This window comes from Cryptomeria japonica, chromosome 4 (genome assembly GCF_030272615.1).
Source record: "Cryptomeria japonica chromosome 4, Sugi_1.0, whole genome shotgun sequence".
Classification (NCBI taxonomy): Eukaryota; Viridiplantae; Streptophyta; class Pinopsida; order Cupressales; family Cupressaceae; genus Cryptomeria; species Cryptomeria japonica.
Window position 1 is genome coordinate 494994959 of NC_081408.1, and position 144179 is coordinate 495139137.

Consider the following 144179-nt stretch of genomic DNA (forward strand, 5'->3'; position numbering starts at 1 on the left):
CTTCCTTCTACCCAACTCCCAAGTTCGCTCCAGGGCATAGAGAATAGAAAGTACCTCCATAAAATTATTAGATTGCCTCCCTTTATGCACCAAAAAGAAGAAAACCACCTCCCCCAAACAATTCCTACCAACACCTCCAACCCTTGTCGGGCCTGGGTTACCCCTGGAGGAGCCATCGATGTTAATCTTGATAATCTCATCCTGGGGGGGTCTCCACCTTCCCACCCTTTGGACCTTCTTCTTAGCACACCTACCTCTTTTGACACAAGCAGAGGCGGGAGACAACTCCTGCCAGCCAAACCTACTCACAATATTCGCCTTATCTCTATCCAAATGAAAATTCACCTCACATTTAGCATCCACCGTCTCCCGAATCATAACCATGATTCTATTCCACACTTGTTGCACTAACAGTTTGGCCTCATGAAAGATCCTTTTGTTCCTCTCAAGCCAGATCTGTCAAAGAATGAAGATGGGCCCAATATACCAGACTGTCTGGAGGAAGGGGGACAAGATAGGAGGTTTGCTCAAACTACTCCAAAACTCCACCAGAGAATCTGCGTGAACACAAGGACACTTCCACACCCCCCACCAGTAATGCCAAATAAGCATAGAGAAGGGGCATCTGAGGAACAGATGTGAGGAGTCTTCCTCCCCATTACCACACAAAGTACAAATCAAAGGCCCCAAGAAACCCCGCTTGCGAATATTATCCCAAGTTAGGCATCTATTCAAGGCCAGAGTCCAAGCCAGGCAGTTGCACTTCGACCAAGAAGAATTGTTCCAAACCTATTTCCACCAGTGCACTTCTCTTCCCTCCAGTCTTCGGTTCAATAGTTCCTTGTATCCACTAGCTATAGTAAAGATGCCCTCAGGATTCAGAGACCAAGCAAGTCCATCCCTACCCTTGATGCCACTACAGTGTCTACTCACTAGAATTCCTTGTAACTCAGCACAGTCCTCCTCCATCCCAACAACCGACCACTCATTAAGATCCTTCCACCGCTCCATCTCCTATTGCCCACACCTGTAAATAGTCTTGAAATCACTCACCCTTGACCACCCTGCCTCCAAAAACTTCTGGCTAAGGTTCCCAAGATTAGGAAACTGATCAAGGATGGGGGGGTACTCGTCTTGAGAGTCATTCCAGAAAAGGACCTCTTCCCCCCTCTTGTAGATCCAAAAGAGTCCTTCCTTAATGAGAGAGGCCCCCTTCTTGAGAGTATACCAAATCATAGAGCCTTTACCCTCAAGCGGATATCTTGGAACCTCTCGAGTTGGTATCCTCTGCATATATTTGAAGGCCAAAATCTTAGCCCAACCACGATCTTGCTTGACACACCACCTCCAGTACAATTTTGCCGCCATAACCTCCCCGAATAGAATAGCCTACCTTAAACCAAGCCCCCCTGATTGCTTCGAGATACACACCAAGTCCCAATTGACAAGACTCCATTTGGATGAGGATAGATTGCCTGCCCATAAGAATTGCCTTGCCAAAGAGTCCAAGCCCTTCAAGAACCACTTAGGAGCCACTTGAAGCATACATCGATAGGTCGGAAGAGCCTGAACAATCGACTAAATTAGTTGAACCCTCCTAGCAAATGACAACCATCTACGAGTCCAATGTTCAACCTTTGAGCGAAATTTATCCAAGATACCTTGCCATGACTCCCGAGGAGGGTTACCAGGAGAGATAGGAATACCCAAATAAGTCAAGGGCAAGGAGCCAACTTGGAATCTCAAGATAAGAGAAATCCTCCTTTGAATAGTTCCAAGGGTGTTGAAGAAAATGATAGAAGATTTATCTTCATTGATCAACTGGCCCGAGGCTGCCAGATAAACATCCAAAACCTTACGCAGATTCGTAGCTTCTTTGATCCGAGCAAGTCCCATCAAGGCCGTGTCATCAACAAATTGCAAATGAGACTGCGACTGCAAGTCAGTACCCCAGTTCCAACCCTGAATACTGCCCTGACCCGCATTATGCTTGATCAGCCTCCCTAGGTCCTCAGCCAGGAGAATGAATAAGTAAGGGAGAGGGGGTCCCCCCGACGAAGGCCCCTAGATGCACCAAACAGCTTAGTATGATCCCCATTGATTAGCACTGAGAAAGAGGTGGACGTAACTCCACTCATAACCCATTGAATCCATTCCTCGGCAAAGCCAAAAGCCCTAAGGATCTTCTGGAGGAAAGACCAATGAACTCTATCGTAAGCCTTAGCCATGTCCAACTTGATAAACATAACTTTTTCCTTGGAGGTTGCCATAGAATGAATGGTCTCCGTAGCAATGACCACACCATCCAGAATTTGACGCCCTTCCACAAATCCGCTCTGTTCCTTAGAGATAACACCCCATAGACACTTCTTCAGCCTCTCTGCAATCAGCTTTGAGATGATCTTATAAATCACATTGTAGAGAGATATAGGGTGTAACTGGCCTGACTTGTCATCCCCCTCACACTTAGGGATAAGCACAATGAAGGTCGCATTTAGGGCCCTAAGTATATGTTTATTCCTCTGGGACTCTTGGACTACTTCCAATAAGTCCAGTTTGATGATATCCCAGAACTCTTGAAAGAATTCAACTGGGAACCCATCCGGGCCAGAGGCTTTTCTTTTCCTCATATGAAAAACAATCCTCTCGAGTTCTTCCAGCAAAATAGGGTCCATAAGCTGCTCATTCATCTCCCCAGTAACAAGAGGAGGAATGCAAGCAAGAACCTGGTTCTCCTCCACCGATTCCCCCTGAGAATCCTCACTGAAGAGGGATCGGGAATACTGTAAAGCCTCCCTAGATATCTCTTGCAAGGATAATAACACCTCACCTCTATCATTGACCAGAGCAAGAATGGAATTTCCATGATGTCTTGCTTTCACAGAGTTGAAAAAGAAAGTCGTGTTCTTATCGCCCGCTTGAAGCCAATCAATACGGGCTCTTTGTTTCCAGTAAATTTCTTCCCTGAGCTCCCATTCCTCTAAAGCCTTGACAACCCTCTCCTCCTCCATAAGCAAAGCTTCAGACAAACCACACTCTTTGATTTCATTGGTGATGCCATTTAACTCTGTTTGGGCAGCTTTCTTAGCATGAAAATGTTCCCGCAACCCTGTCGATTCCATTGTTTAAGCTGGAATTGAACAAACTGCAGCTGCTTAGCGAAAGTGTACATAGAAGTGCCAAAGGCTGGCCTCCCCTTCCTCCACCACTGCTCAACAAGAGCCGACAAAGCAGGATCCCTTAGCCACATAAGTTGGAATTTGAATGAAGGAGAGTGAGCAACCCGGGAAAAAGAAGAAACCAACTTGATAGGTCAGTGGTCTGACCCTCTCCAGTCAAGAATCTCAGTACTTGTGGACCACCCCCCACCAACCCAAAAGCTGGAAACAAAAAATTGGTCCAACCTCTCTACAATCCAACACTCCCCCACTCTCCTATTGTTCCAAGTGAACAAACCATTACCAGGCTTAATGTCAACAAGATGCAACAATGAAATACTATCCTGAAAAAGGAGAGAAGAGGGCTCCAACCGCATGACACCCCCCTTCTTCTCACTCAACTCAAGGATAGCATTGAAATCTCCCGCCATAATCCAAGGACGGAAAGGGACCAGCCTTTGCATACAAGAAATATGAGACCATAAGTTCTGTTTGCCTCGAAGATCGGTGGGGGCATATATATTAGTAAACAAAATAAGATCTTCGGTCTCAAGACTGGAGGCAACCCTGGATAGCGAAGATCTGGAAGCCATCCACCAGATAGGGCGAATCCTTGAAGGGTTCCAAAGACAAGCCACCCCTCTAGAGGAACCAACGACTCCAATACACTGACATTTGTCTCGCCCCCAGAGCTTCAGCACCAGACCCACCATACTCTCCACCGAGAGTTTAGTTTCTTGCAAGAACAGGACATCAGGTGAATGATTCCTAATCAAATCCCGAAAAACTTTTTGTCTAGGGCCGCTATTCAAGCCCCTTACATTCCATGAGAGCACAATCATTTAGAAGGATTGGAAAAGTGAGAATCCAAAGTCTTTAGTGACCCTGACTCAACCAATTTTTCTCCCATCAATTTGATTTTATCCAAATCCTTCTTTTCTGCCAACCTTTGAGTTCTTCTCCGTAGCACTTTTCTTAATATCTTTATGATGTAGACCTAGGTGAACAAAAGACTTGTTACTTTTAGCCCCAACCGGTTCCACTTTCAGGGCTATCAAAGAGCCCTCCCCCCCAACAAAATTTACCTTTGAACCAGGAATGATTCCCAGCTGGACCCCTACTATCTGATCCATCTCCATCTGCTGGCTTCCAATCACTTGCAGGGCCTAGGTAAAATCCTCAATACCTCTTTCCAGACCCCCCTTGATGCACCTTGTTCCAAAGGAGTTAACCCCATATTCACTTCCTGATGGCTAAGGTCATCCAAGGCCTCAAATCTATTAAAGGTATCCTCCTCCCGTCTCTCCTGTAAGGACCTCTTTTGTCCTCGATTCCTATTCCTTGTCTTAACTGAGACAAAACCATCAGCACCCTCTACCTCGACCGACATAGTAGCTTTTTCTTTATCACCCTATCTTGACTCTGGGCTGACTGTTGAGGTTGGCGTACCATCGGTTTATATCTAGGGCACTTACGTTGTAAATGACCATACTCATGACACAGACAACAGTGAAAAGGTAAAGTCTCGTAATCTAGCTGCTGAACCCATGAATAAGATCCCCCATACATATCTATAGCATCTGGCAAAGGTTTACTAAGATCAATTTTAGCACAGATACGCGCAAAAGTCATTACCTTTCTCCCTAGGGTTTGCATTGAGGATCCCACTGGCTTCCCAAGTAGTGCGGCCAACAACTGTAGCACATCTTATCGACAACATTCCACAGGAAAACATGGCAAACGAACCCACACTGGAACCCTGTTGGGAGCTCCTCCGAAGGGTTAAACCCTGCATGCCAAGGCTTGATGAACAACCCCACTTGGTTGTAAAAATACATACCTCCCTCAAAGGCCCTATTGCGATCCTCCACACAGTTGAAGGTAACCATGAAATAGTTGTTAGCCAGCATCATAATCTCCATTTCCCCTTCCGGAGCCCAAGTCCTCTACGCCCAGTTATCCATAAACTGCAAAGAAACCCTCATTCCCAAAAACTTGCAATAAAGCGAGTGTTTTGAAAAGTACTCAACGTCTTCAGCAATCAATTCAGGAGGAATAACCAGCTTCGGTCTCTCACTGCATCTCTCCAGGCAACCATTAATCTTCATAATGCGCGAACCACCAGCAGTCCTCGATCTCGATTTAGATGAGAAAAGGTTATTGTTAAAAGTCTTCATACTCTGGAATGGGGGTTTTGAGCCCACCGCAACGCGAAAATCCATGGCTGGAGGTACTTGCGTGTCCTCACCACCAATACTCATCATCGGAGCTCCGAAAAATTAAACAAGATTAAAAAAAGGGCCACACCCCGAAGGGCCACTCGGGAAAGCACTGAACCTGCAACCCCACCCCCCCCAAAGCCCACCGAGAGGGAGAGCCTGCTGAAACCCCTAACCCCTTGAAAACCCATGGCTCGCAGCAGCCCCAAAGCCCAACCGCTCATAGTCATCGCTCCACCCGCAGCCTCCCATTTCACCCACCACTCCCTCCGCCGAACCCTGCCCTTCCCCGCCTGCAACTCCACACCCCCGCCGCACCTGCACTTCCCTCCCCCCGACGACCCACCTGCAGCTCCGCCTCCCTCGAGCTAGGGCATCAAAGCCCTAGCTCGGTCGCCCGCGAGAGCCTGCACGCACGCTATCATAGTGTACAATATTTCTAAAATATAAAATCCACAATTAGTTTTACTATTACTTAAATAAAAATAATTTAAATAACTTTAAATAACCTAAATTAAAATAAATGCATGAAAAACTAATATTTTTTATTTATTTTTTTCTCCTCTCAACTATCACTCACTCTGAGTTTAACTATTAATCAATTCTATTATCTCCATCATATTGATAGTTAACCTCCTCAAAATAATATAATTAAGATAATTATAATATAATAATATAATAATTTTTTAAATGGAATAATATAATAATATAATAATTTTTTAAATGAAATAATAAACAAATACTTTATTATAATAGTAAATATTTTTAAATAATAATAAAGATTTTATTAGTAGTAAGTTTGAAGTGAAATGGTTGAATAGATCATTTAGAGTTGAAAGAAATTGAATGTAATGAATAATATAGATAAACAAAATCAATATATCAAATCAATGGTTGTACATTTTGATAATTATAGTAATATATAATTTAAATTAATTAAATTAATTATAAGTTTATTATTTAAATTAATTAAATATACAATATTATACTTAATAATAAAAATATTTTGTAGCATCTTTCACCTGGAAAGTTGTCTCAGACCGGGAAGAACAATAGTCCTCGCCTCATGAAAACAAATTCTAAGTCCCAATCAATATTTTCGTTTCAAAAGCTGCAAATTTGTCTCGATCTCAAGAATCTTGTAGCTCTAAAACCCCGATATATTTAGCTCTACTTTTCGTTTACTGTGAATGGGTTGAAGTAGCAGCTGTAGGGAGAGCGGTCTTGGTTCTTTTCATTTGAAAAAAAATCTGCTTAGGTTGTGTTCCGTAATATTTTTCCTGCAAACTGCCATTTATTTCGTCGACATCGGTGACAGCGCAACCCAATTTGCTCAGAATCTTGAGGTAGGTCACCTGCCATGGTTTCAGTGATTTTTTTTTTTTGGAATTTGTACGCGGCCCGATCATTTTTTTTGTGTTTTACTTCATTCGAAAATAACTCTGTTGTAATCTGTTAAATAAATGGCATTGATTCTGTGGTTTTATCTATGAATATATTTATATATAGTAAATATTATTGTAATTCCTTGTCTTCGATCATTATTTGTTTATTCACGTAGAGATATTTTGAACTGTGAAATGTATTTTACGCTTTTTTGGTAATATTTTGGTTATTCTGTTTCCCTTGTTCTTGACTTTATTTTTGTGACAATAAGTTTGTATTAAATGGATACCAGCTAATGTTGCTGCTGTAAATGCAATGGTTGCCAGAGCTATTTTAACATAAAGTGAATAGTAGAGATTGGAACATCTTCATAGGTTAAACTTATCACATCTTTAAAAACTGTACAATATATTTCTTCACAGTTAAAATTCATTATATTGGCTCTTGTATTTTAAAGACTATCTATCAGAAGGCAAGGGATTGGTGTGACACAAAACAACTAAGTTTTCCATTAGCATTACAAAATAAGGAAATTGGTCACAACTCATGAGTATATTCAAAGAAAGAAATTATTAAGGGATATTTAGATAATCCTATGGACCAATATCTAAAATTTGGCTTTATAGATCAAAGGAAAGTTTTCTGGATCTTGTCAAACCCTCATTGTTGGAAAGGTTTGTGGATGACTTGATTGCATTTGTTCAAGTCCTATCTCTAGAAAGATACGTGGATTGTGTTTGTTTAAGCCTAAATTGTATTTGTTAGACCTTGCAACTCGTGCTCTACCAAACAGCTACAACTCAAATGCTCTGCAACTGAATGGACAAATCACACACGTTAAACAGACAAATCGCACATATTTTTTTAGTGTTTAAAGCATGTGTTTTCACGTCTGAATGCTGTTGTGGGGTTTCCAATTTCATATTAGGGTTTTCAACATCGGGCTGAATGTGTTTGCAACGTGTGTTGAGCTGGTGATAATTTTGTACTGGTTTTATGCAAGTACTTGTAGTCAAACTCAATGACTATTTGCAACTGACTCATCCTGTGTTGTAGGTGAGTTCAGGAGTGAGTAAATCATTTATTTTGTAAATTTGCGAGTACTTGTGGTTCTATGCTTTCACAATGCAGAGGACAGCAACAAATACTATAACCGTAATTTATTACCATTATGGGCAGTTTATTGAATAGGAAATAGAAAATTGATGTTATTGTTACTGTTTTATGTTTTTTTGTTTAAATGTTATTGCTGTTCCAGAAATCCCAGGTTTCTATATTATGATAGGTGCCCCTGAGTTGTGGCTCCCCTGTTCCACAGGTTTTATCCATCCTAGGATGAAGTTTCTAGTGATGGAAATGCCTTATGTTTTAGGGGGTAAAAATTCCCCAATAATTTTCACCTAGACTCATCAGAAAAGTGGTGTTCTCAGTGGTCTTTCATTTACTGTTTCTGCCTTTTTACCATAAATGAAAATTTCATTAGATAATCTTCTATAGTGGGGTTTTCTTGAATGAAACAACCATGCATATACACCATATTACTGGATTTTTCCCTCATTCCTTGAATTAAATAATGTGAGTAATGGCTATTTATTATTCTTCAATTGAAAAATAAATGTTAGATAAGAAACTAAAGCTCCTCTATTTGCAATCTTAGACAAAAAATTTACTTTGATACTTGGTACAGAACCCTGAAAATGTAAAGAATTAATTCTGTCTTGGTTAGTTTTTAAAATGTTGTCGTTCTGAAAAGTTATTATTTTGCTTCATTTAAGATATTGGTTTTATGTATCCTCGCATTCATAATGTCAAAGTTAATCTTGGACATAGTCCTATGCTTGTTTGGCAGGTTGCCAAGTTGCAAATTTGTGGATATTGCTTATATTGATTAGTCGTAGTTTTCCTATGAAGGTAATATTCCATGAACTCTTCTTTATTATTTACTAGTTACCTTTATAAAAGAGTGATTGCAGCTTGTTCTATTTAGAGAATAAACATTGATGATTCCTAGTCTGTGATGCATTTTCATATGAAATCATCATATTTCAATTGGATTACAACAATGCAATTTTTTTTGTTATGTTGTAAAAATGTTTTTACCACCTTATAATAGAGAATTGTTTTGAGAAGCAAAATGTTTTCTGCAAGTCTAAAGATATTTAATGCAATCAAGGATAGTGAGCCATATTAGGACACTGTAAGCAACACCACAGGTTTGAAAATATAGTCTTTCAAAAACTTACATCATTCATGTGATCTCTACAAAATTTGAACTGAGTTTTTCTCTGCTCTCTTTCTGAGCTTTCAATTTAACATATTGTTATAACCGTAACTTTGAGCTTGTGAATTTTCTTCATCCCTTCCCATTCTCGTCCTTTTATTTGAATGCTTTCAAGAATAAGAAAGAAAAAAAAAGTATTTTTTGGATGTTGATTGCCCTATGCCCAATACCCAGGATGGGTTTATATCAGATTGGGTAAGAGAAAATCTGCCCTCCTGCTCACTGGAGGCTTAAATCTTGCAAGGTATGGCCATAATGAACAACCTCAGCAGAATTGAACCATGTTGAATCTTCTATGGATCTATTTCTCCTCTTGACTAGCTACTCTCTGTAATCCTTTTCTTTGGTTCTTATAGCTACTCGAGTCCAGATGCTCATTTATTTCTTCCTCCTTTCTAGGCATCTTCTGTTTCTGCTCAGCAAAACGGAAATCTAAGTATGCTTCATCCTTCCTGTTCTGCACACCATGAAATGAATATAGGTCTGCCACATTTAATATTTGGGAAATGTCCATATCTTTTAATATTTGTATTGTTTGAAAGGAGAAAATTACATGCCTTCAGCTGCTCTGCAGCTTTTCCACTATCATAAGACTATATGGGGTCCCGCCCCTACAAAACTCAAAATGAAACCCGAGACAGAAAAACAACACCAGCTATGCCAACCACTAAGGTTACATTGCTTACATCAGTGAAAAACCACCAAAAAAACCAATGGCCTACTAACAGAAAATTCCTCACGAAACCATCCTACCGGAGCCAGCCAAGGGCCTCTTCCTTGGAGAAATTGGGGATGGCATGACTGGATCCTGCAGTAGACTGCACCATCCCAGCACTGGTCATGGTTCCCGACCGTCCTCCTCGCAACTCGCTGCGTTCCACTCTTCGCAATCTTCCGTGGGATTTGATGTCGCACGATCGGCTGCCCATTCTCACCAATTAGAGCCTGTGACTTCACCAGTGTTTGCTTGCTGCGCAATTTCGCCTGCTCCGTCGGACCCATCTTCCGCACAAAGTCCAGCAGATCCCGCCAACCTTTCCTTGCATCCTCCAATTGGGTTTCAACCGAGCGAGAGGCCGACCACACCACCAGAGGCTGCACTGCATCATTCCGCTCGCCTAAGCGCCTCCACAGCCCTTGCTCCATTCGCAAACCCACACCAATCTCCGCACGTTCCACCAACTCCGCCAGGCCAACCGACCATTTTGGCCTCAGAATGAGAGACACCACTCGCATCACCTCCTCCCTTGAACTTCCCACCATCAGTGCCAGTGCCACAAACAGGGACGATATGTCCAAATTAGTTTGCGGGCGATAGTCAGTTTTCAGGAATTCGTCTCCAAACATCAAACGAACAGCCTTCCAAAATTCTTCCTCGTCCACCCTAAATACATGCTTTAGACGATGGCTTGAAATAGGGCCTTGAAAGGCAGGCATTTGGCCCAGAGTGAACAGTGAGAAATTCGCTTCCATCGTTCCCCTGCCACATAGCCTAGAAATAGCACTTGCAAAGGAAATTGCAATCCCTCTTCGAAATGCCAAAAACCGAGGACCATAATGTCACAAAACGCTGCCACCCCTTCCATTTATTACATCGCACGCACCACCTCACACCGCACATTGCCAGCAAAACCAAAGTACCATTCACTGCCATAATTGCACCTACTCCGCCATTTTCTCTACTTGCTGCCATTGCAGTGTACTCAATCCACATAAGCCTTCCCCACGCCTCAACATGCATATCTAAAATGGGTTCACACATAGCTTTTCACAACTTCTCGAGTTCACCTTTCATACTCAACGCTTCTTCATACAAATTCTAAGGGATCCAAATCCCTTAAGTCTTCAAAGAAATTAAAATGTTCAGCCAAGGAACCATTTGCACCTACATTCGAGAGCACATCAGCTTCTGTATTCACTTCCCTTAGAACATGCGATACTTTAAAGTCCTCGAACCCAATTAGAAGGTCATGTATTCTTCTGATATGTTTATCCAGGTGCCAAGCATCCATCCTACCCCTAGCGATGCCATTCACCACTATCTGGGAGTCCCCTTCAAGGTGTAGTTTTTTCACCTCCAATTTTTTCGCCATAAGAATTGCTTCAATTGCCGCCCGACACTCAACTTCATTGTTAGTGCCATCCACCAATCTCTTTGCTCCAAATGCTAAAATACTACCTTTCTCATCTCGAGCAATGACCCCTGCATCGGAGGTCCCGGGATTCCCCCTGGATGCCCCGTCAAAGTTGATTTTGATCCATCCCCTATCTGGCGGCATCCATACATGACTTTTTTCAACAGCCCTAGGAGGATAAGCCCTTAAAAGCCCAGTAGCAGGCCTGATATCTTAGGCAACCCTTATCTCATATACATTACTTGAGAATTTCCTTAGATCTTTTTGCTGCTCAATATTTTTCCACTTGAGCCTGTTATACATTCTATTTTGAAACCTCTCCTTCCTGAAATGTGTGAGAACTAAATCTCCTTCGTGAAACCTAGTTTCTCTTCTCCTATAATTTGCATGCTTCTTGAATTGTGCTATATACTGCCTTAGCTTCTCTTTCATTTGCTCATAGACTTCATGCATATACTCAACAAAATCTTCCTCTGCACTCTTTCTAGTCAATTATATCCCACTCTTTGTTGTACTCTTGTTTACTAAATTGCTATGAGCAAACTCTGCTTGCTAAAATCATATCCCACTGTTTGGGATTCTCTCCAACTAAACACCTGGGTAGATTTCCAAGGCTTTTCTTCACCACCTCTGTTTGGCTATCTATTTGTGGATGGTAGGGTCAGCTAAGTCTTGATTGAGGAACTAATTTCGTCTACAGCATCCTTAAAAAGATGATCAACAAATTTTGTATCCTTATTCGATAAAATGATTTGAGGCAATCCATGCAACCGCACAATCTCTTTGAAGAATAAATCAGCTGTATGTGTAGCATCATTTTTCTTCTATTGTAAATAAATCAACGATGAAATGTGCCATCTTTGAAAACCTATCAACAACAACAAATATTGAATCACTTTCTCTATGTTCTTGGCACCCAAAGCACAAAATGTACTGATATCATCCTATGGTTTCTTTGACATTGGCAATGTTTGACACAATGTTGTGTTTTGAATTTTGAGTTCAACCTTTTGAATACTGATAAAGTCTTGTTGGTGTGTTTTTAATGCACGCTCAACTCATGATAAAATACCCTGAGATTTCTCTCTTGATCAAAATCTTGTAAGTGCTGAATAGATGGACTGTGTGATCACAAAGATGACTCCAAGGTTTCAGATTCAATGCAGATAGTCTCAGTTGGTTCGTTGTGAAATTCTGGTAATCTCAAGGGGGACTTACACAATTGTTCGAGGAGTGAATCAATCAAAGGATTTTGTTGATTGCTGACACTTGTATTTTTCTCTTTTCTGAATGATTTTTCAATAAGCTCTTTTCAATCCTACTTCTACTAAGACTTGGGAAAAAAAGGAAAAAGGATGAGGGTTTAGGAAGATAATTCTAATCCTAATCTAATCCTATGAATTTTGGAGACGGGAATTGCAAAAGTGGAATCCAAAACCAATTCTTGTTTCGCCAAATTCAACAACTACGCAAGAACGGTTCTATCTTCTAAGGGATTTAAAAGATTTTCATATCACCCATATTCACCAACATTTTGAACAACGTATATAGCGATAGAAGTTAAGTTTTCATGTATAGGTTTAGGCTAACTTTGCACAATAATTGAAAACCATTCAATATCAAAAGTATGAACACATCAATTACACATTAAGCAATTCTATCAAATCCTTCGTTCAATCTAACAACTTGAAAATGAAATCTATTCTATTGAAAGCCAAGAAACCATGCTAACTTGCAAAAGTAGACAAAATTTACCAACAATTGAACAATGAATAATGTCTTAGCACTTAAGAAGTATTATTACAACAATTTCTCAAAAATCTCTCCTTTTAAAAATGAGAGGAGGGTTTATATAGGCACCCCATTACAAAACAATGGCCCAGATTGATTCAAGATCAACGACCAAGATTAATAGATAAAACCCTAATTAGGGTTAATTGCAAAAAAACTCTTTTTGGCCAATGAGAAAATTACAATACTTTGGATAACCAATGAGAAAATAGGAGCCATTTAATATCTTCCACTTGTTGAGTCTGGTTCATTGCACCTGGACATGTTTGACTTGAAACCCTTAGATTGGGTGATTGATGATTGGGATGCCACCTCAGCTTGCCTTGTAGATTTGATTCCCCATCATGAAGAAGTGTTGATACCTTAGGCAATATCTATTGATACTCAACATTGTTCCAATTGCTTGACGTGATGAAGCAAATTCCTAAATTGCATCACCTTGGATGATCAAGTTTCTAACTTGATTAACTCTTCTGAAAATATATTCCTTCCTTGATTATGAAATTCCTTGCCTTGGACTTGGATTCTTGGGTGGAGTTCTTGACTTCATGTTGCAACGTTCCTCAACCAAGATTACCTCCTTGTATTGACCCTTACTCTTGGATTTCCAAAGGAAATTCAAGATGATTAGAACATTTTTTTCATTCTCATTGTCTCTTGAAGTTACCGCTCCTTGGTATGGAATCTCTTGATTTTGGATTTCCAAAAGAAATCCAAGGTCGATGTAGAGCCTTTCATCCTTGGATGACTTGATCTTCCTGAATGTCTTGATGAAGTGTAAGTCCTTCTTCTTTGTTCCTTTGATCCTTGGATTCCACCTTGAAGCGTTAATGTTGTCCTTCCATGCGTTGTGGAAGCAAGACGATTTGAAGTGAAAGCTGTTTTGCAAGTTTGGTAAATTCTTTATTAAATTACTCCAACTTTGACCTCAAATGTAGAAATTGGCTTTGAAATTCTTTCGGAAGATGTCTTGGAAATTTGCAATTTAGAACTTTTTCAAGACAGCCAAATTTCATTTTGATTTCAACCTTTTTGTTTTATTCCTCAACACTTAGCCAAAAGTTTCAAATTCTTCCTCTTTCAAGACTTAAGGCAAATCTCTTCTTGATTCTATCCTTTTTTGTTTTAATCACTTATGCCTTCAACGCTCTCCTCCAACACTTTGGCGAATTTTCCTTGTTCATCTAACTTTTTGCTTTGTTCATCTTTCTTTCTCCCTTGGGCGAATTTTATCCTTATTTCCATACTTGCTTTAATTCCTTAGCCAAACTCTTTCTTTATTCACCAAGGGTGGACTTTAAGTCTTGATTGGAAATTCAACCTAGGGAGGGGCGGACTTCACCTTGACTTAGGAACTTTCCTTATGTCTTAGGCGGACTTCATGTGTGTTCAAGGAACTTTCTCCACCAAGGGGGGCAAAGTTCATGTTCTATTAGGAATTTTCCTCACCAAGCATGGCGGACTTAATAGAAAGACAAGGAAATTGATGCCTTCCTAGGGTGGACTTTAGCATGGAACAAGAACTTTCTCCTTGCCTTGGAGTGGACTTCATCATTGGTTTGGGAAGTTTTCATAGCTTGCCTAGGGTGGACTTGGTATGTGCTTGAGGAAAGTTTACCATGCTGCCACACTTATCCCAAATTTCTGACTTCTTCCCTTCTCAAAGTGCCAACACTTAACCTAATTTTTAACCCACTCCTTGGGTGAACTTTGCTTGTTTCCAAGGAAGTTTTTCATCACCTTGAGCGGACTTTGCTTGATGCCAAGGAAGTTTGGGTGGACTTTGCTTATGCCCAAGGAAGTTTGTGCGGACTTTGCTTATGCCCAAGGAAGTTTGCCACTGAAGCTTGGAATTTTCCCAAGGAAACAAGGAATTTTTCTAAGGAATTTAGGAATTTTTCCAAGGAAACAAGGAATTTAGGAATTTTTCCAAGGAAACAAGGAATTTTTCCAAAGAAACAAGGAATTTTTCCAAGGAATTTAGGAATTTTTCCATGAAAACAAGGAATTTTCCCAAGGAAACAAGGAATTTAGGAATTTTCCCGATCCAAGTTTTAGACTTGGGCATTTTCCTTGTGATCTTCAATTAGCATTCTGGAAATTTTCCTTTGGATTCGAAAGTTTTTTTTGGATGATTTCTCCTGACTTGACACTTCTCGTGACCCAATGACCACCTACGACCCTAAAAAAAGCAACTTTCTATTTTTAGAAAAAAGCAGACTTAAACCAAAATACCAAAAAAAACTTTCTAAATTTAGAAAAAAGCAAAAAAGCAAATTTCCTCAAAAATAGGAAGTTGTCAAAATTGATCCTGGGAAATTGCGATTTTACAACTTTGACCTGTCTAAGCACATCCATAGCATCAAAACGCCCTTTTGACCATTCCTTCTCGTCATTGGTTTTGGTAACTCCTCCAAATTTCAAAAAACTTGACTCATTTGCAGAGATTAGAGACTGGAGACAAAACCCCAAGACACCAAAACACAACCCTAAAAAGCAAAAAAAAGGGGTTCCCCATTTGCAATAGGGCGATGTGTGATTATGTCACAACAAGTCTACAGCCTTGTACAAATCTTTTGACACCCATTGTCATCCTTGGCTTAAAGTATCTTTCCTTCAGTTGTGGGAGAGTCATATCTGCACCAAAATGGCTTACTGATCTCCCCCTCCATTTTTCTTTTATCAAAGCTCTCCCTCCTTGATCCTTGAGGTATGCACAACTAATTTCCCTTGAACAACAAACCACCCTACATAAAGTTGTCAAGCCAGAGAGTCATGTCTATGCTTGTTGGATTCATGCATATTGCCCATGTATCTCTGAAATTGTCATCCTCATGGTATAATTCCTTCATGGTATCGAAACTAACTATTTCTACTATAGTTATAGGACTCACCTAGACTTGGCGAGTCCCAAGGCGAGCTAGGCCATTTGAGTCTTGGGGACTCAGGCAAGTCATGGAGACTTGCCGTGTCTTCCAGTTTCACCAGACCCGGAAAGCCCCACAAGCTAGACTTGGCCAAGATTGGGGAAAAAAATTTAAAAAGAAAAAAAAAATTGTAAAGCATTAATTCGACATTTTAGTTCTTTTTTGAAAAAAACAAACCTTACAACCTTTCAACACTTGTTTGGTTTATGACATGCCCTTCTATGATTTTCAAAAGATTATGAAAATGGTGTGTGCCATGAAGGTCCATGTGGTTTTGAAGGTCTTCATTTGGGCTTGGTGGCGGGGGTTCCACCCCTCGACCTCGCCAAGAAGCACACCTAGGGTGCTGCTTTGGGACCTTGCGAGGAGCGGCTACCCCTCGACCTCGGCTTCACTGGGGGTGCTGCCCATAGACCCTTGCAAGGGGCGTTGCCCCTCAATCCCATTGTAGTGTTGCCTTCAAATCCTCACCAAACTATAAGTCTAAGCAAGTAATAGGCCAATAATGAATCATGATCATAAAATCTACAAAATACATATCCCTTGTTGTAAATCTCCGCATCTTCACAATCAAAGCCACAATGAAGAATTATGTTGTCTCATACGTTGGATAACTTGTTTAGTATACAAGGACTGCTGTAGGCAAAGTTGGCATGCTACAATCATTGTATATTGAATATGAGTTAAGTCATAGTTGGCAAGTAGAATGCAAAATGTATCAATCGTGCTACATAGACAACTCATAGAACAATCCCATCTATTAGTATCCTAGCTAAGGTCAAACTAGAACATAACCGTTTATCTATTTACTTAACCGTTCGTCTTTTTAATGAGCTTGACAACAAAACATGTAGTCTTGAAGGGTTCAAGAAAATTTAATAATAAGTTCCTCACTCATACACATTAGTCAATGAGACACAAGAAAATATCATGGCTACACTATCATCCAGGACCTATCTAAGACACCAGTACATGACTTGCCGTGATGTTGGGAATTGGGATGAGTAATGCAGGCTTCTCTAAGCCATAGACTTATATTTTTAGTTTGATATTTGTTTTGATGCCATGGATTTCATATTCCATGAGTTTTATATACATTTGACAATATTTATATATCTAAATGTGTTATTTCCTTCAACTAAAATTTGCCTTCATACTTATGTAATCAATACATACTTTTGTATGTGATCAAAGTAGCTTCTATGTGTCAAGCTTGGGTCCCGTGTTCGAGGTAAAAATCAGCTTGCTTAGTCTGAGTTAAAAATCAGCTTGCCGAGTCCGAGTCTTCTAACACTAATTTCTTCCCTCTTTTCTTTCAAGAAAAGACATCTTCTAGCCAAGGCATCTACAACTCCATTTGTCTTATCACTCCTATGCTTTAATTTTAGAACAAAAAAACAGTTCTGCAAAAATTCTGCCCACTTCATATGCATTTGGTTTAATTTCTCTTGGTTGTTAATGATTTGTGTATAGTACAAATTCCTTTGGAAGCAAGTAATGTCTCCATTTTTTGAGTGCTCGCACAGTTGCATAGAACTCTTGATCATAAATTGGATAATTTCTCTTTGTATTATTTAGTTTTCATTGAAGAATGCTATGGGTTTTATCTCTTGACTCAGCAAAACTCCTATTGCTGTCTCACTAACATCACAATCTACTTGGAATAATTTTCCAAAGTTCGGTATTTCCATCATTGGTTATATTATGACTGTTTGGATCTACTATCCAAAGCCAACCTCACAAAATAATAATAAAATGTTCTTACAAAGTTTGCAGGCACCAACCTATAGGAGGCAGCATTTCCCAATTACAATTTCATAGGCACCAACTTACTAGAGACATCAATCCCCACAACTAAGCATCAATTCAGCAAGAGTCACCAATCTCTTTTAACAGGAGGCATCAACTTATTCAACAGAAAGATCCAACTTTAAAAGTGTTGTTGCATCAAAAGATGGTGAACAACTTAGCTTTGTTCCAAATAGTATTGCATTGTTCAATTTAATTTTTCTTTGTCATTTATTTGCTTTGTCCCGCTCTATTACTACACATGTTGGAACATTTTGTACGTTATAGAGAGTCACTTACAGAGACTACTCTTTTACAAATAGACATACACACATACATTCATATGTTGCTTGAAAGCTTTCTACTTTATATATAGATTTATACATTTTAATTTGGAAAGATGTTGGCCTCAGAATGATTTGTTCCATCACTGTAACGTGCTTAATGTTTACCGAGAGAGATTAAAAATCCATCCAATAAACCTTGAGTTGGCCATGTCTGCATTTGATTTTCCAAACCCTTTTGGACCGTTACTATGTTTGATTACTATGTTTGAATATCGGATGTTGATCTTGTTTTTTATGGGTAGAATAAACAGTGATTAGAGCATTGACTATATTTGAATATATTGGACTAGGAGACCATGTTGCATTGATCATCATCAACCAATCAACAACTGCAATGAAAAGTCAAATGTTACAACTCAATAGTAATGGTCCACAAAGTAGTCGACAACTTAATCTAAGTTGGACAGACACGTAATTGCATGTAGGATTAACATAGACACATGTCTGTTAATCGCTTCATTATGACCAAGATCGGGCCCATCTCCTTCTCTTTTGCACTCTGCACTAACTCGACACATGGCATCATCTCATATCACCACAGTGATTCATCTCTCTTATTGCTTGCATGTGCTAGATTCACACGTGGAAGCATCACATGCCATTGCGGTTTGCATTGGGTCCCTCTACTCTTCTCTTGCACTCTGCCCTAAACTGCCATGTGGCAACATCATGCCCCATTGTAGGCTTCCTTTTCCTTCTTGCGGTACATGGACACATGGCAACATACTGCATCATTGCAACCATGACAAAATGCAAAGATTTGTACTGTGCGATAAGTGCAAAAACTATGCGTGGACCACACTACTAGAGCTTCTTTGCTTGAGCATCAATGAGTCCACCTTTGACAAAAGAAACATGCATCCAAACAACGCATCATCGCAGCCCTGATAGGTTCAGACATTTGTACTATTGCAGTCTTGTGGAACCATTTAGAGGCACACATATAGACTTGACCTAGAAAAATATTTTGTTTGAGCTTTGATAAATCTTAGGTCTGCACTGACATGGACAAATGGCATGACCATACAATTCATAACACTAATAGGATTCTAACTATTGAAGTAAGTTCTAATGTGTTGTCATGACATGTAATGTCCCCTTTCTAGGAGACAGGCAGATGGCAGGTGGTTGACCTTTAGTTGAGTTCCCTAAGGTCATCAGTTTGGATAGGGGACTCAATTGGAGGCTTATGGAGCATTGCAGGGGCTTTGTGAGCAGTTTGTGACAGTCTCCTAGATTTTAGGAGGGGTCCCTATATTTTAGGGGTTGATTGGGAGTTGACCATGACGCATTAGAGGACCTTTAGGATCATTCTGGGAACTTTTGTGGCAGTTCCTACTTTTTAGGGGGGATCCCTAATTTTTAGGGGTAACTATCAGTTGGCCTACAAGGCTCAGGCATCTTCCATGATCAGCTGGCTTCAGTCGGATTTCAGTTCCGAGTCCAGATGAGCATTTTATGAATTAATTGGGAAATATTTAATATTTCCTAAGTTAGATTTAAATAAATAGTTATAGAGCGAATCATTATAATCACTTTATACTTTATAATAAAATATAATAAAGTGCCCTTGGCACACTTCCCTAGGTGCACAAGTGTTAAGTTGTTTTTAAATAAATGATGGCCACTTTATTAATGGATTAATGATTTCATGATGGGTTGAATTCCTAGAAGGGAGAGGATTTAATTAAGTTTATGAAATTTATTATAGTGGAGCCCTAATTATGGATTGAGCCTTGGGGAAGAATAAAAGGAGTTTTAACATTATTTTCCAGCATTCTATTCATTCATTCATTCATTCTTCAATTTATTCGAGTATTCTAGTTTGAAGCTCTGAGGTTAGAGTTAGAGTTTGCAGCATATTCGTCCTTCAAGAACAAAAATTCTTGAAGAACCCAAGCTAGACACCACCCCAGCTTGCATGTGGAGGGATTTCTCATTGTGTTATCAGCAGTGTTCCACGGGCGTTGGGTACGGGGGACGCGAAGACAGGTTTCTGGGATGGGGGCACCAAGGGCCTAAGTTTGGGGACGACGGTGGGGGGGTGGTGGTGCTGATATAGTTATACATATACATATAGTAATTAAAAAACTAGTTTTGAAAAGATGTATGACATTGTATAACAGTATAAGAATTACATTTCAAATGAAACTATAGGAAATTTGAAATACTAAATCTAAATACCAAGATTTCTTCAATGCTAATTGCTAAATAAAATTTGACAAATGAAATTGTCAAATTGGAGATTTCTATTATATCGAAAACGGAAAATATGAATATCTGATGCCATTGCAAAGTCTATAAAGATGATTACATGATTCATCATTACAATGACTAGCCAAATACAAATACTAATAGCAATAGCATTACAAAAGAGACTAGAGTCATAGACAAAATGCCAAAAGGTAAATGACAAAACTCAAAATGTAGCTAATGGAGGCCTCTAATCATTTCCGAACTCCTCCTCATTGGAATTGCTAGACTCCTAAAGATCAAGATCCCTCAAGCTCACACCAACCAGCCCTGCATCTGAAGTGGTAGGATCATCCTCATCAATCTGTGAAGGCTTCTCTGGCTCTACATCCCATCGTGTTGTTGGACTCTCCTTGTACACAAGTGTCTTGCGGTCCATGAGACGCAAAGCACTGTGTATAGCCACAAGCTTCTCTGCTCTTTTAGAGGTAAGTATGTTCCTCTTAAGAGAGTGGATGAAGCTATATGTAGACCAGTTCCTCTTAGTAGTTGAAGAACTGGAAACCTGGGATAGTAGGCGGATGGCTAGAGTGGTGGTCAAAGATTTCGGGCCATGACAATTCCACCACAAAAGTGGGTCCTCCTGTGCCATAGTTTCCATATCCATCTTTGCCACATCTGAATAATCTCTAAGAGTGGCAAATCTTCCCCACTTAGTGCAAATTGTGTCGGCATCTTTGGAATCAAACATCTTCTCTATGCACCTAAAGAAACCCGCCTTCACCTCATCATCTTGAATCAGTGTCACTCTACCCGGTCTAGCCTTGTACCACTTAGGATTCAAGGCAAAGGCAGCCATATGCAAAGGAGTGTTCAACTTGTCCCATCTGCACTGATTGATAGGCCGGATTTGCTCATTGTAGAATGCTAGAGAGGGGTCCTTCACTCGCACAACAACTCTCATCTGGTCAAGCATAGAGTCAATGCATTCATACTCCTCTCCAAGATTAGGTGCATCCCCATCCCCATATCTGATCACCTGGAATACTGGAGAAATGATGGAGACAATGTATTTCGCATCAATCCAAAACACATCATGATTTGTTGTTTGTAATTAGGGCTGGTGGATTCCAATTGCCTTGGGCAACATTGGAATCCGCCTCCAACATATAGGGCCAGGCCCAATACCTCTCGGCTCCACCTAAAAGGCCTCCACGCTACATCCAAACCCAACTCGCCTCCATGATAGGGCCGACCCTATCCAATTCACTTAAAAGGAATAAAAATAATTAATATGTTTAATTTGCAAAGAAGGCCGACATGATTGAGAAGTATTACTACTCCTATAAATAAAGCATATACTTCTCATAACATCATTCATTCAGTTTTGCAAGAAGGTGCGAAATATATTCTAAGGAAGCGAAATATAGAGTCAAGGCAGTTGATAACAGCGAATTACATTAAAGTGCAGCAGAACATAATAGAAGACAGCGAACTCCATCAAATGCAGCAGATCACCACCAAGAGATAGAGAACTCCATTGAAGGCCCAAACAAACCCTATAGAAGGATTGCGAACTACTTGAAAGGTGCTGCTACCCTTGTAAGACACAACAAGTCTGATTAGGAGGACTACAAATCATGATTTCCATTAGCAAACTAATTGTGAAGACTTCTATCTCATCTTCCTTATGACTGCAACATCTATACTCCAAATAAGTGTGTAATTATCAGTTGAATTCAAAACCATAATCAGATCTGAGGATCTTTTGGTTGGGTTTTTCCTCCTAGGAGGTTTTCCCAGGGTAACTGTGCTTTGTCTTTATGCATTCATTTCCTTTACTATGCTTAAATCTGGAAAACAATAAATTTAATTAACCTAGTTAAAACTAATTCTGATTTTCTGAGTTTTATTCAATCTGAAAGTACTAAAATTAACACGATTCACTATCTCCTTCACCCTTCTCCCCTCCTCTGTCTTGGCCTCAGCCCACCTATTCTACTCATTAGTCATAACCATGAGTTGCAATTCCTCTTGCAACTCAATCATTCTCTCCAAGAGAATGAAATAGGATGTGTATCGGGTCTCAACTAGTTTCAAGAACTCCTTCGCGAAGGTCCTGAAGAGTGCATGTGAAGTGTGGTGGTTGCAGAAAAACATTTGCACATCTCTTGCATTGCCGACCACTCCTCTAATCTAGTCAATCTTCCCCATGTCCTTGAGTGCATTGTTCATGGCATGCACACAACATGGGGTCCACCAAATGTGTCTATAGGCTGCCTCAATGAGTCTCCCTGCTGCTCTACACACATGGGCTGCATTCTGTCACTACTTGGACCACATTTTGTGGCCCAACCTCCTCAATAGCCTCCCTAAGGACCTGAAATTGAAAATCAACATCTTTGCGATGCCCTGTACAATCAATTGCTCTAAGGAAGTATGAGCCCTCTGCACACGTGATCATGATGTTGATGAGTGGACGATGGCTAATGCCCGTCCACCCATCCATAACTATGTTGCACCCGGATGCCACCCAACATGCCTTCATCTTCTCCATCAAAGTATTGATCTTGGAATAACACTTATCCAAGATCGAGGTCCTCATTTTCGTCTCACTTGGTGGCACATAAGATGTTCCTCCCTTCACCACCATAGCCATCATCTCCCTATAATAAGGAGACCATGTAACATGAAATGGAATGCCATTGGCAAAGAAGAACTTGCCAATGGATTCATCTATCTCATCTCTTAGCTGCACATTAAACATATCAGCAATGGGGTTACTCTGTGGTGTCTGCAACCTACATTTCCCTGCCCTGGTGGCAGCAGAAGTGGAAGTGGATGGAGATCCAAACATCATTCCTCCCGTCTGTGAAGCATGAGAAGTATGTGGCAGATTCTAGCTGTGTTGAAGGGCTGCCCTAGTAGACAAAGTAGTAGGCATTGAAATATTTGTGTCATCTGAAACCCTCCAAAGCCTGTTAAACTCAATTCTGTACTTTATAATTTTAGCTTCCTCCATAACTTACAATGTCTGACACCTTTTCTTGTCCAAAAAAGAAAGTGTGCATTCACCCTACTGATGCTACCAAACCATTTAGTGTCACAAATATTGCACTTCCACTTCCTTGTTCCTCCACTTGAATGTGATGTGCCTTGTACTGATATTCTTGAAGCAAACTATTTGAGAGGAGACTTAGGATCAAAAGGACCCCTAGCATACGGTGCCAACAACTCTGAAGGGCAACCTGTACTAGCTGGTGAACTCGCCATAGAACTAGATTGGGCTCTAGGATCAGCCCCATGGTCACCCCCCTCATTTTCAGGTTCAAATTCTGAATCATTCTCACTATGAGAATGGATTTCCATCTAATCCTCACTCATGTCTTGGGAGTTCATTGTGGAATTGACACTGCATTTCACAAAATAAAAATAAGAATAAAAATAAAATCAGCCTAGTTTAACAAATAAATTTATTTTCCTATTCATCTCAAAATCAAATTTGATGTTGAATCTTGAGGGCAAAATGATGAATGCATCTCAAAATCAGATTTGATGTTGAATCAGATTTTGCCCTCAAGATTCAACATCAAATCTGATTTTGAGATGCATTCATCATTTTGCCCTCAAGATTCAACATCAAATCTGATTTTGAGATGCATTCATCATTTTGCCCTCAAGATTCAACATCAAATCTGATTTTGAGATGAATAGGAAAAAAAAACAAATTTAAAGCTAAACAAACAAAGAACCAAAAATGACATTGAAAATCAGAAAATAAAACTAAAAAAACCCTACCTTGTGCTTGAAAAATCTCTCCAAAATGCAGTAGAATCTTCTTCCTCCTTTTCTTCTTGCTTCTTCTCACTCCTATCACACTTGCAATCACTTTTCTCACTCCTTCAATCAGTCTTCTACAAGTTTTTCCTCTTCAGCTTGCTGAAAAAAAATCAGTCTTTCAAAATGAGAGTGAAATCAACAAAAAACATGGTTTTGTGTTGTTTTGGGGGAAAGGGTGGGGCCCACGTCCAATTAGGGTTACCCCCCAACCCCCAAAAATGTCACCTTTTTTTTAAATTTTAATTTTAAAATTTGCATTTGACGTGGGGCAACGGGATACGTTTGGGCGTCTCCCTGCCCCTCGAGAAATGCCTCCGCGTCTCCCAAGGAGACTTGAGGACGTCCCCACGTCTCTGGCGGTGCTTTGGTGGCGGTGGTGGGACGGCGAGGGACGTTGCGTCCCCGTTCCGCCGTCCCGGAGATGTCCCCGTCTCCGAGACGCGACCAAAAATGGGGGGGGGGGCGCGTCCCCGTGGAACATTGGTTATCAGCTGGAAAGAGCAAATTAGCATCAATTCTTGGTAAAATTATTGAAGTTGTTTGCAGAACAAGGCAGAATTACAATTCAGAATTGTGGAGGTGCAGATCTGGGAAGTGAATGCCACCATTTATTAATTCTTTCTAATCCTAGCTGGGCTGTACCACTTTGGAGGCACCTATGGTGTCAATTTCATCATATAACAGCAATAAGGGTTTGCAAAAGGTTGGAAATCCATTGTCAGCATTAATAAACAGCAGATCGGGGTTTTAATCAGGCTAAATAAGGTTCATGTGATTGATATCAGCAATTTATTGAGGAAAGGTAGTCAAATTCAGGGATCTTGCCTAGAGGCCTAGAAGAAACTGTAGCGGATCTGCCTATTCTTTCATTAATTGTTTTTGATAATTGTAGTAGATGCGAATAAATCACATTGGTGGCGTTGAAACTTCTTGGAGGCATATTGTGAAATTTCACCAGAACCATTAATTAAACACCCATTTCCAAGCTTAGCGTTGGATTCATGGTATGCTACTTGCTATTCTAGTGTAATAAATCTCAGTAATTTGAAGTTATTGTTTGCTGATATAAAAATCAGAATTCTGAAATAGTTTATCAGTCCATTATTTCATTATATTTTGCATTCAAAATCACTTGTTCATTGGCAAAGAAGCAAGCATAAACCCTATATGATCCTTTGGAAACAATTGGAAATCAAAACCACTTTCCACAAAAAACCTCAAAACAACAAGTTCAAAGCTCAGAAAATCAGTTCATCGGTTGGAAAGGGATCTTTCACGGCACACGTCAACTCGACGCAAAAGTGTGACATCAATGTGTGCCAACAATACATAGCTTGCACTAAGCCTTTTGAGCATGTTGCAAATAAGATCATGATGATTAGCACCAACTTGGACGAAGGGCGGGGACCACCATATATGCCTTGACCTTCAATACTTAGGGAAATTAAAGTGCAATTGGGTAAATGGTAAGGCTAGAAATGTGGGCTGGTAAGCACACGACATAAAGGGGCTTAAGATATTACTTAATCAACCAAGAACATGCTAGAGCCATTCAACTACAAATTAGAACAAAGGTAACTAGGGCCTAGACAGACTTAGGGTTTTTAGTTTTATGGTAAAATTAAAACCCTAGTAGGCAAGCTCAACCCTAATTAACATGCAATAGAGCTTCCAAAGGCCGATCTAGAGATGTCCACCCAAATTAATTGTTCACCTTGCTTCTTTGACATCAATGGCAACATGTCCAACTAACAAAGACAACATTTGCAACAATGTGAGATAACACCAACCTTTGACATTAATGACAATATTTGCAACGATCTCCCCCTATGTGTAGCTCTCCCAAATTGTATCTACTGAAACTTTCTTTTGACTATATCTACTGTAACTCTCCCTCGTTGACATCAATGGAAAAGGGATGTTTAGTTCTGCACAATTTTCTTTTTCTTTTCATCTTCTTATCTCTGTACACTCCCCTTGAAAGCATCATTGCAAGTCCAACTTGACCGTATCCCTCCCAAACTACAATTTCTTAGGGATGCAAGATTAATACTTGATTATCTCTCCCTAAATTTGTGTTTCTCCTTAATTAAGCACTTAGAAACAGGATGAAGGAGATACCAGACCCAACTTTTGCTTGAGATATTCAAAAGTTTCTTTTGGAAGGGGCTTAGTGAAGAAATCTTTAGACCCATTGTGCTGCAACTTTCTTTCTCAATAAATGATACTTGATTGGAATATGCTTTGTCCTTGAATGCATAATAGGATTCTTTGATATGTTTATTGCACTTGTTTTATCACAAAAGAATTGAAATTGGCTGATCATATGCTACCTTGACGTCTTTTAATGTCTGCTTCATCCAAAACGCTTGTGTGCAACATGTCTGCTGCTATGTATTTTGCTTATGTTATGGATAAAGACACAAAATCTTGTTTCTTGCTTAGCCAAGGCACAAGATTATTTCCAAGGGAAAATGCTCCTCCACTTGTACTTTTCCTATCAGTAACACTCCCTGCCCAGTTTGAATCTGTATATGCTATCAAGGTAAAGTCTTCATTTCTAGGATACCACAAACCAAAATCCTTAGTGCCTTTTAGATTTTTTAAAATTCTTTTGATTGCCTACGTATGAGTCTCTTTTGGTGCAACTTGAAATGTTGCTACCATGCTTACTGCTTGCATAATATCCATTTTTGATATTCTTACATAGAATAGGCTACCAATCATAGATCTGTACAAAGTCTGATTTGCTTCAACAGATTTATCATTTTTGCTCAATTTACAACTTGTGACCATATGTGTTCTCACTGGTTTGCAATTTTCCAATTTGAATTTCTTCAACATTTCTTGATATACTTGGTTTTTGAACTAAATACTTCTTTTAGACTCAAAGATTTGTAAACCAAGGAAGAATGACAACTCACCAAGCATGGACATTTCCAACTCCTTTTGCATCTCTTCTGCAAATGCTTTGCACATCTTGACACTGCGACTTCTAGAAATGATGTCATCTACATAGACCACGACTATCAATTGATTCTCACCTTTAGTCTTGATATAGAGATTACGGTCAACAATTCCTCTTGTGAAACCTTTTTGTTGCAAATATTTATCCAAACTTGAATATCAAGCCCCGGGGGCTTGCTTTAGTCTATAAAGTGCCTTCTTCAACTTGCATACATAGTCTTTTTTTTCTTCCGATAACAAAATCCCTTCTGTCTGTTCAATGTAAACCTTTTCCTGTAAATTTCCATTTATAAATGCAGACTTGACATCCATTTGATATACTTTAAAATTCTTGAAAACAACAAATGCCAAGATCATTTTGATAGCTTCTAAGCTTGCAACATGAGCAAAAGTTTCTTCAAAATCAATACCTTCAACTTGAGCATAACCTTTACAGACTAACCTTGCTTTTTTTGACCATTTGACCATCTCCATTCAACTTATTTTCGAAAACCGACTTGGTGCCAATCACATTTTTGTCCTTTGGTCTGGGAACAATTTCCCAAGTTTCATTCTTTTCAATTTGATTCACTTTTCCTTCCATAGTATCAATCCAATGCTTGTCTTTACTTGCCTCTTCAAAATCCTTAGGTTCTATCTAAGACAACAAAGAGAATTTGCTTGTTCAGTCATACCTTATAATCTTCTTGTGGTCTGAACTCCAACATTTTTTATCTCCAAGGATTTGACTCTCTCAGTGATCCCTCTGAATATACTTAGATGGTGTCTTTGTATCCTTTCTTTCTAATTCTGCTTCTTCTGTAAAGCCTGATTCCTCTTGTGATTTTTCTTTTTGATGCATCGTTTCATCCACTTTAACATTTGCACTTTCAACTATCTTCTGCAATCTTTTGTTTTACATCCATAGGCCTTGCTTTTTGAGGAATAGCCAAGGAAAATACCTTCACATGATCTAGAAAAGTATTCAGCTGTTGCAAGTCTGGCCTTCCATAATTCATAAAGTGTCTTGCTGTTGTTGTTTCTGACTTGCCCTCTATTCAGAGTGTAGACAACAGTGTTAATTGCTCTCCAAAACATTGTTGATAGCATGGATTCATTCATCATAGTTCTTGTTATTTCTTGGACAGTCTTGTTCTTCCTTTCCACAACTCCATTTTGTTGGGGAGTCCTTGCAGCTGAGTATTGTCTTTTTATTCCATGATGCTCACAAAATTCTTCAAACTCATTAGACGTAAACTCACCTCTATCTGATTTTAAACACTTAATCTTTGAACCAATTTCATTTTCAACTATAGCCTTAAAAACTTTGAGCTTTTCAAATGGCTCAGATTTTTCTTTTAAGAAGGTGATCCATGTCGTTCTAGAAAAATCATCACTAAGCAACATAAAGTACCTTTCACCTTGAAGACTTTGTGTTCTTCTAGGTCCACAAAGGTTTGTATGGACAAGTTCTAATGCCTTTGTTGTTGAATACTCTTTTGACTTGAAGCTAGCTCTTATCTGTTTTCAATTTTGACTTTGCTTGTAGAGAGTTTTTGAGGGCTTAGCAATCTTTGACATATCTCTCACTGCTTGCTTGGTACTGATCTTCTTGTCCACAAAGGTTTGTATGGACAAGTTCTAATGCCTTTGTTGTTGAATACTCTTTTGACTTGAAGCTAGCTCTTATCTGTTTTCAATTTTGACTTTGCTTGTAGAGAGTTTTTGAGGGCTTAGCAATCTTTGACATATCTCTCACTGCTTGCTTGGTACTGATCTTCACAAGATTGTCAAAGTTCATATAACCCATTCTTCTATCCCATAGCTAGTTCTCATCTATCTTTCCTATACAACACTTTTCTCCCTTGATCTCATTGAGAATGTACAAATTATTTTCTGTCCTATATGCATCTGCAATCAATCTTCTTGCCTTACTGATTTCACAACCTTTGTCATTGAATATGAAAGTGTGTCCTTGATCACACATTTCACTAACACTAAGAAGATTATGCCTCAGGCCTTCTACACACAAAGACATTTTTGTGTTTGTCTTCCCTTTTTTAAGATTGAGAGTACCTTTTTCCACTATTTTTGTTGAATCATTATCTTCAAATTTTACAGTGCCTCCATCAGTTTCCTTCAAAGATAGAAACTTGCTCTTATCTCTTGTCATGTGGCTTGAACATCCACTGTCAATGTACCATTTGTTCCCTTCATCTTGTGCTTGAAATGCAGCTTGTTCAAGCATAAACTTCACTGTCTTCTGATTGTCTTGCTTTTGCTTCTTCTTCCACACTTTTGTAGGTTCTGCCTTTTGCTTAGCAAAACTGTCCACTTTCTTGTCCTATTTAGAAGGTTCTACAAAAGTACTACAAAATCTTGCTATATGACCAAAATTGTTGCACTTATAGCATATGACATTGTAATTCAACAAAGGAGCATATGAATTGTAATTTCTATTGAGAACACATTATTTCTGTTTTTGTTCATTAAATAATTACTTCTTGCACTTGCCTTACAATTTGTTGCATTATGACCAAATTGATTGCAAAAAACATAATAACCAGAGAAAGAAAATTGGAACTTGGTCAAACGTGTATATCTTGCAGGAATTAATCTTCTAAATCCCTTATTATGCTTTCTGGTCTTCTGAGTAAAACCATCCTCTTTCTTCTTGCTGTTCTCACTTTTGATAGTATTCTAGAGTCCATCTACATTTTCTTCTTGGGAGGTTCAATAGCCTTTGAATTTTAATCTTCTTCATAGCTGATACCTTTCTTGATGAATGGTGTGACCTTTGACTATTGAGAATATCATTTAGGATCTCAGTACTCTTCTCAAATTTTAAGTTTTTGTTCAACTGATCATTTGCTTTATCCAATTCCTTACTTAAGGATACAATAATAGCTTCAAGCTTTTCACAGTCCTCTTCCTTTGTCTTCAACCGAGTTCTCACAACTTCCTCTATCCTGTTTGCCTCTTCTAATTGAACCTTTAGGCTGATAATCTTTTTTTCAGATTTCTCAAGGCTTTGGGACAGTTCTAACTTTGAATCATAGTCTTCTTGTTGAAATTTTTGCAGTAACAACTTTCATGTCAAGTTTTTCTTCTTGAAGAGATCTTGATATCACTAAGAGAACAGATGAGTTCTTCAAGATCCACTTATCCTTCAATTTCAACATGTTCTTCTTCTGATTCCATCTTTTCTTCATCTTCTCTCACAGAATTGTCTTCACTTTCTATGACATCATTCTTCATCTCTATTGTCATGAATAGAGTTTCCTCTCTATCACTGTCTGAGATACTTCCATCACTTTTCTTAGATGAGTTGCTGTCCTCTATGCAATAGAGGCTTTTCTTAAGCTTGTGGAATATCTTCTTTTCATGCTTGTGGCCCTTTTTGTATTGCTGATGTCTGCTACCTTTCTTCTTATTATCATGATCTTCACCATCATCGCTACCTTTTTCTCCACATGGACATTTAGCAGCAAAATGCCCTATTTTACCACACAAAAAAACATTTTTAAGGTAACTTACCTTTGTATTTGCTAGATCCTTTATTCAACTTTCTCACGATCTCACGAAGTGTGCTTCCTCTACATCTGATTATGGCTTGATTCAGATTCTTCATTCTTCAACTTCTAAGATGCTTTGAAGGCTGCTTCTTGCTTTGATGGCTTCTCTTGTTCAGTCCTCATTTCATATGCAATGAGAATTCTTCACTTTTTTTATGACAAAGACTTTTCAATCGAATCTGAAAAGGAGGGAACTTTGCACATTTTTTTTGCACGATCATTGGTTCATTTAATCTTTTCACCAAGCCCTTTAATAGTTTTGACAACTTCATCTACATGAAGAAGGTAGGCTGCAACATTTTCTGTATTCTTCATCTTCAAGCTTTCAACCTGTCTTCTATGAGTTTGGAGCTTGGCCTTCTTTACTTTGTCATCACCTTCATAGATGCTTTGAAGTTTACCCCACAACTCTTTTTTTAATTTACAATTCATTACTTTGGCAAACTCTGATCTTGTTAGACCCCACAAGATGGCATTCATGGCTTTTGCATTATTCTCACTAGCCTTCTTAACAACTTGATCTATTGGTGGGGTTTTGAGGAGCTCTAGAGCCTTCAAATAGGTACGCATCCTTACACTCCATAGTGTATAATCAAATCCATCAAACAATGGAGCTCTATTTGAAGAGAAATCTTCTTGATCAGCCATGTGTGTTTTTAAGATCTACCTTTCAGTTGTTAGGCTGCACAAAAGGAACCAACTTTGATACCAACAAATGGGCATACAATTATACTAGGGAAGGAGGGGCGGGCATGGGGAGTAAATCAGTATAATAAAATCCACAACAACAACAACAATTACACAATATCCACACAAGAGAGAATACCCGATTTACGTGGAAACCTGTTTGAGAGAAAACCATAGTGAAATGATTGCTTGGACCTACTGTCCAAATTAAGTCTCACAAAATAATAATGAATGTTCTTACAAAGTTTGTAAGCACCAACCCATAGGAGACACCAATCCCTGATTACAATTTTGTAGACACCAACCTATTGGAGACACCAATCCCTACAACTGAGCATCGAGTCAACAAGAGAGACCGATTTCTTTTAATAGAGGAACTTGTTGATGTGCTTTTTATGACACCTCGAACACAAATTAAAATAATAAGTATTCTATCCTCCCTTGAACAAGGAAACCCTCGAATACTAAACTTCATGATCAAACAAGGGTACCCCAAGTTTTACAATGCGAACAATCGACTTTAATGTTCGATAGATTCAAGGTATATGATGTGATATTGCTGGTAATCACAAAGGGACTTACATTTGCCGAAACGTGGAAAACTCAACCATCTTGGATAATAAAAGACAAAAGGATGAAATCTTAAGGGAATCTAAGCTAACACCTAATTATGCAAGAAATGATTGCTGACTTAGTGAAACCAAACCAATCTTTACTTTGCCATGAGGAAACAACTACACAAAGGTGGTGCAATCTGTTAATGATTTGTAGCTTCGATCGGAGTAATCCTATTGATGAAATCATATACATGATTGATCTCTATTACTGATCATAGTCAGCATGATTAATAATTAGGAAGATATCATTATGTATATATGCGCACATATATATATAGGATTACAATATTGTAATATATATATATATATATATATATATATATGTATGTACATATATACATAATTTGGATTTGTATTATATGTAATTATCTAAGTTGCTGGTACGGGTACGGGTACGTGGGTACGGTACGCTGGTACGACAATTTTTTTGGGGGGTGCTGGGTACGTTTGGGTATGTCCGTACAAAAAAATGTAAAAATCATAAATATATACATATATGCAGTCTAGATGTTAAATATTTAAATTTAATATAAAGTGAAAATGTAAATTTACTTAATGATTATGAATAATTACATTTTCACTTTATATTAAATTTAAATATTTGAGTTTTAACATCTATTACTATACAAATATAAATCATTAAATAATAATTAATAAATAATAAAATTATATTTCAAAAATTAAAATTAAATTCTTAACTTCCTAAACATTTAACAAACAAATAAACAATAAACCTAAAATAAAAATCTAAACTTATTATAATAAATAAATAAAATAAACAAACAAATAAAAAAATAAATATAAATGAAAATCCTAGAGACTAAAAGTCTAAAACTATAGTTTATAACTTTATAGCAAAATTTAAGAATAAAAACTTCCTCGAGCTTTGCCGCGATCCATCGAGCTCCTCCTGCCTGCGTCGAGTTGTCGCAACCCGTCGAGCTGCCGTGACCTGCAGTGACCTGTCGTGTGCTGTCGTCAAGCTACTTGCTGTTGAGCTCCTCCTGCCTGCTTCGTCGCGTTGAGTTCTTCCTGCACCGTGTGTCGTGTTGAGCTCTTCCTCCGCCGCACACGAAAAAAACATTTTGCTTTTCGTGTTAGGGTTTATACTCGTATTAGACCTGTTTTGATAGAAAAAACGAAAAAACCCTCAAAATCTGCATTCGATGTCGATTCGTAAAAAAAAAACCGTGACAAAATCGCCACGTCATCTTAAATTCGTTGGGATTCTTGGTTGAAAAAGTGGATGCGTTTCAGGGGGCAAATGAAGGAACCTTGTTTGATTCCACAGGGATTCCAACATGATTCAGTTTCAGAATCATAACGTACCTGGAATCGGCAGAAAAAATGGACGTACCGGTAACTTAGGTAATTATATATCATGCTGATTATGAAAATCGATTATATAAACTAATCATGTATTAATCTACTTTGATCATATAAACCGATTAAGAGAATCGGTGATGTATACTAGCATTATATTAAGTAAATCGATCATATATGAATCGATGAAGAGAATTAATCATTATCATGAGAATCAATTATGTATCAATATGATATTATATTAATTATGAATTGATCTTATATTGATTATGAATCGAATTATGCTAAGATGCTGATCGATTATGTAAAGCGAGTTAGAACTTAACATATGTAATTAGATCGCTGTCTAAACACAGCCGATTAATTGAGAGGAGCATGCCTCTTCAAAGAGGCATGACTCCACGTGAATCTGGCATGACACTTTGAAGACATGCCTCCTCCAAATATTATATATACTGAGATGAGTATCGATTCATTGATAAGCACAAAAATCGAAAGTGCAAGTCAAAGACATTGATACTCATATATATACCAGATCAAGTTTGATTCATTTGAATTATTAGTATTCATCTCTTATCAGCAGTAACCTTATTGACAAGTTGGCAAATATATCCAACCGAGTTGAGTAACAACAATAAAGAATAAAACTAAAATTCTTCTACTTCCAAAATCTGATCAATTTTAACATGGTATTGTTGAAATGGTTAGCTAGTTCGGATCGTATTTTAATGTTTCCTTGTGGCAATTAAAATATTATCTTATTGTAATAAGGTTAAGCAATTTATGTTTATAGGGCTGGGCCCAAATGTAACGTATGGGTTAAGCGATTTATGTTTATAGGGTTGGGCCCAAATGTAACGTGTGGTTAAGCATTTCATAGGGCTGGGCCCCAAACAGGAAACGTGTGACAAGTTGCAAGTCAAATTGGGTGCCAAAGTGCAAAGCAAAATATGTAAAATAAAGGAAATTAGTTAAGGCCGACTTAGAAGACTTGAACATGAATCTTGTATATAAACAAGATTCATTCTTCACAACATCCATCCTTATCAAGTGTGATCAGCCTTATGCAAGAACAGTCAGCGAATTTGCATGTTAGAGAGTGAATCCATTGGACAACTTGCTGGGCAAGGTGGTGCGCTATACTTCAGTGATCTCCCTCTTCAATTGATGTTGATATTCTGCTCTCTCTGAAGACACACTACAGCTGCATATGCTAGGTTCAGTTTGCCCTAGATTGGCAATCAAATCAGATAAGTAATCTGATTCATGTAATCTGCTTATAATTAAGAATCTGATCTGAATCTTTCATGCTGGGTTTTTCCTCCAAGAGGGAGGTTTTCCCAGGGTACTTGTGTCTTGTGTTGTGTGTTTTTATTATTATTTCTGATTATTCTCAATCTGTTTATAACTTAAGTAACTAGATTAACATCTGATAACCTAAAACCAACAGGTATCAAAGCTAGCGTGAGGAAAGATCCGATCAGATTTACAAGAGGAAACAACTAACTTATATTAAGATTTTCTAGAATTCTATATTCGACAAAATGGTGAATGGAGTTAGACCCGAGGATCGTCTTGAAGTAGCTGCAAATTTTGTATCATGGAAGTTTAGGATGATGCTCGCTCAAAAGGAACACGAATTGAACATGTTTGTGGAGAAGGCTATACTCGAACCCGATGAAGAAGACGATAAACTTCAATGGACAAGGAATAACAACAAAGCCATGAAATTATTGGTGGATGGAGTAAAAGATCATATCGTCCCCTATTATCTCAAAGTTAAATACAGCCTATCTAATGTTCTCAACTGTAGAGAACATGTTTGAGATAAATAATACTAGCAGGGCTCTTGCTCTGAAACAATAGCTCCACCATATCAAGATGAACCAAGGAGAAACTATCACTTCATATTTCATTAGGATAACGGAGCTAAGGAACCAACTATCTACAATTGGTCACACATTCGATAGCAAGGAGTTAACCATGTTGGCACTCAACGAGCTTCCTACCTCTTGGGAATCATTTATTCAAGGGATTAGTGCACGATCCAAACTTCCCAAATTCAATCGATTAAAAATCGACTGCATACAAGAAGAATCAAGATTGGTCACTAGAGGGATTGGAATAAACTCTACAAATGAAGACATGCAAGTCCTAAGCTCTCACTCGCACAAAAGAGGAAAGAAAAATAACTTCAAGAAGAAGAAAGGCAAGGACTCAATAGGGACGCGTTCATTCAAAAGGAGAAGGGACAGATCTAAAGTTCAATGCTTTAGATGCGATAAATATGGTCATATTGTTGTAAAGTGCCTAGACAGGCCCAAGCCTCAAGCCTCAATTGCAGAAGTCAGTAAGGCCAACTCAGATTCCGAAAGACTTGTATTCTACTAAGCTCTCTCCAGTCAAGTATCTACCAGCCTTAACACCTGGGTAATAGACAGTGGGGCATCCCGGCATATAACAGGATTCAGAGAGCACCTAGACACCATGGTAGAAAACTCTGATGAGGAAGTCACAATTGGAGATGATTCAAACTACCCAGTGAAAGGGATCAGAACCTATACCATTCAACTAAAATCAGGCATCTCCCTTCAATTAACAGGTGTACTATTTATGTCGGGCATCAAACGCAACTCGGTTTCCATATCAGCTCTTGAAGACAAGGGATACAGAATCACCTTCATGGATGGAAAAGTCTTAGCCTGGCCTAAGAACTCAAATATCGAGAAGGCACACACCATCGGAGTTCGACATGGGTGTCTGTACAAACTTTGCACCTCTCCTTCACAAGCACTTATTCATGAATCTTCTAACACTTGTGAATTATGGCATAGAAGATTGGGGCATCTTCATTTCCGTGCTTTACCCTCTATAGAGAAAATGGTGACAGGGATACCTAAGCTGACTCAAGAACATGAAGGAATCTGCAAAGGGTGTGCCTTAGGAAAGAATACCAAGGGCACATTTCATAGTAGTGAAAGTAAATCCAAAAATGTATTAGAAATTGTTCATTCTGATTTATGTGGACCTATGTCAGTATCCTCTTTAGGAGGATTTTTGTATTATGTTATTTTTGTAGATGATTATTCTAGGAAGACATGGATGTATTTTCTAAAGTGTAAAGAGTCTAATGAAGTCCTTAAAAGGTTTAAGGAATTCAAGGCTCTAGTAGAAAATATATCAGGTAAAAGTATAAAGACCCGTAGATCAGATAATGGGGGGGAATACATCTCTGAAAACTATAAATTTTTTTGTAATAATGTTGGGATTAAGAGGGAGTTCACTGTTCCTTACAACCCTCAACAAAATGGGGTAGTAGAAAGGAAAAACATAACTATAGTAGAAGCAACCAAAGCCATGATGCATGACTAGAACCTTCATACCTCATTCTGGGCCGAAGCCTCTAGTGCTGCTGTGTATATCCAAAACAGAGGTCCACATTCCTTTCTTGATAACAAAACTCCTTAAGAAGCATTCACATGAATCAAACCTGACATAGGTCACTTAAGAATTTTTAGCTGTCCTGTTTACATTCACATCCCTAAGGAGAAAAGATCTAAATTAAAACCCTCTGGAAAAAAGGGAATCTTTGTTGGGTATGGTGAAACTTCTAAAGCCCATAGGGTGTATATTCTTGGTCAAAGACAAATTGAACTAAGCAGGGATGTAATATTTGAAGAGGATATTGCATTCAAAAGATCTAAGGATGTTAATGAAACAGATGATGAATATCCTCAATACAATGAAAAGGATCACTCCTCTGAGATTTAGAGGGAGACTCACGAATCAATTGAAGGCAACAATCACATTGAACCTATGGACTATACTGATGAACCTAGAGACACTAATGTGACTAAGAAAAGACCACTATGGGCCAGGAAGATGATTGAGGAGGCTAAAAATTATATAGCTCCAAAAGGAACTTTCAGGGAAAGTAAAAGACCTAATAGATTCTCCAGCTATGTTGCACTAATGAGTGAAATCATAAATTCAGAACCTTCTAATGTTGAGGAAGCTTTCCAACATCAAGCTTGGAAAGAAGCCATGACATAAGAGTATAAGTCTATTTTCAAGAATGATGTCTGGGACATTGTGCCTAGGCCTAAGGACAAATCAGTGGTGTCTTCTAAGTTGCTTTTCAAAATCAAACATGCTGCAGATGCGAGTATTGAAAAATACAAAGCAAGGTTTGTCGTCAGAGGTTTCTCCCATAAAGAGGGAATTGATTATGAAGAGACATTTGCTCCTGTTGCCCGATACACTTCTGTCAGAGCTATGATTGCTATTGCTGCATCAAAGAGATGGAAAATCCATCAAATGGATGTAAAGACTGCATTTCTAAACGACGTAATAGAGGAGGAAGTCTATCTCGAACAACCTGAAGGATTTGTAGTGCATGGACAACATTCTCATGTTTGCAAATTGAAGAAAGCCTTGTATGGGCTCAAACAGGTTCCTCGGGCCTGGTATGAAAGGATAGATCACTATCTATCAGGACTTGGCTTCTCGAAGATTGATGCAGATCGAAACCTTTACTTTAGGGTAATAAATGGAGATATGTTAATTCTTATTCTTTATGTTGATGACTTGTTAATCACAGGCGAAGAGCATCTCATCATCAAGTGTAAACAAGACCTTGCATCTGAATTTGACATGGACTTAGGGCTTCTACACTATTTTCTCGGTTTAGAAGTATGGCAGCAAACTGATGGGATTATCATTATCCTAAATCAAGGGAAATACACTTTTGACATTCTGAAAAGGTTTGGAATGATGGATTGTAAGCCTATGTCCACTCCCATGGAAACAAACTTACACAAGTTAAGAGAGGCAGCTGCAAGTTCTGAATCAACAAATTCCACCCTCTACCGACAGATGATTGGATCATTGATGTATTTGATCAATACTAGACCAGATATTTGTTATGCTGTGAATGCACTCAGTCAGTTCATGTGTGAACCGAAGCAGTTACATTTAGTTGCAGCAAAACACATCTTGAGATATCTTCGTGGAACAATTGAATATGGCTTAAAGTATAAAGATGTAGATCTAAACTTATATGGATATACAGACTCAGGTTGGGCTGGAAGTGTGGTGGATTGTAAAAGCACATTAGGGTGCTGCTTCAGTTTAGGATCAGCTATGATATCCTGGTTTAGCAGGAAGCAATCTTCAGTTGCTCAAAGCTCCACAGAAGCAGAGTACATTGCGGCATCTATGGGAGCACGAGAAGTAGTATGGTTGAGACAACTCCTTGTATGATTGTTTGGACAATCCTTAGATCCTACCATCATCCACTGTGACAATCAGAGTTGTATAAACTATAAAGCTTTCAGTAAATCCAGTATTTCATGACAGATCCAAACATATTGAAATACCTTATCACTATGTTAGAGACATGGTGGAGAGAAAGGTAATCCAGTTGAGGTATATTAGTATGGAAGATCAAACATCAGACATTCTCACCAAGCCTCTCACCAAAACAAAGGTAGAACACTTTAGAGGTAAGCTTGGTATGATTGAAATGTAAATTCTGAGATTGAGTCTCAACATTATTATTGTACTAATATATTTTAAAGATGTTTAATATAAACTCCTTTTGTCATTTCATGACTTTATGGGCCCCTGTGTGCATCATTGAGAAGTGATGACTTTTGAATGATAATCACTTGTATTCTTTTGGTAGTTATTGCAAAGTGACGACTTTACAATAACTTTACTATCTATCATGATAGATATCATATGGTTGATATCTGTGAACATGTCATGATAGTTCATATCTTTTAAAACAATATCAACTAAGTAGTGGGTATCATGGAGATTGATATCTATTAGTTGTATCACTGAGATATGTCATGGTGGCTGTTAAGTATTTTAATATCCGTGGATATGCCATGAAATTTAGATCCCTATGGTAGGCATCATATGGTTGATGCTAGTGCACATACTATATTGGATATTGTGAGCCATTGGTGAATGTCATAAGTGTTGATATTTGTAGACCATTGCTCCTGATATCATGAGATGATATCTACACCACTCCTTGTGTGGTTCTTTTGTGTATACTTCGCGATCATCCTCCCTAGCAAAGAGGGAGTGTCAATGATTTGTAGCTCCGGTCGGAGTAATCCTATCAATGAAATCATATACATGATTGATCTCTATTACTGATCATAGTCAACATGATTAATAATTAGGAAGATATCATGCCCATATATACATAATTTGGATTTGTATTATATGTAATTATTAATCATGCTGATTATGAAAATCGATTATATAAACTAGTCATGTATTAATCTACTTTGATCATATAAACCGATTAAGAGAATCGGTGATGTATACTAGCATTATATTAAGTAAATCGATCATATATGAATCGATGAAGAGAATTAACCATTATCATGATAATCGATTATGTATCGACCTGATATTATATTAATTATGAATCGATCTTATATTGATTATGAATTGAATTATGCTAAGATGCTGATTGATTATGTAAATCGAGTTAGAACTTAACATATGTAATTAGATCGCTGTCTAAACACAGCCGATTAATTGAGAGGAGCATGCCTCTTCAAAGAGGCATGACTCCACGTGAATCTGGCATGACTCTTTGAAGACATGCCTCCTCAAAATATTATATATATTGAGACGAGTATCGATTCATTGATAAGCACAAAAATCGAAAGTGCAAGTCAAAGACATTGATACTCATATATATACCAGATCAAGTTTGATTCATTTGAATTATTAGTATTCATCTCTTATCAGCAGTAACCTTATTGACAAGTTGGCAAATATATCCAACCGAGTTGAGTAACAGCAATAAAGAATAAAACTAAAATTATTCTACTTCTGAAATCTGATCAATTTTAACACAATCTCCTTAGGGTAAGCAAATGATTTTCATATCACCTATGTGCATCATCAATATGAACAATGAACATAGAGAAATTGAAGTTAAACTTTCAATTGAGTTTAGACAAATCATACACTGGAACTTGCAATCAACAAATTCCAAATGGTATGAACATGTAGGTTTCACTAAGAATCAACAATAAGATCTTCCATTCAACTAATTAACTAAATGTAAACAAATCTAAATTAGAGAAGTAGAAAGACTAGAAACCATGCAATACGTTGAGACAACACACAAAATCCACCATATCTTCATTGTAATCATATGTTTATACCACATAGCCTTGGCAACAATTTCTTCTTCTCCTTCTACTCTAATATTCTAACTATCTATTGTACTCTTTGACTATTCCCCTTTACTGTTTTACAAATGAGAAGATAAAGCCTTTTATAGACTTTGAATTACAATTCAAGGGCCCAGATTGATTTGAAGTCAATGGCCAAGATTTGGACAACAAAACCCTAATGTGGGGTAGTTGCAACCATAGTTTGAGGACTCTGCGGACTTGCCGAGAAGTTGCCAAGATTCACGAGTCCGTTTGCTGGCTGAATTGACTCGCCACGAACTTGCGAGCTAAGTTCGGGACAACATAAACTTCGGTCCTTTCTTCAGTATTTGCAAGCAATTTGGCACATGTTTTTAGCGAACTTTGAAAGGCAACTAAGCAATTCGGCCTAAAGCTCGACCTTTTGAAGGGGACGGGAAGGACCTCTTAAAACATGACTTGTTTACTTTTTCCCTGCTAGAGCTGAACTTTACTCAGGTTTGGGGATGAAGTTAGTGTTTGGTTGGGCATTTTCAGTAGTCCTTGAAACAACAATAAGCCTGATTTTGATGCCTCAACCAAACTTTGCAAGATGAAGAATGAACTTCGGTGTAAGCTTAGGCATCCTCACGAGTCTTTTAGGGAGAAAATCTGAGACAAACCTCTCAGGAAGGAGGGTCAAAATATTAAGGCCCATTCCCATCCTTTGATAGAAAACACTGAATTTAGGTGGTGTGAAACTAGGCACTTGGAAATACACTAGGATATCAATCTATCCTCTCCTCATTTACTTAGTCTCTCATATGCTCAGACCTCACCCTCATTCTACACACCAAGCTCCTTGTCTCTAGGATGCCATACGGATTTGACTTCGACTTCTTACACCAAAGGCTCTCTTTCTCCTTCTCTCATGGCCAATAGGACAAAAAGGAAGGTGGTCCCTATTAGAGATGGGGAGTGTGTGCATAACACAACAAATGGCAACTTGGATGAGAAATGTTCTTGAACATTTCAAGGATGAATATCTGTATCGATTCCAAAATATTTGGTTAACACCCCACAGGCGAGACCAAATGACAAAATGACAGATTCAATGCGAAAGGGGGTTACAAATTGAGTCAAGTCACCGACCTTGGAAGTCAAGTGTGTGTAGTGAAGTTCATTCCAGCTTAAAGAAAGTTGAGACATCATTCTCCAGTGATGGTAGGATAGGTAGGGTGACTCTAACTCCAAAAGCAACCTGGATATTGCCTCACTGCCAGCGAGCGTCCATAGCCTCGACGAGGTTATCGCTTGTAAGCTCACGAAGATTGCTCTATTTCTGGTGAATCTACTTTTTGAGTACCAGTAGAGATGTTTTTGTTGATGTTTGTAGCTAGGTCAGATTCCTTCTAAGGCCGACCTAGCGCATGGATGACTAATTGGCCTATCGGCCTTAGTCATAATAAATGTGCAAAAATAAAATATAACTTATATAGGGTTGACCCTATATGTCCGCCACCCTTTGAGGAATATTATACTTATTGTTTTCTTATCCTATATTGCTTGAGGGCCGACCTATTATGAAAGGGTGCCTCTTGCATATATATACAAGGTGTATTTGTCATTCATATTAATTCATTCATTTTCAAGCTTTGAGCGATTACCTTCAGCAGAGCAATTACATTCTCCAGTTGTAAATGATGTTCAATTTACATTCAATATGCAAGTTATATTCTATTTATAATGATCTTTATATATATTACTGAATTAATATATGAATCTGACTATCTTCTTCTTTGTGGTAGGTGAGAGGAGCATTTATCAATTTCGATGTCCATTCTCACACATACCATTTTACATATATAGTGGGCTTGGTATGGTCAAGCGATGCCTTGACCGACCATGTCTTTTGGACATGGTCGATCAAGACATCACTTGATCGTGCCCATTCTCTATAACAATAGTGCCCGGTGTTTATTAACCAAGCGGTGCATATTATATTCCATAACCATCGAAGTTATACCGATTGGTGTATGGTTATATTAATGCTTCGAATGTTTTCCTTAACACCCGGTATCAATCGGTGTGAGTTTATTACATCTCCCCGATAACAATCGGTTCAAGCATAATCATCAATACTAATTGATGTTCAGTTTACCGATAATCATCAAATCGGTTTTGCAATGGTTATCCCGATTTGCTAATCGGTGAATGCAACTAGTATAATAGATTATCAAATCGGAATTCTATGATAATAAACAATTATGTATAAATAAAGAATGCTTATCAATTGAGGGCATGATGATATTCATTTTAATAATCGATATGATAAATGATTGAATGAGAGACTTCATTTATCTCTCATTCAATCATTTATCTTACCGAAGCTATCTATGCATTAACACCAGTGAATTCATTCCTTGGTCAGAAAACTCTTCCCTTGGTCAGCGAATACACTCCTTGGCAAGTGAATCCTTTCCTCAGTCAAGCAAACCAAGCATACTGCAGATCAGATTCCTCACCAGCAGTTTGCACTTCACTTGCATGACAATTCGGCCAAGAATTGTATCAGTTTGATGCCCTAGTGCAATTCGGACTGTGTATACAGAGTGTGTGGTGGATTAACTTGTTTCTGTGGCTTCAAGGAGTGAAGCAACATTGTAAAGTCATATTTAGATTTGATTAATATATTCAGAGATCCTAGTTGCTGGGTTTTTCACCTTGAAGAGGAAGGTTTTCCCAGGATATCTTTTTGTGTTATCTATTCTCTGTTTTTTACTTGTGTTAATTGCTAGCAATCTGATCTAAAAAACAACAGTCCACTCTCCCAAAGCCAAGTATTTTTTATATTTCTTTTCTTTTCAATTTCTTTCTTTTGATTTTTTTCTTTTCTTTTGATTTTTTTAATACTTATTTTGGCTTCTAAGCAATGAAGCTTATGTGGGTTTGAGCATTACAGTAGTTGCTGAAGCAAAGCCTTAGAATTTTTGACTTGCAATGACTTTCCTTTGTCGAAACATCAAACTTGTTAGTGAACAGATTTATCCTTCGGAAATAAACACATAAAATGACTCAAGGTGCCCAGAAAGAAGAACAAATGGTACTAACAGTTGGAGAAGTTGTCATTGGATTGACAACTTTCCTTTGAATTTGAGAGGTACAACTCCCTCTTAAAGAGAGATGCAATGAATAAAACCGGGTGTGCTTTTAACCTGAAAGTAGAAAAGGCACTAACATCTACTCATAACCATGAAAGTAGATGCTGAAGACTAATTTAAAATGAAGTGGATGAAGGTAAATAAAGCAAAGTTTAATTATCCACACCCACGAATGATAACCAAAGAAAGAAAGAGCACAGACCCTTCTCAACAAATGATTTAATCCAAATTCAAAGCTTCAAAATTAAATACATACACAGTCTGATACAATAGAATGATGCTGGAAGTAATTACAAAGAGCCACAGATCATTGTAATTTAAAGAAAACATTAATAAATTCAAAGACTCAGAAATATCTTCTTCATTCCTCCAATGCCAAAGTGTGAATTCATAGACCCACACCCCTGTACACTACAACTGTGCTGAAAAGAAAACTCTGCCCTCCGTTCTTCCCCTCCCCTCTTCTTTATAATGCTAACTCTTTTGGGGATGTAACTGATTCTTTTTTTTTTTTTTTAAAAATAATGCCTAATTCCCTAAAACTGAAATTGAACATTATGTATAAGGAAAGGGTTTTATAACAAGATAAAGTCCCTAGGATATTGATTCGTGGAAGATGACTGTACAGTTGCATTACTGAAGATTCATCAATTTTTAGATTTTACTCTGACCTTCTCATTTTAATTTTCTGTAGAATAATCTCGACTCCAACTATGTGTGCATCTATCATTTGACCTCCCTATTTGTTTCATATGAATTTGCACATAACCATAATTCAATCTTCACCCATATTTCGAGTGCCCTCGCCATTTGAAAGAAATGAGAGTTGTTTCCATCGATGCTCGTGTATGAGGGGCGTTTCAATGCATGTCTGATGCCCATAACCTGTCCATATCTATCTGTGAAACCTTTTCTTCCTTGTATACCAAGAGTAACCACGATCACTTCTTCGTTGCTCAAGGTCATGCTACATTCAACTAATAATGATGCATTCATTAAAGTCTAAATATTGAGATGTGCACGATATTCTTCATATGTTATGCCATCATTCCCAATCTCCAACATATCGAAATTGTTCCGTTTGCTAGGGCCGGGGTGTTGAGCATTCTTTAGCAACTACAGGGGTCTTAGTTCCCTCTGATCTGGAAGCTTATGAAGAAAGGCCTATGAGTATATTGGCAGCTCTTAGCACTTGGATGATGAAGAAATACGACTCCCTTACAGTGGATAGTGTTATGTATTAAGGGACTCCATACTCGTTCGATAATTTCATTAGAAACATTCATCTTCTGTGAGCCCGACGACAAAGCTTTTCCATGATCCTTCACAACAGTCGACATATCTTTCATAGAAGACTCATAGCTACTTTCACGGCTTCAAACTTTCCATTTCCTTTCTCCATATAGAGTTGTTCTGTGCATTCCCTCCCTGATCGGTACTTTACCATGCATTCAGAAACCGTGTCATTGGACAGGTTATTGCAGGGAGAGTTTTTATGAGGCTTGCCTCTTTTCCGTTTCAAGCAGCGTGCACACTTGTACGTGGAGCACTTCTGACCAAGGTATTTTCTGCAAACTCTGTGTAATGTGTGGAGGCATGCAATATTTGTCCCTTCGCGCTTAGCCGACAATTCATACCATTCCCATTTTCCATTCAAACTGAATAAGCAACCCAATTTGCTTTAGGATGTCGCCGAGTTGGGGAGGATAAGAACTTTAGAAGCATGTCGTGCATTTTGAGAGGTTCGAAACCTCTTATCGGGCTCGACAGTGAATTCACAATTCAACTTACCGCTTGATAATGCATTAAGTTGGAGTGTCAGAGGAAACACAAATTTTCAAACTTGTTCTTAATTCACAACAATGCTCGACTCTCGATAACACGGCATAAAAGAAATTTTAAATGCTGTTCCAATGTTTTAGGTAAGATTACATTTTATAAAGTGAAGAGACCACACGTGCCATCATAAACTATTTGCACTAGCCTTGTCATGTCAGGTGCCTTAACATCCTTTGGAAACGTATTGATATTTTACCTTCAATTATACTCCATCAATTTCTTCTGGGAGTCTGCATATATTTCACCATTCTTCCATATTGGTATAAAAATGTGCAGTCCTCTGTCTATTTGAACTGTGGACTCTCCCTTTTGTCTTTCAAATTTAACCCTTGCATATATACTTGACCACGAACCAACTGACCTTGATCATCTTCATGGAGGGATCATGATTGGCAGGAAGGGTTAGATATGCAAAGATAAGTTTAAAGTTTAAATTTGGGCCTGTTCAAAAATATGGGTAACAAGACTTAAGCAAATATGCGTAAGATGTGCAGTGATCTCAATGTTGGTGATAAGACACAACAAGGAACTAAATTTTTAAAATGAATAAGCTTTAAACCAAATGAGTTGACTATAGGGGCAAGCGTCAATCAAATGCTCTACCAGAGTGGTCATCAAAGAAACTAACTGAAATATATCCTAATCTTCATACACCAAAGATAGGCAAAGCATACATACCCCTGCAAAATGACAGAGAGACAACCCCTCTGAAAGAAAACCCACACTAAAGCAAGCCTAGCCTAAAGCAGAAAGTAGGAAATCTAAACTAAACAAAAAAGAAAACTACTCTAAAACAGAAAAGAAAACTAAACTAACTATATACAAGGAGAGACCGATTGTACAAAATGTGGACTATTCGCATGAATTTCTGACCCAAGATTGTTTCTCAGAGTGTGCAGCAGTAATAGGGTAAAGGGTATAGTGGGTCATCAGGACACTCCATTAGTGGGTCATCAAGGTTACTATAAAACGTACAAGCAAGGGAAATTTTTTCTTGGAAAGGCCTCAAAGGGGGGATTTTGAAGCATATTATAGAATGTATGGTTTGTCAAGGAAACATTTCCAGCCGGCTTGTTATAACCCTTACCAATACCAAATAAAAAATGGGAGAATATTTCCTTGGATTTCATAACAGTGATTCCAAAACTACAAGGGAATATTGTATATTTGTGGTGGTGGATAGACTAACTAACTACACTCATTTTCATGCCATATCTTCAAAGTATAGAGCACCACAAGTAGCTGATCTCTTCTTTAGAGAAATCTTCAAACTAGATGGACCGCCCAAAAACATCATAAGTGATCAAGATAATAATAACTCAGATGTATTTGGGCAGGAACTCTTTAAAAATTGGCTGGAATAGAACTTACCTTAAGAGAAATCTTCAAACTAGATGGACCACCCAAAAACATCATAAGTGATCAAGATAATAATTCCTCGGATTTATTTGGGCAGGAACTCTTTAAATTGGCTGGAATAGAACTTACCTTAAGCACTAGTTACCACCCACAAATGAATGGTCAAACCAAAATTGTAAATGAGTGGCTTGAAGGATATTTACGGAATTATGTCACATGGCAACAAATAACATGGGTCAAATGGCTACATCTCAAAGAATATTGTTACAATTCTACTCATATGTCAATAGGAATGAGTAATTTCAACTATCAAGGCATTGTATGGGCACAAGGTGTTGACGATAAGGTAGCTTCAGTCATAATTCTTGAGGACTGACCGAGACACCATAATTGTCTCATTGGCCTTTGGCCTTAGACAATTACGAGTAATAGTTATCAATATCGTTAAACCCCATAAGCAGCGATTTCGAATTAATGCCAATCGATGACAATCGACTTGACTCCATTATCAAGTTAGATTTACATAATCTGTTGTTCGATCATCACATTGGTTAAATCGCTTAAAGCACATCAGTTATAATAAACCGATCTATTAATCTATAATTGTTAGTGTTAAGTTAATCAACTGATCATAATGGAATTAATTAATGAAAACCCTTGAGTATCATATATCAAAGATGATATGATCATTGTAGATGGATATATAAAAAGGTTATACAATTGCAGATCATCGAAGTACAGTTGGGATACAATATAACAGTTTGTGACCAATATATATATAAATCATATTCGGCGATATGTATATTTGCAGATGGTTAATGATATTAGTCATAACTTTAGTTAACCCGATCAATGGTCAAACCGAATCATCATCATTAACCTGCTTCTATTATTGCATTATTCTACAATCGATTAGTTATCGATTCATTTGTAAATCATTGGTTAAAGCATAACCGATTATAATTGAATCGATTAAATTATGAATCGGTTTGGCCTCGAGACTCTTCACGTAGAGTCGCATCTCCTCTATTGTCTTCGGGCATCATATATATATATTTGATACAATACGGTTGGAGGTGAAACAGCAAAGATTACAAGAGCAGGTCGTGAGAATCAGTACGTGGATATTAATATCGAAGTCGAGATCATTAATATACTCAGCAGTACGTGAACATTGGTATTGAAACCTAGATCATTTGAGATCGTGATTATATCTATATAAACATTGAACATCAAATATAATATTCAGACTCAATTCCTACCTTGTATAAGTCGAATTGAATTTGTTCTAAGTTAAAGTAGCAATAAGTTTGAAAAATACCAAATTTATAAATCTGATCCAAACTTAACACAAGGCAATATCATTCAGCAATTTGATTCTTATAGATAGCAGAGTCCCTGAGCAAGAGACTTGGTGCATCAAAGTGTGGATATTTTAATCACCCTAAAGGAAAACTTGCAACATGCCTAGAATCAACGAAAGACGTACGTTGATCAATGTAAATTTGAAAGAACATGTGAAGTTGGAGACTTGTTTTTCTAAGGTTGCAACTTTATAAACAACCCTCTATCAAGGGAAGTGGTGTTGAGAAAATCAAGCCACGATTCTATGGGTTTTATAAGATTATAAAAGGATCAGCAAAGTTGCATTCATAATGTCTTTCACGTATCTCACCTTAAGAAGGTGCTAGGTAAATATTTTACAGCATGGCCGGAGTTACAGTTACACACACTTGATGATGAGGGAAAATTAATTTTGGAACCTGAGGCCATCATTGACATGAGAGAAAAGAAATAAGGTTATTCCCACTATTTGGTTAAATGGAAGAATTTTCCCGTGGAGGATGCCATTTGGAAAGGAGCTGAAATTTTTGGTCATTCTAATTTAAAATTGCTTTTGGACAAGTAATCTTGGAAAGGGCAGATTGTCAATGCCCCTGTTAAGAGATTGTAGCCTTTACAAATCTGATTGCAGCCTCTATAACAAATAAGCTTGGTCTATGAAATTAAAAGAGAATGGCAATTGAATGAAAGGGGGTTGATTAAGATTAAAATGAATATCATCATCAGCAATTACTAAAAGGCATTCCAAGGAAGTGCTTAACAATGAAGGTGTGTATCCCTTGCAAATACAACGGTCTTAATGAAAAGGTGTGGCTCCCTCACATGGAAGATGTAAAGGGGAGAACATTTCATTTGTAGAAGATCATCAATTTCAGAAATTCATTCAGCAATAAATAAAATCAGAAATTCATTCAAGTAACAATTCGTAAAAGCATCAAATCAGCAATAGTCTAGCAAATACATCAAGTTATCAGTTTTAAATTCAAGGAAGTGTCTTGCAAATATGAGGATGAAAACTCTTCCAAGTTCATGAGAATTGGAAGGACAAAAACCCTTTCACAATCTTACCAAATTTGGACAAAAAACCCAAGTCTTGGTTGATGAGGACAAAAACCCTCCAAGGTGAGCTAAGAGTTTAAGGATGGAAACCCTTTCACACTTTTTGGCAAGCTAAGGATGAAAACCCTTGGTATTGCCACTGTTGAGTTAGAGATGAAAACGTCTAATTCAGCAAATTTGTAAGTATTTCTGGAGAATTCACAATTTGATTACTTTTGAGTATTGGGCTATGATTTATTGATCTGAATATTATTACAAAATACGTGATCTTTGATGAAACTATTATCATTTTGAGTAAATATTATTGTTTTAAGGCAAAAAAAAGAAATATCCCAAAAATAGACTGTTAGAGTTATCATGTATTAGCTAATAATTATTAGTCTATTATCCTCTACGCTTAAGCTAAACTTAGGCATTTAATAATATTATAGGTATTATTTTTACAAAATATGTGATCTTTGATGAAACCACTATCATTTTGAGTAAATATTATCGTTTTAAGGCAAAAAAAAGAAATATACCAAAAAGAGACTGTTAGAGTTATCATGTATTAGCTAATAATTATTTATCTAATTATTAGTCTATTATTTTTTACGCTTAAGCTAAACTTAGGCATTTAATAATATTGTAGGTATTATTATTACAAAATATGTGATCTTTGATGAAACTACTATCATTTTGAGTAAATATTATCGTTTTAAGGCAAAAAAAAGAAATATGCCAAAAAGAGACTGTTAGAGTTATCATGTATTAGCTAATAATTATTTATTTAATTATTAGTCTATTATCCTCTACGCTTAAGTTAAACTTAGGCATTTAATAATATTGTAGGTATTAAATACACATTATCCCTTTAGGGTTTCTTTAGGGTTGCACACCTTTAGGGTTGCTAATCTCCTTTTATAAGGATTGTATTGTACTTTTTTATTCGATTCCCTCTTTGAATGATAATCTTTTTCTTTAGAGCTATTATTGCTTTTTTGCTCCCATTCTTCTCTTGTGACAGGTATTTTGCTTGCAGGTGTTCTTGGTATCTTTGAAGTTGTATTTCTCAACTACTTCATGTTATCAGAGCCTACATCTGTTGCTACTTGTTCTTGATTTTTCAGAAGATTTTTTGGAGGCTAGGGTTTCAAGTTTTTCAGAGCTTTTTATTTAAATCTGGGGTACTTCTTTGTTTCTAGGCATTTTGGGCTCAAACGGACCTCACTGTTGAGCTCAGAACACCCAAAAACCCCCATTTTCATATAAAATTTGTCCAATTTGGACAACTTTGGCTCTAGATTTTTTTTTGGTTTTTTGCCTTTTTCTAGGCACAGATTTTGAGAAAAATAATTTATTTAATTGCAGGCAGTGGACCCTGCCCCACCACCTGCAGCAGGGCTCGTCTCCGGCCTTCGTGCTGCCTGTCGCCCTCCGGCCTCTGTGCCTCCGTGCTGCTTGTCGCCCTCCTGCCGCCTGCTTGCTGCCGGGTTATTTTTCCAGCCACTGCGACACTTTTACGGCCATCGCGACACTTTTCCGACAACACATTTTTTTTCGGCAGCGATATTTTTTTTTTTCCGAGGCAGAGAATATTTTTGGAATATTCCGTTGACGTCAGCGGTACGGATTGCTTGCATGGCCCCCTGTGACCCTCTTTGTGCCTTAAAAGAGGGGTTTTTTTCTTTTGGCCATAACTTGGGCATACAATATCGTTTTTTGGCAAATGAGATATCGTTAGAAAGTTGGTTTCGTCTACTTTCCAGATTTGTGGGTTTCATCACCTAGTTTTTCTATTGGTACATTCTATAGCCATTTGAAGTCAGAGGTGTTGTTTTCAGTCTCAAGCTCGTATCTTTTCACCAGTTTCTCCGTTTTTCGCCATTCCAGCGACATTGGGACGGTGTTTCAGAGCTCTTCACATCCATCCATGCACTTTCTCCAGATATTAGTCCAGGTACATTTTATTCAGTTTTTTGTGTTTTCACACTGGTGAATTACTTGGACATATGAGCTCATGGAAACTTCTCGTTTGGGTGGGATGACTTGTTGTTGGCTGTTCTTCATGTATTTCCAGCCTTTTGTCTTCTTTGACCATCGTATACATCTTTTTGTAAGCATTTTCCTTTTTGCAAACACACTGAGATAAAGTGCCACTATGCCTTGCATGCTTGGGATCTTGCACATCTTGTGCCTTATTGTACTCGCACTCCATTATAAAGTGCCATGGGGAGTTTGATGTTTGCCTTTGTTTGCCAGCTACCTGTCATGTGAGTGTTCCTTCCACGACATTAGCTTTATGATGTGTGTCAAGTGAGTCTTCCTTCCATGACACTAGCCTTTATATGTGTTTGTACTTTCTGCTGCACTCGATGTTCCTAGTTCTTCGTCATGCAGTTTTTCTTGGCATTCAGTTTCAGTTTACCTATCACCTCTCCCTTGTTAGCATTATGGGGGATTCTACTGTTGGTGCTAATGCTTCCTTGGTTCGTTGGAGTGAGCTATGTATTTAGTATTTGTTCCTATGTAGTAGGCGGATGCAGTGGCTAGTTACCTATGCATTTCGGTGAGATGGATCATTTACTATATGGACACTCTTTCATTCCTATTTTTGGAGGCAACCTTCCATCTTTGATTGATCAACTCTTCAGACTTTGGTGTTTTTTTGCCATCTGTATCTTCGAGTTCAGTTGTTTGCCTTTGTTTGCCATCTAATTCTAGTGTCATTTGAGGGCACTCATGTAGATTACAGTCTTCTCTACCTGATCACCTTCTATTTCAGTGGAGGTTCTTCAGATCAACAGTTATTCTTCGACAGTGTTTGCAGCTTCATGCTTTAGTGATGTTCTTCATGTGCATCCTTTGTTCCTTTTTTCTGGGATATTCTCTTGTTTGGAGGCTTCTTCAGTCCTTCACTTGTATTTCTCTCTTTAGGAGAGGAGTTTTTCCCATGAGGTTTTCTCCTTTTCTCCAGTTGTGAGAGATCTTTTGTACTTGGGTACCTCATCAGGCCTAGTTGCCGGGACCCATTGTTACTTTCATGCCTTTTTTAGCCCTTAGTTGTTTTTAGCTACTCCCTAAGTTCATCTTAAGGGGGGGTGTTAGAGTTATCATGTATTAGCTAATAATTATTTATTTAATTATTAGTCTATTATCCTCTATGCTTAACCTAAACTTAGGCATTTAATAATATTGTAGGTATTCTAATTATTAAATACACATTATCCCTCTAGGGTTTCTTTAGGGTTGCACACTTTTAGGGTTGCTAATTTCCTTTTATAAGGATTGTATTGTACTTTTTTATTCGATTCCCTCTCTGTATGATAATCTTTTTCTTCAAAGCCATTATTGCTTTTTTGCCTCCATTCTTCTCTTGTGACAAGTATTTTGCTTGCAGGTGTTCTTGGGATCTCTGAAGTTGTATTTCTCAACTTCTTCAGAGACATTACATCAAGCCAAATAAAGTGAAATATTTTGCTTTTCCAGTTGGTGTAGCTCAATATTTTTTAGTGTTTTACTTTTTAAAATCAGAATGAGGTTTTAGGGATGACAGTCCACTAGTCAGGCTGCTTGGCAGAAACCCTTACAGGGTTTAGTAGTAGTTCCCTTGGTGTGTTCCCTATTGTGATACAATGTGGGGTTGAGGGGCCTAAATAAGGCCATTGAGGCAACGACGGCCACATAGCATGTTATTTTTTCGTAATTTTATTGCTTTTAATCAATCAACAATAAATCATTTCAATCACTTGACAATTGATTCATGCCACCGAGAACCTTATTGCTGAAGGAAAAAATGACAGAAAAACATAAAAATAGTTAAGCACATTTTTACAGACCAGTGGCATTTGTTTTCCACTAGGAAAGTCTCTACAAAAACTCAGTGTGTAATGTAAACTTTGTGACTCTTGCCAATTGTGAGTTTCTTGCATTGAAAAATAATAAAATGTGCCAGTCTTTGGCAAGTTACCAACCAAAAATAATCTCCAAGGTGTTGCAACTCTTGCGAGAACTCACCAAGTTTGTAAACAGTGATCGAGAATGTAGATCAAAGGCTAATAGTGATGGTGCCCTGGATGAAGGGAAGCTTGAATGGCATAAGACATCGCTTGTATCTAGAAACGGTGCCCAATCTTCAAGTCTCACCCATGAAAGCCAAAGATCCTTATAGCAACCTTTAACAAGAGGGATACTCCAATCATGGATTTCATGTCTTAGTAAGAAAGATAAAACCTACTAATGAGAAAGAATCTTTGAAAGCACCTGAAGAGAATCATAATGGAGATTTGCAATTGATACAAGAGATAGATATGCTGCCACCATTTGTTGAGACCAGAGTCCACCATGATCTAGATGCCAAGGAAATGACCACCCTAGGATTGATACGGATGAGATATAACAAATCATTGCCCTACAGTTGCAAATTACCCTCAAATATTACGACAAGGCTTATTGAGCTGCTATCCGGGAAGAGGCTAGTGCAAACAAAGACATAGTGACCAATGGATATAAAATCAAATTTGCAAAATAATCCTGATTAGAGCCAAGCCATGGAAATTTGTAATCAATTTAACATGTTTACAAATGGTGCTTATGCATTTGGGGATGCACAGGTACTTCACTGTAAGTGCCCAATGGAACAAATCTCATTGGGAGTGGTTATGGTTCTAATATTGCTGAGTTGCAGACAATGGCAGGCAAAGTCCTCCAATAGTTCACTAGTCAGTTCTTCAGCAATAGATAGAATTAGAATATGTATAGATTTGTACATTATGTGGGGAGGAATATTTTTTTTCGTTACACAAATTGGGTATCAGGAGGGGCATTTAATGTTGTGGGACATAAATCTGAAAACCATGCTACTCCTGCAGATTTGTTTGCTACCTTATCATTAAGATCTTCCTTCACCTTAGCTGAAAGGATTATGGATATGGATATCAAGGATAATGATTGAAGCACCACAGTTTTTATTATGAGATGCACTGTATCTATATTAGCCATATTGTGCAACAGAAAATTTGTATCTACTAACTATACTGTGTTTGCAATGGAAAAATTAAAATATTATTCTTCACCTGATGTTTAATTGACTTTCATCAAGCATCTAATTGGGAATTTGGTGTGCTTCTTATTAATGATTTGATCTCATTTTGCAGATTGCAGTTGAAGGATGTGCCCATGGAGATCTTGACAACATATATGCCTCATTGCAGCACTTGGAAGAATCAGAAAATATAAAGATTGATCTTCTTATCTGTTGTGGTGACTTTCAGGTTACATAATAGCGCTTAACTGGTTCACAATAAACCATATAATTTTATAAAATTGGGATATGTGATCTGAGGGCACAGATGAATTGAATGATGATGAATGCACAGAAATATTAATAGTTCCAAATTGCTTTATTGCTGTGGTTTCTAGGATAATTGACTGTTTCATATGTTTTTCATGCTTGTTTTTCTTTCATACAGGCTGTAAGAAATGAAAATGATCTGGAATCAATGGCTTGCCCAGTCAAATATAGAACTATGAATACTTTTTGGAAGTATTATTCAGGAGAAGAAGTAGCACCGGTTCCAACCTTATTTGTAGGAGGAAATCATGAAGCATCAAATTATCTGTGGGAACTGTGAGTTATTATAGTCCTCGTTACATCATGCCAATAGCATATGAATTAATTTGAGGTCAAACTGAAAACGCATACTCTAATAATACTACCATTGTCATTACATTTCCAAAATTTTAATGAAAAGCAAATTTGTAACTTAGTGATATGATGCCTATCATAACTTAAAAGGTTTATGTTGACTTTTCTGAAGAAAGCTAGAAATATTTAACTGTCTTATATTGCAGATCTAAAATTTTACATCTTAGTTTCAACAATGTTAGAAATAGATCAACTACACGTTGGTTTAATAATATTTTGCACCTTATAGTAAGTTCATTTAAATAATTAATATTATTTGTATGGTTAAATTAGCAAGTAAACCAAAAGAAAACAAAGCAAGCTTGATAAAATAGAAAAGGGGCCCCAAATCTGAATTAGGCTTGAATGTGTTAGAGCAACAGCACAGCCTTCCAAAGTATATCCATGAGAATAATTAAGAAAAGGTCTTTTGTAAGTTATAATAGAGTTTAGAATTCAAAAATTCCCACAATCTTAATGTATCTTTTTTTGGGGTTAGTATCACGAGTTATACCTAATCACTTGTATTCACTCTAATTATTTTGCTTGCCTTAAGAATTGTTCTATTTCTCAATACATTTTTATTGTATAGCTTGGATTGAATCTATGTGCAGCCTCCTGATTAGTATCACCCCTAGTGTTGAGCCAATATTATGAATACATAGTTCTCAAGGCACGCTACATGGTCTTTATAAGGCTGTCCAAACACAACCTTATTTTTTATTAAAAAAGTTGATGGCTGCCCAAGCTAACTTGGAATCTAGGTATCAGTCCAGTCCCTCGTCAGTCAAAAATAGCGAGTTATTGATGTTGTATGGAGCAACCAACCAGGTTGTGGACAAAATAAGATGTCATAGATCTATTCCCAAAAGTACGACCTAATTTTTCAGGATCAAGTAGCATCAATTCAGCAGAAAATTGGGGGTATACTCCCTTGATGTCTGACTCCATTGGTATCAGTCCAGTCCCTTGTCAGTGCCCAGAATAATTTTCTGCATAAATGGTATTTCCTACTGATAAAATCATGTGTTGGGAACTGGTATGCAGTTTACATATAAAGTTAAACTTCACCTGCCTTATATTCAAAAAGATGAGAAGAATAATCAATATTTACTGTTTTTCGATCTGCTTGGTATAAAGATTCCTCTGCTTATCTTTCCAATCTCTAGAAAATTGGTGAATAGAGTCTTTTGCTTCTTCATTAGCAATACTTTACCCTCATATGTTGCCACAATTAATCACACAGAGTGAACCATCCCATACCCTCCTGCCCACATGACAAACCCTGATCTGAATAACTACTGTCCTCAAAAGAATGGTCAAATTGAAATATTCAAAATATTCCAACAATTTAAAAGTCACTCTCAAGACAGAGTTCAATTCCCTTGGTCAGCCAGTTTAGGGTGAAAATGCTAAAAATTTAGAAAGCTAAGATTTATAGCTTTTCAAGTGTGACAATGATATGCTCATAAAATATTGATATTATATTAGATTGTCAGTTTTAATGCTTCAGAAGCAGCTTGCAAATCCTGAAGGAAGTGCCTAAATTAAGTTCCCTATCTAAACTTTGTTTCGTAATCAAAAAGATACAGTTAATGACTATTTCAAGAGTTGTCCTTATGACTGTAATGCTAGCAGATTCTGTTAAACCCACCATCTAATTCTATGTATATTGCCATTTCATTACTAGCCCATTTTGTCAAAATAACTGAAAGACAACCATCATGTGTCCCACATCAAGCCATGCAATGTTGATGTGACTTGCCCTAAATGAGCTACCAAATTCTGCAGAAACATTCCATTAATTTATTAAACTGCATTCCCTTATTGTATAAAGCGGAGTTCCTGTTAATACGGCTATAACTTTTAGTTATGAGGTTAAAGCAACCACTAGAAGGCATCTGCTCAAGCACCATTGTCTATACAACTTCGATAACTACCTTTACTAGGTCCAAAAAACAAAAAATTCTCCATTAAGATCAATGCATATATGTCTCCATGGAATGATACAAATGATTGAATTGGTGCTTGTCACTCAGGAAAAAAATTGATTTTCATAGAGTTTTTGACATTCGGGGTTTTGAAAATGAGGATTTACATGGTTTTTTGTTTTCAGATTTTGGGGTTTTATTCTTAATTTGTATGTAGAGATTTTTGAGTGGTTTTGGCATGAGATTTCAAAGTTTTTTGGATGGTATCTAACGCTTGTATTTTAAGACAAAGTTATGATAATGTTTTCAAAATGCAGCCCCTTCGAGGGTTAGTTTCTTCTAGCTAGGGTAACCAGGTTGAGATAAGTTTTGTTTCACATTGCTGCAGGTTTGATTTTTTCTAGATTGAATTGCCTCTTTGGGCTAGCCGAACTTGCTGATAGGAGTGGTGTAGCACTTTAGGGAGGCACTGATTAGATATTTTGGAGGAGTCTTTCTCAAAGAAGTGGTTCCTAGATTGAAGGTGTTTGGAGCAGACTTTTAGAGGTCTTTGAAGCTGCTGCTGTTTTTCCTGAGCAAATCGCCCCTACACCAGCATTATGGGTGTTGACTGTCCCTGAGTTTTCTGTGCATAATCAGCTCTGAATGATCACCATTACGCTCACCATGGCTACTCCCAGAGGGTGAATGAACACAAGTGATGTTGTCATGGAGTCTCTCAACATGACATCCACCATGGCTACTCCCAGAGGGTGGAACAAGAACTTTCACCTCAAACTTCCCTCTCACAGAGAAGAATGCATTAACAAGGTCTTGCACCTCAAACTTCCCTCTCATAGAGAAGAATGTATTAAAGTACCATCTCAAGAAATCACTGATGCTGAGACTCCCTCTCAGTAAGGGCTTCATTCTCCACAACTCCAAGTTTATCTTGAAAATGCACAAACTTCATTTTGGCAAGAGGCTTGGTGAGAATATCAGCCGTCTGATCATCAGTGCTAATGTACCTTAGCTGAAAGGCTTTCCTCAGAACCATATTTCGAACGTAGTGGTATTTGATCTCCACATGTTTTGATATGTCATGAAACATAGGATTGACAGACAACTTCACACACCTTTGATTGTCACAATGAATGACAACAGGCTCCATGGATTGTCCAAACAATCCTGCAAGGAGCTTCCGAAGCCACACTACTTCTCGAGATGCTACACATGCTACAATATACTCTGCTTTTGCGATGCTCAGTGCCACTGAAGGTTGCTTCTTGCTACACCAAGAAATCATAGCAGACCCTAAACTGAAGCAACAACCAGAGGTACGCTTCCAATCAGTAACACTCCCTGCCCAAACAGAATCAGAATATCCTTGTAGATTTAGATCTGCACTGGAAGTATACCTCAACCCATATCCTACAATGCCACGCAAGTACCTCAATATATGTTTTGCTGCAACTAGATGAATATTTCTTGGTTCACACATAAACTGACAGAGAGCACTCACTGCATAACAAATGTCAGGTCTAGTATTGACTAGGTACATCAATGAGCCAATCAACTGTGTGTACATGGTACGATCTACCAAATCTGAACTAGCTGCAGACTCACTCAACTTCTTTAGATTGGTCTCCATCGGTGTAGACATAGATTTGCAATCCAACATTCCAAATCTCTTCAAGATATCAATGGTGTATTTTCCTTGACTTAGAATAATCAAATTGGGTCTTTGCCATACTTCTAATCCTAGAAAGTAGTGCATAAGACCTCAATCCTTCATCTCAAATTCAGAATCTAACTCCTTACATTTGTCAATGAGATGATCTTCACCAGTAATAAATAAGTCATCAACATAAAGAACCAAAATTAGAGCTTCACCATCAATTACCTTGAAGTAGAGATTTGGATCTGCATCATTCTTGAAGAACCCCAAGCCCATCAAATATCGATCAATCCTCTCATACCAAGCACGAGGAGCCTTCGTAAGGCCATACAAAGCCTTCTTCAGTCTGCAAACATGAGACTCCTTCCCATGGATTACAAAGCCATCATGTTGCTCAATGTATAATTCCTCCTCAATCACACCATTAAGAAATGTTGTCTTCACGCCCATCTGATGAAACTTCCATTTCTTTGCTGCTGCAATGGCAATAATAGTTCCGATGGATGTATAACGAGCAACTGGAGCAAATGTCTCTTCATAATCTATTCCCTCCTTTTGAGAGAATCCTCTAGCCACAAATCTTACTTTGTACTTTTTAATACTTCCATCAGCTACATGCTTGATCTTGAAAATCCATTTGGAAGATGCAACTGATTTTCCTTCAGATCTCGGAACAATGTCCCAAACATCATTCTTGATAATAGATCGATATTCTTCATCCATAGCATCTCTCCATACATGTTGACTTGAAGCTTCTTCAATAGTGGAGGGCTCAGAATCAATGATGCGACTCATCAATGCCACATAGCTTGGAAACCTCTGTGGTCTCTTGCTTTCTCTAAAGGTGCCTTGAGGAGCTGCATACTTTTCTGCCTCTTGCATAGTTTGTCTAGCCCATAGAGGTCTCCTCCGACTTATAACAATGTCTCTCGGACCATCAGTGGGTTCCAAGGGCTCAACTGGATCAATAGCCTCTATTGGTTCAGTAGACTCCCTCTGAATCTCGGGAGTATGATCAACATCCATGTCCTAAGGAGTCTCTGAATGCAATATCTTCTTCAAATGTAACATCTCTGCTAACCTCTACCTGTTTTTGTCTTGGAATATAAATCCTGTAGGCTTTTGAAGTTTCACTATAGCCCACAAATATTCCTTTCTTGCCAAAAGGTTCTGTTGATGTGTTTTTCGTGCACATGGCAACACAGAATACAATACCCAAAAGTATCTTATCCTCTCTTGAACAAAGTTTCTCAAATGCTGAAGATTGGCTTAAGGATCACCTGAGATAACTCCAAGGTTCTGGTATGTCGGGTCATGACGTGTGGATAAGCATAGTTGGTTGATGTGATTATGCTGGAATCACAAGGGGACTTACATTGAATTGTCGAATGCTTGAATCATTGGAACTTAGATCATCTGATGTTGCAATCTTGTGATGTTTTTCTGTCCTAAACTAGCTTGAGTTGAAAAAAGGGCAAAAGATAAAGGGTTGAGAGAGTCTATTCTAAGACCTAGATTGTAAGAAGATAGGTGAATGATTGGATGGAATCCTACTGGGCAAGGTCTCACCATCAACTCGAACAATTTGACACAAGCTCAATGCAATCTTCTAAGGGATAATTTAAAGATATTCAAATCGTTACCATCAAACATTGATTACCATCCAAGTTAATGCATAAACAACGGACGTATAACAATTTGAAGTTAGGCTTATATCATTCCAATTGACCACACAAGGCACTCTTACAATCAACAAGAGGCTAGTGGTATGGACTAAACGGATTCCACACAAATACATTCAACAAATTTTTCCATTCAATCTAATCAACATCAAAGGAACTTGAGAAGTAAAGACCATGCAAATTGTTGAAGTAACAAATCAAATTCACCATAGCTTCAATGAAATCAATTGTTCTTTACAACAAGGTTTGGCAACAATCTTTGCCTTATCTTAATCTAACTTCTACTCTAATTGCTATTCTATTCTTCTCTATTTCTTTGCTACTAACTATTCACTACTCACTATTAACCTTTACAAAATGAGGAGCTTGAGCTTTATATTGAGAGCTCATTACAATGAATGGTCAGGATCAAATCTCCATCAACGGCCAAGATTTTACAATGAAAACCCTAATTAGGGTTTATTACAACAAACTCAATTTGGCCAATGAAATAATTACAACACTTTGACATGACCAATAGATAGTAAGGGTAGGTGCTTCGAAAGTTTGTGCCCTCATGGACGAGTCAAGTTCATTGAATCAAGACATGCTGAGGTGGAACTTCTTTGATTGGTGAGTGGTGACTGGGATAACGACTAGAATGCTATCTCATCTTGATTTTGCCTTGGAATGAATCCTTGATGCCATTTGATATACCTTGTATCCTCTGTAGGTAGAGAATGCTAAGAACATTCTAATAGCCTCAAGTCTTGCAACCGGTGCAAATGTTTCTTCAAAATCAATTCCTTCTACTTGAGAATACCCTTTGCACACTAACCTTTCTTTATGCTTGACAATCTTACTTTCTTCATTCATCTTTGTTTGGTAGACCCATTTAGTACCAATGACATTTTTATCTGCTGGTCTAGGAACTAATTCCCAAGTCTTGTTCTTTTCAATCTGCTGCAACTCTTCTTCCATAGCATCCATCCATTTGTCACTTTTGCTGGCCTCATTGAATGTCTTGGGTTTCATTTCAGTCACGAGGCAGAAATTCACTTGTTCATTGTTCCGGGCAAGTCTTCTTCTGGTCTGTACACCATCATTTTTATTACTTATAATTTGCTCTTCCGGACGATTTTTCTACACATATCTATTAGGGGTCTTGTTGGGTGCTTCTCCCGCTTCACTTTCTGACTGAACTTCATCTTCATCACATGAATCATCATACCGGTTTACTTGTGCTTGTTTGCTTTTATGCAAATCTTCATCAACTCTTACATGCACACTCTCAATGACTCTTCTCAGTCTTTTATTGTAGCATTTGTAGGCCTTTCTGTGAGTGGAGTAACCTAAGAAGATGCCTTCATCACTCCTAGAATCAAAACCACCTAAACTATCTTCATCTCTCTTGATGAAGCATTTACTTCCAAAAACTTTGAAATATTTAACTGATGGTTTTCGGTCATACCACAATTCATAAGGTGTCATTTTTCTATTTGTTTTCAGCTGAACCCGGTTTAGTGTATATACAACAGTATGAACTGGTCCTTCCAGTACATATCCGGTATGTTTGCTTCATTCAACATAGTTCTCGCCATCTCCTTGACAGTCCGGTTTTTCCTTTCTACAACACCATTTTGTTGTGGTGTTCTTTGGGCTGAATATTGTCTTCTGATTCCATGTCTCTCATAGTAGTCTACGAACTCATTTGATGTGAACTCACCACCCTGGTCTGATCTCAGACACTTGAGCTTGCATCCACTTTCCTTCTCAACCATCTTCTGAAAGATTTTAAACCTCTCATATGCTTGTGATTTGTCATGTAGAAAAGTCACCCATGTCATTCTTGAGAAATCATCAATGAACATGAAGTATCTCTCATCAGCTAAAGCTCTTGTTCTGGTTGGACCACACAGATCTGTATGCACAAGTTCTAAGGGCCTTGAGGTATTATGTTCTTTGGTCTTGAAGGTTACCTTAGTTTGCTTACCTCTTAGACATTCATCACAAAGGTGCTTGCTGGTTTGATGATCAGTGGTATATGTCTCACATAGCCTTTCTTGCTCACCTTAACCAGATTATCAAAGTTTATATGGCCTAATCTTTTGTGCCACAGCCAACTCTCATCTACTTGTCCCATCATGCATTGGGACTCAAAGCATTCCTTCAGATTGTACACATTTCCATTCGTCCTTTTACCTTCTGCAACAATTTGTCCGGTACTTTCCTTCCTTATCTGGCAACTAGTAGAGTTAAATGTGAATTTGTATCCTTTATCACACATCTGGCTCACACTTAGCAAATTATGCTTTAGTCCTTCCATATAGTATACTTCATGAGCCTTCAATTTTCCATGTATGTTTAGGGTTCCTTTTCCTTTTATCTTGATGGAAGAGTCGTCTCCAAACCTTACCGAACCTCCATTCCAATCTTCAAACTCGATGAACTTCTTTTTGTCTCCGGTCATGTGATTGGAACATCCGCTGTCTACAACCCATAGATTTCTTCTTTCTGCATGCAGGGCAGTCTGGACAATCAGACTTGACTTAGCCTTATTCTTATTCTTTTCAACCCAAACTGGGTTGGCTTCCTTCTTCTTGTCTGCTGCAATTTTCTGCTCCGGTTTTGCTTCCGGTCTCTGAGCCAGTATTGACTTCTTTTGCTTAAATGTCCTGAGTTTGCAATGCTTTGCAATGTGGCCAAAATTTTGACAATGATAGCATTTCACTTCGACATTGAAAGATGAACTTGAAAAACTATTGTAGGATACCGATTGACTTCTCCTACAATCATAACTCCTATGACCAAACTCATTACATTGATAACAAATAACATTTATCTCCTGGAGTGCAGCAAACGGGTTTCAACTTTCAAAACTAGTAGGGGGCTTATGCATCAAACTACAATCAGCAATTCTATGACCAAACTTATTACACCGGTAATAGTAACCATGGAATTTGGGTACATATCGCTCTAGTCACTTTGGACCGGCAAACCTTTGTCTCACCAGGTGTCTTCTTCTCACGTTATTGACTCTAGTGAACCCTTCATTATCAAGCTTGGGCTTGCCTTTAGGATTTGCATTCTGGTATAGTGAGTGAGCCTTCCAGTTCAAAGTTTGAACATTCTGGTTCACAGGCTGATTTCTAGCAGCTTCAGCATACGTCTTCTTCTCAATAGCTTTGTTGACAAAAAAGGTTTGTTTTTCTTTACTTTCACTTGAAGAAGAAAACTGTATCTCCTTGTTGGATGTGTCTTTATTGTTGGAACTCTGTCCTTCTTCAAAACCTATACCTCCGGTATCTTTTGAGTGTTTCTGATTACTCAACATCTTGTCCAAGGTTTCAGTGCTACTCTCATATTTGCTCATCTTTAATTCATTCTTGCTCTTTTCAAGCTCCTTTTCGAGCCTTACAATTTCTTCTTCTAGATTCTGATGCTCCTCCTTCTTTATCAAATCGGAGGATGTAACTTCACATATCCTCTTAGCTTCTTCCAACTGGAGTTTCAGATCAGAAATTGTTTTCTTGGTCTCATCCAGGGATTGCTTCAAACGATCTTGTTCTTTTGCAGCAACACACTTAACCTTTTTGAGTTCCCTTTTTGTTTTACTCAACTCCTCGAGCACTTATGAGCTCACCTTCCAAGTCCACTTCAACTTCAATGTCTTCATCTTCATTAGCTTCATCAACCGGTTCATCTAGTGCCACAAAGAGATTAGTTTCTCTTTCATCCTCACAACAGTCATCTTCTGAGGCACTTTCTTCATCTGTGGCATCATCTTCAAAAGTATACAAGCTGTTTTGCTTCCGGTAGATTCTTCTTTCTTGTCGGTAGACTTTCTTTTTTTTATCCTTACCTGAAGGTTTGCTGGTGCTTTGTTGCTCCTCTCCAGCATTCTCACCATAGGCACATTTTGAGGCAAAGTGTCCTATTTTTCCACAGTCAAAACATTTGAAAGGCAATTTTCCTTTGTACTTACCGGATCCTCTTTTAAGCTTCCTTACAAAGTTTGCTACCACTGTATTCGAGTCTTCACTAGATTCTCCATGAGTAATTTCTTCCTTACCCTTTTTGATGGAGTTGAAAACAGCCTCTTTCTTTGAAGTTCCTTCATCGGTTGTTCTCATCTCATAAGCGGTTAGGGACCCAAATAACTCATCCATTGAAAAGGTTTTCAGATCCTTGGCTTCTTCTATTGCAGAGACCTTTGTATGGTACTCAAATGTGAGAGATCTAAGTACCTTTTTAACAATGACTTTATCAACTATATCCTCTCCAAGTCCTCTAATAGTGTTCACCGTTTCATCAACTCTTTGATGATAATCAACAATCTTCTCTTCTTTCATCTTCAAGCCTTCAAGCTGACCTCTTAGTGTTTGCAGTTTAGCCTCCTTGACCTTGACATCTCCTTTAAACAATCTCTTCAACTTATCCCAAGTTTCCTTGGCGGATGAGCAGTGCATAACCTTAACAAACTCATTATCAGACAATCTACTGAGAATAGCATGCTTGGCTTCGACATTGTTTTCATACTCCTTAGCATCCGGATCTGTAGGAGGAGCATTAGGGACAATATACCCATTCTTCACATACATCCAAACATCAAAACCTAGGGAGGACAAATAGGTTTCCATTCTTTTGCTCCAGAAGGCATAGTTAGTACCATCAAACATGGGAGCTTTGGAGGAGGAAGATTCATTCCTTGCCATTGTGTTCTTGAACCAGAATCTACCCAAGCTAGAGAAAGCTTTGACAAACAGGGAACCTAATGCTCTGATACCAATTGGAGAACACAAGATATCACTGAGAGGGGGGTGAATCAGTGATTATAAACAATTTCAAACAATGTGTGCAACCGGTAGGATAATGAAAACACTAACAAGCAACTACACACAAGAGCACATCACATAACACCGGATATACGAGGAAAACCCAATGTGGGAAAAACCTCGGTGATAAATGCTGCTGGAGATCTACTGCTCCAATCCAACCTTACAATAAAATAACAGGTTTACAAAGTTTAGGGCACCAACCGCTAGCAATTTATGGGCACCTACCCAAAGGAGCACCAACCCCTAATCTATTCTGAGCACCTACTCAAGCAACACCAACCCCTACACCGAGCACCTACTCAGTGAAATACAATGAGATATAAAACAATACAATGATAAACACTTTCTACAAATGAGTTTTGTAACCCCTGCAAACAATTCTCTTTGCTGGTTAAACTCTTTTCTGTCACACTGCTTCTTCTCTACCGATCCTCTGTTCTTTTTGTCTGAATCCTCTACAAGTCAGTTTCTGCCTTGTAGGATCTCCTCTCACACTCTGTTTGCTCTCCTTCACTCTCTGCTGCTATCTTACCGTTTCAGACATTGCCGGTTAGATGAACTATTACACTCTGTAACTGTCTACTGGTTACCTTAAACCTTGCCGGTTAAACCTTCCTTACCGGTTCTTCGACTAACACTCAGTCACTTCAATATTTTGCTATCAACACTCAGATTGATCAACTCTCACGTGGCAGAATCACACTTTCTCATCAATCATCTAGTATCCTCTCACTCTCTAACCACAAGCTTAAGTCTTTGATCTGCATATTTATACACATGCTTTCCCGCCAAAACAAAAACTCAAACTTCCCGCGCTTAGGGTTTTCTTCACCGACCACGATCCGTATCAAATCGGATCTTATCTTCTTGATTCAACAACCTGCAACAGGTTAGCAAAAAGCTCTGTCCTTTTTTTATTCTTCCAATAAACGTTTACTATATTTAGCAAACTAGATCCTGTTCATCGGTCTTGATTTTGTCGATTACAATAAATGATCTAGTTGTTTCCTTCTCCAGATCAACAAGACGATCATATATCCTGCTTTGATCATAATGTCAAAGAATAAAATCTCTGCCTTTCGATCTGCTTTGAGTCGCAATCCTCTGCAATCGATTCGTGATTTTCGCAGTCGACATTTAATACCGACCTAGTCGGCAACTACCTCGCCGACGCACCATTCACCTAACATTGCATGTTCGCCACCTGGAGTCCACGTGACATCTCTGTCAGCATCCAACTCATTTGACTGTGTCGGTTCAAACTTGGTCACTGACCGAACATGCTACCGGTATACACTAACCGGTTAACCTTCATATCGTGCACTTCTCTGTTTTGCCGGTTAGGTCATGTTATCATTTATCGGTGACAATCTTCAACCTTGTCTCATTGCTTGCTTACCGGTTGACATACTTACTAGTTGACATCAACATAACAACATCTTGCATACCGGTAACGTCAACTTGCATACCAGTTGACATCGACATGCCAACAATCGCCAATGCCGGTAACAACATCTTGCATACCGGTTGACATCCCATACTGGTTGACATCCCATACCGGTTAACATCCCATACTGGTTGACATCAATGACAACACAATGCCAACAATTCATGCAACCGAAGTTTGTGCATCTCCTGGGTATTTCGATTGGCTCTGTGTCAAATTTGGGTGGGGAGAGAAACATCTCTTATCTTGGTGTGTCACCTCCTTTCATTTTAGCATTTCCTTCTTCCCTTTTCCTCTACAAGCTGTTAGGATAGGTTTAGAAGTGGAATTTGGAGTGTTGAGTTGGTTCAACATCTGCACTTGGATTGCGAAGGAAGGCGGCTTTCTTTGGAGATTCAACCCCCTTTCGCAAGGTTCCACACTTCGGGGTTGTTTCCATGTTTCACAAGGTTTTTGAGTTGATAGCTCAGCAAGGGTGCAAACCTTTTGTGACAAGAGTACCTTGCAATGAAGGTTGCACACTAGGAGTGTGATGGGGAGTGAAAAAAACTAGATGTATAGCTGCCCATACTTCTCAATCTTGTATCCATGGTCCAATAGATAGTAATGAAATCTGCGATTGGGGCTGCCATTACATGTAGTGTTCTCTTGTTATCTGCCTTCCTTTGCTCATGTACTGCAAGAAGTGATTTTGCCTCCCTCTAAAACTCTTCACTACTTTTTTCACATTGCCTAACATCTTGGCAAATGATATGTGGAAGGTGATATTTGAGTTGATTTATCCCACCATTCATAGGCTTAGTGCAATAGATACAAATAACCTCTCCTCATACTGCACTTGGTGTCCTGTGTTTCTAGCAAGGATCCTTTCATTTGCCACCACTTTTAGTTGTAGAAGCCATATTCTTTCAACAAAATACAAATGAAACCTAGCAAAGGGAGACACCATAAAAAATTAGTAATACTTAGTTAGCAGTAGTAGTGCTGCAACCTAAATTTAACTATAAAAATATAAAATAAAACCACTAGGCTAACAACTAACATCTAGGTGAAAAGAATAAATGAAAATGACTTAGACCAATAACAATCAGCCAGAGTCTAGAGTGAATTAGGATAAGACTTTTCCAAATTCTCCCCTATATATTTTCTTGTTACAAGCAATAAACATGGTCAAATCTTTTAGAAAGATACATTACAGTCCTGATATAAAGTTGAAATGTTCAATTGAGAAAGTAAATGACATATGAAGTTGAACAACTCCTTATTTTGTTAATTTTTCTTTAGGATGAAATTTCTGGAAAGATCTGTAGAATCTAATAACGTCTTGAATCTATTATTATCATATTAGAGCTTTCCAGAAGCTTATAACCATCTCTATTTACTGCAAAATCTTTGAAAGTGTTATATGTAGGATTCTTGACAAACCCTCAAAAAATATTTGAATGTATTTTATGGTGTAGAGATGTCTCAGAAGTTGCCCTTGGATTATTTTAAGAGAATGGTCTCCTTGTGAGGTGAGCCTAGTTGAAAAAAACCCTGATGATGATTGGATTCTTAATTACCTTTCAACCAAATTCTTGAGTAGGTTCAGTTATTGCCAAAATTTGTTAATCTTATATGCAACTTTACAAAACTATCTATTCAATAGGTTATGAATTTGAAATTGTTCAACTGCTTTTATTGAACTGTTTGGTGAAGAAATTTATATTTGTTCAACTGCACAAAACTCCAAATAATGAATACCACTCTGAAATCAAAGCACATGTGACATTTTAAAATTCTTTCTCTTGTGGTGCTGCCAAACATCATTTTGGACTCCCACATGATTAGGAATCTTATGCACTAGTTTATGAGAAATAAGTTGAGATTCATTTCTTGAAGGTGTTAGAGAAAAGTGCTTGGAAAGAATGTGATTTAATGGACACCTTTTCTAGCTGGGGGAACTTCCCTCATTGCAGAACATTTGTAGCAATATGCTACATGCATTTTGATGAATTGGAAATAGCCCCAAGTGTGCAAGTTTTGTGAAAGAAGTATTGGAAGGTGTCCTGTCCCCGCCATGACATTCCTCACAACCATTTTTTAAGAAAAATAAATTAATAAGATACATCTATACATTCAGAAAATTGTCTTATGAAATAAGATTTCACAGTTTTCTAACAGTAGCCCGTAAGTTGTGATGTCCCCATCTAAGATTGAGGACTCTAACATGATAACATAATAAATAATAATACAATATATATATATATATATATATTAATAAAAGAATGAACTAAGTAAAATCTTAATAATAATAATAAACAAGATTTAATATGTAATTTATATTTATTAAATATTAATATTAATTTCATAGTTATCAAATAATAATATTAATTATTAATTCAATAACCAATAATAATATTAATGATAGATATTAATTATTTCATTACAAATGTTAATGAATAACTCTTTAATTCTTTTTGGCGTAATTCCTTATTCCCCCCTAAAAGACAAATTTATGGGGCCCACCTCTTAATGTTAGAGTCCTCAATAAAAGACAATATAATCCTACATAAGAGACTGACAAGGCAGCAATTTAATAATTACTAAATTGCAATAACCATGATTTCTTATAGAGCAGCGATAATTACAAGGACAATTTAATAAAATCAAGACAAAATATAAGGTTCAGTCTTAAACAGAAAAATCAAAACAAGCACCGATTCATATCTTGTTAAGTAACTAAATAAATGATCGTTCGAAAGGTAATGATTAATCTTGAGGAGGTGCAAATTAATCAAAGTCAAATACAAAGGCAACGATTTTTAAAAAGAAATAGCAATTAATCCTTGTCTCATCTCAAGGCATCGATTAAAAAAAATGAATGTTTTGTTACGAAGATTTGTGATTAAGAATACTAAGAAGGGTGCGTTTGAAGTATATCATGTTTCAGTTTAAAAAGAGTAAGCAGTAAAGGAAGACGTAATTATTGCTAGAATGGTGCAATTTAATTATTAACAAGAATTTGAAATAATGAGGGATGCAATATGTTAAGATAAGAAGTAAATTATTAACTGATATGAAGTGTTGTGAATTGGTTGAAAAGTTGTGACTATTTGGTAAAGGAAAATGTCTCTTCAAGATAAGGAGATATAAGAAGAAGATTTATCAGATGTTGGATGGAGGGGGGGAGTAATTCTGAAAATATAATTCAAACAGAGAAAATATCTGGGTGAAGCAGTGTGAGAAATATGTGTGGTGTATAGAAGTAAAAACTATATATATATATATATATACATATATATTATTTTAGACATAAGGGTGTTGTGTGTGGAGTTTAAAAAGAAAGACAGATCGAAGGAATACACCAAGTGTGATATGTAATTGCTGAAGAAAATAATTCAGAAGGAGAAAGTATATGCTGAGAAAAGAATTTATATCAGATACATATGAAAAGATCTGAACATTTCATGTTCAGGCTTTAGCAGATTTATTTAGACTCTGAGCATCATTATGAATATATTATCAGACTTGTGAAGAAGGATTCCATGTAGAGATAAAACAGACCTAGAAAATAATTCAGAAGGAGAAAGTATATGCTGAGAAAGAATTTATATCAGATACATATGAAAAGTTCTGAACATTTCATGTTCAGGCTTTAGCAGATTTATTTAGACTCTGAGCATCATTATGAATATATTATCAGACTTGTGAAGAAGGATTCCATGCAGAGATAAAACAGACCTTGGACACAACAATCCCAGGGAAAGTGGAAAGTTATTAAGTGAACCAAGATAAGTCTATCTTCTGAGCTATTTTTTTTGAATTTTGAGTTAAATATTATAATAAATTTTTTCCAGTTTGACAGAATTATATTCAGAAATATATTACAACTCTCACTTTAAGTTGAAATTGTTGTCTCAGGACCGAGTTATTGTAAATCCCAGAAGGGGGACATTACATAAGTATTTGTCTCGTTAAATCTGTATTCTGATCAAGCAAAGGCAAACAGATACTAAATCTATCCTTTCAATCCAACTCCGATGCTTAGGACAACATATACACAGTGATTACTACACCAAGGCACACGTGGTTAGTGTGGAACAGTGATTCCATTACTGCAGAGATGCAGTCGTATTTATTAATAATAAGTGATGAGCAGCATTTACAATAATACTAGTTAAAATATGGTCAGCAGTTAAAATTAGTAAACAAAGATTATGTTAAACAAAACAAACAAAGGACAACGATAATTGAAGGGGCAGTTAGTGGTCAAAGGGGTATCTTCCTACCCAACGGGTACCTCCTCTAGAAGAGACATCAGTGATGGAAGGAATAAAAGAATAACATCAAACCATGAAGAGGGGGCAGCGAAGAGTAAGAAAAACGTTGGAAACAAATAAGGATTGGGGACTCAGAAAATATATATATATTCCAGAGCGTTACATATTAATTGAATAGCACATAGTTTTATCAGCAATCAAGGAACAGAATGATAGAGGAAAATAGAGAGAATAAGAATTCTGTACAGCAAGGAAATTAAGACATTAGGTATTTATTAGAAATAAATATTGAATACAGATCTGATTGAGATCATAAGGCAATAAGCATCTGAGTTTGTAACACAGTAAGGTACAATAATCCATCACAAAAAAGAAAACAGAAGCATCAAATAAGAACAGATCTGATATAAGGGCAGAAACAAGGGCATTTACAAAAAGGGGACATTACAGAAGGATTGTAACTTTAGACAATAAAGAGGTAGAATATTCAATGAATAATAAAATTTACGAATGGTTCTTTAACATTGAATACAAGAACACTGTGCATAGTTTACTGGTTAACTTCAAAATTTAGATTAATGTTCGAAGTCTTGCATGCCAACAAGGAAGAAACTATAAAAATTGCCCACCTCACGTATACTGCACAAAACGATAGGTGTGATCGATAGTCACAAAAAAACAGGTGTGATAATTTTTTTTTTTTTTAATTTACTCTAGAGCTATCCCTGCAACCCAGCCCAATGCCCAACCCCCCTTACCTTGGATTTACTTACTGCCAAGTTGGAGTCAGGAAGGGGCGAGCTGAGGCGAGACTAGTCCTCTAGGGATGTACGCAGCCGCTCACAAGCCATGTGCATTAGGTGAACCCGAGCCTCGGAGTCGAACTCGAGACCAATGGGGAGCAAACCCACGGCCCAAGCCAACTCTGCCACTCGTGCGGGCTACAGGCGTGATAAAGTTTATTTGAAGATTCTGAACCACAAAATTTTGTTTGCCCAAAACTTTAACCCAGTCATGCATGCATCGCAAAAAGCAAATGAAAACCTAAAAAATAAAATCGCGTTCAGTTTTAAAACCAAATTTATTAGGCATTGAATGAGTTTTTGAAGTGTTAGGGTTTAACTCGTGCAATTTTGCAAGTTTTTACAAAAAAATTGCCGCATGTTTTTGGGTTTAAAATTTAAATAATCTCCAAGTTAAATGATGAGTGACTTGCACAGGTATTTGCAGTTTGAGGACTCACTGAGTATTTCAAATTTTCAACCATGTTCTGGACACTAGCTTAGAGTTTTTGTGAATTCTTTTGGGTGCCTATATAACAAATTGTACCAGATGTTATCTTTAACATTAGCACATTAATGAATATACATGATTTTTTTGTTTATGTCGACCAAAAGTAGGGCTACATACAACCCTAGGAAATTCTTTTGTTTTTCACACATACAATATTAAATCAATAGCTTGTCTTGAAAAATTTCATGTGCAATGCTTATTAGTAGAGAACTGTTTTGTCTAACTTCTTAAAGCTTGCAAAACAGCTTTTGACAGTTCATTGAGATGAACTCTTTTGGTATCAAAATGCTTTGCTTGAAATTTTTAATCATATTATGGTCAATACTTTAATAAACTTAAAGCACTTAAACATATTTTAACTATATCGTCCAAAACAACAGGTACTATGGTGGATGGGTTGCACCAAAGATATTCTTTATGGGTTTTGCTGGAGTCATCAAGTTTGGGAGTGTCCGTATAGGTGGCCTTTCTGGCATTTTCAATGCACGTGATTATTATTCAGGAAAGTCTTGTTTGACTTCTATGCTGCAATCTTGCGAGAGTTTCATGATTTTTACCTGTAGCCTTGCACTTGCTTGTTTCTTCATCTGATATTGGGGGGCAAGTTTTAATTTTTCTGTTGTGTTTGTTTAAATGTGTAATTATATAGTACTGTTTTGTGCACAATCATATTTGGAAATTGTACTCACTGCATCCATTCTTCTGCATTAAATAGGAGCTCTTCTTGTTATAAGTATTCTTATGTAGTGTAATTATATTTGCCTCAGTGTTTTCATATTGGCTGAATGAAATAAATCTTTTCTTATTGTTATTGTTCTTTTTAATGCTGCCCAAGTGAGCAATGTGGCAGTTTACTGATCCTTCATTTATTAACAGGGCATTATGAAAGAGCACCTTACAATAATAGTGATATCAGGTCTATTTATCATGTACGTGAATATGATGTTCACAAACTTAAGCAGGTTGAGGAGCCTCTGGACATTTTTATTTCGCATGATTGGCCTCGCGGTATAACTGCTTTTGGAAATTCAGAGCAACTGCTTCGTCATAAGCCCTTTTTTGAATCCGAGGTACTAATATTTGATCTGTAAGATATTTTTAGACCACCTTTTTTGCATAAAAGGAAAGGGAATGGACAATTGAGGCTTTACTGTTAGTGCATGAGTGTCAATGTGGCCTATTGCTTTTTGGAATACATTATTAGATGTCTCTCAGAACTACAGTTTCCTTAATGAACTGGCATATAGGAACTTTGCAGTATAACCTGCAAGTGCCTGTTTTTGTGTGATTTGAGCTTTAATTTTGAAAAGAATGGTGTGACAAAGATTCCCAATGCACATGCATTTTATGATACTCTTTGGTTCCTTGTGGTGAAGTGTTTCTGCAATTCTAATTTTAAGAGCAATACTAGTTAAGCATGTAATATTTTTAAAAGAAAAAAGTGCTGAGATCAAGAATAAATGCTCACTCTTGTTCTATTTTGAAGATAAAAGATGGCACCCTTGGAAGTAGGGCTGCTGAGGAACTTTTGAAAAAGCTAAAACCTTCATATTGGTTCTCCGCACACCTGCACACCAAGTTTGCAGCTCTTGTTCAACATGGGGAGAATGGACCTGTCACAAAGTTCCTTGCATTGGATAAGTGTCTTCCAGGGCGTAACTTTTTGCAGGTTCTAATGTACATATATACTTACTGTACACTTGAGATAGTTCTTGCCCTCTAGACATTTTTCTTATTCTTTTGTTTCTGTTGTTGAATCAGGTTATAGAAATCAAATCTGATGCAGGTCCCCATGAGATCCATTATGATGAAGAATGGCTTGCAATCACACGAGCATACAATCCTGTTTTTCCATTGAGCAGAAAACCTGCACGGTTAATGTAGGAATCTGTAAAGGGGATTCAGATATAGAAATAAGCTCTTTTAGTTAAGGGCCTTTTCATAGTTACATAATAGTGATCTGTTCTTTTTCTAGACTTGAGTAATAAATGTTTTTGTTTTATTACTTTTGTTTGGAGGCAGGCCAGAACTTCCAGATCTGAAAGGTCATCGCCAATGGGTACAGAGGCATTTGGAAGTACATATGAAGCCCTTTGATTTCAGACCAACTGTCCCAGCATATGATCCTACTCAAAGACAGCCAATAAGTGTTGGTATGTTGCATGGTCCATTGTTTAGTTCTGTAGATATTTCTTGTTACAATTGAATAATCATTCACAACTCTGGCATCTCAATTACCTTTTGTTCTCTTGATCTTGGACATAAATTTAGATTGTAATGATCATAATAAGGTGAATTGTTAGATTCCTTAATGAATCTGTAACATATTTACTAGAGGTTGAAAAAGCTCATTGGCATAAAGTATTATAATATTATTTAGTACTCCCTGGACCCTTGTTGATGTGTGGAAATGACAATATCAACTATGTTGTGTATTTATGTCTTTCTAGTAGATCTAAAGTATGCATCTGTGCTTGTCTTTTTCGGTTATGGACATGACTTATTTGAATGCAAATTAAATTGAAATGTTCAAAATTATTTGTATTAGGAGTAAATAATTTAATCAAGAAGTTTCTAATACCATAAAAAGGGCAGATGAACATGCAAAATTCTTTTGTCAGGGCTGATTTAATGTCTGTGAATTACATTCATTTTGGAATTGTGAATAGTCATTTCTGGTATAATAAGTTTAGTGCTGAAATTATGGTCAAGGATCACAGCAGATGGTCAATACATAAACGAAATATCTTTGTTCCTTGTTAACACAATCAAAATAAACAAATGTAAACAAATAGAAATCAGCCTTACCATATTTAAGAGTATGAGAAGCCTTTTCAATGTTAGGATAATATCAACTTTCGAATTGTCTCTTTTTTGCCTCCTCCTTAGGATCTATGGTGGGAACTTGGAGAAATGAAATTGATATTAAAGTTGTTAATCTCAAGTCAAGCATGATGTTATCATCTGGATTGGCAAACCAGCCCCAGGTTAATTTATAGTTTGAATCTAAGTAGGTCAGTTTTGGGGAGATTTATCTGACCAAGTTTGGCCATCTGGATTGACCTTTACTTTTGGATGTTCTTGAAATTTGTGGTGCCATAATGATGTTATGGAATTTGATAATTTCATCCTGTACCCCTGTGTTTTTGCTCAAATATACTTCCTAGTTGTTGTCTTTAGACTGCTTCCATTGTTGTGAAAATTTGCCAAAAGTTGTCATTCTGAAGTGAAGGCCTAGTTTAGGTCATAATATGCTTGCTTAACACAGTGAAGTTCAGTTCATTCAGACTGAAGAGTCCTGCATCTTGAACCTCTCATTTGGAGAATTTGTCACCTACATCCTCTTCCGTTGTTGGATTTGGCTTGAGATGTCCTTACCAATTAGTGACTATTTTGCTTCTTTCATACAATTCTTCTTTATTTGACATCATGTTTGCATTGAGTATGAACTTGCACCCTCCCCTACATAATTCGTTGGCTTGTGGGACATGAATCCTTATCATTGTGATCTTGTAGGAGCGTCTCGGTTCGAGAAATTTTGCATCATTAATTTTTTAATTTTTTGGTTTTCCCTGTATCTCTAAGCGTTTACAAGTTTTAAAAGTTATAGTTAGAGTTTGAATCTATGGTTTGAGCATTTATGTTTGCGTGCCTATGGAGATCCTTTCGGTAACATGAAGCCAATTGGTTGAGTACTTGTTGCTATATGAAGTGTAGATGGCTAGGACATTATTGGAATCCATTGTGGTATTGCTTGAGATTCCACTCATCATTAGGAAACAACACATCAATCTAATGGATTTGAGAGATTGTGATACTTCATTATGGATTTATCTTGAACCCAAATTTGTTGTGGTGTTTGTTTTATACTTCCCTGTTTCATTCATTATCGTGTTTTAATATTGGGGCCAACTAGACACTTGTCATCATTGGAGCTAAAGGAAACATCATCTTGTTGGGACCAAGCACAAGGTTTTTTTGAAAACATAATATGGCATCACAATTTAGGGAAGAAAATATAGCATAGAGTTTATCAATAAGGAGGTTTAATTCGCCTAGGAATTATGGAAGACATTTAATGTAATACATTTTGTACTTAGGTGGTTGTCCCTTTTCATTGGGAATAAGTAATGGGTTTTCGAAAAGACCAATTATATATATACAATACATATATACACATATATATGTATATGCAATGTGCATATGAAAAGTTGGTGACCTAAGGGGTAGGTTGGTTTGGATAGAAATATCGATGGCCAAATTTGGCGAAGTTTAGTACATTTTAAAAAATAGTTAGTTTTAGATAGGTGCCATTGTCAATGATGCAATTTATCATAGAGAGTTGTTGGAAGGTCTGTATGGAAGATGTAGTTGATATGTTGTTAGTCTATAGGTTATGAGAGTAATGTAAGGCTTAAAGGGTTATATATATAGTTGAGTTACTCTATGTACTTTTGATAATCAATAGATGACATGATTCTATAGCATTGCTTAGTTTTTGTTGTTTTTGAAAGATGTTCCTTGTTTGTGTTTTCCTTTGTATGAGTGGTTCTATGTCTCAAGGTGATGGATTTGGGCATCCCTTAAGTGGAACTTCTATCCTTGGCTCCATCAAGTGGTACCAAAGTAGTATAAGTTCCTACAAGTCATTGTTGATTAAGAGCCAAGATGCCTCCACAAAGAGTTGTGAGTAGAGGCAAAGGAGCTACAACTATTGCAAATTGATTGGATGAGGTGTTTAGTGTACTTAGAAGAATGCAATTTGTTTGGACACAGTGGAAGAAGATTGCAAGAGTGGCTTTGTGCCTAGAGTAGATGAGAATGATGGGAAGATGGTTAGGCATTAGAGATTGAAGGACCAACATAAGAAGAGTTTATGGAGGAAGGAGAACAAAGGTTTCTTTTAGCCATCTCAAAGATTGGAAGAGGCATAAAGTTGAATGTTCGAAGCTATATTGGGAAATTGAACCTAGAAGCTATATTGGGAAATCTAAAGAGGGTGAAAGTGTTGCAAACTAAGTTGTATGGTATTTTTGCGCTATGGTGGAAGGTGTTGTAGATCAGAAGAAATCGGAAAGGAAAACAACAAATCACTAGTTGGAGAAAGATGGTGGTTGAGATAAGGGTAAATTTCGTCCTATGGATTAATAGCTATGATTGTTGAAGAAGTTGCAAAATCTGAAATAAAGGGGGATGTTCATAAAGCAGTATAGTGAATAATTTTTATTGGTTAGCCATAAGATTTGTCTATGGTGAAGTTGGTCAAGGAAAGGGTGCTTGATATTCTAATAGTTTGAAAATGAGTATTTAGGAGGAGGTAACTTTGACGAGGGGGCATACTTTAGAGGAGGCATATTATTTTGTCTTGAAGGCAGAAGAGAAGTTGAGTAAAAGGTACACAAGGAAAGACCTGAAGAAAATGGATGTGTAAGAAGAAATAGAGGGTTAAGTATTGAAAGTAGAGGAAGAGACGTATTTGGAGGATGTTCCTTTCCCAAGCACTGTCAGCATGTTGACCATTAGCGTATTTAGCAGGTTCCTGTAGGCTAATGAGATAGGGTTAGGGAACTCATTGCAGTTTTGGTGACTGTTCAATCCAGTTTATTTGGTGATGATTGTTGTTTCACTGAGCTCAGTTGGCTGGGATGTGCATTATGACCTTTTTTGGAATGAATTCAGACAATTTGTCCATTTTTACTATTTTTAGTAAGTCACAGTTTGGACACCGACATGGTCAGTTAGTAGTATTTCTATATTGGGAATGTCGGTATAATATTTTGGCAGTTAATGTGGTCCAAAATGATTATTGTAAATAACGTTAAAAGTTAATAAAGTTAAATTAAATATTTAACTTTAGCATTATTTAATTAAATAAATTTCTTACGTAGTTGGCTAGGTGGATTAAAGTTATTTCTATTTAATAACAAGTTTTCTAGGTTTGGACGCCCAAATGGGAGTCATAAGGTGATGTTTTATTTTAATTAAATTGTTGCAACTCTAAATGAGGGCGTGGGGTTTTGGAGGCCTGTAAAAAGGCATTTTGGAGCACATTTTGCATTATATATGATTTGGATATTGAACTCAGAACTTTGCTGGATTGAACTTGTTCATCCTATAGTTTTGTGGGGATGAAAACCCTTGCAGAGAACATCTTCATTGGTGAAAGATCTAGCTTGGGCGATTGATTGGTGGTTTTATTCAGGAATCACATTGGGGCTTCATTGTTCAAGACTTTAGCTTGCATTCTTCATTTTTAGAGCACAGAGGATCAGGGATTGATTATGGAGACAAGATGAAGATCAGAGATTTATTCGCTGAATATATCACCTTATAGCTGGCCGGACCATTTCTAGCTTGGTGTGGCTAACTTGGGGCTGTTGTCTAGGGTTTTTGGGATACAAGGAGACGTCCAAGGCTTTGCTATTCAAAGATTTTCATTTAGTGATCTTTGGAGCTATGTGTGAAGTGTGGCATCCAATTTGGTGAATACCAGTTTGCAGGTTTTAATGAAAAATCAGGCTTGTGCATATCTAGATTTAATGGGTACACTTGTAATATTATTTTGAAGCATTTTGGCTATCTGGGTAGTGATTATTTTGATGATTTATTGTAATCCAAATTCTGTCTGAAAATATTTCTGATTGTGGGTATTTTTGAATATTGTTATTTCTTGAAACTTATTGCTGCAAATACTTTATTGCAATATCTATTTCTATACCTCTTTCTACATCACCAAAACAAACTCAAATCAGAAAAATACACAAAATAAAAGAAAAATAAGGGTGTATATTTATATTACAGTGATATCAGATCAGTGTATCTTGCCATCCTGAAGGGTTTAAAATTAATAAACAGTGACGTGTCTTGGTTTGAGCATCAACCTTTCAAACATCATTATAACTCCCAAAGAAATGGATCTAACTCAAACTTAGCAGTAGAAGGTGAACAAAGAGAAGAAAATATGGGTGATAGAGACCCAAAATGGGAATGTGCAATGAACCTTTAGGACATATTGGTTAGGGGACAACAGGTTGCAGATCATCATGCACAGGAAATAAATTAACGTCTTACTTGGTTGAGATGATGGCTCTTCATTTTAGGGTCAATGTTATGTCTCCTCATGTTAAGACTTAGGAAATAGGGACAATTAACTTTCAAAAATCAATTGCAAGAGACTTCTTTCCTTAAAGTCTCTAATAACACTTAAAATGATAATGATTGAAGTAAGAAAAATAGTCTATGATACAACTTCTAAAAGATTTGTCCTTATGTTATACAAATTGATATCATTTATAGTCTGATGTTATATGATATATGAGACAATACTACTGCTTTCTCTGATTCAACACTTCGGTTTATGCAAGATGACTTTGATCACTATATCTGCACTTAGTGCAATGCAACAATATTAAGATTGTCTCTGCTGACTCTGATATGACTGATAACAACTATGCAAGGATGATCTTTAATCTGAATTGTCTTCCCAGTCACTTATAGTGATGGCTGAGATGGTATTCCTGATTTATCGATATAAACTTACAAATGTCTTCAATATTGCTATCGGGTATCTGATCTTGGTCCTCAAATATGTGCAATTAACTTTCAACTACTGCTTACAGCGATAGGATGATCTGCTGCTCCTGATATAACTTTATGGATAAGCATGTATGGTCCTTCTTATAGTGGTATAGTGCTGTTCCTGATTTGTCTTGATATGTATGCAACAATGGTGCTCTTCTTGATATTGATCTTGATACATATGCATCCGGTTTGACACAAGGCCAATTGCTCAACTGAGTGATTCAAATAGGATATATAAAAGAGATAAAATGATTCAATGATGATGAGGAAATGGATTGGATATCCATTATATATTTTGCAATATCGAAGGGGTTGTATCTTTTAAAGGTATAAGGGACATATCTCTTCCAAATTGTACCCCTTCCTAGTGTAAACAGATTGATTTGTTATACAAATTGCATCCCTTCATGATACCAATTAGTTTATTATGCAAATTGCTTTTCATTTGTAAAATTGTTGCTTTCCATGATTAACCGTTGTTTGTTATCTCGTCTTAATTGATATTATTCGATCATGATGGTTTATCCCATATCTTCATTCTTGTTGTCTTGACAATGGTTGACATAGGATGTCATCTTATGAACATGATTGATTAATGGGTTTACTATTCCTCATATTGATTGAATAGTAGAATCATGATATACATGTTGATAAGGTGGTTGTCCACAAGATTGTTATCCTTGATAACATGTGAGCTCGGTAGTGCTAGATGGAGATTCTCATATTGCATTCTTTGGTGTGCCCCTTAAATAGGAAAATCGTCTTATTGATAAGACTTCATGATTTTCCTTGATATATTTGATGCTTACTGATTCTTTATGGAAAGAATATGTAACTATCTACTTGAACTCTTACTTGCTATGCACAATTTGCTACTAACTATCTCCTAACTATCTTGAGGTGCTCAAGATCTATCACCCTTTGACCACAAAGGAGTTGTTGTTGCTATTGTATTATTAGGTTAAAGATGGGGACATCACAGTCAATAACAACAATAACAACAATAATAATGTTGCAAACAATGGAGGTAATAATGGTCAAGGGGAGTAGGGAATAATTCAGTGAACAATAGAAATGCAAATCAGCATATGAGAACAGCTAATTCTAGACCTCTTATGTTGGTTTTCCCACCCGGAGTCCAACCTCAGGTTGATTTTGAACCCCCAATGAATGTTTTGCAAGATTAGTTTATGTAAAATTGGACATATGGAGACCCAAATTTCCAGGTTGCAATATCTTTTAGAGATTACATGGACATATGGATTACAATATCTTTTAGAGATTACATGGACCTCGAATTAAGGCATATACCTCATGCTGGTGGAAGATCAAACAATAAAGAACTCTTATTATGATGGATCTGGGAAGACTTCAGGAAGATCTTGGGTGCAGAAAGTGGACACATATTTTCAACTTCCAATCCCAAAAGATGTTGCTACCAAGTATGCTGCTATTCACCTAGATAGTATTGCTCATGAGTGGTGTCATCATGGAATGATCACTATGGGGCAAGACCAGATTACTTCATTTCCAGAGTTCACTAAGAGGCTTATTGATAGATTTGACAAAAAGGATCTAGAATTGCATTTCAAGGAGTTGTCACAACTAAAACAACGGGGTTCAGTGGATGCTTATTTTGCTGATTTACAAAGGTTGTCAATGTTGGTGACAAATTTCTCAAAGAGAAGCTTATTGTTCTCTTTATAGATGGCTTATCCGATCCTTTGAAGGGTTGGATTAAGGCACTCAATCCACCTACTCTACAGGAAGCCATCAAGAAGGCTAGGGACATGGAGAGCTCCAGCTCTATGAGCAAGTTTCAGTCAAAGGGATTCCCACACAAGAATGACAAAAATAAAAAACACTTTCACTGGGAATCAAATCCGTCAAGCCATGGGACCAACAAATTGGATAGTGATTAGTTGAATGACTTTAGGAGGAAAAATTTATGCTCTCATTGTAGGGAGCCATGAGATCCATCTCATAAGTGCAGTGTTAAGGCAAAGGCTAAGCAAATAGAATACTCTTCGGCTGATGAATCAGTTTTAGACAAATCAGATTAGGATTTAGATTTTGAGAGTAGTGGAGATGAAAGTTCATTAGAGGGCTTAGAGAAAGAACATGGTTGTAATGGGACCATTGCTCAATTCTCTAGCTTCTAGAAAATAGGACCATTTAATGTTAGGGGTGTTCTACAAGGGCAGCGAATAATAACTCTAATTGATTTTGTTGGCACCCGCAATTTCATTGATGAGAGCCTTGTGGCTAAGAGAGGAATCCGAATAGAAGAATTTGAGGGGTTCAAGGTATTGGTAGAAAATGTGTATAAACTCACTTGCACTTGCAAGATTTCTAATTTACGTATACAGTTGGATGAGTATGAATTGAAAGATGATTTCTATGTGGTCAATATAGGATATATCGATGTGGTCCTAGGAATGCACTGGATGAGGACACTTGTGGGGTTCACAATGAATTTGTAGGCTATGGAGATAAGATTTGAATCTAATGGGAAGAAGATAGGGCTTAGAGGGATGTTAGATGGTGGTTCGAGAAAAGTCTTTGTTAGAAGGATGGAGAGGCGAATTAGACACGATCAGGTGGAATAGGTAGCAAGGTGGAGCGTAATGCCTATATTCAAGGAGCAACAATAGAGAAGTTATCAACTAGACATTCATAAACTTTAATTTTAGCATAGTAAGGTGTTTAGTAGTATACCACTTGGAGTACCGCTAGAGAGGGGCATGGAGCATGTCATAGAGTTAGAGGAGTGGTCTTAACCAGTGATTACTACACCCTATAGACATCCAAAGAGGCATAAGAACAAAATTGAATAGGCTATCGAAGAGTTACTGGAGATTGGTCACATTAGATCTAGAAAGAGCCCTTTTGCTTATGCAATTGGGCTGGTTAAGAAGAATAATGGCACAATGCGAGTATGCATTGATTATAGAGCTCTAAACAAAAAGACAATTAAGAACAGGTACCCTATTCCTCAGGTCGATGAGTTTATTTTTCTAAGATTGATTTGATGTCAAAATCGACCATATCAAAATGAGGAAAGAAGATATAGAAAAGATAGGTTTCAGATGTTATTTTGGTCGCTTCAAGTTCCTAGTGATGCCTTTTGGTTTGATGAATGCATCGGCCACTTTCTAGTCGGGTATGAATTAGGTTTTTTGAAAGTAGTTAAGGAAGTTTGTTTTAATAATTTTTGATGATATCTTGATTTTTAGCAAAACTTGGGAAGCATACATGAGGCATGTTGGGGAGGTTTTGAGTATATTGAAGAGTGAGTCACTGTATACTAAGGAGTCTTAAGTGTAATTTTGGCATGACATAACTTCTTTACCTATGCCATATCATTAGTTCTGAAGGTGTGAGAGTTGATCTTGAAAAGGTTAAGGCAATTGTTGATTGGCCTACACCTACAAATCTCTCTTTTCTTAAGGGATTTTTGGATTGTGTGGATTCTACAAGAGATTTGCTAAGGGATTCTCACACACATATTGCAGCTCCACTCACAAATCTAACTAAAAAGGAGTCTTTCATGCGGTCAGATGCAACGCAACAATGTTTTGGTCATTTCAAACAGGTGATGAGCACTTACTTGGTTCTAGGTATTCTGGATTTCTTCAAACCTTTTGAGTTGGAATGTAATGCTTCATGAGAGTGAATAGGAGCATTATTGATGCAGGAAAAGCACCCAATCACCTCCAAAAGTAGGAAGTTGAGAGGTGTCGAGAAGAGCTATTCCACTTATGACAAAGAGATGCATGGCCATCATCATGCCTTGGTCAAATTGAGACCTTACCTGGTGGGCGACAAGTTTGGTGTTAAAACTGACCATAATAGCCTGAAATATTTCATGAATCAAAAGGACTTGAATGATAGACAACAAAAATGGGTAAGTAGACTTTAGGCATATGATTTTGACATTGTGTATATTAAGGAGAAGAAAAATGTGGTTGTTGATGTACTTTCTAGGAGACACACTTGTGCTCACTCGTCGAGATTAGTTTTGATTGGAGAGAGATGATTCTAGCAGAGTATGCTAAGGACTCATGGGCAATAGGTATCATTGAGGGCACCGTACAAGATGATAGGTACACATTGGTTAATGAGTTGATAATTTATATTAGAATAATATCTTAATATTTTATTATTTAATGGTCAATTTTGTATTCTATTGTAAATATTAGATTTTTCTAATTTTGCTTTTGTTATCGATTGTTTCATAATGGAAACATCGAACTTGTAATCTTATAAATGATCGTTTGATCATTTAGTATTATACCAATTACTTGTGTAATATGGTATCAGAGCTCAGGCAAAGAAAAAAAATTTCGGATTTTTTTTTATAATCCTAAATTATTTTTAGTGAAATTTTTTTCGAAACAAATTTTAAGTGAATCTTTTCTAAAACCTGAGTAGGGTTTTCTGTTCTTTTTCCGCACCTGTGTCTATTCGTCAATGACCTTTTCCTGATTGTGTTTGTGTTTTCTATTCAGCCCACATTGTTTTGGTGTCGGCTTGGACCTGTTCTGGGTTCCTCTGTGTTCGTCGACGACTTGCACTTGCGTAGAGCCGCAACGTTTTTTTTCCCGCGATTTATTTTTCGTGATTTCTACAGTCTTTTTTTGCGATTTTGTTCGTGCGATCCGTGGTTCTTCCTTTTGCGCGATTGCAACAATTTTTTTCACGCGCCCTACCTTCTATTTTCCACGACGACAGGGCGTGATTGTTGTCTTCTGTGTGTTGAGCTACTGATTTTCGACTCTGCGTGATTTACATAGAAAATCGCGATGCAATTTCTCTGCTTTCTTCTACATTTGACCCTTTGTATTTGTCTTCCAGCGAGAAGGGTTTATGCAGATTCTTCATTCCTACGAGCGGCTTAGGGTTTTCTTACGAACCCTCTATATTTTCCAGCGGCTAAGGTTTTTTCGAAAATCCATTCTCAAAAAAATATTTTCTGGGTTTTTCAAAAACTCTTCTGGGTATTGTTGATGTGTATTTTGTACACTATCAAACACAGAATAAAATACCCAAGGTACCTTATCCTCTCTTGAATAAAGCCTCTGATTGCTGAAGATGTCGCGAAAAAGGATCAATCAGGATGACTCCAAGGTTCTTCGATGTAGGGTCTCTACGTGTGGATAAGCACCAATGGTCGTTGTGAATGCTGTTTCATCAAGGGGCCTTACGTATCCGAATTGCAGGAACAAAAATTTCCTAAAACTAACAAGTTCTCAATAAAGATCAAAAGGTAGGGTTTGCAAGAGATGAATTCTAATCTAATCCTAAGAATGACTCAATGTAGGCTAGACTTGGCAAGATTCTACCAATTTCAGTATTGCCAAGGAATTACAACTTTACTGGAATTGATGCGATCTTCTAAGGTGATTAGTGATTTTTCGAATCATCAAGAATTATAGACACTACCATAAAGGTACATATCAATAGCTCAATAATGATCGAAGGTTCAAGCAATCTATATATCTCCAGTTGACCACACAAGGCGTCCTTACAATCAGTAAGAAGCTAGTGGTTTGGAACGTGAATCTCACCAAAGATCAAGCTCAACACTTAGTCCTTCAAACTTAAATACTATTTCGATTGAGAATGATTCAAGAAAGTAAACAACCATGAAGATAGCCACAAGAATTGCAATAAAACACCATAACTTCAATATTTTATTGATCTCAAAGCCAAAATAGACAACAATTGCTTGAAATTCCTTCTTCAATGCTCAATCTTGCTACAAAATAACTTTCTTCTCTCTAAAATCTGATTTCTAATCTCTCATCTAATATCTAATGACAAAATGAAAATGAGTGAGGGTATATATAGCATCCTCAATTACAATGAATGGCCCAGATCAAAAGAAGATCAACGGCTGAGATTCTGACACCTAAACCCTAATTAGGGTTTATTACAAAAAGTTCCCTTTTTAGTTGAACAATATTAAATGCATAGCCAAATATTTAATTGGCACAAAAATCTAGGAAACATAGACCAATGATAATTAAGGTGCCACATCATCTACAACAACCTCTCTTCTAGAACTTTATTCCCTTTCCAATGCTCTTTCTTAGCATATGCAATGAATCTAGACACAATTCCCTCAATCTCAGCAATAGGAATCTCGGGAAGATTCCTCATTCGTTCCTCCAAGTGGATAACCTGATCAAAGGCCTTGAGAAGAGCCGCATCCCATCCAGGTTCGAGTTCTTTGATCTTCTCAATCAGGAGCATAGTAGCGAACATTAGATCCCGTTGCTCATCTGCGATGACATTCTCATCTTTGCAAAAGATGACCTTGACCCTTTCTTCCAACTCTTGAAGGTCCACATCTGTCTCAACTTCGATCCTCCTGCCAAGAATGGTACATAACACCTCAAACACCTTGTCCTGAATTGGATGGATGACTCCTTCAACTTGATTGCATTTGGTGCTGATGTCTTCGAAAAGAACCTCCTTCATCTGGATTAGAGTTGACCACTGGAGTAAACTATGAGCTCCTCCATCCATTATCCTTTCTTGTGCTAGGATCTTCCTTGGTGTTTGCCTGATTACTTGTAGAACAGGAATGATAACATCTCTAGTGTGAGCGAAAGCGGCTACCGTTATCATTAGGTTGTGGACGATCTCAAGGACCTGGATAGCTCGGTGGATTGTCTGTATCATTCTTGTTGCAAATTCAACGGCAACTGTGTGGGATTTGTCAATCCAAGAGCTCATAAGCTGAACCAAGCTCTTGACTCTCTCTGCCTCACCAACTGATTCAAGGGGAAGTGCCTGCACAGGAGACACTGTTGGATCCTGACGTCCCAAGGGCTGATTGAGATGGCTAAAGTAGCCTCTCCAAGCGCCGACCTCTCTCTCAAGCTTTCTATTCTTTTCCATTTCTTCCTTAAGCTTGTCCTTAAGTGCCTCAAATGAATCGGTTGCCTCATCCAGTGCCTGCTCAGCAGTGAGTGGACCAAGTTCAAATGTTTCTACATCATACTCTTCTGCAAGGATTTCACCTTCATACTTGTCCACTGCTGGTGTAGCTATCTGTAACTTCCTGAACCCTGTCTCATTTCCTACAAGGCTCTCTAAGTCAATTACATTATCTTCATCCTCAATCACAATCATCCTTGTCAATCTCTCCTTCAACCAATCTGGAATGGCGGATCTTGTCTCTCTGACTTGTATTTCTTTAGGCAAAGGTTCTTCTTCTCGGAGAGGAGATGTCGCTTCATCATCATTCTTGTCTTCATGTAGCTCATTGACTTGGGGAGATCGACTTGACGAATGCTGAGGTGCCTTCCCTTTTTCAGGTCCATCATTCTGTACCATTGACTCCATAGATTCATCAACCTCAGGGATCCTCATCTCTTGTCCTTCAACTTGACTTGTCCTTTTCTCATGTTGAGATGATGTACCTGATGAGCGATCCCGATTAGCCTCTTGCTTCTTCTTGGAGGGTTCCCTTTTCTCAGGTCTTTCTTTCCTCTTCGCGCCTCTAGGATGAGAATTGTCTTCACTTGCGCTTGCTCCTCCTTCTTCTGGTTTTTCCTCCAAAGTATAAGTCATTGGTACGTTCTGTTCTCTTAACTTTTGATGTTGTACATCCACCCATCTGCGAGTACATGACAAAACTGGAGCCATCAAAGCTCTCAAGTCTGTAGTCTCAGGCTCGTTCCAATCTATCTTCACTGCCTTGTCCTCTCTGTCATAAGATGACTGGAGATGTCTGCCACTGTCCTGAGCTTGATCAGCCACTCTGTAAACTTTGCATTTCCTGATGAAATCTAAAGGTAATCTGGAATGCATCTTTCTTTTCACTTCGAAATCACTTGAGAGATTCACCCAAAAGTCTTCTACCTGAAATTCGTGCTTGTACTTTCTGCCATATGTCTCTTCTATATACCCACAAGGATCAAAATTCTCCCTTGAGGCAAAGAACGTGAATGAATATGAGGCCAACTCCCTCTCTGCATCATCCAAGGCTAGAGCATTAGGACATACCTCAATTGAATTCCCCAATATGATGGGCACGGGCGCTCCATTTCTATGCCTGTGTCTGAATGCCTTTGCATAGTTTGCCAATTGCCTAGTGACCTCAAGTAGCACTATCTTGTCTGTCGGATACCTTGGCAACATGTAGGGGGGTGAAGGACATCCATGGACTCTGATATATGTAAACTTTTGAAACTGGATGAACCAAGCACCGTACCTCTTTATAAGTTCCTGTGCATCTTGAGATAGTCGATTGTGAATCCCGCCTTGCAATATCCTAGTGATGTTCATCGTGAAGGTATCATTGACTAACTTGTAGTCACTTCCTGGTGGATGATGCAAATGAACATAAGACTCACAAACTCTGACTTCCCCAGGTCCTCTTCCAATCACTCCTCTGTGAGGTAGTCCTGCATATTCGAAACTCCTGATCAAAGCATATATGATGTATGAGCTCATGTGAAATGACTTGGTAGGCTTTAGTCTTCTTAACTGCATGTCCAAGCAATGGCTAATAATTCTAGCCCAATGAATTGTTCCTTTTCCTTGAACTATCACTTGGATGAAGTAGAACATCCACTTCTCAAAATAGAAGGCCTGAGGAGCCCCTGTAACTCGATTGAGCAAAGTTATCAAATCTCTGTACTCCTCCTGGAAGTCGATCCTATGTGGTGTGTTGGGAATCTTGCTCAGGCGAGGACGACTTTTGAGTAACCAACTCTTATTGATGATGTTCAAGCAAGAGTCTGGATCATCTTCATACATCGACCTGGCTCCTTCTAGGCTCTTGTAAATCATATCTTTATGTTCTGGAAGATGGAGAGCCTCACTTATAGCCTCCTCTGAAAGGTAAGCCAAAGTGTTCCCTTCCTTGGACACGATTGATCTTGATTGTGGGTCATAATGGCGAGCACACTCGATCATCAGCTCATGGCATTGGACTGCTGGAGGGAAACCGGCCGCCTTGATGATGCCACTTTCAATTATTCTCTTTGCGACAGGTGATGGCTTTCCAATGTAAGGGACCTCTCGAAACTTCTTCACACTGAAGTTTCCCAAGTTGGTATCTCCAATGTTGCTCCACTTTGACACGATCTTGGTCTCCAATTCTTCATTCCTCTGATCTTCCTTCATGAGAGCTGGACGACTAGTGGATGCTCCTGCCTTTGGGGTCGCCATCTTGACACCTACACAACATTTCATAATGAGTAATATATTTTGCAACGTAGAAATATAGAGTAGAAAGGAAGATAAAAGATTTTAATTAGGAAACTTCATGATAAATCTTGAGTTATCATTTCCTAATTAACTACGCAATTTTCAAAAACTTGAAGTTCAAAATTCACAATTTCAACATTGGGACTAGGATGATCTCGCCATACCTCCACTTGAGAATTAATTCTAAAAAAAATATGCAAAAATAAGGTGAATTTTGGCTAGGCGAAATGTAGATTGAAGTCCTTCCTTTAGCAAAATGCGCCTCCTTTAGTCTTCTCAAGCATCAATTCCACCACCTTTAGTCTTCAACACTTAAGATAATTCGCTCCAACTAAACCAGATTTCGCACCTCCTTCCTTGCTCCTCAAATCGCACTTGAAGTAATGAATGAATGATGATTAAAATTGCTCAAAATACCCCCATTATATAGGGCGCTCACCATTTCATCTCCCCATAGGCCGACTTGGCAAAATAGGCCAAAAAATAAATAAATTTGCAAAAACAAGAGGCTGACCTAATAAAATGGATAAAAATAATACCTCAAGCGCTCCCTTTTTCAATTTTAATTTTAATTTCACAAAAATTAATTTTAAATGCCTTAATAATAAAAAATCGATTTTTTGAGGCTCAAAATTAATTTATTAAATGCTATGCGCTTTTATTAAATGCCAATTTAATTAATTAATTCTTTTTTTTTTTTTTTTTTACTTTCGAAGTTGATGATTTTGGCATTTCATGCGATTTGGAGGATGTCAACGTTGGGATATGGCAAAAATAAAGAATGCACATGTTAAGCGCTCTGGTCCCTTGGAGACGGACAGGAGCACTTTTTCATTTTTAGGCTAGGATTCTCAATTTTTTAAAGTCAAACCTTTGTTCACCATGTTTTAGAGGATCCTTACCATCTCACACAACTTTGCCTTGGCATAATCTCGGAGGGAATTTGTTGTTTCATAAAAAAAGTGCTCTGGTCCTTCAGTGAGGGACGGGAGCACTTTTGAGTCCTTGTGCAAATTCTTGATCACATTAATCTTCAATTTACCCTCAAGGCGTAGAATATCACATTTCACTCCATCTTGAGCCTTGGTAATAAAAATATCCTTTCAAAATGCAAGGTAAATGGTCATATTTGGAAATTGCGCACTGGTCCCTTGGTGAGGGACGGGAGCACTTTTGCCAGTTGTCGTCAAAATTTGCAACTCTCACATCTCAATTCCACTTCAAGGCATTTTAAACACTTTTTCAAACTTGCGCCTTGGCCTCAATTTGTCCAAAATTGGTGAGAAAGGCTAGATAACATGTTAAGTGCTCTGGTCCCTTGGTGAGGGACGGGAGGACTTTTTCAATTTTAAGCTTATCCGGCCTTTGCTAGCTTCCCAAATTATCTTCAATGGGCTAATCATGTCCTCTTTCATTCATTTCAATCACAAACTTGCCTTGGCCTTGCAGGAAATTCACACTTTTTGGAAAATCGCTCTGGTCCCTTGGAGAGGGACGGGAGCACTTTTTACATCTTGGTGTATTTCTTTGTTCTTTAAACCTCTCAATTGCATCTAAGGCATAAAACATCATTCGTCCTTCCTATCCAAGTCAAGTTTTCCCATAAAATATCAAACAAAGAAGAGAAACTTGAAAAAGTGGCATGGTCCTTCAGTGAGGGACGGGAGCACTTCGCCTTGGTCCCTTGGTGAGGGACGGGAGCACTTTTTGTCATTTGGGTTGATTTACTCCTTTGTGAACCGCTTAAATTATATTCAATGGACAAAACATGCCTCCCTTAACCTCTTCAAATCATAAAATCACTTTAACCTTGCAAAGATAGTGCGAATTTGAAATTCAGTGCTTCGGTCCTTCAGTGAGGGACGGGAGCATTTTTTGCCCTCTAAGCCAAATTGTCTCACTTTTTGTCTCGAAATTCCTTTGCTAGGGAAGATTTCATCTTACTTCATGCTATGAATAGAGGTTAATGTCCAATAAAGGTCTAAAATTGTGCATATAAAGAAAAGTTCTCTGGTCCTTCAATGAGGGACGGGAGCACTTTTTACCTTCTAGGTAAAAACTTCATCATTTCATTGTTTTCAATCAAGTCTGGATGCTTTATCATGTTCATTTCGTCCTTCACCATGCCTTTGATGTCTCAATCTAACCAAACAAGGCTAGGAATGGCTCAAATAAGTCCTTTCGCCTTGTCCTTCAGTGAGGGACGGGAGCACTTTGCCTTGGTCCCTTAGTGAGGGACAGGAGCACTTTTTCCTTTAACCTTCAAAATTCACCATTTTTGTGCCTTCAAAATCTTCAAAAGTATCAAGTCATGTCCAATTATCATTCCGGAAGACCCTGCACAAAACAAAATAGAAAAGTCAGTGACAAATATGCATAAAATAACATTTGTGCTCTGGTCCTTCAGTGAGGGACGGGAGCACTTTTGTCCTTTCTGGCTAAAATATTCAAAATTTAGGTCTCCAAACATTTCACAAGGCAGAGTTAGGTCATCTTCAAGGCCAGGAATCAATTAGCAAGCTCTCGCAAAATCAGAAATTGCACTTAGATTGAAATTCGTCCTGTGCCTCTAGTGAAGGACAGGAGCACTTTCTCTATTTCAGGCATCATCTTGCCTCCGAAATTTGATCAAAATTTACCTAGGCAAGAATATACAATTTCATCTTCAAAATGCTAACACTGAGACAAAATTTGAATTTTACCCCAAAAAACCTTGACTAGACCTAACCTGAGACATATCTGACTTCTTGACAGAGTTATCTTACTTCAATAATCAACCCTCGGAAGGACGCTTAATAACTTTCAAAATTTGACTGGACTCAGCTTGAAAAAAAATCTAAAAGAAACCCCTAAGGTTTAGCCTTAGCCCAGACAGACCACTCACTCACTCAAAACCCTAAAAGCAGAGAGAAGAACTGGCAAAACAAAAAGCGAAAAGAGGGGGTCCCCATTTTAATGGGGCGATGTGTGAAATGGTCACAACAGGTATCTCTGGGATTTTTCTAGGTCCTCCGAAATTCTTGCATTGGGATTCGTGCCCATTTTTTTTCTTCTGTTTTTCCTCAAAATTCATGCAAGTTTTCTACCTCAGTTTCGTAACTTACGTGTTGCGTTCACGTGATTTCATGCATTAACAATCTCCTGCCTCGATATTCGTGCCATCATTCAGTCAACCCGCTTTGACCTTAGTTTTCGTGATGGCATCTTTGACGAATATTCTGCTTGAGGGGAGTAAAAAATTCAACGACAGAAAGTACAATACTTGGAAGCAGCGAATGCTCATAATTTTTGAGTATCACGTCATTGATCAGTTGGTTCTTGGAAAGGCTACCTGTCCCTTTGCAACTGGTCCTGATCAGACCAAGTTTGACGAGAAAAATCGTGAAGCTGTCATGCTCATCAAGCTCTTAGTGACCTACGATCAACTTCCTCATATACCTATCGGCAAAACAACTGCCGAGATATGGGAGCATCTCAAGACGCTGCGTGAGACGTCTGACAAGTGTAGAGCCTTCTTTCTGAAAAATATGCTCTTCTCTATAGTCATGGATGAGTGAAAATCCCTTCAGGAGCATCTCAATCGAATCAAAGACATCCGTGATTAGTTAGAAGCCATCGTTCGGAATATGGAGGAGGACATGGTAGTTATCACATTGAAGAGTTTGCCAAAGTCCTATGAGCATTTTGCCAAAACACTCAACATCACATCAACTAGTGTTAATCTTAAGTTCGCTGATCTTTGCACTAAACTTCTACAACAGGATCAGTGGAAGTAGCAGTTTGGCAGTAGTACTAGCTCATCCTTTACAGAACAAGCTTTAGCAGCCAAATCCTTACACAAGGATAAAGGGAAATTTCCTTCTTCTTAGTCTTCTCAGTAGAAACCCTTTGCTCCGTCATTAGAGGCTCGAAGAAGAGAAGTGTTTAGTGCAATTACTGCCATAAGTTTGGTCATATGAAACTTGAGTGCCGTAAACACTTGGCTGCACAGGCCAAGCAAAGTGGTTCATAGCCTAAAGCAAATGTAGTGGAGCACATTGAGTGGAGCACATTGAGTAGAGCGAGTCTGCCTTTTATGCCTTCATGGCTAAAAGACCTTTAGACCATGTGAAGTCTTTGCCTGGTATATAGATTTAGGTGCCTCTCGCCACTTCACTCATCGTCGGGATCGACTCATTGAATTTTAGCCTTACTCAGATTCTAGTATTTTTGGAGAGGAAGAGTACATTGTTGTCGGAAAGGGCAATGTGCAGATTCAATCTTGGAGGGAGGAAATTGATTTTCCTCAACGTGTACTATGTTCCAAGAATGGAACTCAACCTTCTCAGTCAGTCAAATTTTGAGACATTCTCCTCGGCTTGACGTGACCTTTAGTACACATCAGTGCAATATCAATGATCGGGAGACTCAGTCTACAGTTGCCGTGGGTCTCGAGGATCATGGTCTATTCAGACTAGTTGATTCTGATGACTCTCAAGAGCTTGCCATGGCAGCCAAGCACTCCTCTGTTAGTACACTCTGACATCAACGTTATGGGCACTTAAATATGCACTATCTTTCTTATCTTGTTAGGGAAGATCTTGTCATTGGACCGCTAGAGATCTAGACCTAGAACCGTGGAGTTTACGAAGCATGTCAGGCTGGGAAGCAACGTCGGAATCCGTTTTCGGATGGCAACTCCCGGAGGGCTTCTAAGGTACTACAATTGGCCCATGTTGATATCTGTGGACCGATGAATACTCCTTCTGTTACTGGGTCTAGATATTTTTTTCTTTTTGTTGATGATTTCAGTAAAAAAATGTCGCTGTATTTTCTCAGCACAAATCAGAGGTGTCTGGTTTATTTCAAAAGTTTAAAGCCTTATTAGAAAAAGAGTTTGGTGAACACATTATAACTCTTAGTTTAGACAATGGGGGGAGTTCTGTTCTTCTGCTTTCTCTCATTTTTGTGAACATGGGATCAAACGTCAACTCACAACACCCTACACCCCTCAACAAAACGGTGTCGTTGTGCAACAAAACCGCACGATAACCGAAATGGCTCGGTCTATGCTTGAACACAAGAGTGTTCCCAAGAAATTTTGGGCTGAAGCAGTTAACATTGTTGTCTATCTTTTGAATTGATCTCCTACTGTGGCTGTGAAGAAGAGGACTCCGAAAGAGGCCCGGTCAGGTTGCAAGCCTAGAATCAATCACCTGAAGGTTATTGGCTCCACTGCTTTTGTCTGGATCCCTGATGCTAAATGCACCAAGTTGGATGCCAAGGGCCAAAAGCTTATGCTAGCTGGCTATAGTGATACTCACAAGGCCTATTGGCTGATCGACATCAAGACAAATCATCTCATCTTCAGTCGTGATGTGGTTTTTGATGAGGAACAAGGGCCATTTCAGCTCTCTCCTCCAGTTTTGGATCCAGAGGATCATCCATTGAAGGCTTCAGATTGGGTGTTCATCTTCCATTAGGTCCAGCTGATGGGAGGGCTCCAGCTATTCCAGTTCCTGCACCTACATCGACTCCTTCTCCTGCAGGATCACCTAGACATGCAACTGCATCGCTTGACTTTCCACAGGATTCATCCGATCTTTTGTTTGATGAACCTAATCCTGTTGCACCTCCTGCATTTGATGTTGGCACTTCTACTCTCTAGCCTAAATGGTGGGCTAAGACGATTGCTGATCTTCATGATGATGAACTTCTCGAGGGTAGAACTGCTCGGAAGAAGAGTTAAAATCTTGATTATGCCATTTTTGCTCTGATGGCCAACATTCACAGTGTGTATGAACCTCAAACATGCATAGAGCTGAAAGGGATACCTGAGTGGAAACAAGATATGGCAACTGAGCACCACAACTTGCTGAAAAATAACACTTGGGTTCTGTCAGATGTTCCTCCAGGGAAGATTGAATGCAAATGGGTCTATAAGGTCAAATACAAGGTTATCAATGAGGGTTTTTGTCCTCACAAGATTCGAGGAAGAAAACATAGGTTCAATCCGGCAACATAATGGTATGTGTAATCTTAAGCATTTGAGCAAATGAGACCCCAAACCTACATTTATAGACCTTTGGAGGGGAAAGAGAAATTTTAAATTTTAAATAATTCATATTCTCCTCATCTGTCCTTTTTTAAATAATAAAATGATATTCATGGGTTAAGTGCCCCTCACATTTCCCTAGGCATCCACTTTTGAGGGGACATAATGCAACTTTAATAAATAACACTAAAGTAAATCTAAGTTATCAGGTTCGGCCCCCTAGAACCCTGGTACTGGTCCGGTACGGTCCGGGTTTGTGGTTCGGGTCCGGTTCGCCTGTGGTTCGGACAGGGTTCGTGGTTCACAGGCCTGGTTCGAACCAGGGTGAACCCAAGAGGACCCAGGGTCAAACCCAGGGGTCTGACAGCCCAAAAATGGATTTTTTTTTTGCAAAATTTGTTTTTTTTTGAATTCCACCACATAAAAAATTAAAATGACCCTATGTCTCAAGCCACACACCTATGCATCGTACAACCAAGAGAGAAGCACAAGTTTGTATGAAAGAACAAGTCTGCCCCTTGACCCCACTGGGGGTGCTGCCCCTAGACCCTTGCAAGGGGCGCTGCCCCTTGACCCCGTTGGGGGCGTTGCCCCAAACCCCCATTAGAGAATCCATTTGATGATCACACTTTAAACTGTGAAACAATGATACTTGAATATTTTATCATTTTGATATTAAACTTGATGTATATGATGCTGTTATGGTATGATCATGATTCTATGATTACAAGTTTATGTTGGTTTTGTTGTTTATATGATGCTATGTGACATGCTAATCTTAATTCATGCTTATAGGCTGCATATATATATAATTTACATGTTTTTGTACTAACGAACCCAAACAAACCCAAACCTCTTTTCAAAATTTTGCCGTACCGGCATACCGGGTTCTTGGAACCCGAACCGGTAACTTAGAAGTAAATAATTAACATTAAACATTAGAACTTAAAGTGTATAATTTAGATACTCCCACCCAAATTGTGGAAAGCACCGCCAAGGATTTGGAACCCAAAATTGATCATGTCATGATGTAATTGAAGTTGAGGGATGATGACTGGTGCCAACTCAAAAACTAACTAAAAATAGACATTGTCTCCAAAGTTTGGAAAACACCCTAGGGGTTCAAAAAGGCTTCTGGAAGCATCATTGCAAATTATAACGCCAACGTAACTCATTGCCAACAAAGGAAACCAAGAAAGGTTGAACATGTGCTCTCCAATATTTGTGGAATCCCCTTACCAATACCAGTTAGCCTACAGGAACTTAGAAAATAGGCTAAGGGTTACCATACAGATTAGGCCTGAGAAGGGGACATTACAAACGGTGCCAAATTTTGGCGTTTCCAAGTTGGGTCGCTTGACAATATAATATACATGAGGATGCATAATGAGAATATGCTTTTATGTCAATTCTACACGTCATATTTATATTGCTCTAAAAAGAGTATATGATTTTGCATTTTTTTACACAGCATATACTTGAAATGACAATGTACTACTTGGTGTAAAATTACATGTGCAGGGGATAAAAAAGTGGGATGCGTACAGCAATGGACAGGCCCCCTAGATTGTCTCTAGAAAAAAAAATCTAAGTGAGCTTGACCATACCCACAAAATAGATTGTGGGGGTGTTGGAGGGGAGTTGAATGTGTTGATTTAGAATTCAAGTCACTCTCCATGGAGGCACACAATAGTTGGGGGAAATCCACTGATCAGCTCACTAAATCAGTCATTAATCCAGACAAACATCACAATATTTTTAATGTTATTATTTCATGAGGTAATCATCACATATTTTGTAGGATCTGCTAGGGGATTTCCACACTAGAAGATGCTCATTACAGGTATCATGTGAAGGTGACCCACTCTGGAATGTGTCACTTAATATAACATTGCAAACATTTATTAGAAAGTCTTTCTCCTATTTTAACAGTGTAATGGACTCTGAAACATAACATTTTATAAACAAGAAGATCTTATGCTTTCACATCTATGCTAATCAAATTGTTGTCGCTTATGCATTTCTGACCTAAGAAATATTTTAGGAAGTATTGACTCATTGAACTGCAAGGAAACTGTCAGAAAAGTTTCTTCAGAAATGTTCTTTGGAAGCTCTTGCAGTTAGATCTATAAGCTATTACAAAGAATAAGGTGAAGGTTTGAAAGCCAAATCACTGTTTTGTGAAAATAACTGATTTCAACTCGAAACTGTATGGATAGCTAGGTGTTTTTAGTAATTTTCTTTTAGCCACACACATCTACCAGCTGTAAGGGTGCAATGGTTGAATGTAAGCTGTATGATGCTATCCACCCTGACAATCTATCACATTTCTTTTTCTTCTGTTAATTGCCATAGTAAGGCTAAGTTCTAGTTTGGATGGATGTGATCATTTTTAATTGTGTTGGGATATAAGGTAACTTCTATTATTGTACTGCTTCATTGTGTCTGTGTCTGTGTGTTACAATGGAGGTGTGTTGTATTTCAAGTTAAGAGGCATTTTGGAAAGAGTTACATGTTCACACATTTCAGTTACATAGCTTTATATTGAGCATAGCCATAGGCAGATTGTGAGCTGCGATATGTGTATCTTCATTGTTTATAGATGAGGACTTGAACTTTGAATTCATGGGTTCTGTATACATTCAGTAAAGTTAAAAAGTATTTCCTTTTAATTTCAGCATGTTGTAAGTTTAAATGAGTATGGGATGGATACTTTAAGTCCACTGAATTCAATTTTTTTGGCATTATAGTTTCAGTGATTTTCCAATGAGCTTGACTTACAGTTTCTATAACTTAATTCTTGTAAATTCTCATGAAATAGGTCATGTAAGAAACCCACAAACAGAAGCACTTTTACAATTGCTGGAGTTATCTTATGTTCTAGATTCCTCACTGGAGTCAGGGACCCAAAAGAGCAGCCCAATTTCTTCTATGATGAGTGTGAAGGGTATGTATAAAGTAGTTTAGTTATATTCTCTCTGCAGTTCTTAGGGCCAGAAAGAGATCAATGTAGACAAACGTATACCTCTTTTTCATGTTTCTAAATTTCGTAATGTGCAAGGGTTTTTGCTAGATTAGGATATAAGAATGCATAAGTCCACTTTTAATGTATATGGGATGAAAGACTAAATGGAACTTTATTAGGAAGGTTGATGTCTAACAGGATTTTTTTGCTAGATTAGGATATAAGAATGCATAAGTTCACATTTAATGTATATGGGATGAAAGACTAAATGGAATTTTATTAGGAATGTTGATGGCTAGCAGGATTTCCAATCTTTCTTTCAATATGTTTGGGTGCTTTGTGTGTTCTATTCAACAAGTTTTGTTTGCCAACTTGTTACAATATGAGTAGTTGAGCTTAAATATATTCTTAATCTTTTTTAAGTTGATAAAAAATGAGATTTTCCCACAGAAAGGACTAAAAGAGTGCATGCTAAATGACCCCTATCAATTTTGGATCTATTAATAGTTGCTGTAGCTGCTCTTCCATGATGCTTCTCTTAATGTTGTTTTGACAATTTCTGATAAGACCTTGATTCTGCCACTTTGTTGAATTATTTCTTGGGCTAACAATTTATTGTCTTCTCTTCTTGAATTCACAATCCCTAAAAGAGAAGATAAGTCATCAATGCTCTGATTGCGGGTAGTCACGATGATGAAGGATTTGTCCACGGTTCCTTGTGTATCCATTGTTTCTCCTTTGAATATCTTTTTAAAGCTCATGCATAGTTCAATCTTAGATTCAGATAGAGAAGGATATCTCGGCAATAACCTTGTTGAACCACTTTAGCAATTGTATAGATCTTGTTGGCTAGTTTAGTGGCTTCAACAACTTGTTCTTGGGCTTGTGAATGCAATGCCCAATTATCATATATGCTCCTTTTGTATTGGCAAGTAGATTATACTGGATTCCCCATTGTTTGGAACTAAAGTAGGAATAGTGATCGATATCGTTGCCTTTAATCTGAAGCCATCACTTCTTCTTGCAAGTCTTTTGAGTGGTGCACATATTGGTTGAGAGCATTAATGGTGGCCTTTAGATCTTCCCTGTGCTTCTTGAGGGTGGTGAATAGCTCTTCCTCGATTTGTATCAGTATGGCTGAGCCTCCTCTTTTTATCTTTTGTGTGGTGACCTTCAAGAATTTACTTGTTTTTCCTCTCCTATTTCATCTTTATATTTGGTATTCTTGTGGTACAAATGGACTCATGTTGACCTTTTCTGACTTAAAAGACTCAATCAGCATACTTTGCACCCAAGGTGATGCCTATATCCTTAGGTGTTGAACCTTGGGATTTCAGCCAATAGCAACTTAACAGGTATGCCTATACCATTGACATTTGTGGACATTGGTGGAAAAGATGGAAGTGTATCTATTACTGTGAATTTGGTCATGGACTGATTGGCCTTACAACTGGAAAAGGTGTAATTGGTGGCATTGGGGTAGGTGAGGTGACAAGCATTTGTTTCCATGAAATAGGATTGCAATTTAGGTTTGTTATAACATGAATGTGTAGTTGCAAGCAAGAAAACTCTGCAGAAATTTATATTCATAAAGACTTTGTGCTTCGTATTTGTAAATTGCTTTTCTCAAGTAATATCAAAAGGCTTTGAGTTTCAGACTTTGTATTGAAATCATCTCTTTATATCTATTGTGTTCTTGTGTCACAGTGGTACATTTTTCTGCATTTGCTTGAGATTGTAACGAAGTTGTTGAAAGGAGCTTTAACCTGATTTCTTGCAAACTTTGTGCTGCAAATAGTGAAGGTTAAATTAGTGTAGTTAAGTGTTAAAAGCTGAGAAGAGTTGCAAGACTTTGTGCTCATGGTTGTTTCCATTTGAAGTAGTTCAGAGTTACATCATATTTGCAGACTTTGTGCTGTTATATGTTGTACATTGTTCTTGTTTTAGTATTTTGCAAAGGTAGATAGGATAGTGGGAATTAAAAGAATTTGGGCTTTGTTTCTATTTTCTCGTCCCTAGGGAAGTGATGGAAAACTTTGAGCTCTCACGAAAACTTCACTTCCTTTTTGTATAAGCATTGTTGTTATTATTAAGGTTCTTTAATCTATTGTATTTGTTTTCTTAACTGCTATTTCTTTTCTAGGAAGAGAAAAGAATATCATCTTTTTTGAAAAAAGAGAAAAGGGGGAGCCTTCCCTTAAATTAGGAGAGTTTTGCACTCACACGCTGTGGTTGAAACCATAATTTTGCACATCTTCCTAGGTGTACCAAAATTTTCAACCAACAATTTATGTAGATTACAATGCATACAAAATACAGGAGTAAAATATATCTTTAGTTGCACATGAAATTATTAAAGAGAAGAAGACCAGAGATGGTCGGCCAAGGATTCCAATTCATCCAAAATGCTACCTTCCTTGATGGTACACAACATATTTAAAGGACTTGACAATTGCCAAGAGGAACACAACCGTCAACCAATTAACACTTATAATTGTTGGTGTTGGAAATAAGCCACACCCGGACCGACGATGGATTGGTCCAAGAGGGGCCAGTAGCTCAGTGGTAGAGCACTCCAGCAACATATGGAAGGTCCTAGGTTCGAGTCCTAGCTGGTCCATGTCTCAACAGTAACTACCCGAGAGTGACAACCCACTTAATACAAAGAATCAATACATTGGTAGATGACCAATATTATCGAACATAACAATAGGCATTGTATGTAACTACATCTTCCACCCAAAAGAAAAAGTTGTTTTTGAAACAACACGTATAGATCAAGTAATATTAAAAAAGACTAGCGACAAGAGTGTAGACAATGACTTGGATTGGACAACCCCAACTTGTAGTGTACCTGCCAAATCAAATGGAGGTTTGGGGGCAACGCCCCCAATGGGGTCAAGGGGCAGCACCCCTTGTGGGGGTTGAGGAACAACGCCCCTCGCAAGGTCTTGGAGCAACGCCAAAGGAACGCTCCTTGTTGTGACACAGGGCGGGGTTGAGGGGCGGAGAAGGAACGCTCCTTGTTGTGACACAGGGCGGGGTTAAGGGGCGGAGCCTCGTTGCCAACACCAAATTAAGACCTTCAAAACCACTTGAAACTTAATGGCACACATCATTGTTTTGATTTTTTAAGCTGCCAAAAATAATGCTAATGAATCTTGAAAATAGTGATTCCATATCAAAGTTTTGATCAAGTCGTGCTCTCGACTTCAAAAAGATGGTTGTACTAGAAGTTGTACGGAGCTTGCATAATGTTGTACCAATCCTATCGCCTATTGTTGTCGTACACAATAAATTTGAATTTGTACAATGCAAATGAAACAACATATGGAGTGCTCTTGAAGCCATACAGTATGGCACGACCTAGGTGCCCATACGTTGCCAAACCACCAACCAAGAAGATGTACTTGTATGGTGTAGAGGAGCTTTTCTGTGAGCCATACCCGTGCGGTGTGGAGGATATTTTCTGTGAATTGTACCCATACAATGTGGAGGAGGTTTTCCATGAACCGTATCTATGCGGTGAGCTTGCAAGATGTTGTATGAGGGGAAGTCGCCATACGGTGAAAAAATGATGTATGGTGTTGATGCGATGGAGCTGTCATATGGGATGAAGGTGGTTATGTATAGTGTGAAAGATTGGATACCATACATTGTTGATAACGAAGGTTCATACCCCAAGAAGCAATGTAAAGAGTCGCCGTACAAGGTGCAATTCTTGCTGACTAAAAATAGTCCATACTTTGAGAGCATGTTGTTTTTGTCGTATGATGGCACAGTGCAAGTGTCATACGAGGTCACAATGAATGAGCCATACGACATTGTTGAGAGGCCGTCCTCCAAAAGTAAAGTGTGAGACCAGCCATACGCTATGAATATTTTAATGTCATACACTTAAGATCATGCCAATTCGTACACTATCAATAGAAAGATGTCGTACTACATTGTCAATAGGAGAATGCTGTACTATGTAAAGGGAAGCACTTTGTACGATGGAAAATAGGCTGTACGATATGGACAATTCTGCCAAGCCACCATACGATGCGCAGTTGTTGACAAGGTCGTACAGTCCAAGGAACTTTTCTAGGCCAAACACTTGGAATTGAATACTGTCAAGAGTTAGAGGGTCGTACGACCAAAGTCTTTTTTGTTCTACGTTGCTGTCTGTTGAGAGGGATGAGGGTTGTACACTTGGAATTAGTGCTGCCGAGAGTGAAATATTATGCCACCTAGAATAATATCGTTGGTAATGAAAATATGCCCCCACCTTAACTTTATTATGACCTTTGACTCTAATTCCTTAATGACTACTATTAAATTTTTCTCTCATCGGCCTCCCTTTAAACTTTTTAATTTTTTTCGACTCCATTACTTTTGTCTTTTCATTTTCCATCCCTCCTAAACCTGTCTTTCTTTTCCTCACAATTTTTGGTGAAGTTGGTTTCCCTTGGCAATTATTTATATGCTCTTCATACTCTCAAATGTATCATCCCTAATTTTACATGCTTCCATTTGTTGCTTTTCTTCAAGAGTTGTAGCTTCCAAAAAATTATTCGTTGACGGAAATACCTCGTAGTCCTCCATTTGCCAGTGGAATGGTCCATTAATGAAACTTGTCTCATCTTCAGAACAATCGTCTAACTTGAGCACCCCTTCCTCATTTGGTTCCATGCCTTTTCTCATAAAACATGAGGACAAATTGGCACCGCTTTCGAAATGCTGTTTCCAATGATCCTGTTGCAGAAGTTTGTTGCAAAGATCATGAAACTTCAGGTCAACATTCATTGATGTAATGTTGAGGGTCTCAATAAAGTTCTCAGAAGATTTTAGTATACTTTTCAAAGTTATGACCACCATATCTTCTTCCTCCGTATTTTGACCAATTGCCTCCAATTGATCATGGATTTCCTTGATCTTCGTCAGATGCTCCTGCAGAGATGTCTTTTCAAGCATAATTATGGAGAACAATTGGTTCTTCAGAAAGAACTCACGACTCTTGTCTAATGTTTCATGGAGATCCTTTGGATGAGTCTAGATCTCTGCAACTGTCTTGCCTGACGACACTTGAGGCAGCTGATCATTAGTAATTGAAAGTTTGATAAGCATCACGACTTCCCTGTTGTGCTCATCAAATTTGTCCTGGTCTTGTCTAGTTGTTGTAGGACGAGTTTCTGTACCTAGAACGAACACATCAAGACAACGATATTGAAATATGGTCATCATTCGTTGCTTCCATGTGTTGTAGACTTGTAGTTGTGGTCGTTGAGCTTTTGACTGTGTTCCAACATTATGTTCGTCAAATATGCCATCTTTCATGCTTTTCAAGCCACGAAAGGTAAATTGAAGAGGCTGAAAGGGGTTGAAAAAAGTAGTCAAATGTTGATTGCACGAAATTCAAGACATGGATCCCAATGCAGGAAGACCGGTTCATAGTGTAGGCACAAATTTCAAGCTAGAAAATCCCAGGTTGTAGGAACTAAAGGTCTGCTGTCAAACCCTAGCCGCAGAAAATTGTTTAGAAACCAGATGATTTTGAAAAAAATCGTGAAAACAATCTATAGACAACAAAAAACTTGAAACCTAGGGTTGTGTAGAGGAAACAACCCACGAACAGAAGAAAAATCGCGAGCAGATCACAATTGCCAGAAAAATTGCTGTTGCACAAGTAGCAAAAAAAAATGCCAAGAAATTTTTCAAATTGAGGCAGTGACGTCGCGTGGGCCAAGCAATGGCCAAGAAACACACATTGCAACTACACACTTTCAGGATAACTCACCAAACTTCAACAAACTTTCATGTAATTGATTTATAATGAATAATACAAATTTGCAACATGAAAATCTATTATTTTTTCTGTACTATTTTGCAGCAAATATCAATCTATATCTGTTGTAACTTATTACAAAACAAGAAGTAAAGTGAAACCCGAACACACACTAAACTTTACCTTATCTTGCAAGAAAACGCTCAAACTTCACACCAAGGTTTATTCTAATAAAACAACAAGAAACACTAAGAAATATTAGCAAACCCACATAAAGCTTCCATAAACATTTGCAACAAATAAAGCACTAGAATCTCAAACTACCACTTGAAACCCTCACCTACGAACTAAAACTTTAAAACTGCTAAAAGGTAACAGTACAAAGCTGTGTCACTCTTATAAAGGAAATGACCAATGTTGATTCAATTTTTTAAATTGAATCAATAGAAAGTGAAATATATGTTTTGAATTTTGAAATGATGCAAACTAATAAAATGTATATTCTTTTGTGTATTTTATGTTTGTAATTTTTATAAAAATTTTAAAAATTATTTGAATATAGTTTTGTATAAAGTAAAGAGTATAATTTAGTTTTGTGTATATTGATAACGTGAAACTTTAGTGCATGGATATGTTTTTTACTATTTTTTTATAAATATATATTTTTCAATAAATTTGAAAATTTGTGTGTATTGAAATATAACTCTTTCTTTTTGCCGCCACCTTTTTTATTCATTATTTATCAAAATCAGAAAAGAATTATATCATCTTGACATAGATTCTTTTCTCTAGTACATCATATTTCTTTCAAAAAATTTAAAATAAATTTTACTATTTTTTCTTGTCAAGATAATCAATCTTCTATTTAAGTGTTGATGGCCTACTTTCAATAAAAATTAAAATGTAAAAAATAAAAAATAATTAAAATATTAAAAGAGATATTGTTTGAAATATTAACTTCTAGATCTATAAAAGAGTATTTTTACATTTAAAAAAAAATATTATTTATAAGAGTAGGAGTTGTTGAAACACCGAGTTTTTCAATTTTTTTTTTTTTTTTGGTAATTAGACCCAAAGTGATATACAATATACATTTAGTAGACACTTCCAATTGGAAAAGTTTTGGTCCATATACAACTTATCTATAATGAATCTATATAGACCATATGTTTGACTAAAATAATTTTTAGTTAGGAAAACTTAAATTCACTTTTGCTAATAAGTTGGCTTGATACGTGACACAGTGTTGTACTTTTACCCTAAAACTGTTGAATCCTTAAGCACAATGGTAACCTTTGAATGAGATTACTCTTAGCAACCCTTGGCCTCCTAACTTTAGATCACCTTGATGAATTTTAGACTCTCACCCTTAGCCCACTTGGAAACCTTCAAACTCTTGTTATTTAGTCTCCTCCACAATTTATCAACCTCTGAAGAAATAAGCCAAAGCTCTGTCAAATATGCAAACAAGAATAATGTATCTTGAAGCGAACATATACAAAACTAATTTCAAAATTCAAATTTGGCAAACTTTCCTTTTTCTAAGTGTCACCAAACTTCTACAACTTGAAAGAAACTTGCCATTTCACAAAATTGCTAAAAACCAGTAGTTTCCAAAAAAGACAAGCCATGAGAGACTTCCCAATTTCCAACTCCTCAAATAGGGGAGATATTTAATTTAAATATTTGTCAGTGGGAAAATAATATCTATGACTTAACCAAGTCACCAAATTTGATATTATTTTTCAAACTATCAATTGATCCTAATTTGCTATTTTAGGACAACTTGGCTTACTATTCTTAGAAAATTTTGAAAAAGGGACATGACAGTTTAATATCAAGTTTGGATAGGGACAAACGCATCTATCTAACATCGAAGTTATGACTAGGGACACACATGTTTACTGCTATATCTAATAAATTAAATATAGGAAGTAATTATGTTGTCCTCATTTTTGAAATTTCAAAAATAGGACAACCCCTATGAATTTTTCATCTCTAAGACGTGTTTTATGATGCAAAGTCTCTTCATTTGTTCTTCTAGTCATGTGTATATGTTCTTGTCATTCTTTGTTTTAGTTTTGGATTTGTTTTGTCATCTTTGTTCTTCGTTGCTTATCAATTTCGGGTTTTGGCTTGAACATTGCAAGTAAAGGGAGACTTTTAAGTGTTGCAAGTAAGAACACTTACTTATAGTCGGGCCTTTGAGACCCGATTACAAGCCTTTTTGTTCTTTGTAAAGTCATGAAACTTGTAGTCGGAGGTTTTATACCTGATTGCAAGTAAGTTCTCTTTTTTAAAATTAAGTTTTAAAACTTGTAATCGGGTCTCAAAGGCCAGACTACAAGTGAATCTTATTTTCTTTTTTATAAAGTTAAGTTTTAAAACTTGTAATTGGGTCTAAAAGGCCCCACTACAAGTGAATCTATTTTTTTTTTTATAAAGTTGAGTTTATATACTTGTAATCGGGCCTTTGAGACCCAACTACAAGTATTTCTTTTTGCAAGTGATAAAGTGTCGTATGTCTTGCTTGCAACGAGTTCTAAAGGACCCAATTTGTGATAAAGTCATATGTCATAATGGTAATTGCTTGCTTATTATTGAAATAATGAAATGTACATATAGGCAATTACATTGACGATGTTTCCTAAAGAAACAATCGATAACTGAAAGCAAAATTAGAAAGAGTCTAATCTACCTAAAAATACATTATTGACCATTAATAATAAGATATGCCAATATAATTCTAATAGACCCATCACTTGGCAAATCTCATAGTTAATCTTTCTAGGGCAATTAGCTTTTGTGTGCCCCTCAAGTTTGGACTTAGTACACCATATTTCATTAGTTTCTTTATTGGTTCCTTTCTTTGCCTTCAATTCTTTCATCATTCTCATCATATCCTATCGTAGGGCTTGAAACATTTTGGATTCTTCATCGTTGCTACCTTCGATGCTCTCATAATCGTCCGTCTTCTTTTTTACCTGAGACAATGTTTTGGGTTCACTCTTGATGTCCATTGCTCAATTATACACATCAACGTACTATGATGGAGGTACCACTTTCATTTTCTTTCTCATCGAAGGAATCAATCTCTCAATGAACCACCTCTTTTTCAAACTGTTGGTTGGTTCTCCATCTCAGCCGGCAACTCCTTGAGCCTACGATTGTAAGCTTGTACATTCTCATGTTTCCCATGTTTGCTATTGTAAATTTTGGCAACACTCTCATTGTTGTCCCGTAGCGATTTAAACTCAGCCTTGAACGCCTTCTTCAGCACGTCCCAAGAGACTGTGGATGAAGCATTAAGTTTTATCGATGGCTATACCTTGTAGCGTTGCTGGAAATGCTCTCAATCAATAGTCCTTGCTTTCCTGACCACTTGCTATCTAGATGGTCTCATACATAGTTACAAGACTCGGACTTGCCTTGGACTCGACAAGTTGATTTTTGACTCGGACTCGGATTCGGTGCCCAGACTTGGCCGAGACTCGGCAAATTGAAAAACCCAAGAAATTCAAAGATTTTTAATGATTTTAAACTTCTTTCATGCATTTTTTAATAAATAAACATTAAAGACACAATAACCTCATCATATAGAAGCACATACACAAGTTTACATTGATCACATAAGTATAAATGCAAATTTTAGGCTTGCGCTGAAGGAAATAAGCTATAAACTAAATAACACTTTAGAAATATAGATAGTGTCAAATGTCTACAAAATTCATGGAATATGAAATCCATGTCATCAAAAGTTCAAAACATATATCAAGTTCAACATAAAAGCTAGAGCCTAGAAGTCTAAGGCTCGGAGGAGCCAATATCAGTGATCATTGATCACTCGATCCCACAACTGCCCTACATGTGTGCCTAAGATATCTCCTGGAACATTCTGCAGCCATGATAATTGCCTCTGTCTCAAGCTCGGGCTCAGGCTCAGCCTTAGTGACATCAACATCCTCATCCACTGTTGTTATGTGGAGCCTAATTAGACTCGGAGGTTGAATTTTCCCCCCTTTTATCGGTGCAATTTCCCCCCAAATTATCCAACGGGGGTTTGGGGGCACCGCCCTTGGCGCGCTCCCTGTCGCGGTACAGGGCGAGGTCGAGGGGCAACGCCCCCGTGGGGGTTTTCGGGGGCGCTGCCCCCGAAAGCTCAAACGACTTTTATTTCATTCCTTTGTTTAATCTTTATCTGCATTTAATTGATATTTTCTACATGCAATTCCTAACATCCACATCATCCTTGGACATATTCATTGTTTATTCCACTTAAAACAAAGACTATATAAATTTTTTTGGTCTTTTTATTGTTGCCTGGGTGACAGAGTCCAGGCCTTGGGACTCAGCGAGTTTGCCGAGTTTGGAAGACTCGGCAAGTCTGCCAAGACCCCACCAGACTCGGCCGAGTCCAAGTCCAAAGGTGCCTGGCCTCGGCAAGGGTGACCTGCCTCAAGACTCGGCGACTCTTGCGAAGACTCACAGAGTCTTGTAACATTGGTCTCATACATCTTGCAATGCCTCTTAGAACCTTTGACCCATGCCCCATGAACTTTGGTAGTTTCTATCAATCCACATTCAAACTTGTCGGAGGAGTCACCATCTTTCTCACCTCCCTACTTCCTTGTGTGCTGGACTTGGGTGGACTGTTTCGACCGCTACGTTTTGATGCTTTCCTTGCACGCTTGGCCACATGTGTGTCCTCAACACATCCACCTCCAGTGTACCCAACACTTCGGTACTTCTAGGCTTTGATTCGTTCTTGTGCTCCCTCCCTTCGAGGGTTTGCAGTTTAGATCCTCCAATTCTCATTTCCCCTGAGATGGATAGATGACGGAATATGTCTAAGAGTTCATGATTTCCCTCTTTATACTCCTCATCTAACGGATTGTCTAATTGTTCAACTGGATTTTCCTCAAATGTTTCTTGTAATTTGCTTCGTCGTTCGCTTTGTTCTACGATCCTTAGAGATTGCCTTATCGCTTGGTATTTACCGCCCTTTGGCCTCTTCTTGCCTTTATTGGGATCTACAGGCATGAATCACTCAATTCTGACCCGATTTCGTGTAAGGCAACGATGCCAAATGTTTATTGCTATATCTGATAAATTAAATACAAGAAGTAACAATACAGATGCCAATGCATACTAGATACGAGAGTAAAATATATTTTTATTCGCACATGAAATTATTGTTGTAGAGAAGAAGACCAGAGATGGTCAGCCAAGGAATCCAGTTCATCCGACTATACAATGCTACCTTCCTTGAGAATACACAACTGATTTAAAGGACTTAACGGTTGCCAAGAGGAACACAACCGTCAACCGACACTTATAACTACTCGAGAGTGACAACCCACTTAATACAAACAATTAATACATTGGCAGATAACCAATATTATCAAATATAACAATAGGCATTGTATGCTAACTACCACACATCTGCTCATAACAAATATGATTGGGGACAAAAACATCCAATCATAATCACCAACTCTTGTGACTAGGGACAAACACTTCCAATCACTTACACCATCTTGTAAATGGGGACAAACACATCCATTCACAAAAAAACCAAGAATTATGATTGGGGACATGCACATCCAACCACAACATAAAATACTTGAAAAGCAAGTCCTCAATGTTGAGCATGCAGCCACCATTATAGATCATTGCCATTGTGATCACAAATGATATGATATGGTTGCCGCTGCCACTTGGAAATTGATCTTGGCTTTAGTCATTTTGGCACAAATAGTTTTTGTCACACATGCAATTTCACGGTCCCATTGCTAGTGACTAATGAGAGGTCGTTGAATGTCCTTCAGCCTCTTGTGCCTCCATCCTCCAATTGATTTTCTACTTAGCAAATTTGCCTTGAGGTTCAGTTTTACAATCCCTGCTCAAGATGGACGTCACATACAAGCGATAGTGCATCCAATTACAATTGGGGCAACTTTTATATATTTACATTTTTACATTAAAGATTCATGAAAATGAAACCTATTCAAAATAACACAACTTGACTTTTAGATTGTGATAGAATATCTCCTTAATTAAACTAAGGTCAAAAGTGTCAGGCTTTGCTGATAATGCACCTTGACTATAAGACTTTAAACATGTTGACGTTATTAAAATACCATTATATATAGAAATAATTCAAATAATACTACCACCATGAAACTCTGAATACTAAACTTATCTGCAGCATAACAATCTAGATACAACTTAGAATAAAACAATATGAAAAACTTAACTCTTCAGACACCAAGAAGACCAACAATGTGCTCTTTCCTCGCTGATTACATAGATATCTTGTGGTATTTTGAACTCTATATTTAATTATTTTTTAGATCAGGGTAGTATGGACAGCATACCATATTAAAATTTAGAATTTGAACACATTCTTCTACAAGTGTTAGCTCCATGCTAACAAATGTAGTTTCCTTCGGGTTCTAATTGCTATGCTGTCCTTTAATTCCCTCTTACATCTTGCCAATAGCTAATCACTGTTGTAATATTGTAATGTCTTTTCTACGCTTTCTCCAACTGCTTTAACAAAGGTAATGTAACGGATCTGTTGACTGTTCATGCCATATTCTTGAAACCTAGCAGAATCTAAATTTTAAATGATGATTTCTTTCTTATTGCCTCTAAACTCCTTTATACATCTTTCAGCTTGATCAGAGTATGGAATAAACACTACACTAAGGGAGATTAACTTGAACTGATGACTTACAAATTTGAATCACTTTAGATGATAGTTTTGAAATGTTCACACAACCACCATATCATGTCACTCTTCCACTTCAAACTCTTCGGACACTATTCAGAATCATTTCAAACAAATTCTGGGTTTTCTTATGCTCATTCTCATCTTTTGAGAACATTTTATAGCAATTTAGCCAAATGGGTAGAAATGATAAAAACCTGCAAAATATTTACACAAAATGATATGTGCTTCTATTTTTCATTCTGTTCAATAACACATTGTATATTTATAGGATTCACAAATCCTATTTTATTGGAACCTTCATAAACAACCTTCCTAAATATATTGAGTTGTTTTAACAACTCAGTTCGTACCACTATTATATAACCTATTTAACAAACCCAACAAATAATGATTATATGCATCCTATGATGCAATATTCCTTAAAATAAACTCTAAGTGCTCTCTATTTGAGGGAGAATTTTTTTTTTGATCCATTAAATAGTTAGGACATTTGAATCTGTTAGGACAGACCTGGACCCAAGTAAGAGATCCTTTTGGGCATGTTTTATCAGAATTTTTTACTAAAAGCATGTTGTAAAAAGAAAAAAGATTATTTTTCTCTTCATTTTAATTCTATTTTTATCTTTTGTGTTTAGCTGTTGATGATTCGAAATTTTTTTGTGTATAGCTTCTACAGAAATCTACTTCGGTCTAATGCCTTGCATAATTGAGAGCACAATCTAAAACAACACTCGTTTTTCTATCATTCTAAAGAACTCCTTTCTAAATGTAATATTAGGATTAGGAGATCAACTTCTGTTGTGGTCTTTCTTGCTTTACCGTTTATTACTTCCATTGTTATTAGAATAGAGTCTTGAATGATGAGGATAATTGTTTTCCAGATAACTTCACATTTTCATCTTTGCTTTGCAGATCCAAGTGAAATTATTCTAGATGATGCCGATGATGACAGTTTGCCTGATGATGTTGATGAGATTGAAGCTAGTTCGGAGGACACAGTTGATCCAAATGATGTAGCTCTTGAAGAAGATTTATCTTGAAAATATACAGCCACTAACAATTTTAGAGATATCTTTTAGGTTCCTTTGTAATTGAGAATTACTTTTTGTCATCTTAAATTGCATATTGGATTTTATCTGATTCCTATTAAAATCTTCAGTAGAAGATTCTACTGGCCTTGATTATTCCATTTTATTGTAAATACATGTGACAATCCAGATTATGAGTTCTATAGCAAGATCAAGCTAGTGCTCTCCTCAAGGTCTCGATTTTACTGTGCATCTTCATGATGTACGTTATTTTGCAGAACTGAGAAGGTGATTGCAATATGTAAGATGGCAAGGAAAACACGGCCTCAAAAAATTCAGTTCAAATTGATGCTTCAATAAAGCATTGTACTTTAGTTTTGCAAAAGCCCTTTCTGAACATAAATGCTTCTGTAAAGACTTAACTTTAATTGGACAGTTGTCCCATATAAATGTCCTATTTTTTAGATTTAAAAAAGGTCTATAATGCATTGGTGAAGTTTATATGGTTGTGGACTCTTACTGTTAGCAAACTATACAATTTCATATAATATTTAACCACAGTGCATTATCCATGCTCTTAAGTATCATTCCTCTCACCATATATGATATGATATTGTATTTAGTACTATCAATTTTTTTCTTCTACATTTGGATAAGACTACCATTATATATTCATAAATCACTAGTGATTTTTTTTCAAAAAACAGGTGAAAATGTTCTTTCTCAAGCCAAGAAGTGAAATAATTTAATCCTTTTTATGCAATAGAGAAATGAACTCTTTCAAGGTTTGCTCTGGCCTTCAATTCCTATGGGTTTGCACAGAGTTTCTGAGGAATATGATCTTTTGTAGTTATTTTTTCTTTCCCATGATTCTAGATCAGAAATTATCTTTTCACCCCTACACTTCTTCAGGGCTATGCTGGCAGGCTTTGGGACTTCCAAGCTAGAGGAGATAGATGTAAGTTTGGAGATAGGAGGCAAGAAGCAGCGGGATCAGCCCACTAGAAGCCTTAACCCTTTTATTTGAGCTTTATAGAGCTCACCAACCAGAAATCTGGATGCCTGTGAAATCAGAAGAAATATTTCTTCATTGCATGGATGGAATTTGATTTGAAGATTCCTTGGGGCTGAACTACCTTAGATGGTCGACACCCTTGGGCACGAGGGATTGTAGAACAGAGGACTAACGTGAACTTTGAATGTGTGCTAAGGTTTATTTTATCACTATCTTTGCAAATGAATTTAATAGAGATGATGTCATTTGGGGAGGAACTTATTTATTCCAAAATGCTGGTCTTTTTATGAAGCATTGGCAACTAGGCAAATTGAGGAAAAAATCCCCTTACAATATGATGTGTTTGAGATCTATTATGTTATTAGGATGAAGAGTATGATATGTGTTTGAGATCTATTGGAAACGTAGTGTGGAGTGACTACTTCCACAAGGCATATTGTATGGTGTTACCCTACCCCAAGGCTTTAATATAGTTTTTGTATATATTGGATATTAGAGCATCTTGGCCCATGAACATCTCGTGTTGCATGTTATCTATCTTCTACATTGCCTTATTTCTATTATTGTATGCATGGATCTTACTAGAGGCTTCATAGTGGATTGTTATGAAGGACTTCAATGTTGAGATTGACTCTTTGGAGAAGGGGATTACACATAAAATGCAAGATAATGCTAGTTTCATATTTTTCCTCGAGGACTTTGATGCCAAACTACACAACACTTGGTTCATTTGGACCAACAAGGGAAAAGGAAAAGACTAGATAATTGCTATGATTGACAAGTTTTTTGTTTCTACCTCCTAGCTAGATAAGGTATTATGCTTAATTTTGAGGTTCTTTGAAATGTTGGCTTAGATCATTGGCCTCTCTCTAGTTATGGATAAATATATGTTTCCAAGAGTGCTTTTTAAATTTGAGAAAATGTGGATAGAACATCCATATTTGGATAGGATTGTTTTTTATTCTTGGCTATCATTCTCTTTCATAAATGGATCTAAGATGTACATTTTTAACAAAAAGAAAAAGATTTGAAAACCTAGGGAAAAGGAGTAGAATTGTTAGGTCTTTGAGTCAATTTTAGAGAAACTTTTAGTGAGTAGAATTGTTGAGTTTCAAAGAGATCCTAGCACTAATACAACCTCTAACATTCTAAAGGAAGAAGAGAGAATTGGATGACATTTATAGGTTTTTGAGATTTTTTATAGACAAAAATTTAGAATTAAAATTTTCTAGATGATTGACTTTTAGATACATGAGGACTCCACATCTGTGAATTGTTGACTAGCTAAATGACCTCCTTAGTTTGATCTCCGAAGAGCCAAGAGGCTTTTTGAGAGGGGAGTAGATTATAGATAGAATAGTGGTAGTCTATGATCTTAACTCTTTGCAAGCTAGTAATAGGAAATCAATGCTCATCAAACTAGATAATACTAAATCACGTGACCAAGTTAATTAGGTATTCTTAAACAATGTGCTTGAAAATTTTGGACTTTAATTGGATTGTTGTATCGAGATGAAAAATTATTATTCATCAACCAACTTTTTTGTTATGGTTAATCGACCTATGAAAAGTTTTTTTCTCCTCACCTAAAGGCTTTTTTTAGGGAAATTTCTTATTGCCTTATTTGTTTATTATCATGATTGAAGCTCTTGGTGCGTATATAGGTTTCTTTAAGAATACAGGTAGTCTTAAAGGGTTGAAAGCATCAGCCCATTGCAAAGTCCTAACTCATCAATAATTTGTTGATGACAATATGCTTTTCTGTTGTCATTCCATTCAAAAATCAAGCAATAGCAAGTATCTTTTGGAAAGCTATCAACAAGCTTTAGGATAGAATTAATAGGGAAAAGTCCAAAATATTTTTCTTGAATACTAATAAAATTGAATAGGATTTCCTTGTAGATGTTTCATTTAGAAAAGGAAGGGTTTATATGGTCCTCTAGTAGATGTCTACTATGTTTTTTCTAAGAGGAGGTTAATTACTTTATATTACACATTAGCTGTGCTACAATGATTTGAGATCATTTCTTGGACAACTTTAACCTCAAACAAGGAGTAAGAAAGAACTTCAAAGAGTGCCTTAACTCCTAGCAATACCCAATTTCCCTAAACATACTTTAGGACTTCAAGAGTGAGGGTGAGGTGTTGGGTTTTGATATCATCTAAATGAGAACTAACTCCAACAACATTGTCAAACTAGAGGGTCTGGTGTTGGGTCTAAAACTTGGCATTTGTTTTTTTATTAGCAATTTGATTGTTGAAGGGGATTCTTGATTAGTTGTAGATGGTTTGGAAAGGCCAACTTCTTCAATTTGAGACTTCAAAAGCTACATTTAGAGGCAAAGATTCTTCTTTGTAAATTTGAGAAAAGTTGCTTTGTTCATGCAAGAAGATAAAAGAATAACACTACAAACTAGTTAAGATAACTTGAACCTCAATATATATTTCCATTATTGCTCTAGAGATAGCAATAACATATGTGACTTGGAATTTTAAAAAAAATCTATCTAAATTTCACAACGAAGATAGAAAGAATGGCTTCTTGGATTAAAATTATATTTTTTATATTTTGAGTTTGGTTCACTTGAGATCCTTGGCCTTAGGACTCTTTTTTCCCCTTGCAAATCCTTTTATCCCAAGTTCATTAGTCTCTCCACATTTTCTTTTTGGGCATTTTCATGTTTTTAGAATGACATGGGGATCAAACAAGAATTTCCATTGTCCTCTGCTATGTCTAGATTATACATTGACAAGTTAGAGGAGTGGATAAGCAATTTTGGAGGTGGAGGTATTCACTTGACTATTAATGAAATAAAGTTTATTTTATATGTAGATGTCCTTATATTAATGAAAAATAACATGATTTGAGAGAGCACTTGAGAGCTAGGAGACTTGTATATTGGTACAAGGGGAATTATATATATATGAAACTTTTTTGGGTCATTTGCCATTTTAGTGGTGTTGTATGGGCGTGAAGTTTGGTGTAGCAATAGGATACTATTGAAATGGAGGTAAATGGAGAGGTTGCAAAAATATCTAAATCATGAGTAGTTTCATAATGAAAGCATAAGTTCTATATGAGATTGTTTTAGCTGAATATGACACCTTTTCTTTGAAGGCATTGACTTTGATCTAGATGTTAATTTACTTAAAGAGAATAGAGAACATAAAGTTGTGCTATTAGCCCAAAATGATAACAAAGGAAATGGTAAATAAAAGGAAAAGCTGTTGGTGTAAATAAATATTCATCATGGATATTATTACACTTTACTTAAGTTAACTTAGGATAACGCATCTCTTCGTAGTTTGGATATGAGACACTTAGGGAAGTGTGCACACAAGGATATAGCTTGTAGGAGAAATTTTACCTTTTGTGGTCTTATCTTGCCGTTACACTCCACATTTGGTGGGTCATCCACCTCTTGTGGAATATTATATTATTTCTCCTACCCCTAGTATTTCTTACCTAACCTTGTTCCTCATTGAGCCACATGTCACGATTGTGTTCTCGTACATCCATATGGCCTTGCCTATATAAGCAGACTCATATTCATTGTATTGGTTAATCCAATTGATCATTTGTATATTGATGAGAATACAGTTTGTTCTTGTCATTCTATTGTCTCTTTTTATGCTTTTCATTGTGCCCTTGATCTTGGCAAAATATCACATGGTATTAGAGCTATTGGGGCTTCATTGATTGGTTTTGGGAGACATCTTGGAAGACTTCTATTTTCGGATCCAAGGTACTGCGCATTTTGGAGGCATCCTAGAGTGTTTTCGACCTCACCATTGCATCCGGGAGATCGTTTCCATAAGAATCGAGTATAAACTCGATCTATTTTGGCGAAAGTCAAATTTTGGGTGATGGAGAATTTTTTGCCCAATTCGAGTGGTACGGTACAAAATTTTCGGATTTAAAAAAAAAAAAAAAGAATTTGATTTTTTTTGGGGGGGGGGTCCATACCTTCTGCTCTGTCAGCAGCGCACAGTCAGTGTGGTCTAGGGGTGTGACGAGCATTTTGACGGTCAGGCGACCGTCAAATTTAACACAGTGTTCTGTTGACATCATCATTTTTTGAAAATTTTAGACCCCTCTCCGTTGAACAGTTTGAATTTTTGGGTCAACTTTGGAGGCTCATAACTTGCTCAATTTTGCTCCCTTTTGGGTGCAATTTTTTTAATTTTTTGCTAATTTTACGCGCTCTTCGCAGTGGTGTGGTTATTTTCTGATTTTAGTGAATAGGTTTTTTAGAATTTTTGGATTCTCTCAGATGTACCTGTGCAATCCTCGATTTTGCAACTTCAAAGGCTTCGTTTGGGCTCATATGACCTCCTTTTCAGGTGCTGTTTTTTTGAAAGTGCATATTTTTTCGTCGACTTTCATAATATATGATCAATTTCCAGAGATTTTGAGTGGATATTGTACTTTCAGATATTGGTCTTTTTTGGCCTATTTGGTACTTGTAATTTGCTTGGATATTAGTTTAGATCTCTTGCATTATTAGTTTGAGTCTCCTTTGGCCTCATTAAGGCAGTTGTAAAGTTGAAATCAGAAGTCCACTTTGCCATTTTTTGCAAGTGGCCCATTGTACACGCACTAAGTATAAAGTGCCAAATCATCATTTTTTGGGGGGGTTCTTTGATTGAGTGAATTTGCGGGGGTGTCTTGTGTGATTGTGCCTCTCTTTCGTTGTGCTCTTTCATTTTTGTTGCAATAAGTCCTTATAAATTTCCACCTTTAACTCCACATAATTATGTATCTTGGAAAATTAAAGTATGGAGCAAATTAATGGAAAAAGGTCTCACGCATTACATAGATGGAACAATAGCAACACCAACTGATCCTAAGGCTGATCCTAATGCTCAGTTAGAATGGCTCACTAAGAATTGCATGGCTCTTGGAACTTTGTGCAAGTATGTATCAGATGACCCCATCTTTCATATTGAGAAGTGTACTATAATCAAAGAGGCTTGGGATATATTTCAGAAATTGTATGGTCAACTTGATGAAATCAAAGGTTACAAGATTGGCAATGAGCTCACCAACTTGGATCCCAAGAATTTTGATACAATCCAAGGTTATGTCACCAAAGCAAATGAGCTAAGAGCAAAGCTTAAGGATTGTGGAATTGACAAAAAGGATGCTCAGTTGATATTCATCTTGTTGGACAAGCTTGCACCATTATATGTAGCATTTGTTTCTAGCTTCCAAACTCATCGTTTGACAATGGGGAGTTCCTACATTATGCCTTCATTTGATGCTTTCAGAGAAATGTTGATATTGGAACAATCTGAGTTGTTGAACATGAGGCTTCTCAAGTCTTCAAAGTCCAAGGCTTTGGTAGCTAATCAAGGGAGTCAAGGCAAAGATTCCAAGAAGAAGAAGAAGCAATCTAAGTCAAAGCCACAAAAGGAAAAAGGGCAATCATCCTCTCTGACACAAGGCGATTTTCATCCTCTTCCAAGACGGGGACTCCACCTAAGAAGGATAAACCAACTTGTGTATATTGCAATAAGTATGGTCATGATGATCATCGATGCCACACCAAGCAAGTTGATGAGTCGACAAATTTTCTTAAGAAAAACAACATCAACTTGCCATCCACCTATACAAAGAATGATTCATCTCCTTCCTCTTCCTCACAGTCTAAGGGAAAAGGGCAAGCATTTGTGGCTACAACAGGATCTTCATAGCAGTGGATACTTGACTCGGGTCCCTCTTATCACATGGGTTCTACAAAGGACCAGTTTTCTCCATTGGATCCATCAAAGGCACCTCACATTTACATAGGTGATGACACACAAGTTGAGGTTGAAGGGAAAGGTTTAGTTGACATGGATGATGGAACATTTGAGAATGTTCTCTATGTTCCTAACTTGTCTACCAATCTTCTCTCTATCTACCAAATCACTCACTATGGGAATGGGAAAAAGGTTGAGTTTACACCTGATTCAGTTGTGGTAAAGGAACTTGATGATGATGCCTTGGTAGCAGTGGGACAAGTCAATGACAACTCAAGGATTTATTCATTCTCCCACTTTGTGCCAAGTTCTCCTTCTAGGGCCTTGCTTACTCATTCAAATTCAGAAAGTAAGCTATGACATGAGCGGTTTGGTCACCTCAACTACCGCTATCTTCAACAACTCAACACTAAAGACATGGTCAGAGGGAGTATGTTCAGGATGTTCCATGGGCAAGCATCCCAAGGAGAAGTTTGATAAGGGGAAAGCTTGGAGAGCTTTGGAAGTTCTTCAACTTTTTCACAGCGATGTAGTAGGTCCATTTCCAACACCTTCCTTTAGTAAGGCCCGCTATGTCCTCACCTTCACTGATGACTACTCCCGCTTCACTTGGGTCTACTTTCTTATTCATAAGAGTGAAGTATTTGACAAATTTTGGGACTTCAAGACTCGTGTGGAGAAGCAATCTGGGAAAGTGGTCAAGATTCTTCGCACAGATAATGGAAGGGAATATGTGAACAAAAGACTTGAGGATTTTTGTACATTTGAGGGGATTGATCTTCAACATTCTGTTGCATACACTCCACAGCAGAACGGAGTTGCAGAGCGCAAGAATATAACTCTCAAGGAAATGGTCAGCTGTATGATACATGTACGTTCTCTTGATCTCGCCTTTTGGACAGAGGCTATCAGTTGTGCCACACACATCCAAAATCGAGTTCCTCACAAAGCTTTGCAAGGTATTACTCCTTTTGAGGCTTGGGCTAGTAGGAAACCGATTGTGAGACATTTCAGAGTCTTTGGGTGTCCCACATGGGCTCGCATTCCTGCACAAAAACACAAGGCATTGGAACCTCAGAGTAGGCCTTGCATACTTGTTGGATATCCCGAGGGTGTTAAGGCATATAGATTGATGGATCCTGAGACACATGAGGTGTTTATTGAGAGGAGTGTTCACTTTGAGGAAAGCTCTCCTCACTTAGCCTCTCTACCTCCTCCACCTTCCTCCATTGTGGATAGTGATGCTAGTGATTCAGATGATGAGACTCCTTCAACTCCGATTCGCAGGGTTACACCTCCATAGGGTCCACTTGCAGTTGAGGAACCTCGTTCTCCACCTCCACCTAGACTTCATTGGGCTCGACAGACACTTGAGTCGGCTGGTTTTCTTGTTGGGGATCCTTCAGATACACAGAGGACACGATCACAACATCAGGACCTTCCACATGCATTCATTGCTACCGCTTTCGATCCATAGACATTTCGGGAAGCATCTGAGGTTCCTGAGTGGGACAGAGCTATGGAGGAAGAGTATAGTTCCTTGATGAGGAACAACATGTGGGAGTTAGTCCCTTTCCCTAAGGGGAGAAAGATGGTTTGATATAAGTGGATCTATCGGACCAAGTTTGCAACAGATGGTAGTGTGGATAAGTATAAGGCTTGGCTTGTTGCGAAAGGTTTCTCTCAGGTTCCAGGTGTTGACTATACTGAGACCTTTGCGCCCGTAGCTAAGATGAACTCCATTCGCTTGACACTTGCTATTGTTGCAGCTCATGGTTGGGCTGTACATCAAATGGATGTGAAGAGTGCTTTTCTTCATGGGGATCTTGATGAGGATATTTATATGGAGTAGCCATAGGGTTTCATCTAGGATTCTTCCTTGGTTTACAGACTAAGGAAATCTCTCTATGGCCTTAAGCAGGTCCCCAGGGCTTGGTACACCAAGATGGATTCCTTTCTTCTCTCAGCAGGGTTCACCAGGTGTCATTCCGATATGAATGTCTACAGTTTGTGACAGGATGACTCTCACTTGATACTTGTGCTCTATGTTGATAATTTGATCATTACAGGGAGCACCACATCCATCATTAGCAGGGTCAAATCTTCTTTGCATGACATATTTGTTATGACTGACTTGGGTCTTTTGCACTAATTTATTGAGATAGAGATTTTATAGTCACCTTTCGAGATTACACTATCATAGCCCAAGTATGCTCTTGATCTCCTTGCACGCTTTCATATGGCTGATTGTAAGCCTGCCCCAACTCCCTTTCTTTCAGGAGTCAAGCTTGAGGCTCGCTGCTCTTCTCCACCAATTGATGCCACATTGTATCATTAGCTTGTGGGTAGTCTCATCTACTTGACTCACACGCGCCCTGATATTTCATTTGCAGTTGGCATGGTTTCCCGCTTGATGCAGGAACCACATGAGCTTCATTGGAAAGCTGCCAAACGCATCCTTCATTACATCCAGGGTACACATCACTATGGGATTCAATATGCAGCAGGCACAAGACTTCGCTTGGTTGGTTACACAGACTTTGATTGTGCTAGCGATCTTGATGATCGTAAGTCTACTTCAGGTTACAACTTTCACCTTGGTTCGGGCCCCATTTGTTGGCAGAGCAAGAAGCAGCATGCTATTTCTCTCTCTTCGATTGAGGCTGAGTATCGAGGAGCTGTTAACGCAGAGACTGAGACCATCTAGCTTCAATAGATTCTCACTGAGTTTGGGTTCACCACTCCATGACCAACAGTTCTACATTGCGACAATCAAAGTGCTATTGCAATCTTGAAGAACCCGATCCAGTGTTGGTCGTAAAATGGGCTTTGTACTACTTGTTAAGCTACGTTGGTTAAGTATGTTAGTGTCGTTGAGGGTAGTTGTCCATTGCACGACAGTTCCCCACGGGTGGTAACCGCAACCCTCAACCGTGTCTTTATATATGCTCTTGTACTTGTTGTTGGAGACACAGATGTAGAAAATGATTATTGTACTAGACATTTTGGCATTAATGAAAGCATTGCTCTGAGTTTCTGGTTACTATTCTATCCTATGGTTATTATCTGATTGTTGATATGAAATATTAATAACACACCCCACGGGGTAAACATTTGGCGCCGTTGCCTAGACATACTTGGGAAAGGAAGGAGCAGATGGCATACAGACACGATGGGCCTACCCATTGGTGAGATCAACCCAAAGGCCGACGATGCACAAACGGAGCTCTATGACGGAGAAGACACTGCAATGAGGGAATTCTCAATCCTGCTTCAGGTAGCCATCGAGACCTACGTCCGAAGAGAGGCCATGGAGGCTGAAGTCCCAACAAGTGTCATGTGGACCGCACTGGAAGTTAGCCCCACAGTGAATCGGTTGATGAACCACCTCCCCTGGTGGCTTGCACAAGCATCACTGGCACAACGAAACCGCTTGGAGGAGATTGCCCGTGAGGAGCGATGCCAACAGGTCCTCTGATAGTATGAAGAAAACAATCGTCACTGGGAAGCAGAGCGTGATGACAAGAGCCGAAGGTGAAATTGAACCCTGAACCTCTAGAAGGAATAAAGAACATTCTATACTATAACAATGGTGTTGTACTATTGACATAAATTGTATTTGACGGGATGAATTAATAAAGAAGTGTTATATTTTTTATTAGTTGCTGCTATTTATGAAGATGTACGAGAATTAATGCCCAAGTTATTAAATAAGGATAGAAATAAGAAGGCACAAAGTGAGGAGTGGGAGGCCGCACAGAGAGCCCTGATTCTGGAACAACAAGTAGAACGTAGATGGAGTCTGAGGCAACTTGCCAAAGGAGGACATGCTAAAGGGTTGCCCGAAGGGAACCAAGGAGGTGTCATGGAGGGTTTAGGAGCATAAGCCAAAGGAGATTTCTATGTGTCGCTAGAACACCGTAGGGTGAGAAGCTACGAAGAATTTTTGGAGGAAACAAGGCTACAAAGAAATCTGGTCAAAGAGACCCGGGATTAGTTTAGGAATTTATCCCTTACATCACGCACGAAGGACCACTGAAGGGAGCAAATAGACGATGAGGGTGAGAACAGAGGGGAGGGAAACTATACAACTGCGGGTGCAAAGGAGGCATAGACACATGACAAGCAAGACCCCCTCTTGGGACGCACCACACCCCTAGTCACTCAAACAACAAACACCACCGACATAGGTGGGAGTGGTGCAGGTGCATGACAGGCGACACGATCCCCATCAATGGCCAGTAAACAAAAGCTGTTGAAGTTCAATGATGATGGGAAGGAAGATCCCGTCCGCCATTTACGCACTTGAGAAACCATATGGTCAACGAACAGTGTTACCGACTAGGATGAATGGGTAACACAATTTCCAGCAACCTTAAGGGGAGTGGCCATCGATTGGTACTTCGATACGGATAAGGCCAAAGTCGGCACATGGACCAACCTGAAGAAGGAGTTCGAGATAGAGTTTCGCCTCCTTAGAGACAAAAATGAAATAGTAACCGAAATCTATGGCACAAAGAAGAACAAGAACGAGATGGTCCGAGCCTATAGTCGGCGGCTCAAGGAACTATTGGGGAAAATGGAGAGTCAACCAGCGGATGGGTTGAAAAAGAGATGGTTTGTGGAGGGACTGAAACACTCCCTCTGGAAGAAGATGAAAATTGTTCCACCAACCTCGTACGAAGATGCATATAATAGAGAAATGGATCTCGAGAGCGAGACCAAGACATCCAAGAAGAAAAAGAAGAAGGATAGCTTGTCCAAGGATGATGACTCTTCTGAGGGAAGCAAAAACGATGGCGAGTCCGGCAAAAAGGTGCAAGCCCTGTAGAAGGACATGTTGAGGATGATGAAAGAGATGAAGGTTATGAAGGGAGGTTTGAGAAAAACCGACCAAGGGGAGCTTTGGTGCACAGAATGTAAGCCAGATGACCACATGAAAGGCTCCTGCCCAAAGAAGGCCTATTGTGATATATGTCAGTTGATGGGGCATCCCACTAGGGAATGCCCCTACAACATGAAAACACGAAACCGACAAGTATTGCTTACGCAGAATCAACCAACTACATCGATCGGTACTGACAGCTCCCAGGAAAACAACAATGAAACATCAAGAGGCTACCAAGATAACTGGTGGGGACGATGAAACAACAATAACAACAATAACAATACAAGTAGCCAGATCCAATACGACTCCAAAGGCTGACCGATGATACAATGCAGAGCGTGCAGCCAGTGGGGGCACTTCGCCCGAGATTTCCCGAAGGGAGAGGCCACACAATATTTGTACAAATAGTGCGGACCGAGAGACCACAAAGATGCCACCTACCCGAAGTCCGGCATCAACTTGCTCAATCTCGAGGAAACCAAAGAAGAGGAAGTGCTAGTTGTAACCCGCTCCCAAGCTAGACAAGCAATGTGCCCAGACCCGAAGATGAAGAAGCGAAGGGTACGAGAAGCACAAGAAGAAATTGAGAAAGAGATACGAGAGAGGGCGAAGGTGAAGGGTACTTCCAACTAACTGGAGGCGAAGGAGGCTATACTAAATCAAATTTGAAAACTGGAGGTGCCTGTGAAGGTACACGATCTCCTCCAGACGATGCCTCAATTATGAACGACGTTGCTGAATAATCTCTCCCAACCACGCACCAATACCAACCACCGCATGGATGTTCCTAGGGGGTCTGCAATAGACCCCAGGCTGCTGGCAGTTAACACTAGAAGGAACCCAACCATTGTGGAGATGGGTATCCTTGGCACCATTCTAACCGATACCATTGTCGATGGTGGATCGGGAGTGAATGTTCTTCCAGAAGAAACCTGGCGGAAGCTGGGGAAGCCGACACTGTGGCCATCTACATTCAATCTACTAGGAGCAAATCAACATGGAATCAAACCCATCAGGACACTGATGGGCCAACAAGTTACCATCGGGGCGCAACCCTTCATATTAGATTTCGTGGTAATCCCACTAAAGAAAAAAGGGTATGATGCGATCTTAGGGAGAGGGTGGCTGGTGGTAGCCAAGGCCACCCACAACTAGAAGAAGAACACTTTGTATATGGAGAATGGAGGAAGGAAGTTTATCATAGACCTTGAGACGTAGTTGGTTAGTGAGAAACTGGCATCATCTTTGAAATCGAAGGGTGAAGGAGAAGGTGACCTGAGGGACAAAGGATGGGGCTGCATGGAGCCCAACGATGAAGGGATTCTTAAACTAGGAGAGTGCTCTGAGGATGAGACGGGGTCATTGAACGGGCTCTTCCACTGGCAGATGGAGGATTATGAAATGTTCTAGAGCTACAGGCTCGAAGTAGAGGAACCAGAGCAAGTAATAGAGGAGGTGTACCTTCTGGAATATAGAGAATATTGGAAGGGAGATGCCTATGTGAGTGACACCACCGCACACCAGTTCTCGAAGGAAGAACCCATCAAGTATCAAAAGGTAAAATTGAAGGAGACAAACCTCGGTGATGTAGATAATCCCAAGATCATTCACGTCAACAACGATTGGAACCTTGTGTGGAAGGCCGCAACCTTCAAAATATTTATTCTTCTTCTTCTTCTTATGTATGGGAAGGAGACCGCGGTCCCTGTAGAATTTATGGTTCTAGGTCTTCGAATGGCCATTGAAAATAGACTTGCCATCAACGGGTCCAAATTGAAACCCTACCACGAGAAGCGCGCAGGGGACTCGAGAGGATGGAAGGGGACTCGAGAGTCCGGGCAGGTGACTCGAGAGGCACGAGACCAAAGCGGGAGACTCTCGGGCGAGGCAAACCAAGAAGGATGAAGGGCCATCCTAGAGGCATGAGACTCGAGACGAAGACTCTTTGGACAATTAGATTAGGAAATTAAAAATAAAATAAAATCGGTGGCCACGGTGGAACTGCCGTGTGGTGGGACCACTGTTGGGGGTCCCGTACGGTGGAACTAGCGTTGGGGGGGCCACCATTGGTGGAACCACTATTGGGGGGCGATGGACCATCATTGACGGAGGTCACTGACGGTGGAATACCACTGTAGGCTTGAAGGAGCATGGCGATGACGACGACGGTTTAAAAAAAAAGGGTGAAAGGAAAAATATCACGACATGACAGGGATAAACGGTGGTGATGGCACGTGAAAAAAAAATGATGACCAGATTGAAAAATCATTTGATGGAGTCTGCAACCAGGACGCTAAAAAAATTAGAGTGGAGAAGAAGATTTTTGGCATCTTAAAATATCACAAAAATGATGTGCACCATGCACTACCCCCAGACCCCTAGTTTATTTTTGAGCTACAATACACTTTTGAGTTGGGTGAAGAGCATCAGAGAAGTCACGATAAGAGTTGGGGTCGTTTCATACTATGAGAAAGAAGCTTGAAGCTAAGCATTGGCGGGGAAGCCATAAGCTGTAGAGGGAGACAGAATTGGAGGTTGCGAACAAACAGAGTTTGAGGGAAGGCATTGCAAGAATGCCAAGTCGTAGGGCACTAGGGATTTATTCAGTTTAGTTATCAACCTTTGGGGAGTGTGATGGAGGATTTGAGGTGTCTCCTAGCCTTTGTGTCAGAGGGTTGTGGCCACTTCCAAGAATGAATGGTACACTTTGTGGAACTCAAAGTATGTCTCGACTGGACGTGAGGTTGCCTTGGTGGATGCACAGAGGGCTCAGGAGGAGCTAACCACCAGGTTAGAGGCAGTAGTAGCGTGAGACTTAGCTCAGTGTACCCAGGAGTTGGATGCCGAGAGGGCAGCGCGGGTGGCTATCAAGGACAAATTGGCTAGGGAGACAATATCATTTGAGTAGTAGTTGGTGGAGGCTGAGATTGAAAAACGTGTTTTGCAGAAAAGTTTGGTTTAGGCACAAGAGGGTTGTGATGTCAAGGAAAAAAGAACTCCTTGCAGAAGCAATAATGGTGAAATCCACACTTGAGCATCAGATGGTAGCAGAAAAGGGTTTTCAGGCGAGGACGCAACATGTGTATGCGTTTTGGGTTCGACTGGCGTCAACAGTTCCTGCATCTTCTTCATCGATGGTGCAACTACCTCCTTCAGGGACGCCCCCTCAGCCCCTTCTTCTCTGTGATTTTCTTATTGTATACAGTGTAGTTCATCCCCATTTTGTTGTGTTAGTCTCGAATTTTTTTCCTTGTCGTCCAGAGATGACTTTTCTTAGGGGGGGGATGATGTTGGTCGTAAAATGGGCTTTGTACTACTTGTTAAGCTATGTTGGCTAAGTATGTTAGTGTCGTCGAGGGTAGTTGTCCGTTGCACGACGGTTCCCCACATGTGGTAACCGCAACCCTCGACCATGTCTTTATATATGCTCTTGTACTTGTTGTTGGAGACACAGATGCAAAGAATGATTATTGTACTAGACATTTTGGCATTAATGAAAACATTTCTCTGAGTTTCTGGTTACTATTCTATCCTATGGTTATTATCTGATTGTTGATATGCAATATTAATAACACACCCCATGGGGTAAACATCCAGCACCAGCGAACCAAACACATCAAGATTCATATGCACTATATCCGAGAGTTGATTCAGGAGCAGGTCATTGATTTGCAGTATTGTCCTACAACGGAGCAGGTTGCAGACATATTCACCCAAACTTTCACCGAGAGTAAGTTCCAGTAGTTGCGAGCTCTCTTGGGGGTGCGAGATGTCTCATTAGGGGGGGTCAGCTGACTTCTCCTTCCTCCCTTTTTGGGGGGAATTTTTCCTCTTTGAGTTTTTGTCCTTCTTCTTTGAGAGTCTTTTGTACATTCATCTCTCTTTGGGGGGGGGAGTTTTTTCCCATTGGGTTTTCTCCCTTTCTCCGTTTGTGAGAGATTTCATTGCATAGTTTTGCTTGCATTTGCATATTGTACATGGGTACCTATCATGGCCTCGTAGCTGGGACCCATCTTGCATTGTTGACTTGAGTCTTCATTCCCCTAAGTTTCACTTAAGGGGAGGGGGGGGGGGGTTGTTGGTGTAAATAAATATTCATCATGGATATTATTACACTTTACTTAAGTTAACTTAGGATAATGCATCTCTTCATAGTTTGGATATGAAACACTTAGGGAAGTGTGCAGATAGGGATATAGCTTGTAGGAGAAATTCCACCTTTTGTGGTCTTATCTCACTGAACATTACACTCCACATTCGGTGGGTATCCACCTCTTGTGGAATATTATATTATTTCTCCTACCTACCTCTAGTATTTCTTACCTACCCTTGTTTCTGATTGAGCCACATATCATGGTTGTGTGATCGCACATCCATATGGCCTTGCCTATATAAGCAGACTCATATTCATTGCATTGGCTAATCCAGTTGATCATTTGTATATTGATGATAATACATTTTGTTCTTATCATTGTATTGCCCCTCTTTATGCTTTTCATTGTACCCTTGATCTTGGCAAAATCTCACAAAAGCACATGTATGAAACAAATGGGATGTTATATATTTTCCAAACACCAATGTGGAAATCAAAATATGCGAGAGAAAATCATTACAACCATGTGGACAAAGTAGCTCAAGAGAAAAAATAAGTGTCAAACATATCAATCCTATATGTGACCACAAGAAAAATTATTATATATAAGTGAGAATAAAATGGAATCAAAAAAATGTTAAAGCTCTATTAAGGATTAACTTGCATCATCTTAGGTGTGATACCAAAAGGTAAACAACAAAATATATTGTTTTTTATACTTTGGGGTTATTGGAAATGGAATAAGACTACATCATCGAATGTCCTACTTACAAGGATATTTGGATTAATATTTTAAAAGTTGGCTCCTTGATTACCCTGCTTGAAGATAATAGGCTAACAAAAATAGTAGACTCTTTGAACAAGATACATAGTAAAAGATACAAGGTCAAAAGAAAATACATATTAGTGAGATTTAATATGGAAAACCCACTCATTGAAAAATATATACAATACAATGTAATTTATTACCGTAAAATTTCATAGTTTGCTTGGCCTCCTAAATATTATTAAAAGCTTTCATTTTCATTTTCATCCTTTTGTATGGGTGTGTTTTTAAAATCCCTATTAGCCCTCACATCTTGCACATGGAATTTGATAGTTTTATTGTCTTGTTGCATCTTATTCTATCAATAGACCATGTTGGTATAGATCAAGATGCAAGCAAATGGTATGTCCCTTCACATGTTTATTTTGTTGTCTATATTTGAACAATAGGAACCAGGGTTCAAAGTTCCCCATCATTTATTGATTTTATTCCCTTTTAAATTATTGTAGTTTTCCACTACCACTATTATTCTATGACACTTTCACATTCTCTACGAAAGGTGTGGGAGTCAATCATCTATAACATTTACCTACTCGAGTGGAGTGGTGTGAGTGGAGTGGCGAGTTGCCCCAAACCTAAACCTAACATGTTTCAAACAATAAGAACCAAGGTTTGAAATCATTTCCTTGTATGTTATTGATAAAAGATTATAGGATAGAGGAATTTAGTCAAATGTGTTTTATATAGTTAGATGCGATTAAACATGAAATTGCTTCGGTAGGTGTGTATTCAAAACGTAGGACCTCTAGGATTAGAGTATAAAGGATATGGAAAACTTACATATACCAGTACAACATAAGTCATTGGAGAATTTTGTTTGATGTTTTAGTTGCAATTGCCCTTAAATATGCCATTGAAGTGTAAAGGTTAGAGGGAATTTGTTAGATATTGTAGTTGCAACCGCCTTTATAGACATGTACGCAAAATGCCGAATCATAGGCACACATACTATTTGACAAAATACCTGAACTTTTGTGTATGATCTAAATAAAATTGAGATCTATATCTAAATTTACATGTAATTCTATATTATGTTAATAAAAATTGCAATCCAATTTACACAATTTTATTGATTGAATTAATAATTAACCAAACAATCCATTTTTTTTTATTGAAGCATGTGAAATGTTTTCACTCTACACACACACACACACACACACACACACACACACACACACACACACACACACACACACACACACACACACACACACACACACACACACACACACACACACACACACACACACACACACACACACATGCACACGCACACGTGCACGCACACGCACATGCACACACACACACACGCACACACACATACACATACACATACACATACACATACACATACACATACACATACACATACACATACACATACACATACACATACACATACACATACACATACACATACACATACACACAGACACATACACATACACATACACATACACACACACACAGACATACATACATACATACATACATACATACATACATATATGGGTGAGTGCAAGATCAAAGAGGTCCAAAATCTGGTGATGCGAAAAACGTTATTTTCATTCAAATGTCCAAAAATGTGAAAATCTGCTTTGACTTTTTACTTGGGTTGAGTAAAAATACATGTTGCCATGGTAAAAACTAAAAACAAATAGATATTAGTTAGTAACGTGTATTCGTTACAAGCTAATATCTATTTCTTGGCAGATCATTTTAATGAAAAAGTAAAATATAATATATAAAATATATTATGTAATATATATATATATATATATATATATATATATATATATATATATATATATATATATATATATATATATATATATATATATATATATATATATATAGATATAGTTGGTTATATCTAATGAGTTTTTTAAAAATAATTGACATATGAAAATTCATATTTGTTACCTACAACAGTCAATAAAAAAAATAAGTTGAAACTTGTCCTTTTGACCTTGCTAATGGCGAGGAGAGGAGAAGATTAATAGATATAAGAGTTTAACTAATATCTATTTGTTAAAGCCAATTTCTTAAGTTTTTCCATTTTCTACTTCAACCTGGTCTATCCTTGGGTGACAATCAAAACCTTGCCCCACCAAATCCTCCTACACCACCAAAACCTCCCCAACAACACCCTCATTCAATTCAAGACCTAATTAATGAAAATTTGATTGAATTAAAGAATATTTTATAGCTATACCATAGGCACCCTTAGTTGTCTCCAATGACAACCACCTTAGATGCCATCATTTCCAATGTACAAACCCTCAAATCCCTGCATAGTTCATTTATATGGTGGTGAGACACCATGAGGTAACAATATGCTAATGGCTTATCATATGACCAGTTAAAGATTTATAATTTTTAAAAGACCAATTAGCACAACTTTTTGTAAATCCTAGAACTAGACAACTCGTTGATGTACACAAGTCCAAATATTCGACTATATGGTGCACACTATTCGATTATATGGTGCACACATTAGGGTATCTTAGATAATTTTTGGGACTAATGTGGATGATTTTTGATAAATCATACAACAATAATATGAATGTCGCCAATATTTTCTTTGGAAACTATATGTTGAATTTGTCTTGGGTAAGCATGTCAACTACTTTGACATGAGAAATTTCCAAGGAGTGGGTGGAGGAATGCCTCAAGATAGACCTAGGGCAATTTGAGTGGTACAAGGCCAATATGTTCCCCCTCCTGCTATTGCTCCCCCACCTCCAATACAACACCCAAACAGTACTATAGATGTAACTTCACAAAGCATCATGACCATACACTCTTTGATCAACCATTTGATCACCCATACCTTTGATTTCGCTCTGTCGTATGCACTTGATACATCAGGTAGATTGCTTGATGGCGGTGTACCCTTGTCATCTCCACATATTTGTGTGCAACATACTTCCACTATGTGCAAAAACATATGTTTAGGCTGTCTTAGACAACATATTGAACCTCCCATTGACACAAATGATTACAAGGTCCATCATATGTCATATGTACGAGATGAGACAATAGGGGAAAGATCATATCCTAGAGAGCCATTGGGTGCAAGAGATGAGGAGGTTGTTGGATCCCATCAACATGTAGTGGTAAGATTTAAAGTAATTTTGTAGTGCATTAAATTATATTAAATTAATATTTATAATAGATATGGGTACTAACATGTATATTTATGTGGGTTTTAACAGTTGATGTCGAAGGATGATTTGACACAGGTCCATTAGGGTACCATGTCAGCCATTTTGTTTGGCCCAGAGAGTTACCATGTTTACAATTATTATATATTGTATATGCATATTTTATTTAAATTAGAATTGAATTAATTATATATTAATTTATATGTCGATCTTATTTTACTCTTATTGGAAACTCCTATTGTGGGTGAGGTTCCATGTTTCCCAACCTCCAACATCACAACTACTTATCAAGGAAAGGTAATTGAACATAGTTTTTATTGAATTATTAATTTAACAAGCTTACATAATTTATTGTAGCACTTAATTTAGATGTGAACGTTTTAATTGTATTAAATGATTCTACATGTACTAAGATTGATTGCCTTTTATTCTTGTTGTTTTTATTTAATAACCAATTGGCTTTACATTGATGTTGACTACTCCCAACACAATTGACTTCACATCGCAAGAGGTATGCATTTATTTTTGTATTCTCGATATGTTTAGATAGAAGTATCTAGATATGTTTAGTTTAAGTTTATTTCTTCGTTAAATTATATATTAATTTGTATCAATTTTATTCTATGTGTTATAGTCTTTTACTCGAATTGGCAATGTTGTTGAATATTTACCAAGAGTATATTCTAGGACTCCTAATCATCCTAGGAGAGCACCATACATGAAACATATTTTGAGGAAAAGACCAAGAGATGAGGTGATAAAAATTCAATTTTAGAGAAATTATGGTTCAACGTAAATTGATTTTGATGTTAATTTGACAATTATAAACTATCTAGCATATAATTAATCTAATTTTTGGTTTGTATTGTTATTGTGCAACCATCTTCAGAGCCACACAGTACTTCGAAGAGGCTCGATTTTGATGATCCAGAGATGTAAAGAATCAGTTGTGAACATTTAGTGATTGATACATAACTATTAAAAATATATATTGTATTTAAATCTTGAGATGGCATATGCCATACTTTGTGTAACTTTTATCGATTTGGCATATATGTCATTTTTTTATATGTACATACACATTTATTCAACAATTTGATATATAAAAATTGATATTCAATCTAATTTGTTCCTCATGTGCATTTCTTCCTACTTTAAAACTTAAATTTAAATGGTTAAGTTATAAAAAATAGCATGTTATAGAATCTTAATGATATTGCACTTTAATCAAACTTATGAATTACAATTGGTAATCCATCTACATTCTAAGTGTTAAATTTGGCTGCCTTGGGCATCTTTACCAAATTTTATGACTAGCTTTATAATGTTATCAATCACAACATAGATTCGTACTAATGATGGATAACAAGTAATCAAAATTGGATTCAATTTCATGTTCTACCTCCTCAGTGCTTTGTAAATTTTCATTACGTTATCAAACAAATTACTTATTATGCCTATGACTTTATGTTTATAACACCATCAACTATTTGTCAAGCTCATTTTACTATCATGAAACAATGCATAAAAATACCTTAAAACAAACATAAAAGATCATTTGAAGGTTTTTAAAAAGGTTAATGACAAATTGCATCTTCTCAAACAAGGCAAGGGTTTAAGGCTCATTATGATTGTTGTAGGTTCATTAGGACTATCTTATATTTTTTAGGACCGTCTTACATTCATTAAGACTGAACAAAGTTCATTACAAATGACTTGGGTTCATTAGGGATATCGTAGATTCATTAGGACTCTATGGTTTAGTAGGTTTGTCCTCCATTCATTATCAACTCATTCATGACAAAAAGTTGCAACAATGTCAATTTTGTTCAACAAAATGTTGCAATATAGCAAAAAGTTGATTATTTTCATCATGGGAACAAACTGTTAGTGCCAACTTGTTTGGGTGGGCATTTTTATGCTATCCATTCTCCTATTTTGTGCCCTAGCTCACCTGAACTTTCCAACCCATACCCTACCAACACTTTCCTTTAAGAGCCCTTAGTGCAAAAAACTATCTAACTTTGACAAGTTGTTGCTCGAAATTTGTGTCACCTAGAAAAGTTTTGTCTTAACCTATAAGGTCACATGAGGCACCCCTACAATAACCTATCTTAGTTTTTTAAGACTCCAATCCAATTGATTGTGGCAACATATTTTCAAATGTTGCAAAAAGTGTCAAGTTTGTTCAATGAAAAGTTACAATATTGCATAACTTTCACTCTTTTTTATTGTGGGCACAAAGTGTAAGAGCCAATATGTCTAGGTGGATGTGTTTATGCTATTCATGGTTCTATTTCACTCCCTAGCTCACCCAAATGTTTCGGGACATACCCTATTGACACTCCTTTAAGAGCCCTAAGTGCAAAACATTTCTCCACTTTGATGGGATGTTGCTCGAAATATTTGACACCCAAGAAATTTTTTTTTGAACATACAGTTCACACAAGGTACCCATACAATAACCTCTCTTATTTTTTGAAGACTCCAATCTAGTTGATCGCGGCGACAAGGTTTCAAATGTTGTAAAAAGTTTCAATTTTGTTCAATGAAAAGTCACAATGTTGCATAACTTTCATTCTTTTCATCTTGGGCACAAATCGTTAGTGCCAAAATGTCTAGGTGTGCATATTTATGTCAGTAAATTGGAAACTCTCAAGCTCACCCAAATGTTTTGGGTCATACCCTATTGACGCTTTCTCTTAAGAGCCGTAAGTGCAAACACAAATTGAACTTTGATAGGTTGTTTTTCAGAATTTATGACACATATGAATGTTTCATCTAAACCTACATGGTTATTTGAGACCCCTTTACAATAACCTCTCTTATATTTTCAAGAGAAACCTATTTTCTTGGGGCAACAATTTTTTTGTTGATGAAAAAAATGTCAAGTGCATGTAATAAAAAGTTGCAATGTATAATTTTTGTCTTGTTTTTGGTGGGGACGAACCATCAGAACCAACACATTTGAGAAATAATTTTTATGCTAGGGAAGTCATCATTTCAGTGCCCAAGTCACCCGATCATTCCAGGGTGTACTAATCCTGGGTCATCTCTAAAGAGCCCTAAGAGCAAAAAATGCAAAATTGCAAAATTGCAAAATTTTTAGTATTTTTGACAAAAGGGCAATGTGAACACATCGAGGTATGTAGGTAAATAATAGGTAAGGTCTCTTTTCATTTCCCAAGTTCCCTTATCATTTTGGGGTGCTACATCTATAGTAGTCTCTAAAGGGGCCTAAGAGTAAAAGATGCAATTTTTTTAAAATTTAGTTGTTTTGACAAAGGGCCAGTGTGGAAATGTTGAGGTAGGCAGTTAAATCCTAGGGTGGGTTTCTTTTCATTTCCCAAGTTACTCACTTATTTTGGATCACACTATTTGAGTAGTCTCTAAAGATGCCTAATAACAAAAGAAAATGCCAAACTATGAAAAAGTCATTCAAGGAGCTTGTGGCACTTAGGAATGCTTTGTCCAAATCTATAAATGGATATAAAATCCATTCAAACTAACCTTCTTCTGTTTTGGTCAACTCAACACCATTTGAGTGTTCTAGTGTGAAATACATTCTTTTAAAAATTGTCAGTGGAAAGCAATCCAAAGATGGAAAGAAGTGTATATTTTGTTTTGTGGAACCCAACCCTAATGAACAAGGGATAGTCCTAATGAACCTAAGATTGTTATAATGAACTTAGGAAAGTCTTAATGAACCCAAGATTGTTTCAATGAACCTAGGACAATCCTAATGAACCCTAGACAATCCTAATCAACCTAAGATTATTCCAATGAACTTGGAATAGTCCTAATGAACTTAGGACATTCATAATGAATCTAGGGAAGTCTTAATGAATGAAGGAAAAACCTAATGAACCCAAGATTTTTTTAATGAACCTAGGACACTCCTAATGAATGTCTTGGTGATCCTAGGATAGTCCCAATGAAAATTGGGTAATCCTAATTAACCCAGGACAACCTTGATGAAAATAGGACAACCCTAATGAACCAAGGTCAACCCTAATGAATGTAAACATAAGATTTGTTAGTCTATGCATTTTTTCATCATAATTAGCATTACACATATGTGTGACATTCATGAACATACATAAGTAGGTGAATACATATAAGATTTGTTATTTTATGCATATTTTCTTCATAATCATCATAATTTTCATACATTCTAGATGTGCATAATCAACATTACACATACACATTACATTCATGAAAATACATAAGTAGGTGGTGCATACACATAATATTTGTTAGTGTATGCATCTTTTTATTGTAATCATCATTATTTACATACATAATAGACACTTAATAATCATTACACATACACATGACAATCATTATATAGCATTGTAAATTGTACTCTAATTATGAGTCCAATTTCACACTCTCCTAGCACTCATTTTAGCATTTTCCCATTCCTCAAAGTATTATACGACCTTTTATTGCATCAAATTAATATTTAATTCAATATTATGATTCCTATTTCACTTTAATACATCAACAATTTATTATTTGGGACCTTATTTTAAGCGTGTACTTTATCTTATTTAATTCTATGTTTATTAGGGTCCTATGTCATTTTTAAGTTCAAAGTGTGCTTCCCCCCCACTTAGATATTGTCTTTTTTTCATATAAATTATAGTTATGGTTTTAGGGACTTATTATCTCACAACCCCAAAAATTTGGGCCTATTTTGTCAAGACAATGCCAAACCCCATTGTCCAGTGATTATAGGCTAAAATTTTGGGAGGATAATTAGTCAACCTTGCCATTTCTAAATCTATCCTTGATATGTGAAAATGATTTTTTAAGTCAGCCAAAAGGTGAATTAACCTTGAGATCCCTATATAAGACATCACTTCCCAATTAATTTCATCCTCACATTATTATCTCATTCTTTCCTTCTAGGAGAAATTATTCTAATTCAAGAGTATATCCGAGTCTGAAGAGAAACAAGTTGCAACAAGGCATCTTCAATTATGTTTTCATGATTGATTTTGTTATGATTTATCATGTTATTGTATCAACACATGGAGGACTTATCCTAAGATAATTGCATCATCAATTGGAGGTATAATCATTTCAATTTAGATTTTTAATTCCTATTCATCATTGTTGTAGGGTTGGGTCCCAACCCAGGATTCGACTAATGCAAGCCCATATATAACGTCAAACACCAATGTTCTCCTCTTTTGTGTAGATCCAAGATTAGAAATAGGATACAGGCTCATACAAAGTACACAAGAGTGTAGTTCAATTTGAAACATGATTAGTGAGACCCAGTTCATCAAAAAATAAGAGGGCTAGGGCATCTAACACCCATGTCCTCCAGGTTTAGGGTGCCTAGCACCACAGTCTAGATGCTTTAGCCTAAAATTTGACTAGACAAAAGGATAGCAATTCTTGATATCAATTTGGTACTTGTTTTGCATCTAGACACATGTTTGGACAAGGGCACCTAACACTAGTGTCCACCCAATTTCAGCTCAAACTTTTATGACAAGTTCCTCTCTATATCCCCTTTCTAGTTCTATACATGTGAGTTCATTTCCAAATATGTATTTATCTGTTCATGTTATTTATTGTCAATTTGGCCCTTTTTAACCTAGTTCTTTACATCCATTTTCATCCAATCAATAAGAGAACAATCAAACCATCAATTGTCTAACTATCACCAATAGTTCTGAAGTTGATGCCTAATTGGTTGTTCTCTAATATAATTGATCGAATTGGGTTTGATTCCTAATTTACATGTTCAAGCTAGCGAATCCTTATTTCCATACATTACATTTTGGTGAACCTAATGCGTCTTACACTTGCATTACTTTTGATTTTGATTTTTAGATTTGATTCATATGCACTTAATTGATTCATAAATACAATCATTTCTAAAACACATATTTTATGCACTTACAATTTTACATTCATTTGGGTAGGTATTTCACCAACATTACATTTTGGTGAATGTGACTCTTCTTACAATTGCATTACTTCTTATTTTTAGTTTTAGATCTGAATTTTGCATGACATTTTCAAATTTATTTGCATTCATTCATTTCTTATGTATTTTCATTTCATATTTTATTATATCGTTTCTTTATTACTTGTATTGTCATTTCATATTGCATTTTAATTCTTGAAAAAATACAAAAAAAAACTAATTTACATTCATTGTTGTGTCTTTCATAGTATTATTACATTGGATTAGTGTTTTGGATGCTTTTTTTCATTAGAGTACATAATTAAATTGCATTATTTAAACCAAGCTTTTCTTTTCTTATATTAGAAAACAAAAACTTTAATATAAAAAATCAACCCCTATCTTAAAGAAAGAAAACTTATCCAACCATGTTGGATCTCGTTTTACAAGATTTTTGTGTCTTTTATGATCCATTTATTAGTGATTACTTTGATATGTTAGATGAATCCTTTGATAACCTCATCTCAATCTAATCATCCTCTACATCTCCAAAAATTCATGCAACTCAAGAGGATGGTTTTATGCTACAAAAGTTTAATATAATTGATGATCCCATTTATGAAGCTTCCCCTTCCATTCAATCCCAAATTGATCCTATTCATGAAGAAATATTTATGGTTGAAAATCCCATTTATGAAGCTTTCATTGTTTCCTATACCCTCCCCTCATAAGATGAGGCCCCAAACCATACTTGTTTCTATCATAAATTTTCTCTTATTCATGAGGAAGTTTTGGTGCAAGAAGATACCATTATCAATTCCTTCAATTATCTCTCTCTTGAGACGGGACATTGAAGAATGATGACTCTTCTCCCAAACATAACCCCCCTCCCCCCCATAATAATTCTTTGGTGCAATAGGAACATGACTTCAATCTTAATAGAAAAAATATTGACACTTTGATGGACATAGAGGCCTATTCATTTCCTAAAGACTACTTTGTTGATCAAGAAATTTCAATGCAACATCATGGTACTTATTTTATTGAAGACATATATCCCAGTTGACATTATATTGAGAAAAGATGAAGATGAACACAATTATGAGATTCATAAAAACAACCTAATGAAAGATGAATCCTTTACCTACATAATGAAAATGAACGATGCTAATAAAAATGTGCATCCTCCAATAAGGATCAATCCCTATTCATCCATTCATCCTTTTGGTGATTTCAATGAGGTTTATGATGAAAGTACTTTCCCATTAGAGTTTTATATGCATTGAAATGTTAACTTTGACATAATCTCTAAACAAGGATATAGTGGGCATGATATTATTGAAAAATGAATCAAGGTCCCTATAGATCTTATATCTTATTATAGAGATGGCATAATCTCCCCTTCTTCTCCTTTGTGTACATACATTCCTTCACATGGCATGAGAATAATGCCTAATCACTCCCCTTTCTCTAGAGAGTCACAAATCTTGTTAACATTCCTAAGAAACTATTTGATCGCTCTTTCACTTTTACAAATTATGGAACTCACCAAGGAGACCACACAAATTTCTTCTTTTGTTCTTATCATATCATGTATGGTCCTACTTCCATTGATTGTAGATCCTTTAATAGATAAGCTAGTAAATGGTACCATTATTATAACAATCATATTCAACTTTATATCTCATGTAATTAAATAACATTAGTGGCTATTATGTTGCTCCTCACTATGTGGTATTAGGAGCTTACCTATTGGCAGATCATTGTCATTCATGGTGGTACAATTTCACGTGCAATCATACTAAGCTAGCAACACAATAGCCTAGTTATTCTTGTCTCTTCGTCAGGGAGAAAGAACAGTTTGTTAAATCATTCCTTCTTTATTAAGGATCTACTTTCCCTTTTTTTAACTTGTGTATTTTATAATGATTTCTTCTTTAATGTGGCAATTCATATCCCTAATAAAGATCCCTTCCATCTTATTGGAAAAGGTATCCATAATAAGGATATTTTCCTTGTTTTAGAAGTGTGTATCCTTGATTAGGACCTCTTCCTTAGTGTCAAAAGTGTGTAATACTCCATCAAGAATACTTTTCAAACCTTCCACTTTCCCTTCATTGTTTTGTATCTTCTATAAGGATCTCTTATTTATTGCGGAGGTGCATATCCTTGTTGAGGATCCCATCCATCTTATTGAAAAAATTATCCTTAATTTGGATATTTTTCTTGTTTTAAAAGTGCACATCTTTATAAACAATCTCTCCATGGTGTTGAAAGTGCGCAATCCTTCATCAAGAATCCCTTTTCCTAGCAATAAGGAAGATGCGTATCCATGGTATCCTTCCCCTTCCTTGGTTGAAGATGTTATATTTATTAAGTATTTATTCTCTTTTTGAAGGTATATTTCATTGGACAAAGATTTCTTCCTCCTTTGTTAATCATGCATCCATAAAAAGGATTTCTTTATGCTTGGATTTCATGTGCTCTATTGCTTAAAGGTTATATCCTTGGTGATGAAGGTGTTTATCCTTATTGTATTTTCTTTCTACCATAAGATATCAACATAGGACTATGGTTACTTCTTAAGGGGAGGCATATGTGTGACCTCCTTGTTGCTCGTGTTGATGTTGTTGTAGCACCCTTTATGCAACTCAATTTGTGTTTTTTTAACAAATATAGGGCTTTGTTTAATTATCCTTGTTCAGTTTGTGGATTTCCTTATAAACAGAGGGATTTTTTTGGTAATCCTTGTTGAATTTTTTATTGCCTTGTAAATAGAATTCATTTTGTCGATTATTTAGGAAATCAAGGTTTCTCTTTTTAATCTTTATTTGTGATACCATGACTTATTGTAAGCATATCCTTACAAGACCAGGAAGTCATGTCTCTTTCTTTCATCTCGTATGAATCATAGTAAGCAAATCCTTACTGGACCTAGAAGCCATATTTCTTCTTCTACTCTCAATTGGTGTATGTCCTTGTTCTTTTTTTAAGTCCACTTGTGCCCTTGCAATAAAAAATTGAGAATGATATTAGTAGTTGAGACATTTTGATGTTGTGATATCTTCAACTAGTTGAATTGGAACCTTTTTTAGTACTAACGTTGCTTTATTTATGTATATTTGAAGGTTATTTTCATGGATTGATAGGATCCTATGCTTTGGGGTTGGATCACCCCTGAGATTTAGTGTTGTCATATCCCTATCTTGTCTTTCTCTGAGATGCTCTATCTCTTCACTTCTACTTTACTGTGAGTATGAGCATAAGTTCATGCCTCGCTAAAGTGGGAGCTAAATGTAGTGTCATAAACTATACTTTAATTATGTGTCAAATATAACACTCTCCTAACACTCATTTTAGTATTTTCCCATTAGTCTAAGTATTATATGACCTTTTGTTGTGTAAAGGGGAAAATTAGGTGACTTGGCAATTTGCAACACAAAAGGAGAAATCACCAAACCACCTATTTTCGCTTGAATGGGGAAAATCCACTAGATTCAATCACTAATAAGATTAGGATTGAATACTAAGTAGATTGATTGAAATGGAATGTGCTTGACCCTATTTTGTAAGTTGAATAGTTAAATTAAGACCAAGTGCTAGAAATGAAGACAAATCTGAGAAAACTATGAGTTGTAAATTCAGGATTGCATTGTGCACCTGGATCTAAGAAATATGAGATAATTTGGAACTACTTTGTGAAAGATGCCGAAAATAGTAGGGACCATGTGTAGGGACTAGGATGCCCTCCTCTTGGTCCTATGAAATTTCTGATCGCCAAAAAGGGTTTTTCGTCTTTGTGTTTGAAGCTTATCTTGAGAGTTACAGTTGCACACCTATTTTCTGCACACAGAAGGAAATGAAAATGTGTTGGGGATGGTGGTTTTCCTTTAGATTGAACCCCGATTTTGGAATTAACCAAGTGGTTGAAATAATGTAATTGAAATGGTTGAAAGTAGAAATCCTCCTCTTTGAGGGGATGATGAATTGACTAAAATTGAAATGCTTATACCTCCTTGTGAAGTTTTGCTTGCCTCCATATGGAATTAGGACTTCATGAATTAGGATGATGATCCCCTCTTCAATGATTGAAATCTTGACTCTATTGCTGCTCCAAAGCTTGAAGAAAGACTAAAAATTCTCAATTGCTCTTGAATGCTTGAATGCTTGATCTCTTAGATGCTTGAAGACCTCTTGTGTGTGCTTGTGGATGCTTCCCCCTGCAAATGAGAGAGGAAATACCTCTTATATACTTTCCCATGGGGAAAATGAATTAATTCTCCGACTTGAGCCGACATAGAGGGGTTTTTCCTAGTCAAATTTGAGATAAGCTAGGGGGGCCAAAATAGGTCCCCATTAGGGAGGACCAGGGTTGTGTCGACATGGAGGGGTTTTACCTCTCAAGTTTGAGATAGGCCAGGGGGGGAAAAATAGGTCTCCATTAGGGAGGACTATTGCACCATGCCTCGGTCTTGCCCTATTTTGGGGCAGGATCAAGGTGGTAATGAGGTGCATATTTGAGCTAGATGGTATTTATGATATGGACGAGCATAATAAAGTCTCTGATCAGACCAAGGGGTGCAAACACTAAGGTAAAGACCCAAATGTGATAAAAAATTGCAAGAGGTGCAATTTTAGGATGCTACATGTCCTTTATCTTATTTCATTTTATGCTTATATGGGTCCTATGTCATTTTAAAGTTCAATGTACTTTTTTCCCACTTAAATATTGTCATTTTTCATATAAATTACAGTTCTAGTATTATGGCCCTATTATCTAATGTCCCTAAAATTTTGGACCTATTTTTTTAGGACAATGTCATCTAGCCCCATTGTTCAATGCTTTTTAGCTAAAATTTTGGGAGAAAATATGACAACCTTTCCATTTTTTAATCTATCCTTAATATGTGAAAATGATTATTTAAAGTTGGCCATAAGGTGAATTAACCTTGAGATCCCTATATAATACATCACTTCCTAAATCATTTCATCATCTCATTATTATCTTATTCTTTCCTTTGAAGAGCAATTTTTATAGTTCAAGAGCATATCCGAGTCTAAAGAGAAGCAAGCTACAATAAGCCATCTTCAATTATATTTTCATGATGGATTTTGTGGTGATTTATCATGTTATTGCATCAACATATGGAGGACTTATCGTAAGAGCATTCCATCATCAATTTGAGGTATAATCATTTCAATTTCAATTTCTAATTCCTATTCATCATTTCTATAGGGTTGAGTCCCAACCTGGAGTTTGAATAAGGCAAGCCCCTATACAGCTCCAAACACCAATTTTCTCCTCTTTTGTGCAAATCCAGGCTCAAAAATAGTTTACAGATTCATATAGAGTACACATGAGTTCAATTCATATTGAGATGGGACCAGTGGGACCTATCTCATTAGAAAATAGGAGGACTAGGGTGCCTAACACTATAGTGTAGGTGGTTCAACATGAAATTGACCAAGCAAAATGATAGCAACTCTTGAGACCAGTTTGGTACTTGTTTTACATCTGAACACCTATTTGGATAAGGGCTCCTAGCACCAGTGTCCTACCAATTTCAGCTTAGATTGATGTTACAGGTTCCTCTCTACATCCCCTTTTCAGTTTTGTACATGCTAGTTCATTTCCAAATCTACATTAATCTGTTCATTGTCAATTTTTTCCCCTTTAACCAAGTTATTCACATCCATTGTCATCCAATCAAATTCAAATCAATAAATAAGAGATCAATCAAACCATCAAGTGTCCAAATCTCACCAACAGGTTTGAAGTTGAGCCCTGATTGGATACTCTCTAATGTAATTGATGGGATTGGGTTTGATTCCTAGTTTACATGTTTAAGCTAGTGTATCCTTATTTTTATACACTACAATTACACATACATGTGATATTTTAAACATATATGTGAGATTCATAATCATCATAATTTTCATACAACCTATTGGCAATTGACACTCATCTGGGTTATAGGTGTTGTCATTGTTGGCAACAAAAAATCATGGGAGATCCGACAATCAAGGTAATTGAAATTCACCACACCAACATTCAGGGAACCGACATGTGTATAACCAACAAAATTGGAACCCGTATTCTAAGGCCGACATAGGAGATTGATTTGGCAAGCATGGAAGTGAAAATAGTCATATTGCTTTATGTTTATATTTTATTTGGGTCAACATGTGTCTTATCTTTTGTAATATGTTTGTAAGCCGACATAAGGCATTTGTGTTTATTAATGTAAATGGGTATATAAGTCAGCCCGTGTTAGGTCTTTTGGTATGACATGGATGTATGGTATGAAATTGATAAGTGATGTGAAAGGTTTTGTGATGTTATCTTGATTGATACAATGCGAATATAAAGATCTGCAATCGGTCTCGGTTATTGGTCTAGAGGATTGGGAAGCGAGCTAAGATACTGGTAAGGGAGGTTTCAGAATAACCAGTATAGATTGTGCTTTAACCAGAACTCATCTAGCATAGCAGATGGACATTCTAAGTTTAGTTTTTATTTGTAATACAGTGTTTTAGATATATAGTCAGTGAGGCTCCTTTTGTGATGAGCAGTGTTCTCTAGGCAGTGTGCCTTCCTGCTTTTGCAAGCCTCTCTTGTAATATTTATTCATTTGGCTAGTGGATAGATATTGTGGGTCACCAATCTTACCGTGGTTCTTCCTCTTTGAGTTTTTCCATGTATAAATATCTGTGTTTTGGTGTTGATTCACGTGGTTCTATTAATATTACTTGTTGTTACTTTCTTTAATGCTTACTGGTTATTTAGTAGGTTTGTTAATAAGGTTAAAATCAACTTAACTGACAAAACACTGATTCACGGCCTCCTCTCAGTGTTCTTGGATTCCAATAATTGGTATCAGAGTCTTGTGCCTCAGAATAAGTCTAACAACTTGAGGAAGATCTTGAATCTAGAATCCATGGAGATGAGTCTACAGAAGGAACTTGAAGTAGCACTTGAGGACTATGATGCTAAAAGGTTGAAGAACTTGAAGCTGTAAGATGAGTTTAATTATGCAAAGGAATTCATTCTTACCTTGTAGGAGAGGTTATCATCTGCTCAAGCTAAAAGGAAAGAACTTATACAAAATACAGATGATGAAGAGAAGAATGCCCTTAAGGAATTGTGTCAGAAGCTGAGTGAGGAGAATGGTGTCATGAAGAATGAAATGCAAGCCATGAGTATGAGGATGTCCAAGGAGATTGAAGACCAGAAGAAGAATGAGGAAAATATTGGTATGTCTCTGAAAGACAGATCTGAGGA

The 144179-nt window shown here is 37.5% G+C and overlaps 1 protein-coding gene and 1 non-coding gene across 5 annotated transcripts; both read left to right on the forward strand.

Moving 5' to 3' along the window:
- The first annotated feature begins 6385 nt into the window (after positions 1 to 6385).
- LOC131060374 (lariat debranching enzyme) lies at positions 6386 to 111795 on the forward strand. Of its 4 annotated transcripts, none has more exons than XM_059219907.1 (11): positions 6386 to 6723; positions 8613 to 8674; positions 54280 to 54396; positions 54595 to 54752; positions 72279 to 72397; positions 72772 to 72968; positions 73385 to 73567; positions 73660 to 73778; positions 73921 to 74051; positions 97563 to 97688; positions 111122 to 111795. In XM_059219907.1, the coding sequence occupies exons 2-11, from the start codon at positions 8669 to 8671 to the stop codon at positions 111247 to 111249; spliced, it is 1284 nt and encodes a 427-aa protein (XP_059075890.1). In that variant the 5' UTR covers positions 6386 to 6723; positions 8613 to 8668; the 3' UTR covers positions 111250 to 111795. The 4 variants fall into 4 exon arrangements, with proteins under 4 accessions (XP_059075890.1, XP_059075891.1, XP_059075893.1 ...); XM_059219908.1 differs by having other exon boundaries at positions 6392 to 6723; positions 8594 to 8674; XM_059219910.1 differs by lacking the exon at positions 8613 to 8674 and having other exon boundaries at positions 6392 to 6723.
- TRNAV-AAC (transfer RNA valine (anticodon AAC)) lies at positions 100255 to 100326 on the forward strand. Its single transcript has one exon. It is a non-coding gene; the product is annotated as a tRNA-Val (tRNA).
- Positions 111796 to 144179: the final 32384 nt, after the last annotated feature.

Coding starts and splice junctions, on each gene's coding strand:
- LOC131060374 (XM_059219907.1), top strand. Junction 54,397..54,594: donor TCTGTTGTGGTGACTTTCAG/GTTACATAATAG, acceptor TCTTTCATACAG/GCTGTAAGAAATGAAAATGA. Junction 54,753..72,278: donor TCAAATTATCTGTGGGAACT/GTGAGTTATTAT, acceptor CCAAAACAACAG/GTACTATGGTGGATGGGTTG.